Below are 104,949 nucleotides of genomic sequence, written 5' to 3'. Positions count from 1 at the left end.
GGATAAAAGAGAACACCTGCACACTGTTAATGGGAATATAAATTGGTATAGCCATTATGGAAAACAGTATGGAGATTCTTCAAAAAATTAAGAATAGACTACTGAATGATTCAGCAGCAATCCCACTTTTGGGTATATATCCATAGAAAATGCAATCAGGATCTCAAAGAGATGTACGCATTCCCATGTTTATTGCAGCATTATTACTAATAGCCAAGATGTGGAAACAATCTAAGTGTCTATTGATGGATGAATCGATCAAGAAAATGTGGTGTATATACAATGGAATATTAGTTAGCCATAAGAAAGAAGGAAATGATGCCATTTGTGACAAAATGGATGAACCTAGAGAACATTACGCTAAGCGAAATAAGCCATACACAGAAATCCAACTAATGCATGATCTCATTTATATGTGGAACCTGAAAACGCTGAACTCATATAACCAGAGAGTAGAATGATGGCAGTTGCTAGGGGCTGAGGAGGGGGGAAAATGGGAAGAAGTTGGTTAAAGGGTACAAACTTTCAGTTATAAGAGAGATTAGTTAATCTAATCTCTCTTAGTTATAAGAGAGATTAGTTAATCATGGTGACCATAGTTGATAAAATTTTATAGTCTACTTGAAATTTGCCGAAAGAGTAGATCTTAAGTGTTCTTACCATACACACAGAAAAGCTGTAAGTATGTGAGGTGATGGATGTGTAACTTGATTGTGGTAATCATTTCACGGTGCATACATATATTAAATCCTCATGTGGAACTCAAGAGCCCAGCGCCAGGATGGAAAGTAGCTTTCGCCAGATCCCATTTTATCCATGGCCACGCTTGCAGGAGCAGTGGTGTGACCCGGGCTGTGCTGAGGGAATTGAGCCGGAATTGGAGCTATCACAACCGCAGCACACCGACTACAGGGTGAGGTACATCCCGCAAGATGGCCATATCTTCGTTAGCACGTTCAAGACTTCAAGGCTTTCGGCCAGCTTATGAAATTGATCTTCTGTGACTGTGAAGAATTCAGGAAGATCTAGCCAAAGAACTCAAAACAAGCAGAAAGAGAAGAGAAGTGAGTCCTCGGTCTGGTGCTACTCTGGGGAGAGAAGCTAGTGTCAATGACAGTAGACGGGTCTACTCCCAAAGATACTGGCGTTGCACGACTCTCACTTGCGGGAGCTGCCAGGGACCCAGGGATAGGGAGAGCTCTGGGCAGAGGAATCCCCACTGGTGTTCTGATGCCCTACACTCCTGTAGGACTTGCTGGGCCAGTCTGAGGGCCATCCCAGCGAGTGATGACCCGGCAAGGAAGAGGCGCTGTGGCAGCCGCTGCAGCTCCTGCCACAGTCAGAACTGGAGGGGCCCTCACCCAATATCTACCTGGCTGTGGGGGTCCTTCGCACCTATGGGCTGAGGGCACCCCCTGCAGGCACGATGGGCCCACCACCTGTCATGAGGCCTCCCATGGGTTCCCCAATGGGGATCCCCTTCTGGACGAGGAACTCCAATTGGCATGCTCCCACCAGGGATGCAGCCCCCTTCTTCCAGGGGTTTGAGGCCTTCTTTGACCCTTGGCCACAGAGTTATGGAAGTTGCTCCACAGAGGCATGGGCCCAGTGCTCCAGGGCCACATTGCCACAGATCTGTTTGTTATGCCATCGTTCTCTGAGTCTCACGGGACTGTCTGGTTTCCCTTTCCGGGCCCTCTCCCCCCAGAATGCACCCACCAAGGCCCTAGACCCATACTGGCCCTCCTCAACCCCCTGCCTGTTTCCTGTAAGGCTGTACTAGTCCTTTTACTTCTTTGTGGCCTGTGAAACTAGTTTATAATAAACTCTTAGGAATAATATAAATGTAATAAATAAATCCTCATGTTATACACCTTAAAAGAAAACATGACATTGTACAACCTAAATATATACATAATTTTTATTTGTTAATCAGACCTCAATAAAACTTAAAAAAGATAAATAACTCAATTTAAAAATGGGAAAAGGATCTGAACAGACATTTCCCCAAAGGAGATACACAAATTCCCGGTAAAGTACATGAAAGAAATCCTCTAAATCATTAGTCATCAGGGAAATGCAAATGAAACCTGAAAGAGTTACCACTTCCCACACAGTAGGATGGCTGAAATCAAACAAATGTGGAGAAATTAGAGCCATGAGCAATGTATGGTACATTGCTCATGGGGTTGTGAAATGGTTCAGCCACTGTGGAAAATAGTTTGGCAATTTCTCACAAAAAGTTCAACACAGAATTAACACATGACCGACTGATCGTTAAAGTCATATGACTGTATGACTCCTAGGTATATACCCCAAACAACTGAAAACAGGTATTGAAACAAAAACTTGTAAAGGAAGCAGTATTCACAATAGTTCAATAGGGAAACAGCCCAAATATCCATCAATGAATGAATACATAAATTGTAGTATATCCATGCAGTGGAATATTATTTGGCCATAAAAAGAATGAAGTACTGATACATGCTACAAGATGAATGAACCTGGAATATATTAAGTGAAAGAAAGCACTGCTGAAGGCCCACATACTGAATGGTTTCACTTATATGAAATGTCCAGAAAATCTTTAGAGTCATAAAGTAGAAGAGTAGTTGCCTAGGGATGTGAAGTTTAGGGGGAAATGGGGAATGACAGCTAATGAGTCTGGGGTTTCTTTTGAAGGTGGTAAAGATGTAACTTGATCTTGGTGATGGTTGTACAACTCTGAATATACTAGAAGCTACGGAACTGCAGATTAAATCGGTGAATTGTACAATGTGTGAATTAAGTATCAATAAAGCTGTTTAAGAAAACATGACCTGAAAGTATGTGATATCAAAGTATCGTACATGCCTATCTAAACAAACCTCAACATTCTTTAATGGAATACATCAAAATAGAGGACTCAACAAAGTAAAAGTAACAATGTCTAGCATTCATGCAAAATTGCTAGGCATAGGGAGAAGCAGAAAAATGTGACTCATGCACAAGAAAAAAAAGTCAACAGAAACAGAATTATGAAAGATGAAAGAATTAGCAGACAAGCATCTTAAAATAACCAATATAACTCTTATGAATATCCTCAAGGGTTTAAAGGACAATGTGATCCTAATGAGGAGAGCAATGGATGATACAAAAAGAACCAAATGGAATTTCCAGGGATGAAAAATACAATATTCGAAATGCAGCCTGTCCTGGATGAGATTAGCAGAAGATTAGAATGCAGAAGAAAGAAGAAAAGGTTATTGAACTTGAAGAGACATGAAGAGAAAGTCTCCCATTCGAAGCATGGTCAGGGAAGGAGATGGCTCCAATCACTTGTGATACAATATCAGGAACTCTGTTACACATTTGATTGGAACATTGCACCCAATAGTAGAAAAATATGCATCTTTCCGAGAGTATAGAGAACACTGATCTTGGGAGAGCATATTCTGTTTCATAAATCAAATCTCAACAAAGTTTAAAAGATTGAAATAAGAAATATGTTCTTTGAGAAGAAAGGCAGTACTTAAGCCTAAATGCTAATATTATAAAGAGGAATCTCAAATAAGTTATCTACCCTACCACAAGTTGGGTCTTCGAGATCATGAAAGTTTTTTTTATTTTTTTATTTTTTTATTTTTTTATTTTTTAATATATGAAATTTACTGTCAAAGTGGTTTCCATACAACACCCAGTGCTCATCCCAAAAGGTGCCCTCCTCAATACCCATCACCCACCCTGCCCTCCCTCCCACCCCCCATCAACCCTCAGTTTGATCTCAGTTTTTAACAGTCTCTTATGCTTTGGCTCTCTCCCACTCTAACCTCTTTTTTTTTTTTTTTTTTTTTCCTTCCCCTCCCCCATGGGTTTCTGTTATGTTTCTCAGGATCCACATAAGAGTGAAACCATATGGTATCTGTTTTTCTCTGTATGGCTTATTTCACTTAGCATCACACTCTCCAGTTCCATCCATGTTGCTACAAAAGGCCATATTTCATTTTTTCTCATTGCCACGTAGTATTCCATTGTGTATATAAACCACAATTTCTTTATCCATTCATCAGTTGATGGACATTTAGGCTCTTTCCATAATTTGGCTATTGTTGAGAGTGCCGCTATAAACATTGGGGTACAGGTGCCCCTATGCATCAGTACTCCTGTATCCCTTGGATAAATTCCTAGCAGTGCTATTGCTGGGTCATAGGGTAGGTCTATTTTTAATTTTCTGAGGAACCTCCACACTGCTTTCCAGAGCGGCTGCACCAATTTGCATTCCCACCAACAGTGCAAGAGGGTTCCTGTTTCTCCACATCCTCTCCAGCATCTATAGTCTCCTGATTTCTTCATTTTGGCCACTCTGACTGGCGTGAGGTGGTATCTGAGTGTGGTTTTGATTTGTATTTCCCTGATGAGGAGCGACGTTGAACATCTTTTCATGTGCCTGTTGGCCATCCGGATGTCTTCTTTAGAGAAGTGTCTATTCATGTTTTCTGCCCATTTCTTCACTGGGTTCTTTGTTTTTCGGGTGTGGAGTTTGATGAGCTCTTTATAGATTTTGGATACTAGCCCTTTGTCCGATGTGTCATTTGCAAATATCTTTTCCCATTCCGTTGGTTGCCTTTTCGTTTTGTTGGTTGTTTCCTTTGCTGTGCAGAAGCTTTTTATCTTCATAAGGTCCCAGTAATTCACTTTTGCTTTTAATTCCCTTGCCTTTGGGGATGTGCCGAGTAAGAGATTGCTACGGCTGAGGTCAGAGAGGTCTTTTCCTGCTTTCTCCTCTAAGGTTTTGATGGTTTCCTGTCTCACATTCAGGTCCTTTATCCATTTTGAGTTTATTTTTGTGAATGGTGTGAGAAAGTGGTCTAGTTTCAACCTTCTGCATGTTGCTGTCCAGTTCTCCCAGCACCATTTGTTAAAGAGACTGTCTTTTTTCCATTGGATGTTCTTTCCTGCTTTGTCAAAGATGAGTTGGCCATACGTTTGTGGGTCTAGTTCTGGGGTTTCTATTCTATTCCATTGGTCTATGTGTCTGTTTTTATGCCAATACCATGCTGACTTGATGATGACAGCTTTGTAGTAGAGGCTAAAGTCTGGAATTGTGATGCCTCCTGCTTTGGTCTTCTTCTTCAAAATTACTTTGGCTATTCGGGGCCTTTTGTGGTTCCATATGAATTTTAGGATTGCTTGTTCTAGTTTCGAGAAGAATGCTGGTGCAATTTTGATTGGGATTGCATTGAATGTGTAGATAGCTTTGGGTAGTATTGACATTTTGACAATATTTATTCTTCCAATCCACGAGCAGGGAATGTCTTTCCATTTCTTTATATCTTCTTCAATTACCTGCATAAGCTTTCTATAGTTTTCAGCATACAGATCTTTTACATCTTTGGTTAGATTTATTCCTAGGTATTGTATGCTTCTTGGTGCAATTGTGAATGGGATCAGTTTCTTCATTTGTCTTTCTGTTGCTTCATTGTTAGTGTATAAGAATGCAACTGATTTCTGCACATTGATTTTGTATCCTGCAACTTTGCTGAATTCATGTATCAGTTCTAGCAGACTTTTGGTGGAGTCTATCGGATTTTCCATGTATAATATCATGTCATCTGCAAAAAGCGAAAGCTTGACTTCATCTTTGCCAATTTTGATGCCTTTGATTTCCTTTTGTTGTCTGATTGCTGATGCTAGAACTTCCAGCACTATATTAAACAACAGCGGTGACAGTGGGCATCCCTGTCGTGTTCCTGATCTCAGGGAAAAAGCTCTCAGTTTTTCCCCGTTGAGGATGATGTTAGCTGTGGGCTTTTCATAAATGGCCTTTATGATCTTTAAGTATGTTCCTTCTATCCCGACTTTCTCAAGGGTTTTTATTAAGAAAGGGTGCTGGATTTTGTCAAAGGCCTTTTCTGCATCGATTGACAGGATCATATGGTTCTTCTCTTTTTTTTTTGTTAATGTGATGTATCACGTTGATCGATTTGCGAATGTTGAACCAGCCCTGCATCCCAGGAATGAATCCCACTTGATCATGGTGAATAATTCTTTTTATATGCTGTTGAATTCGATTTGCTAGTATCTTATTAAGAATTTTTGCATCCATATTCATCAGGGATATTGGCCTGTGGTTCTCTTTTTTTACTGGGTCTCTGTCTGGTTTAGGAATCAAAGTAATACTGGCTTCATAGAATGAGTCTGGAAGTTTTCCTTCCCTTTCTATTTCTTGGAATAGCTTGAGAAGGATAGGTATTACGAGATCATGAAAGTTGATAGCTCTCTGCCCAGAACCATGAAGGAAAAGAACAGAGAAGACTTACCAATATAAGGCACGACAGTGGCCTTATATTTAAATGTACGGATTTCGTACATTTAAAAAGTGTAACGAAGGGACAGTACGAACAACCCTACGGACTTATATGTCTGATGCTGGGCGAAGGGGCGGAGGACACGTCCTCAGGTGGGAAGCAGCCTCCATAATATGTGACTGGAGCCTCCCTAAGAATGCCACATCAAGGGTTTCCAAAGTATTGTCATGTGGCCGGTGCCTCGCAGCTTCAAACCCCACCTCACGATGCTGCAGGTGTGCGTCAGGCTGCAAAGAGAAAAGGTTGCCAAGTGAAGGCTAGCCGCACAGCCGGGCCTTTCTTCCGTCACCTCAGGTGCTCCGCCCTTTGCTTGCAGTGCCGGTCCTGGCTCAGTCCGCTGGCCCGGAAGAGGAGGGACCGGACACCGCACCCGTCACCCTCGTGGCCGGCGGTCCGTGACGCACCATGGGGTCTTTTGCGTCCAAGGCTGCCCTCAGGGCTACCACCGACGAGCCCACAGAACCCGAGCCGAAACACCTGGCAGGTGAGTTGCAGTCCTGGCGCAGACGGCCCGGAGGCCCAGGTGCCTCTAACGTCATGGGCACCCCACTCCCCTCCTACCAGCCCCCTTTTCCTGCGGGAGGTTCGGGAGGAGATGGAATTCTCACCCCTAGTCATCTTGGAGTGAGCCTAGAAGGGAGCCACTGGCCTTTTTAACTCCAAACTCTGAACTATTTACAAGCTACCCCAATAACTTAGGACACTCGAAGCGGTGGCATAATAAAAGCCAGGCTTAGGCAAAGGGTCTCACTTCCAAAGTCCGCCCAGGCCCCCTTATAAATCATTACTTTCAGCAAAGGCTTCTGAAATGAAGGAGGGAAAGTTTGCAGAGCAGATCATCCCGTGAACAGTCCTGACCCAAGGTCAATGGATAGGCTTTACAATGTCCACTGCAACATTTTTTGTGCTCCCATGAATGTTTCCAGGTGACAGAATCTGTTGCTTAGAGACAGAATAGACTCCCAGGCTAGCCCTACCCGCTACTGTTTGAGTTCACATTGAGCACTGACTTCATAAACAATGCATGCTATTGCGAGTATACATAAATCCCGCTACTTTTGAGAACGTCATAGCCAGCTCACTCTTTTGATCACCTCTTTATTTTGCTGTTTTGCTTAAAAACTCTCCATTGACTTAGTATGTATTTGCTTTCTGAATTTTTAACTTACCATCATGATAATCTGCATGTATTACAGCAACTGACACTTCACTAAGTGAAATGGATTATTTATATGTACACACACACACACACACACACACACACACGCTTAATAGTGTTCTGGGCAGGCCCCATAGGAGATTCTGGAGCAAAATATATAATACATCCCTGGATGTTGATGCATGTGTGCCAAAATTTGCTTCTCAAGACCTAAAGGATGAATAATGGTTATCTATGTGAAAGATGCATGGAACCAAAGGGGGCACTTGAGTCAGTATCATGATATCCCGAAGGTTCAGTCCAAAGGCTGAAATCATGGGGAAGAAGAAACAAAAACCTTGCAGAGGAAACTTCACAGAAAGAGGAATGGAGCAGACTTAGAAAACAATGTGAGAGAAGCTCATTCTTCATAACCTTAAACATGGCATAGCCACTGGAATATAGTGTATATTCTTGAATAAATGAATCTGGCTGGGTCTGCAATTAAGGTCAGCCTGTTGCTCACCTAGCATATTTGTTAAGCACCCTCCTCAGTATGGATCCTGGTGCTATGCCTGTTAACGTGCTGCTTAATGATTAAGTGCTAGAGATGAAATTGTTTTATAATGATAGTTTATAGACAGTTTTGAAATGAAAGAGGATTTTAAGTTTATTTATTTTGAGAGAGAGAGAGAAACAGAGAGAGACACAGAGATAACCAGCAGGGGAAGGGCAGAGAGGCAGAATCCGAAGCAGGATCCATGCTTTCAGCACAGAACCCAATGCGGGGCCTGATCCCACAAACCATGAGATCATGACCTGATCTGAGATTAAGAGTCAGACTCCTAACCGACTGAGTTACTCAGGCGCCCCCAAAGATGATTTTGAACTGACAGAAAGTAGGGAATCTTTGCCTGTTGCTGAATGGAAAAATGAAGTGATGAAAATTAGCTTTTGAGGGGTTGTATGAATGCTTACAACCCAGAGCAGGAAATTGGGAGGCTGTTTTAGTAAAGTAGGGATAAAGCTACGTGGAAGTGGACTCAAGAACAAGAAATAAGGGCACCTGGCTTGCTCACTCGGTGGAGCATGTGACTCTTGATCTCGGGGTCGTGAGTTTGAGGCCCATGTTGGAGGTAGAGTTTACTTTAAAAATTTCTTTAAAGAGAACGAGCAGTAAAAGGTTATAGCATGCAAACAAGAGGGTTAACACGGGGTGACACTACAAGGAGAGCTCCTGACTGAACCTTCACATAATGTCGCTTTTCTCAAAAAAGGCAGTATGATGTAGTAGCATCTTGGTCAAACAAATGTGATTGCAAATACCAGCCCTGCCACTTGACTGCCTGTATGACATCAGGTATGTTACCTTCTTGAGTCCTATTCATTCACTTAACGGGTATTTACCATAACCCATTGTATGCCAACTACTGTGCTGGGTCTTGGGAAGATCTGGTGACCAAAATGGACACAGTCCCTACCCTCATCAAGTATACAGAACAAGAGAGTAGACAGGCATTAACTATCACGTAACACGTATCAGTACAAATTGTAATACCTGTAATGAAGAAAATGTTTTGGATTATTCCCGTTGTGATTTCTGAGATTTGATTGCATCTGTATTTAAGTTAAAGTTACCAATTTTGGTTTCAAAAGTTATTTCTCAGTCCGTGTTTTAATGCTTGTCACTGTCTCTTAATTCAGATCTAATACAATACGTAAATGAAACAAATATGAGTGTTGAACATCTGGCTGATGTTCTTTCTGAGAAGGCCAGGAGCAGCAGCTGGGTGGTAGTGTTTAAAGCCCTGGTCACTGTGCATCACCTCATGGTTCATGGAAATGAGGTGAGCGTGCTGTATATTCAGTGGGTAATCCTTTCCTTCCTGTTAGCTCAAAGGACTGTCAGTACCCAATGGCAAAATATTCTTGGTTTGTCAAGGCTTGCTATCTTTTACTTTGCAACACCGGTCCACCTCTCCCCACATACAAACACTCTTTGTATTTTACAGAACTGACATGTTCTTTAACGTGGAATTACTTATTCTACTTTAACATTTTGTCTCAGTAAGCTTTGCGTTAAAAAGTTAGGATTTACAGATTGACTGGATCTTGAAACACTACAAAGTGACTAATTATACAGTGTGGTACTGATAAAAAAGGAACATATCTACATGGAACATAATAAAGAGCTTGGAAGTAGAACCATATACTTCTAGCAGAGCTTGGTGGCACTAAAAATGTGGGGGAAAGTATAGAATTTAAAATAAAGCCTTTTGGTAGAAATAACAACCTATGGAAAAAATAGAACGAGATCTCTATCTTACCCTAATATACGAAAATACATTCCACATGAATGAAATGTCTATGCATGCAAAAAACTAACATTTAAAATTAAAGAAAATGTGGGAGAATATGTTTATGACATTTGAGCAGGGAAGATGCCATAAAGTTGGAATCAGGTATTTCCAACATATACATTACAGACAAAAGATTAATATTCAGAATGCATTATCAGTAAGAAAAAGGCACTACAGTGGAATAGTTCCCAAGACAAATGAACAGAGGGTTCATAGAAAAGGAAACCAGAATGGCTGATGACCATCTGAGAACATGCTCAGATAAGCAACATTTTAAACGTGTGACAGTATCAGTGGATGATATATAAATATTAGTTGCTAGAGTTTGTGACTGTGGGGAGGAGAGCATTGAGACGTGTTTAGTAAAATTGAAAATGCCAAGTCCAGTGACCCAGCAAATCCACTTTTCGTAGCATATTTATAATAATTGAAAAGTAGAAATTAGGTAAATTTCTATCAGTACGGCACAGATAACTAAAATGAGGTGTTTATAAAATTAAGTGGATGTATACCAACAAGGCTAGATCTGAAAAACCATGCTCAGAGAGGAAGTAGGTTGCAGAATATTTAAATATAATATTATTTATGCAAATTTCAAAATACTTAATATTTACCCTTGGGACAAATATATCTGAAATTATAAAGAAAATAGACTATAAAGATTAAAACTATGATACTCGTTACTTCCAGGGAGGAAAAGGAAATGGAACTTGGGGATGGGCAAAGGGCACTTTTTACTTTATAATATACTTTCTTCTTCTTATTTTTGAAATAGACTTGAGGCAGTTCTGTGAAAAAGTTAGCAGTTATCGTCTCTGGGTAGTGAGGTACACAGATGTATCAGATTATATTTTTCTGAAAATTAAGTTATTAAAAAGTTTAATATTCACTATTAAAATAATTCTGGAATTAAGTAAAACTTCTCAAAATCAGAAAGGAGGGAATGGCTAGATAGAAAGTCCTGGTGGAAAAGAGTGTGTATTCACATGAGCTGCAACGTCTAAGCCCTTGTTTCGTTGGGAGAGTTGGCAACACTGCATATTCTTATGCTGCGCAGCCCAGGATGTGATCACGTTCACCTTAATCAGTGCTCCTGAAATAGATAGAAGCTATGTGATAGAATTGTGTTAAAGATGCATTCACAATGATAAACTCGTTAAAGAGCTCTACTTGTGGACAGAAGCTAATTTTATAATTTGGTACATTTGACAGCGTTTTATCCAGCATCTTGCATCTAGAAGCTCTTTGTTCACTTTGCACAACTTCCTGGATAAAAGCGTGCTAGAAGGTAAGATGATTTTTTGATGGAAATATTTCCATGTGGCAAGATGGGGGGAGCTCTGTTTTGAAAACTATGCCTGGTTAAAACATGGGCAGGGCTGGGGACAGATGGTGACAATGGGATGGGGAGTTTCAGGAAAATGCTAAGAATTTCCAATAGTTGTGTAGAAATGTGAAAAAAAAAAAAACCTGATAAAGTTCAATTACTTCCTCGATTCAGGAATGTCACTATCAACACTACATCCTGAGGTGATTTCAAGGCTTTGAGGAAATAAGAAATAACCTTTAGCAGAAAGTGTGAGGAATATTGGACTAGATCATTAATAAGGTCCATTCTAGCTTTTGTGCTTCAAAGACATCATAGAGGTATATGGATGAATGTGGAATGAGAAGTCTCGGCATTTGTTGACATACATTGTAAATGGTTAATGTTGATTACACTTGAAATAATAAAATATTTCATTTTTAGGCTATGCTATGTCAACCTTCATCAGGCGATATAGCAGGTACTTGAATGAGAAGTCACTCGCATGTAGACTGATCACATCTGACATCACCAAAGCCAGGAGAGGGTCAGTAAATATCATTTGTTTGTAAGCAAGAAATACTGAAATACGTAAGTGTTCTGATATGTAGTTGGCTAAAAACACAGCTTTATTTTGAGATGCTGATGTCACTGTGCTTCTCAAACTCTTAATTATTGATACTATGAATCTCTCTTCTCTTTTACAGGATGGATGGTATGATGAGAACTATGGATACAAAACAGCTGCTAAACACTCTTCCAGTTATTCAAATTCAGTTTGACGCTCTTCTTAATTTTAATGTAAGAGCTTTATAAATCCTTTTTGAACATATTGGTAAATGGCATTGTTTACCAGTAGGTGGGAGAAGGAATTATTTTAAACTGTGGTGGTAACTGATTCGTCTTTGGTTTAATTTCCAGGCAAATCCTGACCAGTTAACGAATGGTATAATCCATGCTGCTTTCATGCTTCTCTTTAAGGATTCTCTTCGCCTCTTTGCAGCCTATAATGAGGGGATCCTTAATCTGCTAGGTAGGCTAAGGAATAAACATTGCTTAAAAATATATAAACTATTAAAAACCTTTTATGTCTACATTTAGACTCATATTTGTTTTAGATTCAAAATAGAAGATCCATGGGGCGCCTGGGTGGCTCAGTCGGTTAAGCGTCCGACTTCGGCTCAGGTCACGATCTCGCGGTCCGCGGGTTCGAGCCCCGCGTCGGGCTCTGGGCTGATGGCTCAGAGCCTGGAGCCTGCTTCCGATTCTGTGTTTCCCTCTCTCTCTGCCCCTCCCCCGTTCATGCTGTCTCTCTCTCTGTCTGAAAAATAAATAAACGTTAAAAAAAAAAAATTAAAAAAAAAAAACAAAATAGAAGATCCTTTCAAGGTCATATATAGTTTTAAATAATGAGACATTATATTGCTTTTTTTGGATAAAAATTACTTGACTAATTAGCCACAGAACTTTATAGTTGTTATATAAGTGCTAATTGATATTTCTGGGAAATTTACCAGGGAATCAACATGGATTGCCATATTTATACATTACACATTAAGGCCCACTCCACCAAGGTCATATCACATCATTTTGACTTTACTAGGAAGATATAGCCTATAACAAGTGTTATTATTATATACAAGCATATACTTCTTATGCTTTCCAAGAAGTTTCTGCCCTAATTTAGTCCTAATGAATGATCTATTTCATACGAAGTGTTCTCCAAGTTTCATTGATGAGAATTTGAGATTTTTCTTACAGTGAAGAAGTATCTAGTACATTTGTACAGTTATAAAAGAATAGGAAACACAGCCCCTTCCCTCAGAAAGCTTCCGATTGTGATGTTAGTAAATAAGATTACAGACTGAAAGTTAGAGAAATTAAACTAAACTATCTGTATCTTCCCAGCATTAGTGTTTGGCATGTGGTACTTACTTCATAAAAATCTGTTGCTTATACGGATCGACCAGTGTTGCTGCTGGCCAAGACAGAAAATAACTGGGTTAAAACTAGAATTGTTTTTGAACAAGTTAAAATCATATACAGATTCAGCTTAAGAAAGAATGATCAGAGTGGAGTGTAACTGGAAATTGGCTGTGATATCGGCTCTTTCGTGATAAATTTGTTTTTCGTTTTTAGACAAGTATTTTGATATGAGGAAAAGCCAGTGCAAGGAAAGCTTGGATATTTGCACCAAGTTCCTTGCAAGAACAACCAGGTTGGCAGAGTTCCTGAAAGTAGCAGAGGTACAGAAATCTGTTTCTATCCACGGCTTTTCTGCTGGTTTCTGTATCAGTTTAGTATCTGGTATAATGGGACCCCCCCTCCCCACTACACATGCACACGCACATACACCGAAGTTGGTAGAATTTTAACTATTTTGTAAACAGTAAAACTATACACTAAAATTAGGTAGTTCAAGGATTTTTGTTTGTAGCCATGAGGATAAGTGTTACCAAGCTTATCCTCCCACCAGAAACAACTCCAACACTGGGCCAAATTCACGTGATAGACATCTTTTCAGGCAGTGGACAGTAGGTAGCACAGGTCAGTGATGAGCTGAAGAAGGAAACATAGGAGGTGACCCCCACGTTTGCCCTGACATTCAGAACCCACGCGGGATAACTAGTTGAACTTCTGAAAACCAAAGCAGGAAAAAAAAAAAACAAACCCAAAGCCAAAACCACAACAATATGCATAGCAGCTGATCTCTGAGTACTTGACAAATGAGAACACATGTGTATAATACCCAAAATGCAATCTGGCTCTTTCCAGAAGAGCAAAAATTCACTATCTGGCAAGTCTTTTCTTTTATAGGTTTATCCTTAGGATGAATATAAGGCATACTTTAGCTTGACATGGTTTGCTTGATCAACTAGGCACTAGCCCAGCAAGGCATTCATGCTCTAGCGGTATTTTCTCTTTTGTGTGCACATTGGTCTGATACTTACTTTTCTTTGTTGCCTCTCCCGGTCTTAATGTTTACGTTTGTGAATTCAGGCAGTCGGAGTTGACCAGAAAGACATTCCATATCTTACACAGGTCAGTGTATCTTTTCTGTGGGTTTAAATGACCTTTTTTGTCCTTACGTTTGTGTGTTTATTGTATCAATCATCATCTGAGACTCCATCCTTTGCCATAAACTTAACGTGTGTATTTTCACTCCCGCATGACTTCCATGCACACATACATGCATACATACATAGACATGTGTTTTCTGAACAGGTCATTCCCTGCTGAGTGCTAAATCGTGACTCATAACAACTAGACCATGGTTTTTTTTTTAATTAAAAAAATTTTTTAGGTGTATTTATTTATTTTGAGAGAGAATGCATGAAAGCTTGAGTGGGGGAGTGGCAGAGGGAGAGAGAGAGAGAAGGAGAGAGAGAGAGAATCCCAAGCAGGCCCCGCGTTGTCAGCACAGGCCCAATGTAGGGCTCAAACTCATGAACTGTGAGATCGTGATCTGAGCCAAAATCAGGAGTTGGGACACTTAACCGACTTTGCTTTTTAAATGGGCAGTGGAAACAGCAGAATATTTGGAATATTTGGAATCTTAAGCAACTCATTTCCATTCTCCATGCCTCATTTATGCAACTGCAAAATGGGTATAATCCTACTGTCTTTCTTGTAGCAGTATCATGAGAATCAAACGGACTCAGGCTTTTTCCTTTCCTAGACACTGATCATCAGGAATCTGTCACACGGCAACAGGCGGGATGTGAGGTACAGGTGGCAATGCAGCAAGTGTGGGTGAAACAAGGGTCTGGCCACCTGCTCGAGCAGCCTGCGTGTGCCTTTTGCGTGTGCTCTGTCCCGCATGTACCATAGGACTCGAGCAGTAGGGCTGCTGGCCTAGCCTGGACCTGCAACGGAACTTTTTCCTGCTCTGGACCCCAAATTAATGTGGCCAGGTCACCTGGGATCTGGGCCAGAGCATTCTTCCCCGGTGTTGGAACATGCTGTCTCCAGAACTCAAAATTTACCAAAGTAGAAGGCCCGTGAATCTTTGCAAGCTTTATCTCCTACCCTCTGCAGGGCATGTAGTGTTTGGGGTTATCCACTGTACTGGCCTCTTCCTGCTCATCTGATCCAGTTAGCATGACATCATGGATATAAGTGGATCAGTATGATTTTCTGAGGGGCAAGCAGATGATCTAGAATTCTCCTGACCGTATTATGACAGACTGTTGAGGGCTAACACAGCCTGGGTCAAAACTGCAAAAGCATACCGTTGTCCGTTCCATGCCTACAAACTCTTTCTGATCAACGCTTTTGACGGCAATAGGTAGGAGAACATTCACCAGATTTATAGTGTCACACCATGTATCTGAGACTACATGAACCCACCTCTACCCGAAGAACTGTTGTGGCTGGAACTGTGGCCACAATTGGATTACTACCTGGTTGATTATGCTGTAGTTTGTCATTCTCCAGGGCCTGACTGGTTTTGGGGGCCATAATGGTGGACTACATAGTGTAGTCATGGAGTACTCCTCACCCCTGCCTCCTTTTTAAGACTGGCACTACTTTCTGCCACCCTGGGAGGTGATTGTGTTTTTTATTTACTATTTTGCCCGGAAGGCAGGTGGAGGCCATTTCTGACACAAAGACCTCCCTCCACAAGTTACAAGCCCCATCGCGATCTTCCCCCGCCCCATTCCTGGCCTCTAGGCCTTTACTTTCATGGCCATCCGCCCAGCTCTCCCTATCCCATAAGTTAGGGCTGTTACTTTTTCCCAACCGGATCCCTGACCTTGCTGTGGTAGACCTGCCTTGGTGGGGACTAAAGGAAGGTGAAGTACTCAGACGGTGCCCGGCACAGGTAGTAGGCACGTGAAGAGAGAGAGGGTGAAGATGTAGGGGGCGAGACGGGTAGTAGATTGAAGTCCTCAAGGGGATGAGAGGACACTGGATCCAGAACACTGTGGACACACCTGTGGCCTCCAGTAAGAGGATGGAAGAGGCGAGGATAGGATGGTTGCAGATACAAATAAATGTCAGGTTTGGTGGCAGAGAAGGAGGGAGTTTCTGTCTTATGTCTTCTCATAAACCTTTAAAGGAAAGAAAAGCGTCTTCTAATGTATACACAGAATAAGCACTCCTTCCTGTACAGATAAGTACAAAGGGGATTGGTGCACAGACGTTGAACCCCACTGTGGGATGAAATAACTCACAGCTTCCTGAATGAGAAGTGCGATAGCCAGAACAGATAAAAAGTGACAATGTCTGGGTGAGTAGGGGAGAAGATGGGATAGCATTGCCCAAAGTCACCATCACTGGTGGATATCAATCAACATTCACTCAAAAACACATGCTTGACCCCTGTAAGGAACAAGGAGCCATAATGAGTGAGACACAGTGCCAACTCCTGAGTTCCTGGAGAAGACTACAGAAGCATGACTACATATCTCCCAAAATGCAGTCCTCTGATTTTTGTCTACGTTAACCTCAGTTCCTTCAGGGAGGTGGTGGAGGTGAGAAGGGATCTTTGCTGAGAGCTGCAGCTTGGCCATCATGAGGGCACAGAGAAGCATTAACTGGCCTGGACTTGGCCTCTTGGCCTTGGCCTCCTTCACTGCTCACCACCTGTGGTCAGAGCTCCAAGGGGAATATCAGACAGAAGGAGCCCTAGGATAGAGGTCCACATTTCCCATTGGACTGACCAGTCTCTCCTCCTTACCTCACTTCTGGTTCTCAGGACCCCCAAATCAAAAACAAAGTACATGGCTATGGGAGTGGCTGCAGAAGGCAGGTGAAGGTCTTTGTTGGTAAACTTTTTTGCAGATCTTCATTCCTTCCTCCTTAAATCAGCTCCTTTTTCTGGGAGAGCTTCGTTATCAGTACCCTGGCCCCTGGCCCTCAGCCAGTACAGAAAGTCATTTGTCATGGCCCTGAGTTGGCAGAGCTGCTCCCATGACGTCGTGCTGTCTTGGGTGTCCTGGAAACCCTGGAGTGGAGTGAAATGCAGCGCTCCTTGGGAGGGGAGGGAGGGGAGGGAGGCTAGGGAGGTGAGCATTAAGTCAGTCTCACCTCGGCCCCACCGCAGTCGGTCTCCTTGGGACAGGTCTACTCCAAGCAACGCACGGTTTCAAGGGGCGTTTTTAGCCAGTGTGCCACTGGATCTCTCGGAGGTCCTCAGGTCTTCCTTTGTGACTGTAGGTTGGCCAGCTTCTCCTCGTGCCTCCATCAGTCTTTACTTCACGTGAACGGATGCCAACCTATTAGGTGCAGGCTCACTGAAACCCTTGTGTCTTCTGAAAAGGAGATCTCGCTCGTTTGCTCAGCGAATCCTTTCTGTCTTGATTTCGACATCGTCTGGGGCTCACAGAGCCTCCTCCTGTGAGCGGCCGGCTGCTGTGTCTGTGTGTGGACCTCATCTTTCACCCATTCTGCGCCGTTGCTGCTCGGGGTGACTCCCGGAAAGTCACGTGCGAGGTCTGCGCTGTCTGCGTTTTTAGTTCACACCAGCCTCGTTCAAACATACATCTCTGGGCCACATCCCTCATCAGAGCTCCGGGGACACAAACTCGAAGACCGACCGGCTGGTTCCACTCTCACGTGTACCTGGATGCTCTCTCCTCCTGCCTTCGCCACAGTGTTTCTGTGCCGTTGGGGGGTGGAGGGTAACTGCGTGCCTCACAAAAGACGTCTTACAGATTCATACCTGCCCTTCCACTGTAAAGCACCTTGGTGCCTGTTAAGTTTTCAGTAGTTCTGAGCCATGTTCTGCTACTTATATCTGTAACCTTGGGCCGCGGCATTTCCACAGATTTACAGCTCACAGTGAATTGTCTGAAAACAACTCAGATGAAAACGAGTCCTTCCAAAAAAATATTGTTCAAATGTAGTGATAACTGTTGTTATTTTGTTATTTTATGTATTCTTTGTTAGTTATTTTGTTATATATTCAGTGGATGACTGACTGAATGAACCAGAAACACTGTCTCATTGGCCACTGTGTGTTTGCCGTAATGAAACTGGCAGCGCTCTGTTCATTTTTGGGTGTCCCATTGTCCCTTCTTGCCCATCTCGTATATTCGAACCTTTGAGGTTCACCCTAAGCCCCAGGCTTCCTGGTTTTCCCACTGCTGAAGTGCCTGTAGGCTCCATCAAGGGACAGATTCTCTTATTCTTCTGTACTCAGGAGAAGACCTGGTCCCAACCTTTGGCCCAATGGGAGAATCCCTCTGAGCAGATTTCTGCTTGGCGGCCTCATTCTGTCAGCTCCTCTATTTTCAGGCCCATGTGTTTGTTGCCCTTCTTTATATCTGTTGTACCATTATAATCAATGATAGCACTCCCCTTTTTTTTGCAGAATTGTTCCTTCCCCTGCCTACATCTCTGCAAACAGTTCCTTCATTAAACCCTCCTCCAACTGCCATTTCAGTGCCATCTACACCCACCTCTGCCACCACACCATCATCCATCATCCTAGCTTAAACTTCCATCATCACTCACTTCCAACCCCTCTGCCACCATAGACTCTGCCCCATGCTGTTTGGCACAATGCAACCAGAATGCTGATCTGGTAACTTGCAAAATACAAACGTGATCACTTCACCCCTTGCTTAAAAGTCCTCCAGTGGAGTAGCCATACTTATATCAGACAAACTAGACTTTAAATTAAAGGCTGTAACAAGAGATGAAGAAGGGCATTATATAATAATCACAGGGTCTATCCATCAGGAAGAGCTAACAATTATAAATGTCTATGCGCCGAATACAGGAGCCCCCAAATATATAAAACAATTACTCACAAACATAAGCAACCTTATTGATAAGAATGTGGTCATTGCAGGGGACTTTAACACCCCACTTACAGAAACAGATAGATCATCTAGACACACGGTCAATAAAGAAACAAGGGCCCTGAATGACACATTGGATCAGATGGACTTGACAGATATATTTAGAACTCTGCATCCCAAAGCAACAGAATATACTTTCTTCTCGAGTGCACATGGAACATTCTCCAAGATAGATCACATACTGGGTCACAAAACAGCCCTTCATAAGTTTACAAGAATTGGGATCATACCATGCACACTTTCAGATCACAATGCTATGAAGCTTGAAATCAACCACGGGAAAAAGTCTGGAAAACCTCCAAAAGCATGGAGGTTAAAGAACACCTTACTAAAGAATGAGTGGGTCAACCAGGCAATTAGAGAAGAAATTAAAAAATATATGGAAACAAACGAAAATGAAAATACAACAATCCAAACGCTCTGGGATGCAGCGAAGGCAGTCCTGAGAGGAAAATACATTGCAATCCAGGCCTGTCTCAAGAAACAAGAAAAATCCCAAATACAAAATCTAACAGCACACCTAAAGGAAATAGAAGCAGAACAGCAAAGACAGCCTAAATCCAGCAGAAGAAGAGAAATAATAAGGATCAGAGCAGAAATAAACAATATAGAATCTAAAAAAATTGTAGAGCAGATCAACGAAACCAAGAGTTGGTTTTTTGAAAAAATAAACAAAATGGATAAGCCTCTAGCCAGGCTTCTCAAAAACAAAAGGGAGAGGACCCAAACAGATAAAATCATGAATTAAAATGGAATTATTACAACCAATCCCTCAGAAATACAAGCAATTATCCGGGAATACTATGAAAAATTATATGCCAACAAACTGGACAACCTGGAAGAAATGGACAAATTCCTAAACACCCACACACTTACAAAACTCAATCAGGAGGAAATAGAAAGCTTGAACAGACCCATAACCAACGAAGAAATTGAATCAGTCATCAAAAATCTCCCAACAAATAAGAGTCCAGGACCAGATGGCTTCCCAGGGGAGTTCTACCAGATGTTTAAAGCAGAGATAATACCTATCCTTCTCAAGCTATTCCAAGAAATAGAAAGGGAAGGAAAACTTCCAGACGCATTCTATGAAGCCAGTATTACTTTGATTCCTAAACCAGACAGAGACCCAGTAAAAAAAGAGAACCACAGGCCAATATCCTTGATGAATATGGATGCAAAAATTCTCAATAAGATACTAGCAAATCGAATTCAACGGCATATAAAAAGAATTATTCACCATGATCAAGTGGGATTCATTCCTGGGATGCAGGGCTGGTTCAACATTCGCAAATCAATCAACGTGATACATCACATTAATAAAAGAAAAGATAAGAACCATATGATCCTGTCAATCGATGCAGAAAAGGCCTTTGACAAAATTCAGCACCCTTTCTTAATAAAAACCCTTGAGAAAGTCGGGATAGAAGGAACATACTTAAAGATCATAAAGGCCATTTATGAAAAGCCCACAGCTAACATCATCCTCAATGGGGAACAACTGAGAGCTTTTTCCCTGAGATCAGGAACACAACAGGGATGTCCACTCTCACTGCTGTTGTTTAACATAGTGTTAGAAGTTCTAGCATCAGCAATCAGACAACAAAAGGAAATCAAAGGCATCCAAATTGGCAAAGATGAAGTCAAGCTTTCGCTTTTTGCAGATGACATGATATTATACATGGAAAATCCGATAGATTCCACCAAAAGACTGCTAGAACGGATACATGAATTCAGCAAAGTTGCAGGATACAAAATCAATGTGCAGAAATCAGTTGCATTCTTATACACTAACAATGAAGCAACAGAAAGACAAATAAAGAAACTAATCCCATTCACAATTGCACCAAGAAGCATACAATACCTAGGAATAAACCTAACCGAAGATGTAAAAGGTCTGTATGTTGAAAACTATAGAAAGCTTATGAAGGTAATTGAAGAAGATATAAAGAAATGGAAAGACATTCCCTGCTCATGGATTGGAAGAATAAATATTGTCAAAATGTCAATACTACCCAAAGCTATCTACACATTCAATGCAATCCCAATCAAAATTGCACCAGCATTCTTCTCGAAGCTAGAACAAGCAATTCTAAAATTCATATGGAAACACAAAAGGCCCCGAATAGCCAAAGTAATTTTGGATAAGAAGACCAAAGCAGGAGGCATCACAATCCCAGACTTTAGCCTCTACTACAAAGCTGTCATCATCAAGACAGCATGGTATTGGCACAAAAACAGACACATAGACCAATGGAATAGAATAGAAACCCACAAACGTATGGCCGACTAATCTTTGACAAAGCAGGAAAGAACATCCAATGGAAAAAAGACAGTCTCTTTAACAAATGGTGCTGGGAGAACTGGACAGCAACATGCAGAAGGTTGAAACTAGACCACTTTCTCACACCATTCACAAAAATAAACTCAAAATGGATAAAGGACCTGAATGTGAGACAGGAAACCATCAAAACCCTAGAGGAGAAAGCAGGAAAAGACCTCTCTGACCTCAGCCGTAGCAATCTCTTACTCGACACATCCCCAAAGGCAAGGGAATTAAAAGCAAAAATGAATTACTGGGACCTTATGAAGATAAAAAGCTTCTGCACAGCAAAGGAAACAACCAACAAAACGAAAAGGCAACCAACGGAATGGGAAAAGATATTTGCAAATGACATATCGGACAAAGGGCTAGTATCCAAAATCTATAAAGAGCTCACCAAACTCCACACCCGAAAAACAAAGAACCCAGTGAAGAAATGGGCAGAAAACATGAATAGACACTTCTCTAAAGAAGACATCCGGATGGCCAACAGGCACATGAAAAGATGCTCAACGTCGCTCCTCATCAGGGAAATACAAATCAAAACCACACTCAGATATCACCTCACGCCAGTCAGAGTGGCCAAAATGAACAAATCAGGAGGCTATAGATGCTGGAGAGGATGTGGAGAAACGGGAACCCTCTTGCACTGTTGGTGGGAATGCAAACTGGTGCAGCCACTCTGGAAAACAGTGTGGAGGTTCCTCAGAAAATTAAAAATAGATCTACCCTATGACCCAGCAATAGCACTGCTAGGAATTTACCCAAGGGATACAGGAGTACTGATGCATAGGGGCCCTTGTACCCCAATGTTTATAGCAGCACTCTCAACAATAGCCAAATTATGGAAAGAGCCTAAATGTCCATCAACTGATGAATGGATAAAGAAATTGTGGTTTATATACACAATGGAATACTACATGGCAATGAGAAAGAACGAAATATGGCCCTTTGTAGCAACGTGGATGGAACTGGAGAGTGTGATGCTAAGTGAAATAAGCCATACAGAGAAAGACAGATACCGTATGTTTTCACTCTTATGTGGATCCTGAGAAACTTAACAGAAACCCATGGGTGAGGGGAAAGAAAAAAAAAAAGAGGTTAGAGTGGGAGAGAGCCAAAGCATAAGAGACTGTTAAAAACTGAGAACAAACTGAGGGTTGATGGGGGGTGGGAGGGAGGGGAGGGTGGGTGATGGGTATTGAGGAGGGCACCTTTTGGGATGAGCACTGGGTGTTGTATGGAAACCAATTTGACCATAGACTTCATATATTGAAAAAAAAAATAAAATAAACATTAAAAAAATAATAAGAAGAAACAGAACAAACATTGGTATATAGTTAGGTAAATTGAGTAATTTCTTTTTTTTATTAATTTATTTAAATGTTAAAAATTTCCCATTTCTCTGACCCTCACTCCAATGCCACGTCTGGGGACCACTAATTTTTTGTCTGCATGTATGAGCTTGCAGAATATATATATATATATATATTTTCAAGGATTCTATTCTGTCCCATTCTTCCATGTGTCTGAACTTAATACCACACTGTTTTAATTATATCTTTGTAATATATTTTGGAATCAGGCAGCATGTAAATAAACAAAGAGCAGAAAAGGCCTGTAAATACAGAGAACAAACTGATTATGGCCAGAGGAGAGGGTGGTAGGAGTAGGGGCAAAATGGGTGAAGGAGAGTGGGAGATACAGGCTTCCAATTATGAGGTGAATAAGTGACAAGAATAAAATCTACAACACAGGAATATAGTCAGTTGTATTGTGCTAGCATTTCATGGTGGTAGATTCTAGCTACAACTGTGAGCATAGCAGAACATGTGCACTTGTGAATCACTATGTTGTATGTCTGAAACTAATGTAACATCCTGTGTCAACTATACTCAAATTAAAAAAAAAAGAAATTAAAAAAAAAAGTCCTCCAGTGGTCACCATTGTTGAATCCTTACCTACTCTCCAGGTTCATCTCCCCCACATTTCCCTTTGCTCTCTGCTCTAGCAACATGGTGCATGGTTATTCTCGGTCTGTGCCATATGACTTTCCCAGGGTCTTTGCACATGTTCTACCTGCGATTATCATTCTTCTCCTACTACCCTACTTATCTTCTGGAGATCCTTCAGATCTCAACTCACCTGTTGCTTTCTTCAGGAGTACTTGCTTCTCTGACCTCCCTGACATGATCAGATTCCGCAACTTAAACGCTAGCTGAATATCTTGTACCCTTCTTTCATAGTACTTTTCACAACTTTGATTTTACATTTATTCATGTGATTCTTTGATAGTTCTCCTCCCCTAGATCTGTAGACTGGAGCTTCCCAGGTCATGAAGCCTGGGACCAGATTCTTGGCTGTATCCCTAGGGTCTAATGTATTGTAGTAGTTTATCAGTAAACTTGCTTCAGAGTGAGTGACTGGATCAGGAGAGAAATGGCGGGATATGTAAAACTCCTTTGGGGAACAGATCTTATATAAGAAGCACACTTTTTCCATTTTTAATGGGGATTGGGAATGAAAAGATATATCCACATTCATTTAGCAAATATTAATTAAGCACTTACTATGTGCCAAACCCTCATATTCTATTGCAAGAGAGCAGACAATAAACATACATAGAAAGACCTAGGGGCGCCTGGGCGGCTCCGTCGGTTAAGCGTCTGACTTCAGCTCAGGTCATGATCTCACAGTCTGTGAGTTTGAGCCCCGTGTTGGGCTCTGTGCTGACAGCTCAGAGCCTGGAGCCTGCTTTGGATTCTGTGTCTCCCTCTCTCTCTCTTTCTGCTCCTCACCCACTTGTGCTCTCTCTCTCTCTTGGTCTCAAAAATAAATAAAATGTAAAAAAGAGAAAGAAACCTATAGTTTCAGTGAAGGTAAGTGATGTGAAGAAAAGTAAAACATAGTGAGGGTAAAGAGACTATTGGTAGCTACTATTTTATATCGGTGAGGAGGTGACATTTCAGCAGACCAAAAGCCATGATTGAATGTGCTAATATGAGTGAGATTCTCCCTTTCTTTTCTTTCTCTCTCTGTTTCCTTCTCTCCCTTTCTCCCTCTTCTCCATTAGGCTTAATGTTTTACTTAAATTTATGTAGTGACTTAGTGACTCATGAAGGAACCCAAAATAATGAATGATTGCAAGTCTGATGTCTTCCCCAAAAGAGAGAGATGTTTTACCAGTCCTTTTGTCGTTTTTTTAAAAAAAATGTACATAAAAGCATAGTTTGAAAATCTTATTTGCCATCAAGATGCTGCTTTTCATAATGAATTTACTTGTAGCAATTGAACATGGGTTTGAACTATGCAGGTCCACTTATATGTGGAGTTTTTTCAATAAATAGATTGGAAAATTTTTTGGAGATTTGCAGCAATTTGAAAAAACTTATGGATGAACTTCATCACCTAGAAATACTGAAAAAATTAAGGAAAGTTAGGTATTATTGTAAGAATAGAACATATAATATGTATAACACACAAAATCTGCATTAACCAACTGTTTATATTGTTGGTGAGGCTTCCAATCAATAGTAGGCTATCAGTGGCTAACTTTTTGGAGAGTCAAACGTTATACATGGATTTTCAACTGCACAAGGGTCTGTGTACCTAACCCCCACATTGTTCAAAGGTCATCTGTATTTACCTTTAATACCTTTGCTATATAGGTGTCTTAGTTTTTGTTCAGAACCTTTTTATGATGTAGGAGAGTATGGATTTGCTAAGAACTATCAGAAAATAAGTCTTCCACAAAAACTTGATCTTCAGGCACCCTACAGTTTACTTGAAGCCCTAAAACAGCATTTAGCTTCTTTGGAAGAGAAAAATGACAGTTTTCCTCCTTACAGGTAAGTTAATAAATGCCTTAATATAAATTAATTTTGTTTCTATGTAAATAATTTCCTTCCTTTTAACAACATGGAAGTGACTAAGTAAATCATGGGCTTCGAACCTGCTGGAACACTATGTAGCAGTTTTAAATGGAATAGAGGTTTTCAGCCTTTTATGGGATTCCATACTCTCCACAAGGCTGACATGCTTCCCAAGGGAACAGCTTTTATTATGTTGAGTGAGTCTCAAACTCAGAAGTTGGGACTGGAACAAACCCTCTTTTGCAGAATTTGTTTTCCTCCCTTAGAGGCTTCCCTAGTGAGAATAACTGTTGTAGACAATGATTTAATGCTTATCCACAAAACAGCGTGCATAGTAACATTCAAGACGTGTGTGTGTATACACACATATATGCACATACACACAGACCTGCACTCTTCTGTGTATGTGTGTATATACACAAATTAAATAATACACATTTTGAGGTATAATGCTTCAAAATGTTTGTTAGCTATTTCTGATTGGAAAAATTATGGTTGATTTCAATTTTTTCTTTTTTCTTTTTACTTTTCAGTATTTTTCAGAATTTCTATAAAGATCATGTATTATTCATTCATTCCACTTATTAGGTTATGTTGATTATAATTGACTTATATTATCACATTGTATTAGACAACAAGTCTGTTGACTATTTCTTCCCTTTATCACAGATGTATAATTAGTATATAGTTGGATGGATGGATTAATGGATGGATAGATGGTTAAATTAAGGAAATGTATGCTCAGCTGGGTGGGATATATGTGATTCTATTTATTTTCCAGTATGCCTCATTTTTCTTGCAATCTTTTAAGTCTTCAGCGCGCATTGATTCCCCCCATCCCAAATAATCCAGTTGTGAAAACTTCAACAAGCAGAGCTTGGTTCTCAGGTAACCTAACTCGATTATATGATTATGTCAGTAATCACTGAGAACAGGATTAGAGTCTTTAATAATTCTGCTGCTTAACCACCTACTATGTGTGCTGCCTCCTCCTGAAGCAGTCTCTGACCAGGTGGTTTCATTTGTAGGAATTTATTCAATGCATATATTCAGGATTGCGAAATGATATATGAGCAGGGATATCCAATACAATAAGAGGCTTGTTTTTATGTATTGAAATGGAAATATTTCCAAGATATATTGTTAAATAAAAAATGAGCAAGGTGTGACACAAAGTATAGTATACTCCCATCTTTGTTTTTAAAACAGAAAAAAGGATATATATGTTTGTAAATTTCTTAAAGAATACTTCTGGAAAGATATACAAGAAATGAATAAAATGCACTGCCTCCAAGAACTTGGTGGTTCATGGAAAGGATGGGTGGAGAGTCCTCATTGTACACAATTTTGTAACTTGGATTTTGTACATGTAAACAATTACTAATTAAAAGATAAATTTAACAAAGAAACACATACATACAGTGTGATACCTTGTTACGCTTAACATGGAAGTCCTTTGTAACCTCTTAAGGTTAGTTTGCCTCATACTTCGGTAGTTTGCTGAATTTTCAGGAATTTTGCAGGCTGGTTGATGTCACATTGGTAATTTGAAATTGGCCATGATGGAAGTATTTACACGACAGAAATGGACAAACACTACAAAACAGGCCTTTTGTTTTTCTTGGAGAGCTGGTTGTTACACATTTACTGTCACATGACAGTTCATAATCAGCCATATTCTGTTTTTTTAATGGGTGATTGTGTTTCGATGATGTTACTTAATCCTCTAGTCACAAATCCAGTAATAATGAGCTATATTATCACAGAGTTTATGTGTTCGAATTAAAGTTCTTAATTTAACTTGAAGACTTAAACTGTATCTATTTTAAATGTTTTTCCTTTTCTTTTGTACATATATTCTCAATGGACAAACCTTCTGCACTTTGAATGGGTAAGTTTGACCAAAACTATGAGGAACATAATAAGTCCTTTGAATGAAACCATATTATAGCAAAAGTGGCACATTTTTGTATAGTATACTCCAAAAGAGTATACATTTTTGTATAGTATACCCCAAAAGAATGACTACTTTGCTGAGTCCCTACAGGAATCATGAGCACTTATGACAGATGTTACAAGACAGTTAAATATAGTATTTGACAAGCTGTGGATTCAGTCTGATGTGAACGTGAATTCCAAGTCAAGGGTAGGGAGAATGGGGAACTACTACCACACTATTACAAAGGCCTATGGGTTGCCTGACCCTCATTGCTTGAACCGATTCTACTGACAACCCTATGAGCAGCTGAAACCACTTTTTCTCTCAAATCAATGGTTTAAAGGTACCTGCCATGAAACCAGAGTGCTTGGGTTCAAATTTCACTCTAGCATTCATAGACTGTGTGACTTAGGGCAGACTACTTAACCTCTCTGTACCTCAGCTTCCTGATCCTCATAAGGTTGCTCTCAGGATAAATGAATCAATACCTGTAGAATGCTTAGAACAGGGCTTGACCCATGTGTTACTTAGAAGTGCATTTCAAAATTTCATGTATATGGGGGATGGGGATCTTTTTTATTCAGTTTTTCATTTTAATTTCAGTATAGTTAACATGCAGTGTTATATTAGTTCCAAGTGTACAATATAGTGATTCTACGCTTCCATACAACACCCGGTGCCCATCACAAGTGCCCTCCTTAATCCCCATCACCTATTTTACCCATTCGTCCTTCCCACCTCCCCTCTGGTGACCATCAATCAGTCTGTTCTCTAGAGTTAAGAGTCTATTTCTTGGTTTTTCTCTCCTTGTCCTTTGTTTGTTCTGTTTCTCAAATTCCACATATGATGAAATCATAAGGTATTTGTCTTTTTCTGACTGACTTATTTCACTTAGCATAATACTCACTACCTCCATCTGTGTCATTGCAAATGGCAAGACTTTATTCTATTTTTATGGTCAAATAACATTCCATTGTATAGATAAACCACACCTCCCTTATCCATTCATCTATCACTGGACACTTGGGCTGCTTCCATAGCTTGGCTATTGTAGATAGTGCTTCTGTAAGCATACGGGTACATGTATCCCTTTGCATTAGTGTTTTTGTATTCTTTGTGAAAATATCCAGTGGTGTGATTACTGGATCATAGGGTAGTACTATTTTTAATGTTTTCAGGAACATTGGTACTGTTTTCCAGAGTGACTGCACCAGTTTGCAATCCCATGAGCAGTGCAAGAGGGTTCCCCTTTCTCCACATCATTACCAACACCTGTTGTTTCCTGAGTTGTTAATTTTAGCCATTCTGACAGGTGTGAGGTGGTATCTCATGGTGGTTTTGATTTGTATTTCCCTGATGATGAGTGGTGTTTAGCATTTTTCCATGTATCTTCTGGACATATGGGGATCTTCTAATGATCTTTTTTTTGCTATCGAATTGTAGCCTGGTTGCATTATGTCAGAGAACCTTCGCTGTAATTTCAGTCCTTTGGAATTTGTTGATACTTCCTTCATGGCCCAGCATATAATCATTTTTCTTTTTGGTAGAAGTTTTATGTGCACTGGAAAACTGCATCCTCTTGTTGGTAGATACAGTATTCTGTGTATGTCCGTTAGGCTGAAGTTGTTAATTGTGTTTTTTCAGGTCCTCTGTATCTTCATTGATTATTTTGTCCACTTGTTCATACAGTTCCTAAGAATCATGTGTGAACATTTCCCTTATTTCCTCATAAACCATATTAAGCACTATTTTTAGCTCATACACCACTAAATGAGTCTTATTAAAGTCATCAGTCACCTCCACATTGCAAGATCTGATGGTGATTACTCAGGCTTCATCTTGTTGGGTCCCCTCAGTTCATCACTCCCACCTCTTTGATACACTTTCTTTTTTTTTTTTTTTTTTTTTAAATTTTTTTTTTTTTAACGTTTATTTATTTTTGAGACAGAGTGAGACAGAGCATGAACGGGGGAGGGGCAGAGAGAGAGGGAGACACAGAATCAGAAGCAGGCTCCAGGCTCTGAGCCATCAGCCCAGAGCCCGACGCGGGGCTCGAACTCACGGACCGTGAGATCGTGACCTGGGCCGAAGTCGGACGTCTAACCGACTGAGCCACCCAGGCGCCCCTTTGATACACTTTCTTAAGTTTACCTATTGGTATTCTTCTTATGTAACTCTTGGCTCCTTTTTAGACTTTTTTTACTGATTTATCCTCATTTCTCTTCTTTACATATACTTACTCATTCCTAGATGACCTCATCCAGGCTCAAGGCCTTAAACACTGTTTACGTGATAAGGACCCCCAAATTAGTATCTCTAGCTACAGCCATTTCTCTTGGACTTCAGAATTGGTATCTAAGTGTCTATTCAGTGATTTCACTTGAATTGTCTAGTAGGGTTCTAAAACTCAATATGTCTAAAACTAAGCTTCTGATACTCTACTGCAAACCTGTTGGTTTTACCTTCAAAATATATCTAAATGTTGACCACTTCTCACTATCTCCAGTGCTACCACCCTAGTTAACCGTTACCATCATCTCTGACCTGGACCACTACAAGGGCTTTCAGACCACCTCCCTGCTTCTTCCCTTGCCCTGCAGTCCTTCTTTACATAACAAGGTGATCTCATTAAAATACCAATCAGATAAGGGTGCCTGGGTGGCTCAGTCAGTTAGGGATCCAACTCTTGATTTTGGCTCAGGTCATGATCTCATGGTTCATGGGATTGAGCCCCTCGTTGGGCTCTGTGCTGACAGTGCAGAACTGGCTTTGGATTCTCTCTCTCCCTCTCTCTCTGCTCCTTCCCTACTCACCCTCTCTCTCTCAAAATAAATAAATAAATTAAATAAATAAATAAATAAATAAACAAACATTACAAAGAATCAGATCATGTCTCTCCTCTGTTCAAATCTCTTCAGTGGCTTCCCCATCTCAGGGAAGTTGGCCTAAGATGGTGGCCTCAGAGTAAAATGCAAAGTCCTTACAATTCTTTACAAGGACCTCAGTTGCCTTTCTGACCCCTTTGATTACTCTAACTTCAGACACATTTGCCTCATTATTCTTCCTGAGGGCCTTTGTTCATGCTGTTCTTTCTGCTGGATGCACGTGGTTTACTTTCATATACTTTAGGTCTTTACTTAAAAGTCCCCTTCTCAGTGAACTTTTCCTATCTAAAATTTAAATACCCCTCCCCTACCGACATATCATACCTCTCTCTCTGATATTTTTCCCTTAACACTTACCACAAGCTAACATATGCTTCATTTATCTTGGTTATTTTGTCTCCAATGGAATATATGCTGCATGAAGGCAGGGAGTTTTCTCTTATTTCTTCACTGTATCTTCAGCACTGAGTATGGTATCTAAGAAGTGCTCAATTAAAATGTATTTAATGAGTAATTTAACATGACTTTATTTATAGTCATTAGCCTAATAATTTTATGTGCTATTATTTTGTAATGGGAGGTACATATATATCATTACTGTGTTGATATAAATTTGCTTTAGGTTTTCATCTAATTCTGTTTCGTATTTTCAGATTATTTTCCCTATATGATATATTATAACAAACATTATATTCACAAGTCCGCAAACGTGTTGGAGCCAAACAGCAAGGTGGAAAAACCATTGCAAACAATCTGGATGGCTTGCCTGCTAGCCTTGCAGGAAGTAAGCATCTATTTTTAAATTAATATTTTATATATATATGTATATATATTCATATTTAAATTTATTTTAAGAAAAAGTATACAAAAATAATGTGAAATTTGTTTGTTTTATGAAACAGATCTTAACTTCGGAGAAAGTCCAGTCAACAAGTAAGATTTTAGTATTTAAAAAGTACAGCGAATAATAACATACATGTTAGAGGAAGAGACTCATGAGAATGACAACCAAAAAAGTAATCATTTTAGATTCGATATAGAAATCATTTGTTAAAAAACTCTATAATATGAGAATTTTTTCCTTCAATAATTAATATAGAGAATTTGTTATATACTATCCCAATTTTCGTAGGCGATGTTCTTGGTTAAAGTGTACCATATTATATATTACACAGTTCTCCTCCTACCCCTCTGACAATCCCTTCAATGGTTCATCTGGAGGATCTGTTTTTCTAAGCATGTCGTAAACATTGGCATTCCTCGTGGTTTTGTACTCTTGGTTCTTTTCTTTATTATATAGACTCAAGTGACTAATACTTATTTTTTATTTTATTAAACGAAGGCTGTAAAACCACCAGTTGGAACTTCTCGGCATCTTAAGATAATCAGTGTTACTTCAGTGAGTGAATCCCTACATTTTCAGCCAAAAAAACTTCCAAAAGCAGGCAAATGGAAACCAAAGGAAGGCAGAAGTGATAATATTAACAACAAATACTGTGGGATGTAAGTTTAAAAACACTACACAGATTAGGAGGGATACCATTACAATGATAAAAGACACTATGGAGGCACTATTTTGTGTATACGCAAAGTTAAATACATGAAACAAAAATTATTAGAAATACATGGAGAATTTAAGAAAAATACAATTATAAGCAGTGATTTCAAACCACCTCTTTCATTATTGGATAGATCTAGTAAGCAAAACGTGAGTAAGGACATAGAGGAATTTGAATAATGCATAATAAATAATAAACCTGAGTGCGCACGCGCCCGCGCACACACACAGAATGTTCATTTTCTTCAAAGCAATCACACCTTGGCAAAAAACTACAGAATTTTACAGGCTATATTCTGTCATAATCTAATGAAATCAGAACTCATTAATAAAAAGTTGACCATGGATCTTAACTATTTATAAGTTTAAAAACATAGTCCAAATGTCCACTGACTGATGAATGGATAAAGAAGGTGTGGTACATATATCCAATGGAGTACTACTTGGCGATCAAAAAGAATGAAATCTTGCCATCTGCAACAACATGGAGGGAATTAGAGTGTATTATATTAAATGAAATAACTCAGAGAAAGACAAGTATCATAACTTCACTCATGTGGAATTTAAGAAACACAATGGATGAACATAGGGGAAGGGAAGGAAAAAGAAGATAAAAACAGGCAGGGAGGCAAACCATAAGAGACTCTGAAGTATAGAAAACAAACTGAGGGTTGCTGGAGGGGAGGTGGGTGGAGGGTTGGGCTAAAGGGGTGATGGGCACTCAGGAGGGCAGTTGTTGGGATGAGCAGTTGGTGTCATAGGTAAGTGATGAATCACTGGGCTCTACTCCTGAAGCCAATACTATGCTGTGTGTTAACTAACTTTAATTTAAATAAATAAACAAATAAATAGCCCATAACTTTGCCAAAGAGGAAAGCCAAAGGAAAGTTATCAAACTGTTGAACGCTAAACTCAGAGGAAAATTTCATCATTGCCAAAAAAGAGAAATTAATAAACATTTAGTTTTTGTCTTAAGAAAATCTATATAAAATTATAAAAAATATATTAGATAAAATTTATAAAGATAAAAGCTCAAATTAGTAAAATTGCAAACAAAAATAAATGCAAAAATTATTTCTTTTTAAAGTCTAATAAAATAAGCTCCCGTGACTAAACAGAAAAGAAAATGTAAAAGTGTAACAACATGAAATTGAGAGGGCTGACATGACCACAGATGTAGGCGAGATTAAAATAAGTAAAAGATGGGCGCCTGGGTGGCTCAGTCGGTTGAGCGTCCGACTTCAGCTCAGGTCACGATCTCACGGTTCGTGAGTTTGAGCCCCGCGTCAGGCTCTGGGCTGATGGCTCAGAGCCTGGAGCCTGCTTCCGATTCTGTGTCTCCCTCTCTCTCTGCCCCTCCCCCATTCATGCTCTGTCTCTCTCTGTCTCAAAAATAAAATAAAACATTAAAAAAAAAAATAAAAATAAAATAAGTAAAAGCAAATATTTTATGCAGCGCTGTGGCAACAGCATATTTGAAATTTGGAGTAAATTGATTTCCAAGCAAAATATAAACAACAAATTCATCCAAGAAGCGGAAACATGCATGGAGCAAACACCACATAAATTTTTAAAAAAGGAATTACAGATCTGCCGATGCATCATGGGTTCCTGGTTGGATTCACAAATCAAATCTAGAAATATATTTAAAAATTACGCTACCTACATAGACTCCTCCTTTTTTTCTTGGAGTGTGCTGTCTGAAACACCTACTGTGGGATGGTAGTGGTAGAGGCGATGTAATGAAAAGTGGATGCATCTGAGACATGTTTCGAAGGTAGAGTTGACAGAATAAGAAGGATTAGGGATGCTGCTTAAGTTTTTGGTTTGAGCTGCTGCATGGATAGTAGTGTCATGTATTGTGATGGGAGAGATTGAAGGAGAAACAGTTGGAGTAGGCAAGATGAATCAAGCGTTCTCTTTTGACATGTTATGTTTCAAATATGTATGAGACATCTAAGAGGTAGACATAGAAGTCTGGATATTAGAGCTAGAGCTAAAAACTGTGGTAGTTATTTTTTTTTTAAGATTTTTAAAAAGTATTTTTAAGTAATCTCTACACCCAGTGTGAGGCTCGAACTGACAACTCTGAGATCAAGAGGCACATGCTTTTCCCACTGAGCCAGCCAGGCGCCCCTAAACACTGTGGTGGTTAAAGTCATAAGGCTTGATTTCTTCATCTTGGTAGAGAGTAAAGAGGATAATGGTAGGTCCAGAAGTGAACTTTGAAACATCATAATATTATAGGGATTTAACTGAAAGGTTAAAGTGTCAAGAATTGAGGAAAATGAAGCACAGACAATGGATCAGAAATAAGTGTAACATTGGACCTTAAAATAATAACACTGGAAGCTAGAAGAAAATACTTCACCCTGTTAAAAATTTTAGTGAAATTTATTTCTAGTCTAGAAGTTTGTACTCAGACAAGCTCCCAACCAAATGGAACAGTTAAATAGACATTTTTAAAACTCAAAAAATGCAAAAAAAAAAAAAAAAAAAAAAAAAAAAAAAAAAAAGGACTTACCATGCACCTTTGCTCAGGAAGCTCCTACAAGGTGTGCTCCAAGAAAACAGAAAACTAAGAAAGAGGAACACATGGGATTCAGGGAAACAGAGTCCTACTGAAGTGAGAGGTGGAAGGAATTCCCAATATAGCAACAATGGAAATCCCAGGGTGATATTTGTACAATTGGCCTAGAGAGCAGGTTAGATTGGAACAGAAGGATATAGAGCTCCAAGAGAGATGTCTTCAGGAAAAATATCTTTCAACTTGAGATAGTTATTATTTCCACTAGATCATAAGCTCTATGAAGGCAGATGTTTTCATCTGTTTTATGTATCCTAAGCACTGAGAATACTGTCTGGCACCTAGTAGATATTTAATGGATATTTGTTGAATGAATGCAATGAATCCACACTTCACATATGAGCAAATTGAGATACAGAAATTCTGTAACTTGCCCATCCTTACACAGTTAGAAAGTGGCTGAAGTGGGATTTGAACCCAGGCAGTCTTGCTCTACGTCAGGGCTATTAACCTCTGTAGTGTTTTTATATTCACATATATAAGGTGTACACACACACACATCTCTCTCTCTCTCTCTCTCTCTCTCTCTCTCTCTCTCTCTATATATATATATATATATATATATACTAGGTTTCAAAGATGTAGATGTGGAAAGGTGGGAGGAGAAGTAGGGTATGGTGTGAATGACAAATCTTCCAAAGGAAATCAATGATGTCTAACTTCTAAATTAAACTTATCAATTAAGATATAGTAGTATAGACATTCTTTTTTAGAATTATGGATTTAAATACCATGAAGAAAAGAGTGGCTACCTTTGGGAAGGGGAAGTGGTGACTGATGTTTCTGGTTTTAGATCTTTTTGTATTATTTGACTTTTTAAACTCCGTATCACTTAGATAAAAATTAAACTTATATAAGTCAAATGACAAATATGGAATAAACAGGGGCTTTTAGGACAAGAACATAAGCATTTGTTTCCTTTTCTATTTATTATCATATTTATATAAAATATTCTCTATCTAGTATTATTTATTCTCCTAATAACTTTAATTGCATAAAGAAGATAGGTAAATCCCATTTTACAAGTAAGAAAAGAAGTTCCTTAATGAAGGTTACACAGCTAGTGAATAGCCTCGTGGGGCTCAGAACTCAACACTTCTGCCTCTTACCTTAGTGCCTCTTCGACCTACCACCCTGGGAGAATACTAGTGTTTTCTCTAGATAAACTATCAAAATAGCTTAGAATAAAATGTATTCACTCAAGTCACTTTTTTTTTTTTCCAACGTTTTTTATTTATTTTTGGGACAGAGAGAGACAGAGCATGAACGGGGGAGGGGCAGAGAGAGAGGGAGACACAGAATCGGAAACAGGCTCCAGGCTCCGAGCCGTCAGCCCAGAGCCTGACGCGGGGCTCGAACTCACGGACCGCGAGATCGTGACCTGGCTGAAGTCGGACGCTTAACCGACTGCGCCACCCAGGCGCCCCTCAAGTCACTTTTTTATGCATAACTGCTACCATTGAATTCTTTTCGTGAACTCAAAACCCAGCAGAAACATTTAGTTTTGTAATGATAACTTAATTTCGTCTACAAAACAGCCAATGGGCTTCTTTTGGCTTTGTTTTGTGACTTCATGTTTAAATGGTAGATTTGTCATTCTTCAGAGTGGGCTAATTTATAAATCCCATCTTAGATCTGACATGAAGTGGCCTCAGACTTCAGACAAGGAAATTACTGGTGGAATGAAGTGGCAGCTGAATACCTACACGTGCACATCAACCATCTGGAACCATGTTTCCATTCCTCTGGTACATCACATGGTAACGTTTCTTACGTATTATTACCTAGAATGCTAGAATGGTGGCAGTAGATCCAAAGATTTGAGAGAGAGAGATTTGAGAGAAGGTCGCTAATAGATTCAAAGTTGAAATATGGGTCCCCAATAAATTATCTGCAATTTTAAAATTCAAAAAGCTCCAGAAAGCAAGTTTTTAGTTGTTGTTAAGTTCGCAACAAACTCTTTTGGCTGCAAAACTTTACCTGAACTGCAAAGAGGCTGTCATCATTATTCATGGAAGTATAGATATTCACACCTAAATTTTGCATTTGGATTTTGCTGCAGAAATATTAATGTGTTAGATTACAGGGTACTATTCCAGCCCCCCAACCCCCAGGGTGTTACTAGTATGGTCTTTGTGTAATTTCTAAATTATTTTTCCAAAAATTAGAAAACATTTTGAATTCCAAAGCACATTTGGCCCCAAGGGCTTAAGGATGTGGACCTATGCTATTTTTATATGATTTTGCTTTAATATTGGTCCAATGATATAACAAACTGTATGTTAACTCTTAAGCACCTAGTGACTTCGGTTTTCCTAATATGCAGCTGAGGTGTGTTCTAGGAGTGAGAATTTTGAGAGGTTTTGGGAAACAGGAAGAAGTAATTTCAAAATGTGCTGAGGAAAGGCGTGGCTGCACTGCTTCCTGGAGGACACAGATGGCTAAGGACCTAGAAGGGTCACAGCAAGGAGGTTTTGGGCTCGGAATAATAAGGAAGAAATGAAAAAACATTAACAGTTTGGGTCAACTTTAGGTTCATAAAGCTATTAATAGTATTCCCTTATTTTCCTTTAAATGGCTGCAAAGTCTGGTGATTTCCATTCATTCTTGATATTGGTGAGTTGTATCTTCTGTTTCATCAAGCTTGTTACAGTTATATCAAACAACCAACTTTCAGTTTCATTGCATTTTCTCTACTGGTTTTCTCTTTTTAATTGTATTGATTTCTGCTTTCTAAATTTATTTTTTATTTTCTAGAGAGAGCGTGCATGCATGCGTGTGCTACTGGGGGAGGGGCAGACAGAGAGAGAGGGAGAGAATCCCAAGTAGGCTTCACGCTCAGCACAGAACCCGATGCAAGGCTCGAACTCATGAATCGTGAGATCGTGCATTACCTGAGCCAAAATTGAGTTGGATGCTTAACCGACTGAGCCACCCAGACGCCTCCTGATTTCTGCTTTTATCTTTGTTATTTCCTTCTTTCTGTTTGATTTGAGCTTATTTTGCTCTTCTCCTCTGAGTTTCTTAAGATAGAAGTTTAGAGTATTGATTAATACCTTTCTTCTTTGTAATATATTGTTTAATGGTATAAAACTCCTGCTAGGCCCCGATTTAGATGTTTTACTTTCATTTTTTTCCAGTTCAATATATTTTTAATTTCTCTTTGACTCATAGATTACTGACAGGTATGTTGTTTAATTTCTAAGTGTTGGAAGATTCTCTTGTTATGCTTTTAGTATTGAGTTCTAGTTTAATTCCTTTATGGTCAGAGAAAGTATGTTGTATGCTTTAAATTCCTTTAAATTTATTAACTTTTGATTTATAACACAGGATATGGTCTATCTTAGTGACACTCTATGAACACTTGATGATGTGTATTCTACTGTTGTTAGGTGGAATGTTCTATAAATGTCAATTAGATCCTGATGTGTTTATATTTAGGTTTGACATTTTATTATTTTCTGTTTGTTCCCTCTATTCATTGTCATTGTTGTTGTTCCACTGTTTCTTCTTTCTTGCCTTCTTTTGGGTTCTTTGAATATATTTTAGAATAGTATTTCATTTTAATTTATATGTTGTGATTTGGACTATATCTCTCTGTATGGTTTTTTAGTGTTTGCTCTAGCAGGTACAAAACACATACTTTTCACAGTCCATTAGATTCAAAATTTTACCATTTCAATTGGAATGTAGAAACATTAGCACCATATAGGTCCCTTATCTTCCTCTTTTTTACGTTAGAGTTGTCTGTACATACGTTACACTCAGAAGACCGATCAATCTTACACCTTTTGTAGAACTCAAGAATGGGAGGATAACCTATATAATATCTACTCATATATTTGCCATTTCCGTTGCTCTTCCCTCATTCCTGATATTCCAAGTTTCCTGCTAGTATAATTTCCCTTTTATATGAAGAACATCGATTAGCAATTCTGGCAATTCTGGCTATGAATTCTCTTATTTTTCCTTCATTTGAGAATGGCTTCATTTCACCTTTATTACTAAAACAGCTTTTACTGGATACATAATTCTGGAGTGACAGTTCTTTTCTTTCAGCATTTGAAAAAATGGGCCACTTCCTTCTGGCCCCATGGTTTCTGATGAAAACTCCACAGTCATCTGAATCATTTGTTCCCCTATAGATATTGTAAAAATTTTCTTTCAATATATTTTGTCTTTCATTTTCAGAAGTTTTAATGTGATGGCATGGATTTGGGGGATTTGTTCTGTTCTAGTTTGTACAGCTTCTTAAATATGCATTTGTATATCTTTTCAGCACTCCAGTCGTTCTCTTCCCCTTCTGAGACTCTAAGAACACAAATATTAGACCTTTAGATGGTTGTTCCACTAGTCCCTGAGGCTCTTTTTGGTTCTTTTGAGTCTTTTTTTTCCGTTCTCCAGAATGAAAAATTCTATTGGTCTGTCTTCAAGTTCAGTGAATCTTTCCTCTGTCATCTGCATTCTGATATTGAGTCCGTTGATTGGGCATTTTTATTTCAATTATTGCATTTTTCAGTTCTGAAGTTTCCATTTGGCTTTTTCCTGTTTCTTCTGTCTCTTTGCTGATGCTTTGTATTTTAACTTTTATTTCAGGGGTGTTCATGATTACTCATTCAAGCATTTTTATAATAGCCACTTTAAAGTCTTTGTCAGATATTTTTATAATAGCCACTTTATTTATTTTTTTAATATATGAAATTTATTGTCAAATTGGTTTCCATACAACACCCAGTGCTCATCCCAAAAGGTGCCCTCCTCAATACCCATCACCCACCCTCCCCTCCCTCCCACCCCCCATCAACCCTCAGTTTGTTCTCAGTTTTTAACAGTCTCTTATTCTTTGGCTCTCTCCCACTCTAACCTCTTTTTTTTTTTTTTCCTTCCCCTCCCCCATGGTCTTCTGTTAAGTTTCTCAGGATCCACATAAGAGTGAAAACATATGGTATCTGTCTTTCTCTGTATGGCTTATTTCACTTAGCATCACACACTCCAGTTCCATCCACGTTGCTACAAAGGGCCATATTTCATTCTTTCTCATATAATAGCCACTTTAAAGTCTTTGTCAGATAATTTCGCCATCTGTGTCATCTTATCATTAGTGTATGTTGATTACCTTTTTGTCATGCAAATTGACATATTCATGGTTTTCTTCACGTACCAAGTAACTTTGCATTGCATCCTGGACATTTTGCCTATGACTTTGACTCCAGGTCTTGTTAAGTTTTACGAAGAATGTTAATACTTGTGTTGTAGCAGGCATATGACCTGGTCAGGCATAAGCTGCACATTCTGCCTCCTTCTCTGGCCTGTGCTTCTAGGGTCAGCCCACTTTCCACAGTCTTTGCGCTACTGTTCTGGCCCTTTCTGCATGTGCACCGCCCAACAGTCAGCCTGGGATCTAGGTGTTGGTCTCTCCCCTGTGATCATTCTTCGGTATGCTCATTGAGATCAGATCTACCAGTGTGTTTTAACTTTCATTTGTTTGCATGTAATTTTTTTTATATTCTTAACTAAAACTTTATTTTTAAAAATTTTTAAATATAATTTATTGTCAAGTTAGCTAACATACAGTGTATATAGTGTGCTCTTGTTTTCGGGGGTAGATTCCCATGATTCATTGCTTACATACAACACCCAGTGTTCATCCCAAGAACTGCCCTCCTCAATGCCCATCATCCACTTTCCCCTCTCCCCCACTCCCCATCAACCCTCAGTTTGTTCTCTGTATTCAAGATTCTCTTATGGGTTTGCCTCCCTCTTTTGAAACTATTTTTCCCCTTCCCTTCCCCCATGGTCTTTTGTTAAGTTTCTCAGGTTCCACATAGGAGTGAAAACACATGATATCTGTCTTTCTCTGACTGACTTATATAACTCAGCATAACACCTCCAGTTCCATCCACGTTGTTGCAAATGGCAAGATTTTATTCTTTCTCATTGCCAAGTAGTATTCCATTGTATATATAAACCACATCTTCTTTATCCATTCATCAGTTGATGGACATTCAGGCTCTTTCCATGATTTGGCTATTGTTGAAAGCGCTGCTATAAATATTGGAGTATAGGTGCCCCTATGAATTAGCACTCCTATATCATTTGGATAAATTCCTAGCAGTGCTATTGCTGGGTCATAGGGTAGTTCTATTTTTAATTTTTTGAGGAACCTCCACACTGTTTTCCAGAGTGGCCACACCAGTTTTCATTCCCACCAACAGTGCAAGAGAGTTCCCATTTCTCCACATCCTTGCCAACATCATTTGTTGCCTGAGTTGTTAATTTTAGCCATTCTGACCAGTGTGAAGTGGTATCTCACTGTGGTTTTGATTTGTATTTCCCTGATGATGAGTGATGTTGAGCATCTCTTCATGTGTCTGTTGGCCCTCTGGATGTCTTCTTTGGAAAAAGTATCTATTCATGTCTTCTGCCCATTTCTTAACTTGATTATTTGTTTCTTGGGTGTTGAGTTTGGTAAGTTCTTTATAGATTTTGGATACTAACCCTTTATCTGATATATCATTTGCAAATGTCTTCTTCCATTCCATAGGTTACATTTTAGTTTTGTTGATTGTTTCCTTTGTAGTGCAGAAGCTTTTTATCTTGATGAGTCCCAGTAGTTCAATTTTACTTTTATTTCCTTTGCCTTCAGAGACGTGTCGAGTAAGATGTAGTAAGTTTTTATTTCTTCTTTGATTTCTTCTTTGACCTATTCATTGTTTAGTAGCATGTTATTTAACCTCTATGTATTTGTGGGCTTTCCAGACTTTTTCTTGTGGTTGACTTCTACTTTCATAGTGTTGTGGTCAGAAGAGTTGCATTTTATGACTTCAATCTTTTTTAATTTGTTGAGACTTGTTTTGAGAACTAATATCTATTCTGGAGAATGTTCCCATGTGCCCTTGAAAAGAATGTTTCTTTTGGGGTGGAATGTTCTGAATATATCTGTTAAATCCATCTGTTCCAGGGTTCCTGGGTGGCTCAGTTGATTGAGCGTCTGACTCTTGATTTCAGCTCGAGTCATGATCCCAGGGTCATGGTATTGGGCACCACATTGGCTCCACACTGAGCGTGGAGCCTACTTGGGATTCTCTCTCTCTCTCTCTCTCTCTCTCTCTCTCTCCCCCTCCCTCCCTCCGTCTCTCTGTCTCTCTCTCTGTCTCTCTCTCTCCCTCCCTCTGCCACTCTCCCCTGCTTACACACACTCTTCCTCTAAAAAAACCAAAAATCTGTTCCAGAGTGTCATTCAAAGCCACTGTTTCCTTGTTGATCTTCTGTTTGGATGATCTTTCCATTGATGTAAGTGAGATGTTAAAGTTCTCTACTATTATTTGTATTACTATCAATCAGTTTCTTTATGTTTGTTATTAACCATTTTATGTATTTGGGTGCTCCCATGTTGTATGCATAAATATTTACAATTGTTATATCTTCTTGGATCATCCCCTTTATGATTATATAATTTCATTCTTTGTTTCTTATTACAGTCTTTGTTTTAAAGTCAATTTTGTATGATATAAGTATAGCTACCCTGGCTTCCTTTTGACATTACTTTCTTGAGGCAAGGGAAATAAAAGCAAAAATAAACTATTGGGACTACATCAAAATAAAAAGCTTCTGCACAGTAAAGGAAACAATCAACAAAGTAATCAGCAACCTAAAGAATGGGAAAAGATATTTGCAAATGACAGATCCAATAAAGGGTTAGTATCCAAAATCTATAAAGAAGTTATAAAAATCAACACCTAAAACTGAATAATTCACTTAAAAAATGGCCAGAAGACATGAACACACACTCTAAGAAGACATACAGCTGGCCAACAGATGAAAAGATGTTCATCATCACTCACAATCAGGGAAATGCATAATCAAAACTACAATGAGATATCACCTCACAACTGTCAGAATGGCTAAAATTAGCAACACAGGAAATAACAGATGTTGGCTAGGATGTAGAGAAAGGGGAACCCTCTTACACTGTTGATGGGAATGCAAAGTGGTACAGCCAGTCTGGAAAACAGTGTGGAGGGTTCTCAAAAAGTTAAAATAGAGCTTCCCTATAATCCAGCAATCGCACTACTAGTTATTTACCCCCAAAATACAAAAACACTAATGCAAAGGGATACATGCACTACTAGGTATATTACCTCATTATTTACAATATGCAAATTATGGAAGCAGCCCAAGTGTCCCTCTATACGAATGGATAAAGAAGATGTGGTATATATCTACCATGGAATATTATCCAGCCATGAAAAGAATGAAGTCTTCCCGCTTGCAGTGACATGGATGGAGCTAGAGAGTATTCTAATTGAAAACCTAATCCTAAATCAGACTCTTACTCTAATCCCTAACTGCTAACCAATAACCCTTAACCCTAAGCCCTCACCTTGACCATAACCCTCTACCTAAACTCATCCTTCTGTAGAGGTCTTTGAACTGCAGGACAATAGGCCCATACCACCACCATGGCCCTATCCCTGACTCTTATTCCAGGCATAAACTAAACCCATGATCTGAAAAAATAAAACATTTGATGTGTATATACAACGGAATATTATTCAGCCATAAAGAAGAAGGAAATCTTGTCATGTCATCTTAACCCAAACCCTAACCCCTAACCCCTAACCACTAACCACTAACCCCAAGCCCTCACCCTGACCGTGACTCTCGTCTTACTTATCCCTCTGGAGAGGTTTCTGAACTGAGGGACAATAGGCCCATACCCTCACTCCAGCCCTTACCCTAGCCCTATCCCTTATTCCAGCCCTCTTCTGAACCCTACTCCAAAATATGAGGAAAGAAAAGATCCATATTACTCAGCTATAAAAAAGAATGAAATCTTGCCCTTGCACCAACATGGATGGAGCTAGAGAGTATTATTCTAATCAAAATAAGTAAGAGAAAAACAAATACCATATGATCTCACTCATATGTTGAGTTTAAGAAAGAAAATAAACAAGCAAAGGGGAAAAAAGAGAGGCAAACCAAGAAACAGACTCTTACTGATAGAAAACAAACTGATGGTCATTAGAGGGGAAGTGGGTTGGACATGGGCTGGAGGGGTGATGGGTATTAAGAAGGGCACATGTTGTGATGAGCACTGGGTGTTGTATGTAAGTGATGAATCTTTGAATTCTACTCCTGAAACTAGTATTACATTGTATGTTAACTATACTGGAATTAAGATTTAAAAGAAACTTAATAAATAAAGATCAGATCTACCCCTGCAGGGGTGAGGAGAAGCGGACCATGACCCCAGTAGTTCATAAACAGCTTCCCTGTGCTTTTGTATCTCTGCTCTCTCTCCAGTATTTTCCAGTTTCCTGGGACTCTCATTCTTTTTCCTCTGGCCCCAAAACCCCTCACTTCTGTGACTGAGACAAGTCAGGGTTCCAAGTGGTGGTGGTAGGACAGAATTAAAAAAAAAAAAAAGTTTTTATCCCTCCCCTCACAGAGCCACAGCTCCCCCTAATGGAGAAGAACATTTCTCTCCCTCAGATATTTGGCTCTTCCAGTTTTCCCTGCAAGCCACTTTTGCTGCCAAGATAGCAAGTAGGATTGCCTGGGATCTGGGGTGTGAGAGAATACAGTATGGGGGACTTTCTGACTTTCTCTGAGCTTTAGAAGTTCTCACACAGACCGGAGCTAGACTTCTGGAGTTTTCTCTCATCTGTACAACAGTGATATCTTCCAGGTCTTAGGCTGCTTTGAGTCCAGTGTGGGGATAGTGGAAGGGAAAAATGATGAATCCACTGCCAGTTCAGTGGTACTTCTGATTTGGGATTTTTTTCCTGATCCACTTGCTGATACTTACTTTCCAGTGTTCTAATAGCTGCTCAGGCATGCGACCCAGCTTTTATACTTAGGTGCTCAGTAGGAAAGGCAGGTTGCCTGTGCTGACTAGATTTTAACTGCAACTAGAACCCAATCCTTGGCTTTTACCTTGAGTTTAGTAAGTATATTTTATGTAACTATGGGTATATTTGGATATTCCTATTATAGGATATCTTCCCTCCTATTTTTGTTCCCCCCCCCCTCAGTTTTGGCCTTCTTTTGCAATAATTACATTCTTTTTTTCCTCCTTTCACTTTTCCCCCTGTTAACTTCTGAAGTTATACACTATTCTGCTATCCTTCTGTTTCCCTAGAGACTACAGCATGCATAGTTAAACTATGGAAGTCTAAAGTTAGTAATTTCTTCTGAAAGGACATAAGGACTTAGGAAACTTGAATTTTGATCATACTCCCTGCTGACTTAATATGTTATTATTTTAAGGTATTTTACTATTATCTTCTTAAAACTTTGTTATTGTGGTAAGATACATATAACATAAAATTTACCATCCTAACAATTTTAACTGTACAATTCAGTGGCATTAAATGCATTCAGAATGTTGAGTGGTGACTACTTTTCTGTTTTCTGTGCCTATCAAGTTGACTATTCTAGGTACTTCATTCTAAGTGGAGTCATACATTATTTGTCCTTTTGTGTGTGTCTTATTTCACTTAGTGTAATATCTTCAAGATTCACCCATACTGAAAAAAAAGATTCATCCATATTGTAGCATGTCTCAGAATTTCATTCTCTTTTAAGGCTAAATAATTTCCCATTGTATAGATTTACATTTTCTTTGTTCATTCATCCATTGATGGACACATTGGTTGTTTCCATCTTTTGGTTATTATGAATAATGCTGCAGTGAACATTGGTGTGTAAGTATCTATTTGAGTTTCTGCTTTCGGTTCTTTGGGTATATACCCAGATGTAGGATTGCTGGATCATATGATAATTCTATGCTTAATTTTTTGAGGAATTGTCATACCATTTACCCCAGTGGCTAAACCACTTTCTATTCCCCCAGCAGTGCATGAGTGTTCAACTTCCCAACAAACTCACCAACACTTGTTTTCTGGATTAAAAAATATATATTATAGCCATCCTAATGGGTGTGAACTAATATCTCATTGTAATTTTGATTTTCATTTCCCGAATGATTAGTGATGTTGAGCATCTTTTCATGTGCTTTTTTGCCTTCTGTATATTTTCTTTGGAGAAATGTCTGTTCAAAACTTTTTGCCATTTTTTTAAAAGTTTATTTATTTATTTTGAGAGAAAGAGAGAGCACAAGTGAGGGAGGGGCAGGGAGAGAGGAAGAGAGATAATCCCAAGCAGGCTCCACACTGCCAGTGCAGAGCCTGATGCAAGGACCGAACCCACCAAACCCCCGAACCGTGAGATCATGACCTGAGCCTAAATCAAGAGTCCTATGCATAACAGACTGAGCCACCCAGGTGCCCCAACCTTTTGCCATTTTTGAATTTTGTTATTTGCTTTGTTGTTTTTAAGTTGTAGGTGTTCTTATATAGATATATGAGATATATGAATAGCAAATATTTTCTCCCATTCTTTTCATTCCCTTGATAGTGTCCTTAAATGTACAAAATTTTTAGAGTTTTCATGAAGTCCAATTTATCTATTTTTTTCTTTTGTTGCCTGGACTTTTGGTGTCATGTTGAAGATTTCATTGCCAAATCTGATGGTATGAAAGTTACTCCCTATGCTTTCTTCAAAGATTTTTATAGTTTTACCTCATAAGTTTAGTTGTTTGATCAATTTGGGGTTAGTTTTTGTATATACTGTGAGGTCAAGGTCCAAACTTACTGTTTTTCATGTGACTATCCAGTTGTCTCTGCAGTATCTGTCGAAGACTGTCCTTTCCTCATTGAATGGTCTTGGAACCCTTGTCAAAAATCAATTGACCAGATACGTGAGGGTTTTTTCTGTACTGTCTCCTATTTCATTGGTTTATATGCCTGTCTAGTCCTAAATTTTTCATGTTCAAAGAAAAATCATTGCCCTGGGTATAAATGGTTTACTATATTTGTTCTCAATATTAAATATGTAGCAGAATTTCTTCTGTATAATATTTCTTATTAAATATTAGTAGAAAACATACTATGTAGTAACTGACACTTTTCTTCAAAGTACTACCTCCAGGGGCCTATCCAGTGACTTCACAGCAAGTGCCTATATAGAATGGTAAGAAGAAACCCTTTTAGGATATCAAGAGTGGGAGATATATTTAAACAACTTTTTAAAATGTTTATTCTTGAGAGAGAGAGAGAGAGAGAGGCAGAGACAGAGACAGAATGTGAGCGGGAGAGGGGCAGAGAGAGAGGGTGACACAGAATCCGAAGCAGGCTCCAGGCTCTGAGCTGTCAGCACAGAGCCCGATGTGGGACTTGAACCCACAAACTGTGAGATCATGACTTGAGCCGAAGTCAGATGCTCAACCGACTGAGCCACCCAGGCGCCCAAGAGTGGGAAATATATTTAAAATTCTCCATGGCTTGCACTAACAGAAAAAAAAACATGATACAGATAATTAAAAATGGAAGGTAATCAATCCACATCCTTTCCTTGCATTGGAAAAAGAAATGGCAGCCCTTTGAGATATGATATCGCAAAGGCTTTATGAGAAAGGAACCCTAGAAATGGGGAAGAGATGGGATTTGTGGCCGTGCAATAATTTAGAGAAAGCTGTTCCAGAATTAATAGATAATCCAAAATAGGAATAATCAACATGCACATAATGGAGATATAAGTATAACTTACTTTACATTCTTGGTTTGAGTTATGAGCTACTGTTTGCTGCTGGTTTTTCTCCTTTACTGCAGGGATTTTTGTTGTTATTTCATTTTGTTTTGTTTTATTTGCCATTTTGCTCTCTGGGATCATTTCCACTCTTCATTAAGCAGGTAAAAGAAAAGTGAAATGTAATAAGGCTGAATTTGTTGTTGTTGTTCAAGACTTGCAATGGGAGAAATTGTTAAGACGAGCAGAATGTCTGGAGATTTTCTGATTTCAGGTTTTTCATCCAACCTGTTTCTAACTCATTTTAGTCCATTATTTCTGTTCTGCCTATTTGGCAATGTTTTCATGATTTAAATTTTTTTCTTTACTTGGTTAAAAATTGTTTGCAATCAGCAGTTCCCCTTTTTATAGCTTCAGTGCACTCCATAAATGTCATGTGATATAATACAGTTAATTGAAACTGTGAAGTCATTCAGTCTACATAGCCTCACCACCAATTAACTCATGTTTTTTTGTTGGTGGTGTTAATTTGGAAAAACGTTAAAAATACAGGAAAGTACATAAGATAATAGCCATCCATACCTCAAAGTCCTGAATTACTAAATGTTAGTATTTTGTCATAATTTTTTCAGATAATTTTTAATGATAATGATGTTATTTTACAAATAACAGCAAAATAATCTTGGCACACCTCCAGTGCTAGTCACCCTCCACCCCTCCAGAGACAATGATTGTGATGAATTTTATGTGTGGCCTTCCAGAACATTTCCATTCTTTTGCTATGGAAAAATATATACTATTATTTTATATGATTTTTAAAAATTGATTGTGATCAGTATCATTTTGTACTTATTACCGAAAATTTTTTTTTTTCTTTTTGTTTTTACAAAAATATTTTAATTGAATTTTTTAAAATTTATATCCAAATTAGCTAGCATATAGTGCAACAATGATTTCAGGAGTAGATTCCTTAGTGCCCCTTACCCATTTGTCCCATCCCCCCTCCCCCAACCCCTCCAGCAACCCTCCATTTGTTCTCCATATTTATGAGTCTCTTCTGTTTTGTCCCCCTCCCTGTTTTTGTATTATTTTTGCTTCCCTTCTCTTATGTTCATGTGTTTTGTCTCTTAAAGACCTCATATGAGTGAAGTCATATGATTTTTGTCTTTCTCTGACTGACTAATTTCACTTAGCATAATACCCTCCAGTTCCATCCATGTAGTTGCAAATGGCAAGATTTCATTCTTTTTGATTGCCGAGTAATACTCCATTGTCTATATATACCACATCTTCTTTATCCATTCATCCATCGAGGGACATTTGGGCTCTTTCCATACTTTGGCTATTGCTGATAGTGCTGCTATAAACATGGGGGTGCACGTGTCCCTTCGAAACAGCACACCTGTATCCCGTGGATAAATGCCTGGTAGTGCAATTGCTGGGTCGTAGGCTAGTTCTATTTTTAATTTTTTGAGGAACCTCCATACTGTTTTCCAGAGTAGCTGCACCAGCTTGCATTCCCATAAATTTTGTTTTTAATCTTTATTTTTGAGAAAGAGAAAGCAAGGGAGCAACAGAGAGAGAAGGAGACGCAGGATCCAAAGCAGGCTCCAGGCTCTGAGCTGTCAGCACAGAGCCTGACGTGGGGCTTGAACTCACGATATGTGAGTTCATGACCTGAGCCGAAGTCAGATGCTTAACTGACTGAGCCACCCAGGTGCCCCACCGAAAATTTTCTCAAAAGAATTCTGTATATGCTATGTTACTACTTCTTTTCCTCTCATTCTCTCTTGAACTTATTACAGTAAGGACTCTGCCTGCCCCCATCGTTCTTCTTTCAGTCATGTGTGACCTCAGTATTACCATAACCTATGGCTATGTCTCAGTCCACATCATGTCTTACCAGTGGTATTTGATACAGCTGACCACTCCCCACTCCTCGAACTTCCCTTTTCACTTGACTTCTAGGACATCATACTCTCAACCCATTGTTCCTTTTCAGTTTTGTCTTTCCCATCACTGAATACTCGAGTGCCCCAGAGTCAATCTCTGAGCACCTTGTCTATCAACATTCATTCCCTCGGTGACCCCATCTACATCATGGCTTTAGACGTACATTTATACGCTGATGATTCCCAAACTTGTATCACCAGTCTAGAGCTCTTCCCTGTTACCAATGTATATATCCAACTGCTTAATTGACACCTTCACCTGGATGTGCAATTGGCATCTCAAACTGTACAGATGCAACACTGAACTCCTGATCTCCCCAAAGCTGTTCTACTCACAGCCACCCCAATCACAGCTGATGGCAACTTTGTCTTTCTAGGTGCTCAGGCCAAACACTTTGGAGTCCTCCTTGATGCCTTTCTTTCTTTTGCTCCATAAATGATTGGCTTACAGAATAAGTTAGATCAAGCCACTCAGGTGCAACTGCCCCTGCTCCCGTTTCTCTCGGAGTAAAAGCCACGGTTCCCCATGGTCTCTCTGTCTTCATATCCTGGCACTTTTGCCTTGCTTAGTTCATTCTAGGCACAGGACTTCCCTGCTATTCTTTGAGCACACCAGGCACCCTCCCAGCTCAGGGTATTTGCAACTTTTTATGCCCTGTGCTCGCAGCACTATTTTCCTAGATACTCATTTTGCTCACTACCTTACTTCCTTCAGGGATCTGACCAAATGAGTCCATTCTTGACTACCCTATATAAATAGCACCCCACTATTACCCAATGAGTTACTTTTCTGTCCTTATCTTACTCAACACTTCTATCACTCAGCCAGCATGTACTCATTAAGCATCTACTATGTTCTAGGTACTGTTTTAGGAAAGGGGATATAGCAATAATCAAAAGGAACACAAATCCATGTCCTTGTGGTACGTACATTCTAATGGGAGGGAGTACACACAATAAATAAATAAGGTGAATTTCTTCACATTCTATGAAGAAATTTAAAGCAGGGAAGAGTAAGAGTATTGGGGTAGGTTTCCATTTTAAATAGGCTGGTCAGTGAACACTTTATTGAGAGTATGACTCAGTCTTGAGTAGAAAACTGAAAGAGGAGAGGGAATAGGCCACATGGAAGATCAATTCCAGGGAGAGGGAATCGTCGGTGCGAAAGCCCTGAAGAGTGTCATGAGAGAGTAGATAAGATCACCTAGGAGTCAGTGTAGATCTTTAGTAACACAGATCCAAACAGTGAGCCCTGGGATGACCTGTCATTCACGGAGCAGGGAGATGCAGAGGAACTTGCAAAGGAGGTAGAAAAGGAGTGGCCGTGGGCACCTGGGTGGCTCAGTTGGTGAAGCATCTGACTTCAGCTCAGGTCATGATCTCACGGTTCGTGAGTTTGAGCCCCACGTTGGGCTCTGTGGTGACAGCTCAGAGCCTGGAAACTGCTTCAGATTCTGTGTCTCCCTCTCTCTCTCTGCCCCTCCCACACTCACACTCTGTCTCTCTCTCTCTCTGTCTCTGTTAAAAATAAAATAAACATTAAAAACATTTTCAAAAAAAAAAGGAGTGGCCAGTGAGGGAAGAGGAATGCTTCTTGAAACACTCTTAGATTTGGAAACACCATACTCTCTTAGTTTTCCTCCTACCTCATACCTGTTTTCTTTTCTTTTAATTCTAGGGTTCTTAAAATATTGTTTTTATTTGAGTACAGTTGACACACAATGTTACTTTAGTTTCAGGTGTACAACTTAGTGATCTGACAAGTGTATACATTATGCTGCCATCTGTCATCACACAACACTATTACAATATCATTGACTATATTCTCTGTGCACTTTTATGTCGACCTTTTATTCCCATGACTTATTCATTCCATTGCTAGAAGCCTCTATCTCCCATTCCCCTTCACCCATTCTGTCCCTCCCTCCCTCCCTCCCCTATGGCAACTGTCAGTTTGTTTTCTGTATTTGCAGATCTGATTCTGCTTTTTATTTGTTGTTTTGTTTTGTTTTAGATTCCACATATAAGTGAAATCACATGGTATTCGTCTTTCTCTGTCTGACCTATTTCACTTAGCATAATGCCCTCTAGGTCCATTCATGTCGTTGCAAATGGCACAGTCTCATCTTTTTTTTTTATGATTGCATAATATTCAATCTTCCTTCTCTGCTTGTCTATTGATGGACACGTGGGCTGCTTTCACATCCTGGCTATTGTCAATAATGCTGCAGTAGACACAGGGGTGCATCTATCTGTTTGAATTAGTGTTTTCATTTTATCTGGGTAAATACCCAGTAGTGGAATTACTGAATCATATTCTGGTTCTATATTTAACTTTTTGAGGAATCTCCACACTGTTTTCCACAGTGGCTGCACCAGTTTGCATTCCCACCAACAGTGCACGAGTGTTCCTTTTCCTCTGCATCCTTGCCAACACTTGTTGTTTCTTGTGTTTTTTATTTTAGCCATTCTGACAGCTGTGAGGTGATATCGCATTGTGGTTTTGATTTGCATTTCCCTGATGGTGAGTGGTGTTGAGCATCTTTTCACGTGTCTGTTGGCCACCTGGATGTCTCCCTTGGAAAAATGTCTTTTGCAGGTCTTCTCATTTTTTAATTGGATTGTTTGGGGTTTTTTGGTGTTGACATTTATAAGTTCTTTGTATATTTTGAATATTAACCCCTTATCAGATATGTCATTTACAAATATCTTCTCCCATTCAGTTGGTTGTCATTTTGTTTTGTTAATGCTTTCCTTTGCTGACTTCACAGCTCTTTTAAGTCTTCATTTGGACTTCTCTGTGCAACTTCTATAATTCACTATATTTGCCAGTTAAGCTCCAAAAGAGGATTAGAGGAGTATCATATGATGCTACGTATGTCTATATATGCTAGAAGTAAGTATGGGCCCAAGCCTGGAGAAAGTAGACTTAATAGGAATATAAGGGAATGGGGGTAGAGCTGGGATACTCCACAGGAAAGGATAGGCAGCTAGGGTCCAACCACTAAAAGGTAGACTCCAGGTTAGGAAACAGTAACCAGATGGCATGTGTTGTTAGTATATAACAGAGACTGAAGCAAAATGTGTGGATCGCAAAGTAAAAACTAAAAGGCTACAAAAAGAGCCAGGTTATATCACAAAATTTTCCCCCCCAAAAGTGAACAGAATAGGGCCCATTTCCTAGGGAGTTTGCGTGAATGAGTACAAAGCTGTACCTAGCATTGGCTGGACTGTGGAATGGGGATCTCACCCCTCAGGCATGAGTAACTACAGACCCAGGTGAACTGAAGGAGGCATACACACCTAGGTTCCCTAGAAGGATTAGGTGCCCCATCTGGTCACTGCATGGGGCTATTCCAGGGTACAATATCTGATAGAATCATGGAAGTGGACCAAGGTCTCAGTCCTCGAGCAAGAGCAATCTTGATGATTTCTAAGCAGCACTGTTTGTAAGACGGGAAGTCATAGCAAGCCCTCTGTTTGGTCCTGCAGAAGCGACAGCCCTGTACCCTGCAGAGAGGTGGGGGCTGCTTCTCAATTGCTGCCATGGGGTTAAGACAACAAGAAAGACAGGAAAACTTAACCTTAACCTTAAAACTTAACCTTACTATCAACTAAAATTCTATTAGTCATTTTTACTTCTTCCCTATTCACTTCTCCCAATATCCCCCTGGGGATTTTTTAAGATCGAAGAGCAAAACTTCACAATTTTCTCTGTTAAACTTCAGCTTATTCATTTGGGATCCTATCTCTAGCTTGGAAAGTACACTAATGTTTCTGAGTCTATTTAATATGTTTATTATCCCTTCCAGTATATATGTTATCCACATGTTCAATGAGCATGGCATCTACATTTTCATTGATACCTTAGATACAGATAATCTGGAAGACCAAGGACACAGTCCTGTGCATATCACCAGAAACCTCTCAGCAGGTCAACACATTAATCATTAGTCTTTAGATATTAGTCATTTCAAGTCTCTAATTTACCCAGTTGTCCTTAACTACAGCCCACATTGCCTCAACTTGTGAGGAAAAAGTGCAATAGATAAAGATAGAGAAGCAGTAGGCTTGGAAAGACTTGCTGAGGAGTTTCACACTATCTGTAGTTAGTGAGGATGCATTTAAGAGGTTTAAACAGGGAAGGAAAATGGCCAGAGTCTTACCTTAATGGGCCTGTGAAACCTCCTCATATTTGTCTTTCATTAAATGTCCTTCTTTCATCTTTTGAACATATTTTAAAATCTGTATACAAATGCCAAATCGTAATGTTGTACATTTTAAATATATACAACTTTATTTGTCAGTTATACCTCAACAAAGCTGGGGGAAAAAATCTGAGCTTATCAGGTCACCAGAAAGGTAACACAAACTAGAGAGATGTCAAAACAACAACTGACGCGCTATCAATTCTTAGCCCCGAATGCCTACCTAGCTCCACTCACCGCCATTACCTGGTGTGCCTGCCTGTTCTTCCCTCATTCCTTCCACCAGGAAAAGTTCTACATATCTTTCACGTTTGACCTGGAAATCATCAAATCAAATCGCATGCCTGTACTAAAGTATTTCATCAAAGATCCATACATATTGTTGTATATCTAACATGTTCCATGTCCACCTTACAGATTTCCCTTCTCTTTCCCATGAGGATTATTGGCCCTGCAATGTAGGAGATCTTATTCTCATAAAGAGTCCTCTGTAGGCCTTATCGGTAGTTCATTCATGCCTCCTTTTCTAGAACTATTCTTGAGTTCTTATTCCTTCACACCGTCTCACCAGCAGTTCCTTCACATCTACTTTTCTCTCTGGCAGTTAGCATTCCTTTCAGTTGATGTTCATTAAGTGTCGTATTTACTCTGGAGGGGCTACTTGTGCTCCTGGTACTATCGTATTGGGAGAGCAATTAAATGGTAATTAAGTTTTCACTTTTTGTTTTCTTTTCCATTTAAATTCATAGGTTCAAACTCCAGTGGGAGCTCCTTACCGAATGGTACCTCAACCCACTAGTTATACGCAACCAGGCTCAGAGACCAGCAAGTAACCCTTCTACTCCATCCACAAGAAATAATGTATGTTTGAATTGTTGTTGCTTAGGGCCTTGGCAGAGATGTACAATCACTGGAGGCTTGGCCAGTGTCAGAAGAGAGTTTTTCAATCTACACATCTTTTGTGTACTGTTTGTCTCATAGAAGAAAAATGAATTCTAACATTTTCAGCGTTATAAAAAGACACCAAACTGTGCAGACCTCGTCCTCTACAAACTTGTGTTGTTAAACCTCAGCTGGGTTCTGATACTTACCCAGCAGTCCTTTTATTCTTTCATTCAATAAACCCAACTGGCGCAGTCCTGGACAGGTGGATAAATAACTCAGCCTGGAGATTTCAGGAACAACTTCCCAGAGAAGTGTTCTCTAAGTTGATCGCTAAGATTTAAAAATAGATAGCCTGTCAAGGGAGTGGGGAAAGGATATTCCAGATAAACAGATAAACAGATAGGAAAGCACAAAGCACCATGGGAAATCAAAGGAGGGGATGATTAAGTCAGGGATCAAATGTTCCAGGGTAATGAGTATCAAATGACAGGGAGGATTTCAACTAGTAGATGTATAGATAATAGAAGTTTTGTATCACAGCTAGAGAAAACAGCTTCAGCGTAGAAGTGCATGCAAGTGTGGAAATGTGGATGCATGTAGCTGAAGCATATGGGAGAGTGTCATTGCTTCAGAGTATTATTTTCTAGAATTTTCTTCCTTCAGTCTTTAGGTGATGTATTGGGTCCCCTAGTTCCTGAATATTTGTCTTAGGAGGCCTGACAAAGCTTCAAGTATTAGATACTAAGGTGGACCAGAAGTTGGTGTAAAAAATCTGTAATTTATTTTATAACCACAGGGAAAAATATGTAGAAATGATAAAAGACTTACATATCTATCTTTCTTTCATGCAGACACAATCCATGTAGAAGTATCAAAGCACAAAGATTCATATTCAGAGGTGAAAAAAAAGGTGATGATCTCTCTAAAGCCTGAACTGAACCATCCACATCTGCCAAGTAAAGTAAACATTCATTTGAACCATCAGTACTTTTGAGACTCTTCAATTCAATGTTTTAGAGCTGACGCACTCTACTTCTCTTGTTTTAATAGTTATTCTTGAAATTGTATCCTGCAAAATTATCAAAAACTAAAGTTAATATCTTAATTTTTCCTCCCAAATAACACAAGGACCATAGAACACTTTTAAACTGTAAGGCCATTCCCTCCCAACTTACATACTATGGTGGTCCAATATTTTAGACCTGTCCCGTTTTGTTACCCCCCAGATAAAAAGTATTCGTATTTATATGAGGCATCTGGCTGGCTCAGTTGGTAGTACATGCAACTCGATCTTGGGGTCATGAATTTGAGCCCCATGTTGAGAATAATTTAAAAAAAAGGGATTAGTATTTACAGAAACAGTTTTTGCTTAGATTTAGCCATGTGTTTACAAATTCTTTGTTCGCTATTCTTTCTTGTAATTATTGTAATTATTTTCGTTTTTTTGAAGTACATCTTTTAGAAGTTCATTTAGTTTAGTTATGCTTGTGATAAACTCAGTTTTGTTTATCTGAAAATCTTTCTTCTTACTCATTATTTTTAAACTAAATTTTATTATTTTTAAGTACATTTATTTATTTTGAGAGAGACAGAGAAAGAGAGAGAGTGCAAGCAAGGGAGGGGCAGAGGGGGAGGGAGAGGGAGAGGGAGAAAGAGAATCCCAAGCAGGCTCTGCACAGGTGGGGCTCAATGCCACGAACCATGAGATCATGACCTGAGGCCAAGCCAAGTGTCGGATGCTTAACCAACTGAGGTACCCAGGTGCCCCTAAACAAAATTTTATTTTAAAAAATATCTTTAAATGTTTATTTATTTATTTTGAGACAGAGAGAGCATGGGGGAGGGGCAGAGAGAGAGAGAGAGAGAGGGAGACTTTCAAGCAGGCCCCGTGCTATCTGCGCAGATTCTGATGCAGGGCTTGATCTTATGAACTGTGAGGTCATGACCTGAGCCAAAACCAAGTGTCAGACCCTTAACCGATGGAGCCACGCAGGTGCTCCCCTAAGCCAAATTTTAAACTAATGTACACATACAAGTTCTACAAGCATGCTTGTATGAATCTTTTTGCAGACAAACATGGATATATCTCCTGGGTAAATATATAGGAGTGGAATGGGTGAGTCAGAATAGGTGTTTGTCTAAAATTAAAACTGCCAAAAGGTTTTTTTTTTTTAATTTTTAATGTTTATTTTATTTTTGAGAGAGACAGAGTGCAAGTGGGGAGGGGCAGAGAGAGAGAGACAGACATACACAAAATCCGAAGCAGGCTCCAGGCTCTGAGCTGTCAGCACAGAGCCCGATGCGAGGCTCAAACTCACGAGCCATGAGATCATGATCTGAGCCGAAGTTGGATGCTCAACTGACTGAGCCACCCAGGTGCCCCAAAACTGCCAAAAGTTTTCCAAAAACAACTGTTCCACTTCTTCCTGCTGCCAATGTATGGAGAAATCCAGGGACTTCAAATTGTAGCCAGAAATTACTGCTGTCAACATTAAAAAAATATTTTTTTAATGTTTATTTGTTTTTGAGAGAGAGACACACACACACACAGAACCCAAAGCAGGCTCCAGGCTCTGAGGTGTCAGCACAGAGCCCGACTTGGGCTCTAACCCATGAACACGAGATCGTGACCTGAGCCAAAGTTGGATGGTTAACCAACTGAGCCATCCAGGCACCCCACAAATGATCCATCCACAAATGAGCCATCCCTCACCCCATGATGAGGGAGAGTGGGGCAAGCTGAGGGCAAAGTACAGGCTAACAGCACCCCACCCCCAGGTGGGGTATGTGTGACATTCCTTAGACACTCCTGGCTACCCAAAAACAAAGGACAGGGGTTTAAGTGCATGCCATGGTGATGTGGGAAACTAAGGCAAATGAAAAATTAAGTTCCCTTACTGCCTACAGCCGCTTATTGACAAGTCCTTGAAACCGGCAGAGTGACGTCCCTCTAGGAGCTCAGCTGCCTCTATGATGACACTTTGCTGGGGGCAAAAGAGAATCTTGGCTTAACATTATCCTGACCCACCCCCCAGGAACCTGTAAGTCTACTTTAATGTATAAAACTTCTTTGGAAACTTCCTTATCTCAACTGCCCCAGGATATATGCTGGCAATCATACTTCAAGCTTATGACTTCCTAATATACATCTGAAGGGTCTCATGACTGAGGTTTTACTAAATGGTAATAAATGGCATTTTCCTAGCAACAGTTCCCCAAGGTCCTGGAAACCTTGCTTCCAAGATTCCTTAGAGACTTACGCTGTCCCTAAGCACCCCCCCCGCCAACCTGTGGGTATATAAACAGTTATCCATCACGACCCCAGTGCACCTCTTCCTGCCCACAGGTCCTGTCCCCATGCTTTAATAAAATCACCTTTTTGCACCAAAGACATCTTCAAGAATTCTTTCTTGGCTGTCAGCTCCGGACCACCCCACAATCACCCCAAAGCTTTATCAGTTCATTTTTAAGGTTCTTTAGTTTGTCTATAAACCGTGGGTGAAAATATTCCCTGTCACACTGGGCTTGCTGTGATTAAATCACATACTCAGTGACTGGCACATAATTAGCCTTTGATAAATGTTAATCAGTATTATCATTACATATGTATCCCCACTGGGTAAGAGAAACTAACATCCTTTATTCGTCAAGGAGCTGGCTCATGGTAGGGTTTGTGTGAATGGATGAAGCACCGCTTCACTGGAAAGCACTCCAATGTAAGCAAAGGCAGGAAGGAGCAGGGTGGTTAGTTGTTAGAAAGGAGACCAAAGAATAATTACTTAGGTCTGTATAGCGCACTTGCTTTCAAAGGGTTGTGGTGGCGGACGACATTGGGGAAGGCCTTAGGACTGGAAGCCTCGGAAGAGTTTAGGATTTTGTATGTAGAACATGAAGTTTTGAAAACGTTTGAGTTGGGGTGGCAAGATTGTGATCAAAGGTGGCTTTTGGGAAAGGTTGGTGCAATGGGCTGGGTATTTATTAAAAGCGGGCCAACGGCTCCATACCGAAACAGGCACAAAACCAGTCCTCTCTGAGGGCCAGGAAGCTCGCTGGGATGGTGGGACCAGAAAGGCACCGAGACCAAGGCTCCCCGATGGCGTCCAGTCCCTGGTTCACCTTGAAGCTGAGAGGGGGATCGAGTCGCTTCAAAGACCATTCTGGAGGGTGCTGCCCGTTTTGGCGCGGTACTGGCGTTCCAGTTGGACCTCTGATTCCAAGGGCCCTCGAGTCCTCCCACCCACAAAATCCCCCGTACCCCTCTTTCCCGGAGTCCGCATTGGTTCTTCCCGCAAAGCCGGCATCTCCCTCGCGACACTTCGTCACTTGTCACTCACCTGCTCGCAGCCAATCGGTACCCATAGGTTGGGCACCTCCTCCTCCGAGAGAAGGAGGGGCTACTTCCTGCGCGCCTATGAACGCGCAGATTCACAAGAGTGGGGCGGGCCTGCAGCTGTGAGCGAGCCAATCAGGGGCCACCGGCGGTTGGCGGCTCGAGAGGCGGCTAGTCGCGCGCTCGCTTTCCCAAGATGGCGGCCGCTAAGGACGGTTGTGGATTAGGAGAAGTGGCCGCAGGGAACGGCCGGCGGCTCCACCTGGGGATTCCTGAGGCCGTGTTTGTGGTAAGAGGCACGCTGGTTCTCAGGATCTTGGCGTAGGCCCCGCGGGCAACCCCTTCCTTTCTCGCCTCCAGCCCGGCTTTGACTACGGGGGGAGGAGTGGAGGTGATGGACCTGGGGGAGCCCTTCGTCCGCTCTCCCCTAGGCGCCTAGACGCGCTGAACTGTGCCGGGACCCGCCCGGGGAAACGCGGTCGGGGAAGGGAAGGGGGCGCCGGGCGTGAGGCCTGTGGGGCGGGGCGGGGCGGTCTGAGGGGCCGCCCCCCCCGGGCGCCGGTGTTCACCCTCTGCTGCTGGGAAAGGGAAAGGGGGAGGCGGCGAGAAGCCGGAGAGAGACTCAGCCTGCAGGCTGGAGCGACCGGCGGTTTTGGTGACTTAGGGTACAATGAGTAGGCAGAACAGCTGGTGCCCAGGTGTGACAGTAGGAAATTTACCGGTGCGTCGAAGGGGCGCAGTGGCCTGCCGCCTGGCCGGAGTGGAAGGAGACACCGATGGGAAAGTAGCGTGGAGGCCGAGTGCGAAGGCCTCGTGTGTCCTAAGGAATCGAGGCTGTGTGCAGTAGGCATCGGGCTGTCGTTAGAAAGTGTCTACGGAAAGGCACGATGTGGTCATATTTGGTTTTAGGTACGTCATTCTAACGCTGGAAGAGAATTAACGGTGTGGAGTTGAGAGAGGAGGCAGGGAATGTAATTTGGAGGCTTCACAGAACAGGGAGTTCAACGGAAGTCCAACCAGAGAGAAGCAGCTAGATGCTTTCAACACTGTTCTTCCATCAGGCTGCTCTAGAAATGGTTTTTGAAAACTGAGTGAGAGAGAACCCGACTGGCCTTCAGCCCAGGATCCTCCGTCTTTCCTCACTCACTTCTGACTGAGCTGCTGTAGAGTCTTAATGAAGTGTTCTCGACCTTTTGGGTTGTACCTATATTGCCGCATCTCCACCTTTGTTAATGATATCGTACATCGTTCGATGGACCCAATTTATTCTTTATTTAGACCACTTTTATATACACTCTATTGCATAGTTGCATTTGGTGATTCAGTTTTGTAGTTGTTTTCTTTTGTTATTATTTTGTACCATTTATTTCTTTCCATTCATTTCCCAACTAATGGTAACAAGAGACAAAATCTGTTGACTGCCAGGCACTTTCCTGATGCTTTTACAGAACTCTGGGGGGCGAGTATGATTATCATTTCCATTTTGTAGATGATGAAACTGGGGTACTTAAGTAACTTGCCCCAAGTCATAGTGCGTAAGCAGGTGACTGAGGATTTGAACTTGGGCAGTCTGTGGAGCACCAGAGCCACTATTTATACATTCTGCTCTGCCAGTGGGAGGAAAGTGAGGTGGTCATCTTGGCTCAGTGTCATTTCTCCTAGTGCTAGCACAGCGCCTGACACATAGTATAATAAGCTCATAACTAGACGTTGAATTCAATTTCCACAGTGCCTTGAACACTGCATTCTTGGTCCTCAGCGAGAGGTGACTTCAAAAATCTAATTCCAGAGAATACACTTTATCTGACGCTTTATAAAGTCTTATCTTAAAATGCCATTTCCCCCTAAAACTGCTATGGGTTATTTTTTCTAGACCTTTAACTTTCTACCAGTATGACATAACATATATGCAATCTAATATAATATATAAGCAGTCTAATTTTTATTATTTGAATAACATGTACTGTAGAAAGAACATTGGCTTCTAAACAGACCAGGGTTTGAATCCTGCCTCGACTTCCCAATTACTGCCTCATGTTGAGCATATTATTTTACCGCTTTGAGCCCCAGGGGCTTTAAGTGTGATAGGGATAACAATGCTTAGTTGCTGTGGGAAGCAATATGTACTTTCAGTATTCCAAGTAGATGCTGAATATGTATTAGTTTCTTTGATGATAGGAGGTAGTATACTGTATTGCTTAAAAGACCTCATCCTTTTCTCCATTCCCACTGGTGCAGTAGTTTGTTTTCTTTGCTGGAATTGTCTCTTTCCCCTTTGCCTAGTGGCTGACCTCTTAATCTCTCAACATCTAGTTCAGATAGGACCTCTCTGTAGTTTTGCTTGAGCTCTACCACTACCCCAAGACAGAATGCTTGGCACTTTCATCAGTTCCCTCAGCTGATTGTATTATACGCATAGCTAATGTTTGTTGAGCACTTATGACCTGTCATGTATTCTTCTAAGCATTTGACATATGCTAACTCATTTAATCCCCTGTGAGGAAAAGGTATTCTCATTTTACAGATGAGAAAGTTGAGGCAAAGAGAGAGGTTCAGTAGTTTCCCTGAAGTGAACACATCTAGTATGTGGTGAAGCCAGGATTCAAACCAGGCAGGCCCTGTGTTGTAGCCACAATGCTGTGCTGCTACAGTTAATTCTCCTTGCTAGACTCTAAGCTCCTAGTAACGTTTACCATGTGCTAGAAACTTTAATTTAGATCTCTTTCCTGCAGTGACCCTTCTAGGAAGATGTGTCTCCATTTTACATGCAGAGTTCAGCCATTGCCCCCAGCCTCACCTTTTCAGTTTCTCTTGCTGTGTTAGACCGATAATTTTGATGGCCTCATGGTTCACTCCCTTGCTGTGTTTCTTTCATTTGCTTCTTGTCTTGCTTTAGCTGAAATATTCCCTTATAGCTAGTAAGCATGGATAAGAGTAATGATCTAGAGATTGCAGAAACCATAAGGTAGTTGAATTTAACGTACAGTAAAGGAAAAACGTTCTTTTAAGTGCTGGAAAGCTCCAGTAGGATTGGCTTAAAGCTTCCATATATTTTCATCCAGTTCTTGATCCTTCTTTAATTAACTAGCTTTTCTTTAAGGACCAGGATGTAGTATACGTTTTAAAAAATGCTATTCAGTTTGACTACTTTTTTTTGCGTAATTATTCCTGTTACAAAAGATTGTTCCGTTTGCCTTTCAGGTTTACTTTATTTTGACCAGTTGATACTTAAGGAGGTATTTGTGGCTTGCCTTGGGAACCAAATGACCATATTTAACATGATTTCAGTGGCAGAACTTGTTGAATTAAAAATTTTAGTCGAGGGGCACCTGGCTGGCTCAGTTGGTAGAGCATGTGAGTCTTGGTCTCAGGGTCATGAGTTCAAGCCCCATGTTGGACATGGAGCCTACATTAAAAAAAAACTCAGTCGATAATTTTGGCATACAATCTGAGTTGTTTTGTGGCTGGGGCATGTGACTAGGCAATGTGTTTGTTGGTAATTTTCATTACCATTTTCATTTCATTACCAGGGCCACCTGGGGGTGCATAAAGCAGGTAAGGTCATCTTTCTTTCCCTATATATAAATAAAAAGAGGAAGGTGGAGGAAGAATAAATTGGATACCTAATGTATGTGCGATGTCTGAAATGCTTTTTATAACTACTTTTTTAGTTAAAAACAAGCCTTTGGAGAAAGGAAATACAAGCTTCTTTTTTTTCTTTTATGTCTTAAAGATAAAGTTGAAGCACTCAAAAATCAGCTTAGAGGTATAAATTCTAAAATTTGTCATGTGTTATTTTTGATAATAAAGGAAGATGTGGATTCCTTCATGAAACAGCCTGGGAATGAGACTGCAGATATAGTACTGAAGAAGCTGGATGAACAGTACCAGAAGTATAAGTTTATGGAGCTCAATCTTGCTCAAAAGAAAAGGAGGTAAGTGTAAAAATTTACATGAAGTTTTTTTTTCTTTTTGGTTAATCTTGTATGGCTTAAACGTTTTAAGGATTAAGGCATAATTTACATATAATGAAATATCCAGGGGTGCCTAGATGGCTCAGTCAGTTAAGCATCTGACTCTTGATTTCAGCTCAGGTCATGATCTTAGGTTGTGAGATCGAGCCCCACTCGGGCTCCGCACTGGATGTGGAGCCTGCTCAAGATTTTCTCTTTCTCCCTCTACTGCTCACATGTGCGCGCGCGCGCTCTCTCTCTCTGTCTCAAAAAAAAGGTCAGATCTTGAATTTTAGTTTGATGAATTTTCACAGATGGATCCACTTCTGTAACCATTGCCCAGATCAATATGTAGAACATTCCTATCACTGTAGGAAGTTTCCTCCTTCCCCTTTCTGGCCAGTCCTGCCCACTCCCAGAGCCGACCACTGTTCTGATTGTTTTCACCATAAATTTGTTTTGTCTGTTTGTGAACTTCATATAAACGAAAGCATGTAGTAACTACTATTTTATGTCAGGATTTTTACACTTCGTATAATGCTTTTAAGAGTCATCCATGGTTTTGTGTGTGTCAGTGAGTTAATTTCTTTTTACTGCTGAATCTTGTTCCATTGTATGTATGTACCACAATTTTTATCTATTTTTTTTTCTATGTGATGTGCTATTTATTTTTTAATTTATATCCAAGTTAGTATATAGTGCAACAGTGATTTCAGGAGTAGATTCCTTAATGCCCCTTACCCATTTAGCCCATCCCCCCGCAGCCCCTCAGGCAACCCTCTGTTTATTCTCCATATTTAAGAGTCTCTTATGTTTTGCCCTCCTCCCTGTTTTTATATTAAATTTGCTTCTCTTCCCTTATGTTCATCTGTTTTGTATCTTAAAGTCCTCATATGAGTGAAGTCATATGATATTTGTCTTTCTCTGACTAATTTCACTTAGCATCATACCCTCCAGTTCCATCCACATAGTTGCAAATGGCAAGATTCCATTCTTTTTGATGGCTGAGTAATACTCCATTGTATCTATATACCACATCTTCTTTATCCATTCATCCATCAATGGACGTTTGGGCTCTTTCCATACTTTGGCTATTGTTGATAGCGCTGCTATAAACATGGGGGTGCATGTGTCCCTTCAAAACAGCATACTTGGATCCCTTGGATAAATACCTAGTAGTACAATTGCTGGGTCATAGGGTAGTTCTATTTTTAATTGTTTGAGGAACCTCCATACTGTTTCCAGAGGGGCTGCACCAGTTTGCATTCCCACCAGAATTGCAAAAGAGATGCTCTTTCTCTGCATCCTCACCAACATCTGTTGTTGCCTGAGTTGTATCTATCTATCTATCTATCTATCTATCTATCTATCTATCTTTTAAGTTTACATCCAAGTTAGTTAGCATATAGTGCAATAATGATTTCAGAAGTACATTCCAGTAATTCATCCCCTATGTATAACACCCAGTGCTCATCCCAAGGGTCTTCCTTAATGCCCCTTGCCCATTTAGCCCACCCCCAACCCACAACCCCTCCAGCAACCCTCAGTTTGTTCTCCATATTTAAGAGTCCCTTATGTTAATGTGTTTTGTATCTTAAAGTCCTCATATGAGTGAAGTCATATGATATTTGTCTTTCTCTGACTAATTTAGCTTAGCATGATACCCTCCAGTTCCATCCAGTTTTTATCTATTTTTATCTATTTGCCTGCCAATGGACATTTAGGTTGTTTCCCCATTGCGTTTGAAGTCTTTGTGCATGTGTATGTTGTCTTCTTCTGAGTAATTACCTAAGGTTAGAATTGCTGACCTGTAAGTATAATGTTCAATTTTATGAGGAAACTGCCAAAAGTTCTCCAAGGTGGCTATACCACATTTCACTCCCACCAGCAATGTATGGGAGTTCCAATTGTTCCACATCCTTGCCACTACTTGGTGTTATTAGTCTAAAGATGGTTTTGAAAACATAATAGAATGAATATTGAAGACCTTATTCCAAAGCACCTAGGGTCATAACATCTTAAATCTGTAGTTCATCCTTATTTTTCTGATGAGATGAGAGATGCATAGAGGTTATGATTTTCCTGAAATTTCATAACTAATAGACATAGGACAAATGGATCCTTGCTTTTACTTGTTTATTTCCCTGTATTTTTATAGCAGCTTATAAAGTCAGTTCACTGTAGTAAATATTTGCGGATATCTGCTGTGCACAAATGCAGCATTCTTCTGTCAGTTAAATATTTATGGAATTCCGACTAGGTGCCAGATCCTGTTTGGGTGAAATCAGGTCCAGTATCTGCTCTCAACAGGGACACAGTCTAGTGGCATGATAGATATGTAAATAAGATAAGTACATAAAGTATAACAGTCAAGATACTTCGGTGCAAAGGAATGAGTTAGCAAGGGAAAGGTGTGATCGGGAGGGGGGCAAGGAGGTTCAGGGGAAGCTTCCAAGAAGAGCATATGGCTCTGTAGAATTCTGAAGGCTGGGTATGAGTTTTGGAGGCAGACTAAAGGGAGGAGGGTCACCTGGGCATAACGTGCCATTTATGTTAAAGTGCAAAAGTTTCTTTAGACATATTTTCTCATTTGATTTTGGTGACAGGGTAATTTGAATATGGGCTGGGTATTAAGTGAGATGAGAAGTTATTGACATGAACAGATAGAGAATGTTAGCAGAAAAAGGCAGGATAGAAAACACTATGGTATGCTCTCATTTTGGAAAAAAAATGTATATGTACACAAATATTTGGAAGTACACTAATGGTGTATTAACAGTGATAATCTTTGGGTGGTGGGAATATGGCATTTTTAGAAATTTGGTCATCTGTATTGTTAAATTTCTACAGTATTCATATACTGCTTTTTTAAAGTTTATTTTTGAGAGAGAGAGAGAGAGAGAGAGGTAGCGTGAGTGAGGGAAGGGTAGAGAGCAAGGGAGTGAGAGAGAATCCCAAGTAGACTGCGCTGTCAGCATGGAGCCCAATGCAGGGCTCAATCCCACAACTCTGGGATCATGACCTGAGCTGAAACCAAGAGTCGGACGCTTAATGGACTGAGCCACCCAGGCGCCTCTCACATACCAATTTTGTAATAAAGTTTATTTTCATTTTAAAAAGAAGAATAAAGCCATTGGATTTCAGGTCACCCACAGGGAGGTTATAGATAGAGAAGAAAATGGGCCTCAGGATCAAGCCCTGGGAGAGAGGAGGAAATTTGTGTATCAAAGTTATATTGCTAACTCTAGTACTGTGTGGTATAGTAGGGTACTCACTCCAGGTTTATATATGCTCTAGGCCTGAATGTGAGGGATAAAAATTGCAGTGTGCACCTGCAGTCTTCCTAATTAGGTACATTTGGGGTATATCAGTTAACAAAACAGACAGTCCCTGCCCTTGGAGATGTTGCAGTCTAGTGGAATGTAGGTAGTAAACACACAGTTCAATAGAATTAATATTTATTGTGCACCTAATATGTGGCATCATCCTAAATACTTAGTATATATCAGTGAACAAAACAGATAAGAATTTGTGTCCTCATGGAGCTGGCATTCCAACCAGAAAACAGAACTAGAGTATACACTAGGTTAGAAGGCAATAAATGCAAAGGAAATAGAAAATGGAGTAAGAGGGTGTGTGTGTGTGTTTATGTGTATGATATATGTGTGTATATATATATATATGTATGTATGTATATATATATATATATACACATACATACATATATAAAAATTTTTTGAGGATGTGTGACCTTTTGAAAAAACTCACAGATGAACCACATAGCCTTGAAATACTGGAAAAAAATAAGAAAATGTCAGGTATTACTGTAAGAATACAGTCTATAATACATATCACATATTATATAAAATACATGTTTATTGACTTTTTATGTTATCAGTGAGGCTTCCAGTCAACAGGCTATTAGTAGTTAAGTTTTTGAGGGAGTCAAAAGTTATATGTGGATTTTTTAAAATATGTGTGTTCTTGTTTTTTTTAAGTTTATTTATTTATTTTGAGAGAGACAGAGAAGGAGCATAAGCAGGGGAGGGGCAGAGAGAAGGAGAGACTGAATCCCAAGCAGGCTCTGTGCTATCAGCACAGAAGACTGACTCGGGGCTCAATCCCACGAACCATGAGATCATGACCTGAGCCAAAATCAATAGTCAGATGCTTAACCAACTGAGCCACCCAGGCACCCCTATACACGGATTTTTGACCGCATGGGGGAATTTTGTCAACCCTGCATTGTCAAAGGTCAACTGTATGGGTGAGAAATTTTTCTTCCTTTTGTGATTTGTCTTTTTTCTTACGGTTTCTTCTGATGAGTAGTTCTTAATTTAAATGTTTTCGATTAAAATTTCCCTTAATATTTTTTTGTGTCTTGTTTAAGAAATCCTATCCTTATTTGTGTTTAAAAAGACAAACTTCTATGTTTTCTTATAAAAGTTTTAAAATTTTGCTTTTCACATTTAACGTCTTAATCTAGAAATTTATTTTTATGTATGGTGTGTGGTAGGCTTTCAATTTCTTTTTTTAGTGGATATACTGTGGACATAGTATTTGACTCAGCACTATTTAATTTTAATGTTGTGCAGTTTAACAATCTTTTTCCTTACTAGTCAGTGCTTTTTTGTATCCTATTTAAGCAATACTTTCCTATCCCAGGTTCGTGAAGATATCCTCTTCATGTTTTATTCTTTAAGTTTTATTGTTTTATCTTTTCACATTTAGATCTTTATAATCCATGGGTTATTCAGAAGTATGTTGCTAAATTTTGAAGCAGTTGTGAAACTTTCTTGCATGTTTCTCTGTCCTCTCTCTTTGTCCTCTCAATATTATAAATTGGTAGTTGGATCTACGGTCTTAATTGTATTCAGGGTTTTTGCGGTTTTTTGACAGTACTGCTTCATAGGTTTGTGTAACGTTTTTCCATTAAGAGGTAGATAGTATCTAGTTGTCTCTTTTTATGATGCTCCATGCTGGATCCATTCGTTGTGAGTTGCAAAATGATGTTCTAGTTCAGTTATTTTTAAATTTATACATAAGCTGGTATACTTCTATAAAGAGAAGCATCCCCTACCTATTATGTGGTGAAGTAGCTGCAGGAGATCAGCTCACTTCCAAGTTGCTTCCCTCGCAGGGGTCACGCCTGTGGTCCCTGCCACCCTCAGCGGCTCTCCGCTGCCTTCCAGCTAACAGGGTGTGTGTTTTCTCTGGCTGTTGGGACGGTTACAGGTGGGAGGGCCGGTCTCCCCTCTGAACCTGGGACAATTTGTATCCCTTTTTAAAACCTTTTTAGTCTACATTATCAGGCACATGCAGTTTGAGAATTACTATGTTTTGGTGAACTTAACCCTATATAAAATAATGCTTATTGTTTCAGGTCTGTCTTGTTGAATGCTTACAGCTGTTCCAGCTTTTTTCGGGTAACATTTTCTTGATGCATCTCTTCTGTCTCTTTATTGTCTACCTGTTTATTATTTCTATTTAAGGGTGTTCCATGGAAACAACATAAGGTTATTGTTTTAAACCTAGCCTTTCTTTTTAGATAAACTAATTTTTCTTTTTGGGTACTTTTGATATCATCATCTCTTTTGTTTTAATTCACTGGAATTTGTGTGTGGCTATCTTTTGTCTTTCTTACCGAGCTGTATGTCTGCTTCCTTTTAGTATGGATATAGCTGTGTGGTTTGCCTTTATCCATAGAGGATTTTGCTTTTGCCAGGAGTGCTTATTCTATACAAGCCTGTTCCTGTTCTGGCACTTAATATGCGAGCTCCCCCACTGAGCTGCTGGGTGGGGGGTGGAGGGCAGGCTTAGGTCTGCAGCCCACAGTGGCACCTGACTCATGATGCTTACTTTTCTGTAGGTCTCACTGCTCAACCCAAAGCCTTTTCCAGTTTTTTACCCTTTAATTTTTTTCTGGAACTTCCCTCACCTCTGATATCAGCTATGCAACAAAAACGATTTTTTTGTGCACGATTGAGTTGTTTTGCAGCAGATGGCTCTATGTAGTAGTTTGCATACTAACCTCTGTCTTTACATATGCTGTAAATGGTTCCTTGCAGCCTGTCATCTGTCTTTAACTTCACCTTCAGCTGTATAAAAGTTCTTTAGTATTTCATAATTCTCTTGTGGTAATCTCTCTAACACCTGAATTGTGTGCCTTTTATTGTTCTTTAACCGGAAATTTTGTGATTATCATTTTTTGCATTTTTTTTCTGTTAATTTTTTTCTCCTTTTGGGATTCCTGTCAATATAGATGTTGATGATTCTAATTCTGCTTTCCATTTCTCTATTATTTCCTCTCTTCTGACTTTGGTAATTGGACTTTTGGCGATTAGATGGATGTCCATGAGTTCCTTATTTGAGCCATTACGTTTTTATACCTAGTCATTCTGGTTGGTTCTTCTTATAGCTACTTGTTTCTTCTTCATATTACCGATAATCCTTTTTTTTGCTCTCTGAGGTATTTTTAAATACTTATTGATAATCTAATCTTTTAGTGTTTCATTTTGTTTCATCTGATGGACATTGTTGAATTTAATTGTCTTTTCTTATTGTAGTTGTGTTTATCAGATTATCATTTCTTTTCCCCATCAGCTCACATTCCCTCAGGGATACCAGTTACTTTGGCCAGTCATGGAGTAATGTGGAGGTGGGAGTAATTTAAGCCCCTCCTGGTGAGTAGGGGTAGGAAGAATGCTGTTAGTGTTATAGTCTAGGGCACCACCATTGGACAAATGTCCCTTCTCCCCAGCCAGGTGACTTGGTCTCTGAGGATTCTTTTAGTTCCTCCGCCCTTGGCTGTCTTTGGTGTCATCACTCCTGGGAGTAGGAGTGAGGGGAAGGGGGTGACTGGGGACCAGTATTTGTCTTCTCAGCTCCTCAGCCTGACCTCTCTGCTTCTGGTCAGTTCTACTCTTTTTCCACCCCGTAGCAATGACAGAGTAGGTAAGGTGATTCACCCAGAGCAATTTAGATGGAGGAGAAAACACCTAGAAAGTTCTCCTTTAGCTGTACTCCCCTTTTGAAGATTTGGTTTGCTTCCCTTCTAAGCCTCCATCTCCCTTCTCACTCCCCTACCCATTCCTAGAACTTAGAGATTTCTGTTGTTCATATAATAATAATGACGTAGAACTGACCCAACTGTCCACTGGCAAGAGAGTAGATAAAGAAGATGTGCTATATTCAGAATTTAATGTTACACAGCTGAAAATGAATGAACAAGTCTTAGGAACCTAACTGAGTTAAAGAAGCAAACCCAAGAAAACCACATATAACACGAGATTGTATTAAGCCAAGAAACCTGCAAAGAATATATTATTTGGGGATGTACGTAAATGTGATGAAACTCTTGAAAAAGAGAAAAAGGGGCTGTAAGCATATGGTTCAGGAGAGCTGCTATCTCTTGGGATGGAGCAGACTGGGGAGGGGTGATGAGGTTCCTAAGTTGCCTGGGGCTGCAGCTGTTGATTTATATATGCTCCATAATTTATGTATAACGTAATATTTTTACATACAAAAATATATGCTAGAAATCATTGGCATGACCAAAAAATCTTTATCTGAACATTCTTCTTATGTTGTATGTGTATCAGATATTTTACAAATATAGCTCCTTAGCATTTACCTATATCAACACAGAATACAAAAGTAAGCAAAATTGGAAGATCTACAACATCCATATTGAATTTGTAAAGAGTTCACAAAGCATTATGCTTCAAACTAAGTAAAAAACATAAATGCTAAGTATGTGTTTCTAGATTATTCACTGGACTTTATTTCCAAAAAGCAATCTACACATTCAGTGCAATCCCTATCAAAATGACACCAGCATTCTTCACAGAGCTAACAATCCTAAAATTTGTATGGAACCAGAAAAGACCCCAAATAGCCAAAGTAATGTGGGCAAAGAAAAGCAAAGCTGGGGGCATCACAATCCTAGACTTTAAGCTGTATTACAAAGCTGTAGTCATCAAGACAGTATGGTATTAGGTGTCTGGGTGGCTCATTTGGTTAAGTGTCCAACTTCAGCTCAGGTCATGATCTCGCAGTCTGTGAGTTCGAGCCCCGTGTCAGGCTCTGTGCTGACAGCTCAGAGCCTGGAGCCTGCTTCGGATTCTGTGTCTCCCTCTCTCTCTGCCCCTCCCCCGCTCACACTCTGTCTCTGTCAAAAATGAATAAACGTTTAAAAAAAGACATTATGGTATCGATACTGTTTTTTTTAAGTAGCGAGCTCTTCTACCACACTTCTTGCCAGGTCAGTAGCACAGGGTAGAATACAGTTTTCCCTGCTGCTCTTCTTCATGCATGCTGTGACTTCCTTTATATAATAAGTATATTTTCTTTGTTTATCAAATTTTCATTTAAATTCCAGTGTAGTTAACATACAGTGTTATATTGGCTTCAGGTGTACAATATAGTGATTCAACACTTCTATAATAAGTACATTTTCATCATCACATTTAAATTTTGTTTACATACCAATCTCCAGTCATGTTTAGTTAAATGCATTCTGAAAGAACCACAGCTTTGTTTCTGTATCCTTAGTTTGTTTTGTTGCAGATTCCATTGTGATTTGACAGGGACCCCAGAACTAGCTCGCACGTTTTTCCATGCAAAACATTTTATGACCTTGGGCAGCCTCTAATCATCACAGAAAAGAGCTACTTCAGTGCCAACAAAATAAAAAATGTTTCATTCTTTCTTCTAAGTAACTTTGAGTGTTTTCAGCATATTTTTATCTCTTATTTTCTTGTCAGTGACGTTGATGTCACTTGGGACAGTTGCTAGTAGTTTTGTTTTTTAAGATTAATTTTTAACAGATGTTCATTTTTAGAGCACTTATGGAGCACATCTCCATAGCACAGTTGAACAGAAGGTACAGAGGTTTCCCATACACTCTGTGCCTCCCCAAACATGCAGAGCATCCCCCATTCTCAACAGCTCAACAGCCTCCACCAGAGTGGGACATTGACTACAATTGATGAGTCAAGGGGCTCCTGGCTGGCTCAATCTGTAGAGCATGTGGTTCTTGCTCTAGGGGTCGTGAGTTCGAGCCCCACTTTTGGCATAGAGCCTAACTTAAAAAATAAATGAATGATGAACCAATACATAGTATATTTTTATTAACTAAACTCCCTAGTTTACCTTAGGGTTCACTGTTGTGTTGTATATTCTGTGGGTTTTGACAAATGGATGATTTTAGCAGTCCTCAAAAAGATATCGATAGAAAATGCAAAGCTAGTTAAGACTGTGTCCTAGGGTTTTTCTTGCCTGCAGAACACTAAGTCAACCTTTTTCTTATTCACAGGCTGAAAGGTCAGATTCCTGAAATTAAGCAGACATTAGAAATTCTAAAATACATGCAGAAGAAAAAAGTAAGTGCATTTTTGTTTATAAATGTGAATGAACCAGAATACTTCAGCAGAAATTCATCTTCCTTGACTCCTTGGTTACTGGTATTTGAATGTGCTGGTAGATCCAGTCTGCCGCCTTGATTCTTATGTACATGTGCAGTGTGCTTCTGTGATAAATGTGGCTTTGTGGCTTTTTTTTCCAAGTCAGCTTTAATTTTAGGGTCTACACATCTTGGATTATTTTACTTATATGGAGTATTTATAAAACTTAAATGCAATTTGAAATTATTTTCTTTTTTAAATTTTTTTTAATGTTTATTTATTTTTGAGAGAGACAGAGAGAGCACGAATGGGAGGGAGGCCAGAGAGATAGGGAGATACAGAATCTGAAGCAGGCTCCAGGCTCTGAGCTGCCAGCACAGAACCCAACGCAGGGCTTGAACCCACAAACTGTGAGATTGCGACCTTAGCCAAAGTCAGACACTTAACCAGCTGAGCCACCCAGGCACCCCAAAATTATTTTCGATACAAAAAGAAAATACCTTATTTTGAGGTAACAGCATCTAAGGGTTTTTGTTGTTGTTGTTCTCCCTAAGAATAAGGAGTGAGTCCAAGATTTACGGATCTGCAAAGAATCTTAGAAATTATGTTTTGGGTTCTCATTTCACAGTTGAGGGGACCATTACAGAAAGGTTACACTTGACCAGTGTCACATAGCTGGTTATTGGCAGAACTGGATTTGAAAATGTGCTAAGTCTTAATCCCATACTCATTAGAGGCTGTAAAGATTAAATTTTATAAGCATATTATATTTAATATATGTGTATTAATATATATATGTGTATAATATATTATATGTGTATATGTATATGATTTATTACTTGACAGGATAACTGTATTTCTAATACATTATTTTATGTGATGAAGTTTTTTTTAATATCATTTATTGTCAAGTTAGCTGACCTACAGTATAGATAGTGTGCTTTTGGCTTCGGGAGTAGATTCCCATGATTCATCACTTACATACGACACCCAGTGCTCATCCCAACAAGTGCCCTCCTCAGTGCCCATCACCCATTTACCCCTCTTCCTCACCCCTACCCCCATCAACCCTCAGTTTTTTTCTCTGTATTCAAGAGTCTCTTATGGTTTGCCTCCCCCTCTGCTTGAAACTATTTTTCCTCTTCCCTTCCCCCATGGTCTTCTGTTAAGTTTCTCAAATTACACATATGAGTGAAAACATATGATACCTGTCTTTCTCTGACTGACTTGTTTCACTCAGCATAATATCTTCCAGTTCCATCCACATTTTTGCAGATGGCAGGACTTCATTCTTTCCCATTGCCAAGTAGTATTCCACTGTATCTATAAACTCGTGGTGGAATTTGTAAGAAACTTCAGAAAACTTGTTGGTTGGGCATGAAGCACTGATGAAGTAATAATTGCTGACTCTTGCATAGCACTTACTTTGTGCCAGGGACTGTTGTGTGTGTGTTTGTGTAAAGTCTGCTTGCTACAGCCTTCGGAGATGTAGGGACAATTTTCCTAATTTTACAGACCAGGAACCTGAGACACAGAGAGGTCAGGTGAAATGCTCAATTTACACAGGTGGTAAGTAGCTGATCCAGAATCCATCCCCCCCACACCCAGGTGTCTGGCTCCAGCGTTCATTTCTGTTGCCACTACACTTAGTTGGCGTGATGGGACGGTTTTCAGTGACTCAGGTTCAGATCTGTGATCTCTCCTTTATAACCTTTTTAATTAAACTGACCTATTTACAGTACTGTCATTTTTTTCCAAGGAGTCCACCAGTTCACTGGAGACTAGATTCTTACTGGCGGATAACCTGTATTGCAAGGCTTCGGTTCCTCCTACTGATAAAGTGTGTCTGTGGTTGGGGGTAAGTAACCGAAATGGCCACAGCTTTCTTGGCTTACATTTGTAAACCAGCATGGTTTTCCCGGCATAGCAGTACTGTTTGAGCTGGGTAAAGTGCCCATCTCTCTTTGACCCTAGAAGGAACAGAGGTGGAGTTCAAGGGGTCTGTACTGGAGACGGACTGAGGTGAGGAGTGTGGTGAGCTTCACAATATGCTCGGGTCTCTCCTGGTCAAGACAGAACTACCTGAAACCCTCATCCCCTTCCTCTCGTGCCGTATCGTTTAAATGTAACAGAAGGAAGAGCAAGAGAAGTAAAATGGAAAGGACTGTTGAACCTCCGATAAATGTATCTTCCCCATAAGAGTTTATTAGTTCTCTCTAAAGTTAAGGGGAAAAGATTATTAAAAAAAACCTTGAAAATGGAGTCCATTTTTTAAACCATAGATTTCAATTTTAGACGATTTCATAGGCCTTGTCTGTGATTTTTCCTGCCTTACTCCTCTCAGTGGTCTGACCAGACATCCAGGCCATTCCTGATGGGCCAGGTAACTGTCCACAGGTCTCATTACCCCAGGCAGGTTCTCATACAAAGTAACAAGCTACGTGTACAGCTCCAAAGTGTAGAGATTTTCTGAAAACTAAACAGTAATAAGAGACAGTGTCAGTTGACTTGGGAATGAGATTGGGGTCTGGGATTTAAGAGACATGTGCTTCCATTGAATGTTTTTTTGTCCTATTCGAATTTGTATACAGTTTTCTAACTGTCACGGATTGGGTTATTCAGTCAGTAAGTATTTATTTATGTAGCACCTACTTTGTGCCAGACACTTTCATATTGTCTGTCTGATTTAATCCTTACAATCATCTTTTGAGTAATTTTTAAATTCCATTTGTCAGATGAGAGAAGTGGTTCAGGAAATGCCCAGTGTAAGTCAGATGATGGGAAGAGTTCAGTGCTGGAGGAGGTTTGGTTCCCCACCTCCAGAATGCCCGCATCTCTAAGTGTAGGCAGTAACACCAGAGCTTCAGAATTCAACACACTTTGTCTTTGCTCCTAACATCTGTTGGAGGTAGGAAGGGGACAATAGGGGCTGCTGGGTGGTTCAGTCGGTTAAGCGTCCGACTTCAGCTCAGATCATGATCTTGCTGTTCGTGAGTTCAAGCCCAGCGTCAGGCTCTGTGCTGACAGCTTAGAACCTGGAGCCTGCTTCGGGTTCTGTGTCTTCCTCTCTGCCCGCCCCCCTCTCAAATATAAATAAAATCATTAAAAAATATTTGAAGAAAAGGAAGGGGACAGTAAAAGCTTGCCATTACTGGATCAAATTACATAATATATATGTATTTGAAAACTTTTAAATTACTTAAGCTTAAGCTCAGAAACAACTTTCTTTTTTTAAATTAAATTAAAATTTAATGTTTATTTATTTTAGAGAGAGAGAGCACAAGAAGGGGAGAAGGCAGAGAGAGGGAGGGAGACACAGAATCTGAAACAGATTCCAGGCTCTGAGCTGTCATCAGAGACCCCGACGTGGGGTTCGAACTCACAAAATGTGAGATCATGACCTGGGCCAAAGTCAGACACTTAACTGACTGAGCCACTCAGTCGCTCCAGAAACAGCTATTTACATTGATTCAAATGTGGGGCACCTGAGTGGCTCAGTCGGTTAAGTGTCCAACTCTTGGTTTCAGCTCAGGTCGTGATCTCACAGTTTATGAGATGGAGCCCTGAGTCAGGCTTTGCACTGATAGTGTGGTGCCTGCTTGGAATCCCCTCTCTCCCTCTGTCTCCCCCTCTCAAACTAAATAAACTGTAAGAAAATAAATTGATTCAAATGTAATACAATTTACTGTCATCATGGAGGTTGTAGAAAGATGGAATTTGATGTCTGATCATTGGTTTTTCTCTTAATTCTCCTGTTTACTTACTATCTATATTAGTGTAGGCAACCTGACCTCTTTGAGCCCACATTTTCTTAGCTGTAAAGAAGGTGGTAACTTGACTGACCAGTGTTGTTTATGAGGAACAGATGATGTAGTGTATGTAAATATATTCTCTAACCCAGGGATCAATAAACTTTGTGTAAAAGGTCAGAGAGTAAATATTAAAAAAAATGCTTTTAACGTTTATTTATTTTTGAAATAGAAACAGAGTGTGAGCAGAGAAGGGGCAGGGAGAGAGGGAGACACAGAATCTGAAGCAGGCTCCAGGTTCCAAGCTGTCAGTACAGAGCCTGATGTGGGCCTCGAACTTACAAACTGTGAGATCATGACCTGAACCAAAGTTGGATGCCCAACCGCCTGGGCCGCCCAGGTGCCCCATGGTCAGAGAGTCAATATTTTGGTTCTGCAGACCACACGGTCTCTGTCACGAGTACCCAGCTCTGCCACTGTGGTGTGAACGCATAAGTGAGTGGAGAATATCTGGAGTCCAAGGAAACTTCTAAGAAAGGGCAGCTAGATTTGGCCTAACCCCTGCCGACCCTGTGAGACACTGTGTGAATGTTCAGTAATTGTTGTGACTTCCTCTCTCCAGGCTAATGTGATGCTTGAATATGATATTGATGAAGCCCAGGCATTGTTGGAAAAGAATTTATCGACTGCTACAAAGAATCTTGATTCCCTTGAGGAAGACCTTGACTTTCTTCGAGATCAATTTACTACCACAGAAGTCAGTATCCTTTCTTTAACTAAAAGCAAAGGGAGGAAAAGAGAAAGATGATTTTCAACACTCTTATTTGCATTACTTTGATGAGAAGAATATCCTTATTCCTGGGCTAATTTGAAGTTGCAGATTTTATGAGAGTGATAAATAACATATTTGGAACTAATACTGAAATAAGTTTGTAGATAGGTTAATCTGACCTGAGTTGTGAAGGTTTGGAAACTGCAAAATGCATAAGCGTTTTTCTTTCAAATATTTTTTTCAAGATGCCTTCATAGCCAGTTGAATAGTTTAATCCGCAAGCATTTATTAAGGGTCTCCCATGTTGCTGCAACTGTGCTAAGTTGTATGGGGCACAGGATGGTGAGGGAATCAGTGCAAAAAAAGAGCGGCAGAGTCTTGCTGTGTTAGAACTAAACATGTAAAAAGCTACATCATAATTTCATAGCAAAATATAAGTTCATTCCGTGTATGCCATGCCAAGGCAATATAAAGTTAGGGAAAGAGATACGAGCTGGAATTAGTGCAAAGAAGACTTGGGGAAGTTAGAACTTGGTTTGTTTTGAAAGGCAGTAGAGGGTTCAGACGAGCAGAGAAGAGAGGTGGAGGCAGGTGTGTGTTCTGCTTAGGGAGGGGGCAGCTATATTGAAACCCAGCTCTGTGCCTCTCCTTTCTGACTTCTCTCTCCTGGTTCCTATTGCGGACACTGGTCCCACACACTCCCCAGGACAGAAGCTCGGGAGTTGCTCTCCACTCCTCTTTCATCACCAAGAGCCAACCAATCACCAGATTCTTGTCAAATTTCCCTTGTAAACCTCTCTGTCCATTTTCTCCTTTTGGCCTTCCAGAACCTAGACTAAGTAGTTTTATAGTCTCTTTTTCTCCCATCTCTCCTTCACACTATCTCCAGTGTGAATTTACTGAGTCACGCATCCTATTTTTGCTCCTCTGGTTGCGATAGAGAACTTCAGTGGCTCCCTGTTGCAGGTAAGGTATGCACAGAGGCCCTGAGTGAAGTGTCCCATACCGTCTTACCTCGTGCCCCTGACCTCTTCCTGCCCCAACCTCCCCCACCCCACCCCGTGCACCTGGGTTCCAAGTAGCCCCAATCGGTTCTCCTCACTGCCCCCTGCCAATGTGCCACACCCTTTACATTTCCACTTTGTTCCTCCCACCTGGAACGATTTCCCCCTATTTATGTTTCTGTGGGTTACTCCTTCGTTTCCTTCCTAGTACATCTCAAGTATCAGATCATTTCTATACCTGTTCAGATCCTCAGGGTGTTTTATTGTTTCTCTGTGCTTACTTAGCGCTTTGCACTCAGTACTTGGTTTTCTGTGCCAGGTCGGGAGCACTGCAAGCGTGGGAGCTGCACCTGTTCTTTTCTCCACGGCACGTGGCATGCGGCACACAGCGGCCGCTGAGTACTTGGGAGACGGAAGGCAGGCCTGGTGGAGGCCTAGAGCAGGGGCTGGGATGGGACTCGTGATGTGGAGATTTGATCCACAGAAGTCCAGGGAAATAGCTATCAAACTCGTAGAGGATAACATTGGAGAAAATCGAGATGGCCTGAGTTACACTGGTAACTTTAGGATACAACACCAAAGGTACAGTCCATGAAAGAAATCACTGATATGCGAGGGCCTACACAGGGTGGTGCTTGTGGAAAGGAAAATAAATTGAGTGAATGTCCTATGAAACCAAAGGGGGGGTAAGAGATGAAATTATTGATAATTGAATTGTACTAATTTAAATATTGCCTGTAAGGATATGGTGTCAACAGTGTTTGAACTTTCATGGACAAGGAGCTGTCTTTAAAACTGTTGACAGTGTCAAGGACATGTTTTGTCAAGTATAAGGCTTCAGTTGGCTACATATGCTAAACAGTTGTTGACTTGAGGCCTTGACTTTGTATTGGTGGAATTTAGTTCCAGTATTTTCTTAGCAAATGGTATTCTAGCAAGATAGCTCACAATCCTAGCTGTTACCGGTATTTTGTGTGCACGATTTCTGATTCAACATGTGAGTGAATACTTACTTAGTCATTGCGTATGTTATCTTTAGAATTGCATTTGCATTTTCTTTGACAATTCTTGCAGATATGGCCAGGGTTTATAATTGGGATGTAAAAAGAAGAAACAAAGATGATTCTACCAAGACCAAAGCATAATGCTGGCAATTAAAAATGTGGTTCAGTTTTCAAAACATGTTATCTTAAGTACCCCAAAGTTTATCCCTAAAGGTTGACATTACTTTGACTGATTTTTTTGAACAGTAAGAGCGGTAGTTAAAACTTTAAAAAACAAGATAAACATTTTATTATAAAAACAAAGTTAGTTTCAAATATTTTGTGAAATTAGCAGTATTTTAATTTTTTTATTTCCAACAAAGTAAATGCTACTTTCATCTTTTTTTTGTTGTTGTCGGTCATAAACAAAGTCTTAGCTGGAATGGCTGAAAACTGTGAGGTATACTCTTGAACCTAATTCTGGACACTAGCACAGTTTACTTTTTCTTTATTGGCTGATATTACTCTTACTTGATGTAGTTAAACCAGTTTAGAGGTAGGAAAAGCACTTAGTTTAAATATTTCCAAACTTGTTTTCTTTAGTACATGTGGGGCTTTATGGCTCTCTGTTGCTGTTATTTGTCTTATATAATGGATTTTCATGAAGTGCTGCTTGGCCAATAGCTATCTATTATAATATTCTGTACTTTTAAGGAACTGGTAATTGACCTTCCTAAGTAGTAAGAGGGCTATTGAGACGCTTTTTCTTACCCCATAGAAGTACACAGTGTCTTTGCAATGTCAACATAAGGGAGATCTTGGCCAACGTGAAACAACAAAATTCTTTAGCCTCTCAAAACTCTTGGCTAAGGCAATTTTGTATTTCTTAACAGTTCTCCAAAGCAGCTGAACAAAAATGTTAAGCTAAATATAAATCTGCAGTGGTTGAAAAGATTTGTGAGCTTTTTTTATTCATGATAAGACCTCATGGGAAGACTAGAAAATCCCTGTGGAAAGCCGTTGGTACAGTGGCTAACGCTGGATGTAGAGATTCTGGTAAAAACACAAATGTATTATTCCATCTCCATGTAGAGAACAAAATATACTCGTACAATGTTTTGTAGTTGTATTTCATGATATTAAAACATTGAAGTTAAAACTGTGGCCTGGCACCTTTTTTTCACATTATTCTTTCTAAAGTTAACATGTATCTTTTCACATATTTGTAAAGCACGTTTACTTCACCGTAAAACCAGCATGTCCCAAGAACTTATGTTTGTAGAAATAACACAGAATCCCTTTGGAAGGAGTACAGATCAGCAAACAATTGAGGAGTTAAATCTGAAAGATACCAAAGTTCCTTGAGTCAGTTTTTTCATAATTTTAAATTTCCATATTTAATTTTTGAACTTTGTAAACATCTTGAGATATTTTAAGTGCTACTTTTCCCCAAACCTTGTTATGGTAAGTATATTGTCACAAAATGTCCTTGTTAGTATTAGGACAGGAATGATTTGGTCGGTCGAAGTCCATGAAAATTGAACTGAATATGAAGAAATGCAGCTCTTTAGAGATATGAGTTAAAACAAAACTTAATTCAACAAATATATATAAGCATCTCTGCCAGATCATTTCTCTTATACGGGTTTACAGTTTCGGAATAATATAACCATCCTGATTTGACATGATATTTTCAAGCTTAATATTAGTACAGTATACCCAGAAAGGATATGGGCAAAAGAGTCCCTTCAAAACTTGGCCTGAATAATAAGTGTTTTGGAAATGAAACTGATATTGAACAATCTTCCCATTCACATGCTCTTTTGAGAAAATTTAGAAAATGGGAAAAAGAAATTCCATTTGTAGTCCCCTTAACAATGCTGTGTCTTCCATTTCTTTTTTATGCATAAGTTTTTTAAAATGTGACTTAAATAATTTTGTCTTTATAATTTTTATTCTACCTTTTTTGCTTAGCATGTAATTTGCTTATTTGTAGTGGTGTTATATTAACATCACTTTACTAGTTCCACAGTAGTATACTAATGGGTGAACTCTAGTAAACTGTAGTACACATTTACACATCTGGGTGTTTTTAAAATTTTTTCTCCGTTATGGGTAACAAATAATTCAGTAGTTAACATTTTTACATAAGGCTTTTTCTTGTATTTAGGATTTTTCCCGAGACTTGCCAAAAACGGAAGGAGCAAGATTCTAGTGTTTTTATTTTCAGGGTTAACTGAGAGTAGTTTTGTCAGTAGAGACAGCAGGGGATGATGGAACCTGCCTCCATGCCCCTGCCCTTCTCTGCCATATAGATATTGATGGACCTTATCCAGAGCCACATAGCCAGAATGAGACCCAGATCCAGTTCCTAGGTGAATTTCCTTCCCTCTGTACCATGATGCCTCACTCCTTTATTTCACAATAACTAGTAGCTAAGTTGGGTAGAAATGTTAACTGAAATTCAATACCTTCATGAGTAATGCTTTCGTTTCTCTCCTGTTCTCTGCCCTAAACTCAGTGATACCTGTAAGTCTTGAACCATTTCTTAAAGATTTGTCTTGGTGGTTCTAATTCTGTACCCTTTTGCTAGCCTTGCCTGTGCCTATTCAGTGCTAATGTGGGATTGTGTTGTGTCTTCCTGATGTGGGATTGTGTTGTGTCTGAAGACACTGGCTGAGTGCATGTGTGATACCTGTCATAGCTGGTGTTGGGTTCGAATATACATTTAAACTCCAAAGCCCTGGATAGGCTATGTCTCACACCAATGTAGTCTGAAGGACATGGGACAGTAAGACACCACGCCAGGGGGCGGCTTTGGGCACGGTTCTGTGGGAATTCTTGCAGTAGGCCCCACAGACTACATACATAGGTTGCAGGAGCCACCGTGGCTTAGAAGCCGCAAGGGGACCACTACATCTTAGATCAGTCCCCTGTGCATGGCATCCGCAGGTCCTGGCCAGGGGCAGGGCCCAGTAACAGGAGGTACACTGTACTCAGGGAGCCCGAGCTGTAACTCCTCACCGACACTGACGTTCACTCAGCCCTCAGTCTGGACACAAGGTGCCAGCCAGGGCATTTTACCAGAAGCAGGCTCACCTGGTCACACAGCTGCTGGTGCACTTTTGTCAGCTTTCCAGGGGAGCTGAGCTAGAAAGCTAATCCAGGGTCAGTTCCCTACCTCGAAGGAGAAAGGGGGTTTGAATACCTCTTGCTCACAGCCCATTGGATCTTGCCTAATTATGGCCCAGTTTTTGATAGTGGTTTACTTCCTTTTATAAGGCCCCTGGCTAATAACCGCCTCTGCCAAAAAGGTAGTAAAGGTTCGGATACTTTAAAGGGCCAGATGGAAGCATCTCTGTCTGGATTAGGTGAAAGGAAGACTTCAAGTAGCCTCCAAAGTTTTGCAATTATATGATGGATTGGAGAGGTTTTTTTTCTCCTTAACCCAAAACCAAGTGATGCCATAAATTTAGCAAAACTATTGAGGAAGGCTTTGCAGAGTAACTTCTTAGGCTTGTGGCCAAAACTACTCGATAACATTTTTGATTTTTACACTTTTTAGTTTGAAATTTTGTAACTACAACCAGCATCATAGATTTGATGTGCCTGCTAATTAACCATGTTTTCTATATATTAATACTGTTCTGTATTCAGAGAGAGTACTGCTTACACGACCAATGTGAGAGGGAAGTTTGAGACTTGAAGTGTTTGAACTTGGTAAATGTGCGCAGAGCTGCTGTTCTTGTTGAGTTAGTGGAAGGTGGCCCAGGGTTCTGTGTACACATGAAAACAGGTGTGGGTTGTGCTTCAGTTCATTTGAAGAATTTACTTTTGTCTGGTCCTTCTCTCTTGTCTGGTATCAGATTTAGTTACAGTCAGATTAAACATAAAGGATGGACCTGGTGTGCACAGTATATCTGAGCAATTTGTTTATAAAGGACCATACATCTTGGTCATGGTTTTCAAATAATTTTATGTTTAGTTGATTGTATGACAGCTATTTGCCTTTTGGGGATACTTTATTTGGAGGTAGGCCATGACCAAACAGGAAATTTCTTCTAGATCTTTTAGCTGCTTCAGTTAATCCATCTTAGTCTGAATGGGCTTATGTTCCCCAGATCAAACCTGTGGATTCTAGAAGGTAAAAAACACAAAAATTAAAAAGCAAAAGGTTAGCAGGTAAGTCTCTTCTTTTCATCAGTACACCCCAGGTGACAACAACTACACCATTGGCTACTTCAGCCCATGTCTGGACCGGATTGGGCCACAATTTCTTCTCAGTCCAGAGTTAAAAGTTTTAATTCACCCTAGATCATTAAGTTTCAACTCCACTATAGATATTGGTTGCAATACCAGAGCAAAGTAACAATTCGAGCTTTTCGGTATCTATTTGGTGTCACACTGAAATACTGGTATCAGTGTTTGTTTAAAAAGTGGACTGACGATGGGGAAAGAATGTAGGGGGGATAATACATTTTATCATAGGGAGGGAGTGGTCAAGTTCCAAGACAGTAAGAATGATCCTGGAAGTCAAAAGGCGGGAGGCCTGTCAGTGACAGGTAGAGGCAGACAAGCTGGGAACTAAGCATGGAACCCCTTGCTTTCTTACCTGCTAGGGAGCGGGTATCATACTCCCCTTCTTTACCCTCTACTTATCCCATAGGTAAAAGTTGGCTGTACCAGGAACTCCTGAAAGTAGATGGAGTCCAAACTGGGTTCTAGGAGAAATCCAGATATAGTAACTGTAGGGAAAACCACTCAACCATAGTAATAACCAAGGAAAGAGGCATTTGAAAAGTATATAATAAGAATACACCTTGTGGGGCGCTTGGGTGGTTCAGTCAGTTGAGCGTCTGACTTCGGCTCAGGTCATGAGCTCACAGTTCATGACTGAATTGGAGCCCCACGTTGGGCTCTCTGGGCTCGCTGTTGTCAGCACAGCGTCCACTTTAGATCCTCCGTCTCCCTCTCTCTCTGCCCCTCCCCCTGCTCACAGACTCTCAAAAATAAACATTAAAGAAAATACAGCTTGGAAGAGTTTTTAAAAGGTCAGTGGCTTTATACAGCTCCAATTTTTTATGTGTGACTGCGTATGCCATGGTACAAAATAAAGATGATTACTGAATAATGGCAAATAAATACCAATATTTAAAGCACTCAAAAGTGGAGGAATACACTGAAATACTGAACACTGGTTATGGTAGTCACTAACCATATCCATATTACTCTGCCCTCTTATTTCTGCCCCAGGAAATATTTCTATGAAATTGTAATTAATATAAGTAAAGTATTTCAGAGTAACATACTTTTAGAAAAATGTTTTTGAACACTTTAAGTGACATGTCAAGGGATGTTTTAGAGAATCAAATTTTGGGCTTTCTACTAGAGTAAAAACTCTGCCTTGTTAACGTCTTTCATTCTGGTGTTTGATGTTTCTGTGTTTTCAGTTCCAAAGAATCCGGTCACCAGGGGGTTTGTAGTAGGAATTCAACTTCCTGTTTCCTTAAATTAATTTTTCTTTCTACTTTCATATATTTAAAACAGGATCCTGTTGCAGTGGTAAAGGGTACCATTTATGATAAAGATGAAACCTTTGTGAACATGTATCTGGTAAATAACATTGTGTCAGAATATATGAAATGTTAGGAATTAAAGAAAAAAATGGATCAAAACATTAGTGGAAGTCTTAGTACACCAGTAGTCACTTGCAGGCAAATCATCTGGGTCACATTTGGTGATCATAACTCATATAAATTAGTAATTAATAATACTTTAAAATAAATCCACAACATTTCAAAATTAAATACTATGAAATAATGTTGAGGTAAAAAGAAATCAAAGCTAGAATTACAGGTTATTTAGGATTTAATGCAATGAGAACACTAGTAAGCTTGAAAATGGAATTCAGATTAAAATATGACCCCCTTGATGCCAAACTCAAAAAAACCCAAATGTCCAACCACTGATTTTTGCTGCCTCCATCAATAAAGGTCAAGGATGATCTGTCTCTTAGGGGAATAGTCTTTCTCTCCTGCCTCATCTCCCCTCCAGTGATCTTGTCTGTCTCCGAGAGCATTCCTTAGCCACTTATTCCCACAGTCACACCTGAGACCTTGTCATTACCAATCACTGCCACCCCTTCCTAATCTCAATCTCAAGCCGTTCTGTCCCAGCTTGGTTGGGATTTCTAGCTGAAGCACAGCAAAGGGGAAGCCCCTGGGAACTGGAAAGAGGGAGGAACTTGGGAAAGTGACCCCCGTGAGCTCAACCAAACTCCTGGGTTCTTATGTGTTTCTAATTAGCATACCAAAGAGCTGAACAAAAGGATAGACGACTGCCCAGTTTCTGGACTGGCTACCGTGTTGTGCACGAGCACAGGAACCATCCAAGTGGTTCAGCCAAAGCTTTGAAAACTGAACTAGTATTGGAACAACAGCCCACAGAGGACAGGTTGGAATGTGTGACCTGAACTTTTCCAGAGAAATCGTCAGCTAAAACAAAAATATCAACATTCTCCATAGAATTTAAACAAAACCCAGAGTTGCATAATATTAGAAAATGTTTGGAGTACAATTAAAAATTACTTGGCATATGAAGAGCCAGAGAAATATTCACATGAGAAAAGACAAAGTATGTTTATGTAGATAACGTGAAAAGTTAATAAATTAGAATGCAGAATAAGCAAAATTGATAAAACCAAGAACTGGTTCTTTGAAGTACTGATAAAAATAGATAAGCCTCTAACAACTCTGAATTATAAAGACAAAAACATAAACAAAGCATTACAAATGAGAGGTTTCTATGCACCAATCCAGAGATTTTAAAGCTATACTAAGTGTGACAACTGTATGCCAATGCATTTGAAAATTTAAATGGAATGGATACCTTTCAAGGAAAATGTCAATTACCAAAATTCATTCACCAGGATGTAGGCTGTGTGCTGCTAAGGTAGTCCCTCCCAATCCCTGTGCCACGTGGCCGCCACAGGTCCAGGTGGCTCTGGAATCCAGTCGGATAGGTAAGCCTCCAGCTAGCGCGCTGACAGTCACATGGCCAAGCCCACATCATAGGAGGGAAGTATAATCCTATTCCAGAGAAGGACAATGAGTACATGTGAACAACAAAATAGTGTATCTAATGGTTTAAAGCTGAATCTAACCATAACTCTGAAATAAAATGAAAGGGTTGCTAAAGATCTATACCCTCTTCTTCCAAAAACAAAAACAAAAACACAAACAAAAACCCCACAAGAATAAAGAAGAAGAAACAAACAAACAAACAAACAAAAAAACGGGGGAGGGAAGGAAGAAGAAAGATAAATGCTGGACCCAAAAGCTTTTATGGGTGAATTCTATCAGAGTTTCCAGCAGCAGACCACTCTGTTATTTAAGTATTCTAGGATATAGAAAAAGAAGACATACATTTTCAACCATTTTATGATTTCACGAGGCCAGAATAACCATAGTGCCACAACCTGAAAGAAAACACAAAAGAACATTTACAATGAACTCTTAGTCAAATTATTTTGTCATGTAAGTTGAGGAGATGCTGTATAAAATTGCCTCCCGTTGGAAAGCCCCAATATATACTAGCGTACTCCTGCAGGATATTGTTTTGATTTGTTAAACCCACAATTTTCCAAGTTTATTTGACTGTAGATCCCCCCTATTTCTCTTAATCTCTGTTGAATTTTTGGAAGTACTGTTATGAACCCATCTCAAACATGAATATAGATGCAAAGATCCTAATAAAATATTAGTAAATTAAGTCAAACTGTTTTAAAAATATACCATGAACATGTACAGTTTATTTGAAGAATGTAAAGAAACATGGTTAAACATAAACAGATTTACTAGGTACAATTTATTACATTAACAGGTTAAGGAAAAAAAACATTTGATTATCTCAATAGGTATAAGAAAGACATTTGAAAAACTCAGCATACATTCTTTGTAAAAGCTCTTAGTAAATAGTAATGTAGTGAAAAGTTCTAGAACGTAATCAAAGTAATTTAAAGTTAAAATGCTAGAAGCATATAAGCAGGAACAAGACAGAGATGCCCACCATTACTGTTGTTATTCATCATTTTATTAAAAAATTTTTTTCTTAACGTTTATTTATTATTGACAGAGAGAGATAGAGCGTGAGCATGGGAGGGGCAGAGACAGAGGGAGGCACAGAATCCGAAGCAGGGTCCAGGCTCCGAGCTGTCAACAGAGAGCCCGATGCGGGGCTCGAACTCACAAACTGCCAGATTATGGCCTGAGCCGAAGTCGGACGCTCAACCGACTGAGCCACCCAGGTGCCCCAATCATCACTGTAATCCAGGTTCTAGTCAGTGTGAAAAGAAGAAGAAATGAAGTATAAATATTAGAAAGGAAGAGAGAAAATTATTTCTTTTTTAAAAATATTTTTAATGAGGGCGCCTGGGTGGCTCAGTCAGTTGGGTGTCCGACTTCAGCTCGGGTCAAGATTTCAGTCTGTGGGTTCGGCCCCGCGTCTGGCTCTGTGCTAACAGCTCAGAGACTGCTTCGGATTCTGTGTCTCCCTCTCTCTCTGCCCTTCCCCCCACTCTCACTCTGTTTCTCTCTCAAAATAAAAGACACACACACAAAATTTTTAAAAATATTTTTAATGTTTATTTTTGAGAGAGCATGAGCAGGGGAGGGGCAGAGAGAGAGGGAGACACAGAATCCGAAGCAGGCTCCAGGCTCTGAGCTGTCAGCACAGAGCCCGACGCGGGGCTCAAACCCACAGACCATGAGATCATGAAGTGAGCCAAAGTCAGACACAACCGACTGAGCCACCCAGGTGCCCCAGAAAATTATTATTTCTGGATTACAGTGTCCACCTAGAAAAACAGAAGAGATCAATTGAAAAACTGAAGTAATAAGAGAATTTAGTATAGTGTCTGAATACAAGATGTAAACATACACGTATCCACAGTTCCCTACACACTAGCAATGACCAATTAGAGCATGTAATGAGAAAAAGAACCCATTCAAATAAAATACAAATATTTATGATATGTAAATATTATAAAATATCTAGGAATTAACAGACAATAGCTAAATCCTATAAGTGAGCTATAAGAATTAACTGATGGACATAAACAAGGATTAAATTAACGGAATGACATTCTATCAGTGTCAGTAAATTAAAGCAATCAAAATCCTAACCCTGCCTGAGGGAAAACGTGACACATTTATTATTTTTTATGTTTATAACAAAAATTGTATACATTTAAGGTGTACAACATGGCGATATATCTATATCTATCTGTCTATACTTAAATGATTACTACAGTCAAGCTCATTAACATATCCATCCCTTCCCATAGTTACCATTGTGTGTGTGTGGTGAGTACCTGAAATCTAGTCTTTTAGCAAATTTCCAGTATCCGATACACTATTGATAACTATAGTCTACATGCTGTCCAGTAGATCTCCAAAACCTATTCATTCTGCATAACTGCATCTTTGTAACCTTTGGCCAGCATTCTCCCATTTCCCCTCCTTCCCCACCCCCTAGTAACTACCATTCTATCCTTCTATGTATTTAAATTTTTTATATTCCACATATAAACGAGATCATGCAGTTGTTTCCTTTCTGTGTCTGGCTTTTTTAACAGATGAGTGGATAAAGAAATTGACACATTTATTCTTAAGTTTTAATGTACTGCATGAGAATATCAAAGAAAGTTTTGAAGCGAAAAAAGGTAATAAAAAATACAATGTAGTGTTAGGGCAGGAATAGACAAACAGATTAATGAGCTATAAAATGGGAGTCCAAAAACCCATATGTATGTCAACATTTGAAAAGAGTAGAATTTCCGATCATTGAAGAAAGAATGAAGTATTTTATGGATAGTGTAGGGTAAGTAGCCATTTGGGAAGAATAGTTCTTATTCCTACCTCCACATATTAAACAGAAGTCAATTCCTGAAGGAACCCTAAATGCATTTTAGGAAACATGGTTTTCTAGTATTTAGGTGGAGAAGGCTTATCTAAAACTAACAGTATTGCCATAAAACATCAAGAGAACAAGCCATATATATATATATATATATATATATATATATATATATATGTGTGTGTATATGTGTGTATACACACATATATATATATGAGGTACATGGTATAAATATCAAAAGTTATAAAATATTATCTGATACACATTAAGTTTTCTTTGCACCTTGTCTGCCAGCCACCCAGTTCCCCAACTTAGAGAGAACTGTTTCCAGATTCTCATAGACAATGTGTGAAATTATGATTAATAAACAAAATATTATTTATTGTTAAATTATTTAATAATGATATTATTTATGAAATATTAAAGACTCTTTTTATATTACCAAAGACCATAAATAAAGTTAAAAGTCCAAAAAACATGAAAAAATATAGAATAACATATGTGGTAGATAAAGAATTTATTTCCATATGTAAGGAAATCTTATTTATTAATTAATAAGAAAAAAGTCAACACCTTGTTATTAGTCCCGTTTTCAGTTGCAAGTGACAAAAAACCAATTAGCCAAATATATGCAAATTACAAAATTTATATTATTCACCTCTCAGTTTTGCAAAGAGTTAAAAGATTGACAATAATACTCATTATAGACATTATCACACACTGTTCGTGGGTATTCAGTAAAAGCTTTCTAGAAAGCAATCTGAATAATTGTATCAAAATTTGAAAGGTGTATATTCTTTGATTCATAAATTCCACTTTTATGATTTTGACTTGACATAATTGGTGAAATACTCAAAGGTATGTATACATCGCAGAATCACTTTAAAGCAGCAATGGGAATTAAATAACTTCCTGTATAATGCTATTGTATCAGTTAGGAGACCTTCAGCTACAAGTTGAAAAAAATGGCATAAACTAAAAAGGGATGTATTATTTCATGTAATAGTCTTAAGATAAAGTGGCTCCAAGGGTAGTCAAATCTGTAGCTCAATGGCATCATCAAAAACCCCGATTTCTTCTGTGTCTGTCATCTTCAGTATGTCAGCCACCTTTTTTTCCTGATCACATTCAACAAATATGTATCAGGCACTGATTGACTATAGAGGTACAATAATAAGCAGAAAACCGACAACTTCTACTCTCACATATTTACAAAATATATACTGTATGTGTGCAAAAGGTTACATAATACAATTTATGAAAAAGAGTAATTTAGGTGCAAACATAAAACACCCATTTTCTGAGTATGCTTACGACGTGACATTTACCAAGTGCTAGGTACTTTATATGGATTATGTCATTTCATTCTCACAACAATTCTATGAATTAAATATTATCATTGTCCAGTTTAGTGTATGTGGTACCCTGAGAGTCTGAGAAATTCAATCACACATGTATTAACTGGTAGACTCAGAATTTGAACCCATGATGGTCTTACTCCAAAATCCATCCTCTTACCCACTATGTAAATAACATTTTGAAAAAGAAAGAAAGAAAGAAAGAAATCGTCTAGAAGGAAATAGACCAAACTGTTACCAATCATATTCTTTAGGAACTGATGACCTGAATCCAGCTGACAGACATCACAACAGCCAGGAGAAAGAGCGAGCGAAACAAAGTCAAAGGGTGCATTGATAGACTGGCAGTGGATGGTGGTTGATTGCCTGAAGGTCCTAGAGAAGTTTAAAATAGGGTTCATGGGATAGAGTAGACAAACAGAACCTGTAATCAGGTTTCAGAGGCTATATAAAATTTCATCATAAGATGCTTGGGTGGCTCAGTCGGTTAAACGTCTGACTCTTGATTTCGGCTCAGGTCATGATCTCAGTCGTGAGATCGAGCCCTGTGTCCTGCTCTGTGCTGACAGCCTGGAGCCTGCTTGGGATTCTCTCTCTCCCTCTCTCGGCCCCTCCCCCACTCATGCTTGCGCTTGGGCTCTTTTTGTCTCTCAAAATAAAAGAAAAAATTTGGTCATACTTTAGGATAGGGCCCTGTGTGTATTTTACTGAAGTGAAGTAATAGTGAAGGTCATTGGATTAGCGTAGGGGAATGAAACAACCATTCGTTCAAATATTTCTTGGTTATTGAAAAATAGGTGTATGTCACAGGTTGCAGAAACAATGGTGAACAAGACAAATAAGATTCTGACATTTGGGGAACTTACAACTGGAGAAGTAGGCAGAGAGGCCCGATCTTGCAAGGCCTTGTCATGTTAAGAAACGTAAGGTTTATTTGGATTTTGTTCTAAATGTGATGAGAAACCATTGGTGGGTAGTAAGCAGAAGAATGACTTGATCTGTTTTCTGTTTTGAAAAGACCATTCATTCTGGCTGTTATGTCGAGAATGTATTTTGGGAATGGGAACAGAAAGTAAGGTGGCCGCTTAGGAAGATACCAGAGTAGTTCAGGAAAGAGTTGGCAGCAGCCTGGACATAGGTGATAGCAATGGCGCTGCAGTGGATATGGATTTGATACAGGAGGTGGGGAGAAGTGAGGGATTAAGGATAACTGCTAGGTTTCTGTGTCGAACAAAGCGTTGGATGGTGGTGTCGTTTATAGAGATGAGGAGGATTGGGGTGGAAGGAACACATTCTGATAGATGCTGGTTTCATACTGGATATGTTGAGTCGGAGGAATTTGTGCATGTGTTCGGTGGGCGAGTTGGCCGTATTGGTATAACGCTCAAAAGAATGGGCTGGAGTCCTCCATCGGGGAGTCCTCAATGCCAAAACAATAACTGAAGTCACGAGCAAAGGTAAGATTGTCTAGGGAGAGGAGAACATGGAGAGCAAGGAAAAGAACTGGAAAAAAAAAAAAAGAAAAGGAAAGAGTTGGACTTCCAACAGAACTGAGAACAACGCCCTAAGGGGCATGGTATAGGCAGAAATCATTCCACCAACGCTGTGCTGACAAAGGTCGCTCGTGACTTCCGGCTCCCTTGAATCTTATGGATATATTTTAGCCATTAGCTTTCTGAATCCACTGCTGCATTGTGATACTACTGTCCACTCCTTCCTGTGAAGCTACACTCTCCAGGTTTTCCATTCTCTCCTCCCAAGTTTCTCTGCCCTTTATTGTATACCGAAACTCTGTTGTTCTCCAGGGAAGACTAAGGAGTTACATGCTACGTTGAGCTGTCGGGGACAACTTCTGGAGCTACATCTTCTCGAGAATCAGGAAGCTGCTTGCAGATTTTGGAGGCTGTCGGTTTCAGAACCTGCTGGGGGTGAGGGAGAAATCCAGGCAGTCATCTCAGGAAAGAGAATTCCAGACACAGTAAAGAGCGAGTACGAAGGCCCTGAGGTGTGAATGTGCTTGGTGCATTTGAAGAACGTTTCAACATCTTCACCTGAGTCTGATTCTGGTTACTTTTAAGGTAGAGCCAGCCTAGCCAGATAGACCCCATGTGGACTATGAAAGAGAGGAGTCAAGGATGACTCCAAGGTTTTTGGCAAAAGTACACAGAAAGACAAAGTCGCCATTTACTGAGGAAGGAAAGGCTATGGGAAGAATACATTTGGGGAGGAAGATTAGGAGCTTGGTCTGGGACATGTTAAATTTCTGATGCCTGATAGACATTCAAGTGGACATGCTGGGTAGGCAGCTATTTATAAAGGTCTGGAGTCCATGGGAAAGAGACAAGCTGGAGATATACACTCAGGACTCATTGGCTTATAACGTGGTCTTTACAGACACAGGACAGAATAAGGTCACCAAAGGAATTAACCAAAGAAAAGATGATCAGACCCTGGCATTATAAGGAGTGTTTTAAGGAGAATGGGATGTTAACTATATGAAATGCTGTTGCATTGTTGGTTTTTCCTTTCTACCTTCCTTCCTCCTTCCTTCACTCATGACTATAAAAATGATAAAGCTGTGCATAATTCAGCCTTCCTAGGCCCAGACTCAGAATCAAACATCTTTCCCTTTTTTCCCCTCCCCTAAATAGGCACTATCAACCACAGGCAGTGTTCTGAACTTTTGTGTTCCAATCTGGGCCCCACACTCCAAGTGATCCTGATACAAAACGGATATCATAGAGTAGGACTCAAAACAGCTGAGACAATTTAGCTTGTGGAAAAGAAGACTTTCCAGGGATGACAATAGTTGTAAACAGCTACCTGGTGTCATGGGATCCTCAGGCTGTAGTGAGGTCTCTGTGACTTTCAACATGATGATTACGTAACTTTCAAAACTCATATTCTTGTTCTGGCTTTGAGATACCAGTGAAGACTCTTTTGCATAGTGTATGTCGTACATAACGGATAACCTACAATGGTTACTACTGTGGTGACAGACTCTGGAAACAGCTACAACACACACTTGGAATCTCACAGTCACATAATCAACCATTTTACTAAATACAAGCAAATTCTCATTCACATACAGCTAAAGAAAACATTTTTCCACATTTCATTACAATGCACAACAAAGTGAGGAAAAGTATACAGTACATTTTATTCTGGAATATGAGACAATCCAATCCAACATGCAGTTGTGGTCTTTGTTACAAGTTAGTTGATCTTTTCTTTACCTATGTAGTAAAATAGCTTCTAAAGCTTTATCCTTAGTATTGTATTAACACCTGATTTTTTCACACTCAGTTTCTAAAACCCACTTATTGCAGTGACAACAGCACTGAATTCTACTAAAATGATTTTTAAAGTTTCTAGAACTCGTTTAAGCAATTAAGCTCAGCCACCTTTGCTGGATCCTATGCTGAGTATTTTTAAACCTGCCTTTAAAAAATGCAAGGAATGGAAAAAGTATACATATAGTGTCTTAGACAAGAAAACCATAAAGAAGTTTTGTTTCTCTTTTTTTTGAACTGACAGAAGCCACTGAAAAAACTCATTTATCTACTGGATAATCTTGCTTTCAGAATCTTCTTGATACAATTAAACATAGTAGTTGATGAAATTGTGTGTTAATCCTGTTCACCATCTTTTATTTGCCTTCTAAAACCACAAAGCTGGCCACTTAATCACTCCGCCCAGGCCAGGTCATGTGAAATGAATGTAGACAGGATGAGAGCTTCACTTGTAGTCGATGCCGCAGGTTGGTCCAAGGTGGTTTGTTTCTGTAATTCTCGTTATTTGGCTTCTTCTTTGTGGCTGAAGCAAATTCCCGAACTTTCAGATTCAGTCACATTCATACCGAAGTTCAGTATTATATCTCAAAGCAATTTACCGTTGTCAGGCTTTCCTGTCAGAATGGATATGAGAAACCTGACTACTCAGAATTGTTTTCTTACTGTGAAAAGTATGGCTTTTGCCTAGCTCAGCTGGCTACAATCTGAAAAATAATTTAAAGCATGACCTCTCTTCAAGAAGGTAATGGAACCTTAAGCCAACCATTTCAGTTTTCTGATGCAGTTAGACGTCTGCTCACCTGAGAATTAGGAGCTGACTCTCTAGGGTAGACAAGAACCCCGTGTAGTATATGGCAAACAGGTAGCCAAGGTCATTGTGAGCTGAGTGTTTACCCCCCATCCCACTCCCCATTGCTGCATTTGGTTCTTTTCGCTAACATGTCCACTGTGTTTCAGTGATAAGAACGCTTGTGGCGCACACAGTTTTAATGTGTTTTTAGTTGTGCAATTACTCACTCGTTTAAAGCCTGCTTGTCAGTAATACCTGAAATGGCTTTACCTTCGTTTCATCCCCAGGTTCCCTCAGGATGACAGCTGAGTCGTAAGCAATAAGGAAACACCCTAACATGTCGAGAACATTTATTTACAGTCATAGCTCTTCCAAAGTAAACAAATTAATAACGGTTCATTCACCCGACAGCAGGAACAAGAACTAGGAGTCAGGAGACCTTCACCCTGGCAGAGCGAGGCTCCTGCTTCTTAGTTTTACTCTTTTGTAAAATGGGGAAGAAAACCTCAGAGGCCTGCTGTGAATTCAAGTGACGGTGAAGTGTTTGTGAGGGTGCCGGTGGTGCCTCTTGCTGAGCGAATGTCTGCCTCAGGGCTCTTTGCAGAGGCAGTCCCTGTACTGTTGTCGCCAGGAACCTGAAGGGACAGGCAGGTTGTGCACTTTTTAGGCAGCCGCTGCCCCTGCAGAGAAACCCCGGGCATGATCTGGGCTGGGGGGCTGAGGGAAGAGGGCATGGCATGGGTTACAGGGTTCCTTTCTTCTACTTATATGGTAATTTGCATGGCACAATTTCTTTCACACGGTTGGTTATTCCATCATAAGGGTGTACATTTTCTGGAATGTGATAAAAGCAATACATATAATGGCTTCCCTCTTCATACACACGGCATTTTTACTAGAACAACAGGCCTCGAAACGGTCTTAGTAAATAGCTGGTCCGTGCCCCTCATTTTACAGACAAGCTGTTTGGAAGCTAATTGGTACCTTTGCACCCAACCCAGCACACACACTTGGTGTAGGGTATTCTCACTGATTAAGTTGATGTCGTAGTCTTTTTTAGTTTGGCTTATTGTTTCCAATGTGATACTTTTTTCCCCTTTACAGATTTATGTTTGTGACCTATGAATGAGCTGAAATACCAAGAAATAGCTGTCCTGTCTGTGGTTGTATTTTTCTGGGCCCAGCTCCCCAAGCCTCAGCCCCTTGACATGTGGTCCACTCACAATGGGCCACAAACAGTCGCCGAAATGAGTCCCTCACTCCCAGCACCCAGGCTCCCACATCTACTCCTCCACGGCCTGTCCAAGACCCCTGGAGAAGGAGGCTCCCTTGTATGCAAAATGGAGGTTGAGTTCTCTTCAGTCACGCAAGGATTCTCTTCATTTTCATCACTTTTAAGTTCAGGTGGGAGAGCATGTTTTGGAAATAAAAGGGCTGACTAGCACAAACATCTCCTCTCTGACTTGACAACCTCTTCTGAAGAGTGAACCACATTTGGTACAAATCCACTCTTCACGCCTTCCCATCCCTCCTGGATGGTAATATCCCCCCTTTTAACCAGCTCATAGATGTCTCTTGTCAGGTCTGTGAAGGCTTTCTCCACGTTAATGGCATCTCGGGCTGACGTTTCAATGTACTTCATGCCGTACGCAGCAGCCAGTTTCTCTGCCTCGTGGCGAGTCACTTGCCTCTGTGTATCCAGGTCACACTTGTGACCCACCAGAACAAATACAATTTGGTAGGGCTGAACGTGTACTTTGGTCTCTTCTAACCACTCATGGACATTCTGGAAGGACCTGCGGTTGGTGATGTCAAATAAGAGAAGGCCACCCACTGAGTTCCTGTAGTAGGCGCGAGTGATGGATCTAAAACACAAGAAAGAAGTAAAGAATAAAGGCCGTGCCCAAACTCCCGTCCTTCAATGAACTCAGATGGTGTATTCTAGCGTGTCTCGTTACGGACACAGTCCTTTCGTAAGAATGATTTTCTTTTTTCTTAAACAGTGGAATGCAGATGTCATTGTGTAATAATACTACATAGATTTTCAATTGGCCAAAACTTTGAGATGGCATCTTCTAGAAATGAATGCTCATGGCCTTACAGGCATTTCCCCTCAGTTCAGGTAGAACCACAGCCCACTCTCCCACCGTGGCAAAATGGGATACCTAAGCCACAGGTTATTATGCAGCAAAATGAAATAACGAATGCTAAAGTGTTCTCTGACCTGGAGAGCTCATTACAAACTGTCGTAGTTGAAACGGGATTTGAAAAGATTAAACATGAACTTACGAGAGTCAACAGAACATGTTTATAAGTATATAGAGGTATATTACAATAGGCCCCATTTTTCCCACTTCTTACTGCTATGTGCATCTCTGAGGAGAAATGCATTTTGTTTTTTATTTCTTAGGCTATGTGGGAATGGGAAAAAGAAGAATGGTCTGCAAAGGTCCTGACACATTTCAGAGAGGCTCACTCAGGAGCTACCACTGTGAAAAACTGCTTAAAGAGCCAAAACTTCCCCTTAAAGTGACAATTTATTTAAAGCGATGTAATTAGAATATCTCTAAAACCTATTATACATGTGCTGTGCTTCTTAAGCAGGAGAAGCTGCCTATATTTTAACTTGTTGACTTGCATACGTTATGGTACTTTGCTTAGAGCATATTAGAGCTTATTAGAGGGTGTCAAACTATTTTTGTCTCTACAGTTACTTGCTTGAAAGTACTGTGCTTTTTGATCTACGTCTAGTTTTAGGTTTTCTGTCTCCTTGGATAAAAAAAAAAAAAAAAAAAAAAAAGATAAACAATGAGTGACTCAGTAGCTTAAGGCTTAGTACAAATGGCCCAGTGATAAGAGAACAGACATCATCCAGGGAATTAAAGTCCAAGCTAGATGATGATAAGGACAAATGCTACGAATGAGTTCAACCAAGCAAATAAGCCTTGGAGATGGAAAGCATTTCTGATTCCCTTATGTTTAAAGGAGAATGGTAGGTGTAATCAGAAAATTCAACATGAACAAAGGTTTTCATTTGTGAACAACTTGGTTCAGGAAATCAGTGAGGAAGCTGTAACAAAGCCCTTTCCAAACACAACATGAGGCTACATAAAAATTAAAACCTTCCATACATCAAAAATTTTTCTTAAAGTTAAAAGACAAATGACAAGCTAGGAAAATATTTCACAACGTACATGACAGAGGAAGATTAATAATCTATAAAGGACTCTTACAAATCAAGATCACCCAATAAATAATAGGCAGTGGATATGAAAAGGCTGTTCATACAGAGATTGCAATAAATATAAAAAAGACACCTTTCTTCACTTATAGTTTGTGGAATTGCGGGGTTGGGGGTGGGGACACCTCAAGTTTGTAGTGAACTCTTGCATCTCCTCTTCTTCAACTACCTAACCAGTATTTTCTGTGTGGAATTAGTGTTCAATAAGTAAACAAATAATCATAAACATATTTGAAAATGCATAAACGCTATTGAGTCCTTTGTGGGTCCAGTTCCTGCTGCTTTATGTGACTTTAGCTCAAATTGTTCTCTCCAAGTTTTCTGTGTACACTGTTTTCTCTCCCTGGGCTTTTCCTGTCTCTGCTGGGCTACTCCTACTCATCACGGCCTCATCTTCTCCAGGTAGCCTTCTCTGTGTTCACACATATAATTACACATGATACATATTCCAAAGGGAAAACAAAGGGTTGTGACAGAAAATTACACCTGTTCATTGATTACTCATTATATGTGAAGCATTATAGTAGGCAGTGAGCATACAAATATGAACAGGACACTCTTTTGTATCATTGCTAATTATGTATTTCCTCCCACTATGCCAGCACGGAAGTTCTAAGAGGGAAGGGCCTGTGTCTGTTTTGTTTACAAGGCATCCTCTTGTGTGTTTCCTTGGGCTGTTTCCCCAGAAACAAGCCCAGCGCCTGGCATGCAGTGGATAATCACTGAATGTGTGCTGGTGGCAAGCAGGAATCAATGATCAGTATCTATTTCATGTAATTCTGTGTGTGTTTCTCTATAAATCTATATCTATGTCTAGGTCTATATGTAGCTGTCGCTATATACCACCTATCTATGTCTGTCAGTTATGTTAGGTGGACCTGGGAACATGTTTGAAAGTATGTAGTATAAGGACTGAGACTGATAAATTTCAGTGATCAATTCCAGCTAGTTTGTTAGCCAGCAAGGGGCACATCGGTGGAATTGTGGTGGAAGCAATACGTATCATTGCCCGGCCTGCCCGGCCAGGGCGCTTCTTTCCCCGCACTGAACTCCCAGGTAGCTGAAGGTGGGCTTGAGCAGAAATCCCCAGATGCTCGGTATCGTCCCTAAGGGGCCGCGACCAGGACCAGGAAGTCCTCTTTTCCCAGGGGTTGTGCGAGCCCCGAAGACCCTCCCACTGCTCGCGGCCCCGGCTGCGCTCCCACCTGAACCTCTCTTGACCCGCGGTATCCCAGATCTGGAGCTTGATGCGTTTTCCTGGCTCGATCTCCACCAGACGGGAGAAAAAATCCACCCCCACGGTGGGGTCCGAAACCTGGGCAAAGCGGCCCTCGGTGAAGCGGCGGATCAGACAGGATTTGCCCACCGTGGAATCCCCGATGACAATGAGCCGGAACTGGTATAGCCAGATGGCCTCCATAGCCGGGGATCAGCAGGTCTCCTTGGCCCGGGCCGGCCTTGGGCGGCGAGAGGGGCGCCCAGCCGAGGCCTCGGAGAGCGTGGCTTGGTCCGGATCTAGATCGGCCACGAGCACATCGCTGGCCTGGGAGCCCGAGGCGAGGTAGGCCCAGGCGCAAGGAGAGCGAAGGAATGGATGCTGCGCTCGCAGAGGTGATGAAATGGCAGCAGCATCAGCACCACGCACTCTGACTCATCACTGACAACCGAGTTACTGTAATCCCGCGCGTAGACGCGACGCCCGGGCCTGCCGCACTATCTGTAAAAGGAGCGCACACGGAAACAGCCGCAAAAATAGCTCCTTCCTTTCCTTTCTAATTCCTCCACCCACCTCCTCTTCTTAATTTTTTTTCTTCATCGTCAAAACCCAAAAGTAATGCCTTTTTCATTAAAACTAACAAAACAATGCAAGGATGTACACAAAAGGCAGGTCCATCATTATCTGACACGCCCCCCCCCCCCCCCAAGATATTAACAGCTTGGGATATATTCTTCCATGCAAATATACATGCACATAATTTTTTTTTTTTTTGCTGTTTGATTTTACAAAAATTGGATCAAACTGGGCCATTACCCTGGCATTTGCTTTTTGCATGACAATGCTGCAATAGTGATTCTAAGTATAGTCACATGCGTTATTTCTAGGACATAGAGTCTTTCAAAAGGGAACACGAAGTGAAAGAGTAGGAGTACTTTAAATGTAATGGATATGGACATTATACCTTGCAAAAACGTTTATTAATTTAAATTCTACTTAGCAATGTGTGAAAAAACCATTTCTTCGCCTTTTTTCAAGCATCATGTTGTATTCTTTCCAAATTCTTGCCAGTCTGATGTAGTTAAATAAAAAGGTGATCTTTGTTTTATTTTACATTTCCCTGGTACTAATGAGGTCAATACCATTTCATGTGCATCGACCATTTGCATTTCCTCTTCTGGGAATTGCCTCTTCAAATCTTTTGCTCTTTTTTTTTTTAAATGTAATTCCTTATCATTGCCTTACTCAATTAAAAAACAGCTTTATTGGTATATAATTCACACACCATACAATTCGCTCATTTGAAGTGCACAGTCCAATGCTTTTTAGCCTAGCCACAAACTTATGCAACCATCGCCACAGTCAATTTGAAAATATTTTCAGGGCCACCTGGGTGGCTCAGTCAGTTATGTGTCCAACTTTGGCTCAAGTCATGATCTCACGGTTTGTGGGTTCAAGCCCCTCGTCAGGCTGTGTGCTGACAGCTTGGAGCCTGGAGCCTGGTTCAGAGTCTGTGTCTCTTTCTCTGCACCTCTCTTGCTCGTTCTCTCTCTCTCTGTCAAAAATAAATAAACATAAAAAAATATTTTCATCCCGGGGCACCTGAGTGGCTCCGTTGGTTAAGCGGCCTACTCTTGATTCCAACTGAGGTCATGATCTCATGATGGCAGGGTCCGGCTTTGCATGGAAGCTTCTTGAGATCCTTTCTCTCTCCCTCTCTCTCTGACGCTCCCCCACATGTGCGTGCTCTCTCTCTCTAAATAAATAAGTAAACATTAATAAAACAAAATATTTTCATCACCTCAAAAACAAATCACCCCTCTATCATCCTTCCCCCCCTGGCACTTGGCAAACACTAATCTACTTTCTCACTAAATAGATTTCCTTATTCTGGGCACTTCATATAAATGAAATTACAGAATATGTAGACTTTTATAACTGGCTTCTTTCACTTAACATGTTTTAGAGGTTTATCCACATTCATTTTTATGACTAATATTCCACCATGTGGATATGCCACATAAACATTTGGGATGTTTCCACATTTTAGCTATTATAAATCATGCTGCTATGGACATTTCTGTACAAATGTTTGTTTGAACACATGCTTTGAACTCTTTTGGGTTTAAACCTAGGAGTGAAATTCCTGAGTTCAATGGTGACTGAATGTTGAATGCTTTAAAGTAATGCCAGGCTGTTTTCCGTAGTGCCGCAATGCATGAGTGTTCTCATTTCTCCCTATCTTTCTAACACATTATTTTCGAAGTCTTTGATTCTAGAACTGATGACAATGTGCATATTTTCTGCATTCCTATTAGCCACTTGAAGAAATGTATACTCAAATCCTTTCCCCATTTTTATTTTAATTTTTAAATTTTTTAAAGTTTATTTATTTTGAGAGACAGAGGGAGAGAGAGAGAGAGAGAGAGAGAGAGAGAGAGAGAGAGAGAGAGCAGGGAAGGGGCACAGACAGAGGAAGAGACAGAATCCCAAGCGCAGGGCTGAATCTCACAAACTGTGACATCATGACCTGAGCCGAAATCTGGAGTTGGACGCTTAACCGACTGAGCCACCCAGATGCCCCATCTTTTCCCGTTTTTAAACTGGGTTATTTGTCTTTTTATTATTGAGCTTTAAGAGTTATTTATATATGCTAGGTACAAGTGTACATGTCCTTTATCAGATATATGATTTGTAAATATTTCTCCCATTCTGTGTACACTTTTTGCACTTTGCAGTTTCTTGAAGGTGTCCCTTTGAAGCACAAAGTTTTCAATTTTGATGAAATAGAAAAAATTTTTTCCTCTTTTGTTGCTTATGCTTCTGGGGCCATGTCTAAGACTACTTTGCCAAATCCAAGGTTATGAAGATTCACTCCTATGCTTTCTTCTAAAATTTTTGTATTTTTAACGCCTACATTTATTTAGATGCATGCTCTAATTTGATTTTTTATATATGCTGTGACATAGGGGTCCAGCTTCATTCTTTTGCATCTGAATAGCTAGTTCACCAAGCACCTTTTGTTGGGAGAGATTATTCTTTCCCCATTGAATGGTTTTGGCACCCTTGTGGAAAACCAATTGACCATAGACCATGGTTTATTCCCGGACTCTCAATTTTATTTCATTGGTTTATAATGTATCTAGTCTTAAGCCAGCAACACATTATCTTGATTGTTGTAGCTTTGTAGTAAGTTTTGAAATCAGGAAATGTGAGTCCTCCTCCTGTGTTCTTTTCCAAGATTGTTTTGGTTATTTGGGGCCTCTTTCAATTCCTTATGAATTTTAAGAGCAGCTTGTCAATTTCTGCAACTAAGGCAGCTGGGATATTGATTGGGATTTTATTAAATTTATAGATCAATTTGAGCAGTGTATTCATCTTAACAAAATTAAGTTAAATTAAATCTTCTAATGCTTGAACATAGAATATCTTTCCATATATTTAGGTCTTTGAAAATCTATTTTAGGGGCGCCTAGGTGGCTCAGTCTGTTAAGCGTTCGACTTCAACTCAGGTCACGATCTCCTGATTTGTAGATTCGAGCCCCACATCGGGCTCTGTGCTGACGGTTCAGAGCCTGGAGCCTGCTTTGGATTCTGTGTCTCCCTCTCTCTGTGACCCTCCCCTTCTCCCTCTGTCTCTGTCTCTGTCTCTCTCTCAAGAATAAATAAACATTTTTTAAAAAAAGAAAATTTATTTTAACAGGTTTTTTTTGTTTTTTGTTTTTGGTTTTTTTTTTAGTTTTCAGTTTACGAGTCTTAACACTTCTTTGGTTAAGTTATTCCTAAGTATTTTATTCTTTTTGATGCTACTGTGAATGAAACTGTTCTCTTAATTTCATTTCCAGATTGTTTCATTACAAGTGTATAAAAATACAACAGAAGTTGTCTGTAGTGGGCGTGATGACCTCAAGATTACTGCGTGGAGTTGGAACACTGGCTGCACGGTCCCAGTCAAGTCACCCTGGTGCGCTGCATGGCATCTGGAGGCAGTGTTCCTGCTGAGGTGAGCAGGTGACAGGGCTTGAGAGGGAGGTCATGATGGCTGCACAGAAGGGACCATACCCATACAAAATGCTAGCCCCCAGGCAGCTTCAGTTACCAAAGAAGACCCTACTTTTGTCCCATCTATCACCAACAAGCGAATAGTGCTGCAACTGTGAAGAGGACAATATTGCCATCATCTGGTTCTGGCTGCACAGAGGTGAAGCCCAGTGATGCCTTAGTTGGGGAACTCATCACAAGCTGGTGCCTCACCAGTTGGTCCACTGAACTTTTGCACTAACTTACTCAAAATGTGCTTTAGGGGCACCTGGGTGGCTCAGTCGGTTAAGCGTTGGACTTCAGCTCAGGTCATGATCTCACGGTTCTGTTCATGAGTTCAAGCCTGGCATTGGGCTCTGTGCTGACAGCTCAGAGCCTGGAGCCTGCTTCAGATTCCGTGTCTCCCTCTCTCTCTCTGCCCCTCTCCCGCTCCTGCTCTCTCACTCTCTCTCAAAAATAAAATTAATGCCTATTTATTTTTGAGAGAGAGAGAGAGAGAGAGAGAGAGAGAGACTAAGCATGATCGTGGGAGGGGCAGAGAGAGAGGGAGTATGAAGCAGGCTCCAGGCTCTGAGCTGTCAGCACAGAGCTCTACGCGGGACTTGAACTCATGACCCACGAGATCATGACCTGAGCTAAAGTAAGCTACTTAGCCGACTGAGCCATCCAGGCACCCCTTTTCTTTTTTTCCTTTCCTTTTTCTATTTATTTTTGAGAGAGAGACAGGGAGACAGAGAGACAGAGAGACAGAGAGAGAGAGAGAGAGAGAGAGAGAAAACATAAAAAAAAATTTTTTTAAATGTGCTGTAAAGTTTCTTCTTTCCAGTAAAGACTAGCCATTGCATTGGCCTCTTCTCTCCTCCCCCCCCCCCAAACCAAATACAATAGATTTTTAATTTATTTTATAATTTCCAATCTTGCCAACCTCATTCATTAGTCCTAATAGTTTTCTTTAGGGTATTCTGTATAATGTGATCAAATGATTTTTCTGCAGCTACTGAGATGATCGTGTGACTTTTGCTTTTTATTCTGTTGATATGATGTATTACATTAATTGATTTTTGGGGCACCTGGGTGACTCAGTCAGTTAAGCCTCTGACTTCGGCTCAGTTCATGATCTCGCAGTTCATGGGTTCAAACCCCTCATGGGGCTCTGTGCTGACAGCTCAGAGCCTGGAGCCTGCTTCAGATTCTGTGTCTCCCTCTTTCTCTGCCCCTCCTCTGTTCGTGTGCTGTCCCTCTCTTTCTCCCCAAAATATATAAATGTTATTTTCCTCTCAGGACTGCCTTTGCTGCATCCCAAAGCATTTGGATTGTTGTACTTTCATTTGTTTCCATATATCTTTTAATTTCTTCTCTAATTGCCTGGTTGACCCATTCATTCTTTAGTAGGATGCTTTTTAACCTCCATGCTTTTGGAGGTTTTCCAGACTTTTTCCTGTGGTTGATTTCAAGCTTCATAGCATTGTGATCTGAAAGTGTGCATGGTATGATCTCAATTCTTTTATACTTATTAAGGGCTGTTTTGTGATCCAGTATGTGATCTATCTTGGAGAATGTTCCATGTGCACTTGAGAAGAAAGTATATTCCATTGCTTTGGGATGCAGAGTTCTAAATAATCTGTCAAGTCCATCTGATCCAATGTATCATTCAGGGCTCTTGTTTGTTTATTGATTCTCTGTCTAGATGATCTATCCATTGTTGTAAGTGGAGTATTAAAGTCCTCTGCAATTACCACATTCTTATCAATAAGGTTGCTTATGTTTGTGAGTAATTGTTTTATATATTTGGGGCCTTCAAATTTGGTGCATGGACATTTATAACTGTTAGCTCTTCCTGATGGATAGACCCTGTAATTATTATATAATGCCTTTCTTCATCTCTTGTTACAGCCTTTAATTTAAAGTCTAGTTTGTCTGATATAAGTGTGGCTACTCCAGCTTTCTTTTGACTTCCAGTAGCATGATAGATAGTTCTCCATACCCTCACTTACAATCTGAAGGTGTCCTCAGGTCTAAAATGAGTCTCTTGTAGACAGCAAATAGATGGGTCTTGTTTTTTGTTTTTTTGTTTTTTTTTTTTTAATCCATTCTGATACCCTATGTCTTTTGGTTGGAGCATTTAGTCCATTTAAATTCAGTGTTATTATTGAAAGATATGGGTTTAAACTCATTATGTTATCTGTAGGTTTCATGCTTGTAGTGGTCCAGGCCTATCTCAAGAAACATGAAAAATCCCAAATAGAAAATCGAAAAGCACACCTAAAGGAAATAGAAGCAGAACAGCAAAGACACCCCAAACCCAGCAGAAGAAGAGAAATAATAAAGATCAGAGCAGAAATAAGCAATATAGAATTAAAAAAAAAAACAGTAGAGCAGATCAACGAAACCAAGAATTGGTTTTTTGAAAAAATAAACAAAATTGATAAACCTCTAGCCAGGCTTCTCAAAAACAAAAGGGGGAGGACCCAAATAGATAAAATCATGAATGAAAATGGACTTATTACAACCAATCCCTTAGAAATACAAGCAATTATCAGGGAAAACTATGAAAAATTATATGCCAACAAATTGGACAACCTGAAAGAAATGGACAAATTCTTAAACACCCACACACTTCCAAAACTCAAACGGGAAGAAATAGAAAATTTGAACAAACCCATAACCAGTGAAGAAATTGAATCAGTTATCAAAAATCTCCCAACAAATAAGAGTCCAGGACCAGATGGCTTCCCTGGGGAATTCTACCAGACATTTAAAGCAGAGATAATACCTATCTTTATCAAGCTGTTCCAGAAAATAGATACGGAAGGAAAACCTACAGACCCATTCTATGAAGCCAGCATTACTTTTATTTCTAAACAAGACAGGGGCCCAGCAAAAAAAGAGAACTACAGGCCAATATCCCCGATGAATATGGATGCAAACATTCTCAACAAGATATTAGCAAATAGAATTCAACAGCATATGAAAATAATTATTTACCATGATCAAGTGGGATTCATTCCTGGGCTGCAGGGCTGGTTCAGTATTTGCAAATCAGTCAGTGTGATACATCACATGAATAAAATAAAAGAAAAGAACCATATGATCCTGTCAATTGATGCAGAAAAAGTATTTGACAAAATACAGCATCCT

At 39.9% G+C, this 104,949-nt stretch overlaps 3 protein-coding genes and 2 pseudogenes across 4 annotated transcripts; 4 read left to right on the top strand and 1 right to left on the bottom strand.

The window, feature by feature from the left end:
* The first annotated feature begins 589 nt into the window (after nt 1-589).
* LOC145714643 (small nuclear ribonucleoprotein-associated protein B pseudogene) lies at nt 590-2,808 on the top strand (annotated as a pseudogene).
* A 3,813-nt stretch (nt 2,809-6,621) lies between these two features.
* On the top strand, nt 6,622-54,734 carry LOC145714287 (phosphatidylinositol-binding clathrin assembly protein-like). 2 transcript variants are annotated; one of them, XM_081793623.1, is made up of 16 exons: nt 6,622-6,831; nt 9,190-9,332; nt 11,058-11,133; nt 11,596-11,698; nt 11,859-11,952; nt 12,073-12,184; nt 13,291-13,397; nt 14,152-14,193; nt 25,054-25,133; nt 25,969-26,045; nt 30,682-30,765; nt 30,884-30,914; nt 31,324-31,484; nt 35,760-35,874; nt 53,627-53,738; nt 54,614-54,734. In XM_081793623.1, the coding sequence occupies exons 1-13, from the start codon at nt 6,753-6,755 to the stop codon at nt 31,328-31,330; spliced, it is 1,035 nt and encodes a 344-aa protein (XP_081649749.1). In that variant the 5' UTR covers nt 6,622-6,752; the 3' UTR covers nt 31,331-31,484; nt 35,760-35,874; nt 53,627-53,738; nt 54,614-54,734. The 2 variants fall into 2 exon arrangements, with proteins under 2 accessions (XP_081649749.1, XP_081649750.1); XM_081793624.1 differs by lacking the exons at nt 30,884-30,914; nt 31,324-31,484.
* Nucleotides 54,735-58,249: 3,515 nt separating this feature from the next.
* Nucleotides 58,250-79,116, top strand: VBP1 (VHL binding protein 1). The gene is made up of 6 exons (XM_081793622.1): nt 58,250-58,381; nt 61,903-62,027; nt 71,362-71,428; nt 73,209-73,307; nt 75,821-75,959; nt 78,049-79,116. Exons 1-6 carry the CDS (start codon nt 58,289-58,291, stop codon nt 78,117-78,119), a joined length of 594 nt encoding a protein of 197 aa, XP_081649748.1. The 5' UTR covers nt 58,250-58,288; the 3' UTR covers nt 78,120-79,116.
* Nucleotides 79,117-92,370: 13,254 nt separating this feature from the next.
* Nucleotides 92,371-98,223, bottom strand: RAB39B (RAB39B, member RAS oncogene family). The gene is made up of 2 exons (XM_081794377.1): nt 97,760-98,223; nt 92,371-95,178 (listed from the first exon to the last, which is right to left on the bottom strand). The coding sequence occupies exons 1-2, from the start codon at nt 97,972-97,974 to the stop codon at nt 94,752-94,754; spliced, it is 642 nt and encodes a 213-aa protein (XP_081650503.1). The 5' UTR covers nt 97,975-98,223; the 3' UTR covers nt 92,371-94,751.
* A 3,398-nt stretch (nt 98,224-101,621) lies between these two features.
* LOC145714156 (cytochrome c oxidase subunit 5B, mitochondrial pseudogene) lies at nt 101,622-102,039 on the top strand (annotated as a pseudogene).
* Nucleotides 102,040-104,949: the final 2,910 nt, after the last annotated feature.

This window comes from Panthera onca, chromosome X, assembly GCF_046562875.1.
Source record: "Panthera onca isolate mPanOnc1 chromosome X, mPanOnc1 haplotype 2, whole genome shotgun sequence".
NCBI classification, from domain to species: Eukaryota; Metazoa; Chordata; class Mammalia; order Carnivora; family Felidae; genus Panthera; species Panthera onca.
The sequence above is the reverse complement of the archived record's forward strand: the minus strand, read 5'-3'. Positions and strand labels throughout refer to the sequence as shown.

Bases quoted from the DNA above. Each gene is read 5' to 3' on its own strand.
- VBP1 (XM_081793622.1), top strand. From the start codon at position 58,289: ATGGCGGCCGCTAAGGACGGTTGTGGATTAGGAGAAGTGGCCGCAGGG. The intron at 62,028-71,361 runs GTAAGTGTAAAA...TCTTATTCACAG, and splicing joins CTTGCTCAAAAGAAAAGGAG to GCTGAAAGGTCAGATTCCTG. The intron at 73,308-75,820 runs GTAAGTAACCGA...TCCTCTCTCCAG, and splicing joins AAGTGTGTCTGTGGTTGGGG to GCTAATGTGATGCTTGAATA.
- LOC145714287 (XM_081793623.1), top strand. From the start codon at position 6,753: ATGGGGTCTTTTGCGTCCAAGGCTGCCCTCAGGGCTACCACCGACGAG. The intron at 11,699-11,858 runs GTCAGTAAATAT...TCTCTTTTACAG, and splicing joins ATCACCAAAGCCAGGAGAGG to GATGGATGGTATGATGAGAA. The intron at 26,046-30,681 runs GTAACCTAACTC...TATATTCACAAG, and splicing joins AAGCAGAGCTTGGTTCTCAG to TCCGCAAACGTGTTGGAGCC.
- RAB39B (XM_081794377.1), bottom strand. From the start codon at position 97,974: ATGGAGGCCATCTGGCTATACCAGTTCCGGCTCATTGTCATCGGGGAT. The intron at 95,179-97,759 runs GTGGGAGCGCAG...CTTGTGTTTTAG, and splicing joins GCGGGTCAAGAGAGGTTCAG to ATCCATCACTCGCGCCTACT.